The 144,179-nt window shown below is 44.4% G+C and overlaps 1 protein-coding gene across 1 annotated transcript; it reads left to right on the top strand.

Moving 5' to 3' along the window:
• The first annotated feature begins 12,662 nt into the window (after window positions 1-12,662).
• On the top strand, window positions 12,663-101,107 carry LMAN1L (lectin, mannose binding 1 like). The gene is made up of 13 exons (XM_082254198.1): window positions 12,663-12,950; window positions 16,133-16,287; window positions 19,078-19,185; window positions 24,082-24,143; window positions 27,865-27,964; window positions 33,301-33,424; window positions 39,093-39,148; window positions 42,268-42,385; window positions 45,122-45,309; window positions 54,369-54,436; window positions 76,425-76,575; window positions 79,706-79,821; window positions 100,962-101,107. Exons 1-13 carry the CDS (start codon window positions 12,791-12,793, stop codon window positions 100,996-100,998), a joined length of 1,443 nt encoding a protein of 480 aa, XP_082110324.1. The 5' UTR covers window positions 12,663-12,790; the 3' UTR covers window positions 100,999-101,107.
• The last annotated feature ends 43,072 nt before the right edge of the window (window positions 101,108-144,179 follow it).

A 144,179-nucleotide genomic window follows, 5' to 3' on the forward strand; every position in this document is an offset into this window, starting at 1 on the left:
CGTGCTATAGCCAAAAGAAAAAAAAAATGTATAACAAATGACTGCGCCTAGGTGATAATTGCCCTTTACCGGATACTGCTGCTATCTTTTTGAGATCAGCTCAATCCCAAATATAGGTAATAGTAATAGCGCTGTATATAGGTATACCCAAATAAAATAAATACTTTTACAATCCTTAAAAGTGCCTAAATCATAAATCCTACTGTGTGAAAGAAAAATTATTACTAAATTAATATTGTATCAAAAATTATTACTAAATTGATATTGTATCAAAAATTATTAGCTTATCTGCGTATGTAATAAAAAAAAAAGTATTCTGGTGCTTTCATAAATACCCACATATAAATATGTCTAACTTATTCAACAAACATATAGTGTAAAAAGTTTCACATGTTGCAATGTTGCAAAGAAATACCCAAAAGGTTATTCATCAATCATTAGTGTTCATAATCCTTTGCAACAATTACATAGTTAAATAGTGAGGTCAAAAAAAGACATCAGTTTAACCTATGATGTGTGTGTTTGATGTTACCGTACATTGTATACCCCTTTATGTTGTAGTCTTTAAGGTGCCCGTCGAATAGTTTTTTGAAACTTTCGATGCTCCCCGCTGAAACCACTGCTTGGGCAAGAGAATTCCACCTCCCCACTGCTCTGACAGTAAAGAGCCCCCTACGTATTTTAAGGTTAAACCGTGGCCACATGTCTTATTGTATTCCCGTTCTCTGAAAAGTTTGTTCCTTATGCTCGGGTCACCGGTACAATATTTGTACATTGATATAATTTCCCCTCTCAAGCGAGAGAATAAGTTCAATGCTTGTAGTCTTAAGTCTTTCCTCATAGCTGAGATCCTCCATTCCCCTAATTTTTTTTGTCGCCCTTCTCTGGACTCTCTCTAGTTTCAGCACAATTCATTGAAATAATATGAATAAAGTGTCCAAAAGTTGTGCCAAATGAATGTAAAAATAAAAAATTGTGTTTTCCTCTCGTCTTCTTATATTAATGCCACATCAAGAAAAAATTTGATCCACCACCTCTTATAATGAATTTACACACCAGATGGAATGGCTGGTAATGTGATAAACCAGCGTGCAAGCGTTTGCCTTTGTGGGGAGTGACAGTCTGCAGCTCTCTGGATCAATCTTTTAGAACTCTCCTTTATCACTCTCAATGGATATCCCAGGAAAGGAGGAAATCAATGAAAAAGAAAAGAACTCAGCATAGCATAAAATTCTTTAAAAATAAACAGCATTGGATCATATGTGGGCTGGCTCCAACTTCTCAGCTTCTGCGAGCTGACTCGACTCAATGTGATAGCAATCTCTCCAGCTCACACCCGACGTATGTTTAGTCATTGGACGTCTTCATAGGGCAGTGCCCCGTGAAGACGTCAAATGACGAAGCAAACGTTGGGTGGGAGCTGGAGGGGAAATAGAATTTCACCCTGATGAAGACACATGACCCTGTGTCGATGCGTGTAGGGGAGGGGCAAGGACTGACGTATAACCAGCTTCCAGGAGTGTGGACTGATGACTTGCAGACACGAATGAAACCGCTGTTGGAGGATAATTTGTATGTTTAGTCTGGTGCGCTGGACAAAATGTGAGTACCCACACTATTGTTTTTAATAAAGATATGCTTTTAAGGGTATAAGCACTATTGAATTCTTTCTTCATATGTGACATTGAAAAGATATTGTGGAGGAGTGGAGTGAGGAGACAAGAAATACATGTTGGGGCTAACCGGATACTCATCCCCAGGCCGGGGAGAGGTAAAAAGGCATTCTTAGACTGAGCTTAGGTACGAGGTCAGATCATTTGAGTTGAGAACCCAACTATAAGGAGGGGAGCACTCATCGTGGTGGCACATGGATGTGTTTATTTAACTGCACGAAAGGAGAAGGAAGAGTGAGCACCCTGTACAACACGGATGTCGGTGGCGGGGAGGATCAAAACAATATACTGTATTTATCGGCGTATAACACAAAATTTTTCTCCTGAATACATAGTGCAAACAATGGGTAGGTGTTATACGCCGATATTTTGGAGGGGGGGGGCGAGGATCGGGTGGTCTGCCTCGGGTGCCACACATTGGAGGGGTGTCAAGCCGGCCGCCCCGCCTCTCCTGGCCCTGGGATAGCCCTGCCAGCGTACTCTGCAGTTAAGAAAAAAATCACGCCATCCCCTTTTTATAGATCCTTCCTACATTATATCACTGTCATTGAAAACTGGTGCCCCTATATACCTTGTTAGCTTCGTTCTTTGTAGCTGCTCTCCTCCTCTCGCTGAGTGTAGCTTCAGATTGATGGAGGAGAGCGATCACATGACCAGCCATTAAATGCCAGAGGAGAGCAGTCACATGATCGGCCATGAAAGAACAGAGCTAATAAGGTATTTAGAGGCATCGGTTTACAATGACAGTGACACAATGTAGGAAGCGTCTATGAAATGGGGCAGGCAGTGATTTTTTTTTTTTACTTTAGAGTAGGCTGGCAGGGCTGTCCCAGGAGACTGGGGGTCTCTTGGGAGTGCAAGGGGGGCTGTGCATTGTAAAGGGGGCTTTATAATAAAAGGGGGTATGTACTGTGCATGGGGGGAACTGTGTAATGTTAAGGGGGCTGTGAAATGTATAGGGGGGCTGTTTAATGAAAGGGGCTGTGAACTGTTATTTTTAAATATTTAAAATGTTTTTTTTTCCTGAAACTTCCCTCTTAAAATGAAGGTGCGTGTTATACGCTGATAAATATGGTATTTACATAAAATTTGCATAGTTGTGGACTTAAAGCGGAGTTCCGGGCACAGAAGTCATTTTTCAATAAACATACCCCCGGGACAGTCAGGGCTAGCACATTCCACAATGGCTAGCCTCTGATCTGTCTCGGTTCGCACTTACCTTTTAGAAGAAATACTTACTTATAAAATTTCTTCCACAGCGTTTCCATCTCTCTTGTGGGCAGCTGAAGCCGGCGCGGTCCTCTTCTCTGTCTTCTTCTGCGTCTTCTTGTCCCAGAATGCGCCTGCACCGGCCCCTCTCGTCACTTCCGGTGCGGCGCTGCATTCCTCCACAGCTTCTGGGCATGCCCAGAAGCTGTTTAGCAGGGGAATGCGGCGTCGCCCGGAAGTGAGGAGCGGGGCCGGTGCCGTCGCATTGATTCCTGGGAGCGATGACGTTTAGCTCCCAGGAATCATCGCGAGACAGGAAGTGACGGGTGAGCCGCGGCGCTGAGGGAGGAAGTACTCTGAGGTGAGTATTTACGATCTTCAATTACAAGGTGAGTAAACAAAAAAAAAAAAAACCTAACTATCCAATTCCTTTTCAGGTGATGTCTAACTAGCAGAGGGGCACAATAAAAATATCGATTTTGTGCCCGGAACTCCGCTTTAATGTTTTTTAAAAGAAGCATTTGATTATATCACAAGTATTATTTTTTTTTTTAAAGGTTTTTTATTAAACAAACAAAACACAGTACACCAAAAGAAAAATGGCAGTGCAACATAAAAGAGAGGATACAGAACATACAAAGCATCCTCTCCAATCATCTAACAAAATAAAACCACAGTACAGAGAATACCCAGTAATCGTGGTAAAAAGGGGGGGTAACACATTATTATAAGCAATATATAACGACACATGCGGAGCAAAAGAAGGCACTGTAGACATCGCCTAGGAGGCGTCAGACACCGATGAGGCAGTAAGATCAGAGTCTACCCAGAAGGACCAGATTTTATTGAATTTCTTCGGACATCCTCTGGCCTCATACGTCAGTTTATACAGAGGCAGAGCCTGATTAACAATAGAGATCCAAAATGGAACGTCAGGGGGTGTGGAAGATTTCCAACGGAGAGCAATAGCTTTCCTAGCGTAGAAAAAGAGCAAACGCAGCAATAGTTTCGTGCGAGCCGGAGCATCCTCATCATCCACATATCCTAGGAGACAACGAAGGGGGCTACAGACATTGGACAATTGAGAGATATCAGTTATAAAGGCCGTCACCCCTGACCAAAAGGCACGGACAGGGGGACATTCCCAAAACATGTGAAAGAAGGATCCCACACCATTAGAGCACTTAGAGCAGAGAGGGGAGGATAATGTACCAATTTTATGAAGGAACAGGGGAGTGTAGTAAGCCCTATACAGGAATTTTAATTGTATGACTCTATCCCTGGAGGAAATTACAACCGGGATTTGTTCAGGAAGGACGTCATGCCAAACCTCCTCCGTCAAGTCCGGGACGTTTTCACGCCACTGGGACTCAACCACCGCCAAGCGCTTAGACTTAGAATGCAAAAGCCTACGATAATATGTGGAGACCAGTTTCTCATGTGAAGAGTCAGAGAGGAGATATTCCAAGGGGGATGGCTCCAGCGAGACATCCCGGAGGCCGAACTGCGCAGCCGCCGCATGTCTCAGCTGGAGGTAGCGAAAATGAGCCGTAGATGGTACAGCAAAAGTGGACTGCATGTCCGCAAAGGACCGGAAGGTTCCCCGGACATACAGGTGATCAACAGACTTCACCCCAAGACGGGCCCAAAAAATACCGTCGTCCCGACCGAAAAACTCCCGAAACCGAGGATTGTGCCAAAGGGGGGCATTAGGGGAGTACGACCCCGGAGGGTCGGCCTCACCCAATGCGGTAGCCGCAAAAACGCGTAGAGTGACCGAGATAAGTGCAGTGTTCGGCCTGCCCATAGTAGATCTACGGTGCAGCAAATTTTGCAGAGATTCATAGGACGTGAAAATAGCCGCCTCCAAGGCCGCCGCAGCATGATTGTCCTCGGGATGGAACCACCAATGTGCGTGTGCCAACTGGGAGGCAAAATAATAAAGGCGTAGGTTGGGCGCTGCCAGTCCCCCCGCTAATACAGGTAACTGTAACGCATCTCTGGCCACACGTGCCGGCCGACCCCCCCAGATAAATGAAGTGAAGAGCGAATCGATGACCTGGAAACGACGTTTGGTAACATATATCGGGGAGTGACTCAACACATACAGAAATCGGGGAAGGAACATCATTTTAAAAATATTGATCCTACCCAAAACCGTGAGAGGAAGCTGGGACCAGAGCTGCAAAGAAGATTTAAGTCGGGCAACCAAGGGATCTAAATTATTGGGGAGGAAACGAGACAAGGGAAGTTGAATGTCAACCCCCAAGTATCGAAACCGATCTACCACCTGGAGAGGGCATAATGCGAGAGAAGGGGGCAGAACCTGGGGATCCAGGGGGAACAGAGTAGATTTACTCCAGTTCACCCGGAAACCCGAGAAGTGACCGAAGCGATCAATAATGGACAATAGAGTGGGGAGGGATTGATGTGGATCCGCTAGATATATCAACATATCATCCGCATACAAGGAAACCTTTTCCTCCAAGCCATTGATCACAAAGCCCGCAACAGCCACACACTGGCGGATCTGCGCAGCCAAAGGCTCAATGGCCAGGGCGAAAAGTAACGGGGACAACGGGCACCCCTGCCTAGTACCCCGAAAAATGGGAAAGGAGTCAGACACGGAATTATTGACCCTGATACGGGCACGAGGGAGATAATATAGAAGTTGTACCCATTTTATGAACCCCGGTCCGAATCCAAATTTCGCCAATACCTCCAAGAGATAAGGCCACTCCACTGAATCAAAAGCCTTGTGAGTGTCCAGGGCCACCACAACCCTGGCCCCCACAGAATCATGAGTCGTCTGAAGGTTGGTAAAAAGTCTACGCAAGTTGATCGAGGTAGACCGGCCAGGAATAAACCCCGACTGGTCCGCCCCGACCAAGTCCGTGACAACCGTATTCAGCCTCCTCGCGAGGACCTTGGCCAAAATCTTCACATCTGTATTAATAAGTGAGATCGGACGGTACGATTCACAGAGAAGAGGGTCCTTGCGCGGCTTCGGGATGAGTACTATAAGGGCTTCCGTCATGGAGGGTGGCAGACGCCCTTCCTTCAGCGCACAAGTAAACACTTTCAACAAATGGGGGACCAGCAATTCCCTATAGTGAAGATACCATTCAATGGGGAAACCATCCAAGCCAGGTGTCTTATTATGTGCAAACGTAGCTATGGCCTTGTCAATCTCCTCTGTGGTCAAAGGGGAGTCTAAGAAGCGAGATTGGTCGACCGACAATGCGGGCAATTCAATATCATATAAAAAATCATCAAGTTCGATAATAGTGTAATGGGCCTGGGTGCGGTATAAAGAGGAATAAAATTCAACAAAACTATGAAGAATAGCAGGAGTTTGTTCTACAATGACACCGGCCTGGTTGGTGACCCGGGGAATGATACAAGGTTGAAAATCCGGCCTAGCCAAGTAGGCCAACAAGCGACTGTTTTTGTCCCCCAGTTCAAAAATTCTTTGATTCTGATATAACAGTTTTTTCTGGGTGCGCTCAATAAGGACGAGATCCAAATCACGGGCTCTGGCCCGCCAAGCGGCGTGATTCTGAGGGGAGGGGTCGTCAGAGTATTGCCGTTCAGCCGTATGCAATGCCCGTTCGGCGTCAACCAACTTGGTCTGACGCGCCTTCCGAGCATGGCCTATGGCAGACGAGAAGGTGCCCCGCATAGTGGCCTTGAAGGCGTCCCAGGTCAGCAGTGCCGACCCCTCCCGTCCATTGAGCGCCCAGAAAGAATTCAATTCCGTGAGCCCCTGATCAGTCACCGCAGGGTCCGCCAGCCACAGAGGGCTTAGTCGCCACAATTTATAATTAGGTGGGGACCCCAAAGCAAGGTCCACCAGCAAAGGGGAGTGATCAGATACCGCCCGAGGGAGGTACCTGATCCCCGAGAGCGGACCCAGCAGTTCCCGAGAGAGTAAACAGAGGTCAATCCTAGATAGAGTGGGGTGTGAGCTCGAATAACAAGAAAACTCAGTAATCCCCCCATGTTTCCACCTCCAGGCGTCCGTGAGGTCCAATTTGTCTAAGTAGGAGCGCAGGGGGGTATGTTGGGAAGAAGCAGCCCCAGAGCGGTCCAAAGCATTGTCGAGGACCGTGTTAAAGTCACCCGCCATAATAAGAGGGCCCTCCGCCATTTCCAAAACCAAACCCAAAACACGGTCAAAGAATGACTTAGTAAACGGCGGGGGGACATAAACATTCACCAGGGTATAAGGTTTACCTAAATATTCAATAACAAGGATAACAAAGCACCCTGAGGGGTCCGTCTTTAAATGTTTAATAGTGACTGGAGCGGATTTGGCAATCAAAATGGACGTGCCTCGGGCATAGGAAGAGTAGGTAGAGTGTAGCGCATACGCCACGTGTGCCCGCTTAAGGGCCATAACCCTGGACCCCTGGAGGTGTGTTTCCTGTAACAAAACAACGTGAGGACTATGGCGTTTTAAATAGTCAAACATCAGAGACCGTTTCACTTTAGAATTTAGCCCCCTGACGTTCCATGAGATTATACGTAGAGTAGACATAGGAATATACCAACAATCAGCGTTAGCGCCCCGTAGGTCAGCCCAAAAACAGGCAAACCCCGAAGGGCCAAGGCACAACCAGCATCTGAGAGGAGCCCAGAAAAAGGAGTACACATAAGACATAAAAAAAGTGACCACAGTAACATAGTAAACAAAATCAACTGCATCGCATAAGGAGAGAGCATGACCCCAGAAACAAAAAAAGAAAAAACTGTACCGACCCTGTGGATCAAAATGGTGCAAACAAACAAACCAAAAAGAAAAAACCCGCCTAGACCCGCAGGTTGCGGATGGCAATAGTAACAAACACCCCCTCCCCCCACCCTAGCCCACCCGGCCCTCAAACCCCAACAATTGAGAGCTTTGTAGCCCATAACAACAAAAGGAAGTCAAATGCAGGGAAACGTGGATCTGCTCGTCCTGTAGTAGACAAACGAGAAAAAACAATAAAAAGGAAAGAGATGAGGGGGGAGCCCCCCCACCCCAAAAATGCCCATCAGAAAAAACAGAAAAATAGGAACCCCGACCCCCAGAAAAAGGGAATAGCCATCTGTCCCAAAAAATCAATCAGGCGAGAGAGGGTCCATGAGGAGCACCAGGACGAGCCCAGAGCCCAACCATACTATCAGCAGACAAACAGTCTTTCATCTAGGAGGAGACCGCTGGTCCTGGCGGCCAGGAGAGCCACGGCCCAAGGAGTCCACCCAGTGCGCAGCCTCCCGAGGATCCTGGAAAAAATGAGCCTTGCCTTGAGAGATGATCCGGAGACGGGCAGGATAAAGCATACTATATGGTAACTGGAGATCACGCAGCCGCCTCTTAACTGCCATAAAGGAGGCCCGCTGCTTTTGGGTGGCTGCAGAGAAGTCAGGAAAGATGGAGATAGCATTATTATTGTAGGAGACACGGCCCTTCTCCCTGGAGGCCCGTAGCACAGCCTCCCTGTCCCGGAAATGCAGAAGTTTAATGAGAAGAGGACGGGGTGGCGCCCCTGGTGGCAGGGGGCGCAGCGGCACCCTGTGCGCCCGTTCAATGGCGAATAATGGTGAAAAAACATTCTTCCCAAAGGTGTCAAGGAGCCACTTTTCCATAAATGATTCGGGGGTCTTTCCCTCCGCCCCCTCAGGGAATCCCAGAAAGCGGAGGTTATTACGTCGGAGGCGATCCTCCATGTCAGTGATCTTATCAATGGTGGCCGTGTGACCCCTCTGTAAATCAGACACAGAGGCCTGCAAGGGGCGGTGGGCATCCTCCAGGTCGCCAATACGTTGCTCCGCGTTGCCCACCCTATGGCGGAGATTATGGACATCCTGCTTCAGGAATGACATCTCCATCCTCACAGACTCAATTTGAGTAGTGAGAGAGGCCTGACAATGGCGGATGGCATCCATGATGGCAGCAAGGGATGGCTCAGGCCTATCTACCCCCACCCCTGCCTCAGCAGCGGGGTCTAGGGGGGAGGAAAGAAGAAGGTCACTCACAGTCTCATGCCGGTGCAGGGAGGAAGAGTCGTCAGGCTCCGAACCACCTCCGTGGGAGAGAGAGGCGGATGGCTGCGAGGATCGTGCAGCAGCAGCTGGCTGGCTCGAGCTCCGTGGCGGGCCGGCGCCATCTTGGGACCGCTCGAGGAGGGAGGCCGACGGCCGGGATCCAGGCGCCTCCGGACCAGGGGGACCGATCTTCACCATCTCCGCTGATGCACCGAGGGATCAGGAGTACACGGGCGTCGGAATCAGGTGAGTAGCGGCTCGGGGTTCCACAGGATCACTGAAGGATCAGGGCAAGCAGGAGAGAGCTCCGGGACCGCGCTGCTCTCACATCAGTAGCCGGCCACGCCCCCATCACAAGTATTATTAATTCACATGTTACCTCTAGTATAGTACACTTGTCACAACTGAGGTTCCAACAGCTGTTATGATTTATTTATTTCTTTGATTGTTTTTATACTATTTAGCACAGCACTACGATTTGTTTTATTAGTGCCCATCAGTGCCCACCAGTGCCGCCTTACAGTCAACTGGTTATTTCCAATGATGGTAGCTTATGAGTTTTACTTCTGACATGTTCAGACTCTTCTATTCTAAAATAATAATACAAAGGTCATTCAGCACTTGCTTGGGGTTGGGGAAATGTTATTGCTAAATTGTGTTTAATGTGAAGTTATTCCTTCAAAGATCACAATACAGACTATAAAGTCAGGTTTCATAGTTTTTTGGGTAGTTTTTTCAAAAGGTTGCTGGTTGTTCATGTTTAAGGGTTGGCAGGTTATCAAGATCTATTCTGGTAGAAAAAAAAAAACTTAGGCCCCTTTCACACGGCGTTCCGTCCATTCATTGATGGATGAAAAACGGACAGCAATGCAGTCCTATGGGCAAATGGATATCATCTGTTTACATCAGTTTTTTGTTCGTTTTCTTTATGTCTGCATTTTTGTTCCATTAAATTAATGGAAGCAGATGAAAAACAGATGTAAATGGTCATCTGCTTTGTTTTTTAAAAAAAAGTTAAAACTTAAAAAGTTAACCTGTGACCCAGGTGTAAGGATATCACGTACTGGACACACGAAAAGATGTAGCTAGTGGCCATGTTGTTCAGTTATCATATGTCAGCCATGACAGTCTTGCAGAACAGTTACACATTGTAGCAGTGATCTTACCCTCTCCCTCCTCCTTTAATTCATGGAATGCATAGGTTTTACACTTCAAAAGAGCCGTTATCTTAACTCGGAGACATCAGAAACCAGCAGATCTGTAAACAGCTAATTGAGTCCTGGCAAAATGTCTGTTTCTGTTTTCCAGGCCTATTGTAAAACTATGACCAAACCCATTAAGAATACATAGCATGCCATAAAAGGATACCCAAAACTAATGGGGATCGTAAAAGGCAATCGGAGAGCTCTGCCCAATTCAAAATATAACAAATCCATACACAATTTATAAGCTCAGACAGGAACATTCATTGATGGATGAAAAACGGACAGCAATGCAGTCCTATGGGCAAATGGATATCATCTGTTTACATAATTTTTTTGTTCGTTTTTTTTATGTATCCATTTGCCTATAGGACTGCATTGCTGTCCGTTTTTCATCCATCAATGAATGTTCCTGTCTGAGTTTATAAATTGTGTATGGATTTGTTATATTTTGAATTGGGCAGAGCTCTCCGATTGCCTTTTTGACACATTAATAATAAGTATATATTTGAATGGGAGATGTTATACTGAACAAATCAAGGTCATGCATAAATAGGCTAACACATATAGAAGGAAAGATAGCTGTCAGACATTCCCTGGGTGACAAATTTATCTGAGTTACCCTGTGTCTAGTATCCCTGGACGCAAAATTCAATGTTGAACAATAATCTATCATTTTCAAGAATGCAACCAGTGCATATTGGAAGATACGATTAGTGTTATAAAATGGTGTGTAGGGGAGGGACATGATATTGTCATAAACTCAGGTCAGTCCATGGACACTCTGTTCTACTGGTCAGGGGCACTTGTTAAAACCCCTTTGATCCCAGAGAAAAAGGGAGATACCAAGACAGTTGTGAGTTCTCCTTTACCATCAAATCAGGAACATCTGTCAAGCTTGAGAACCGACATTGATTGCAAGTATCCTTCTCAATTCTACCTTATTTCTCTATTGCTGAATTATGCCTCTATTTCTTTGAAACTCCTTTTTTCTGTAAATATTTTATTTGCACCAATTTTGACCTTTTCATTAATAAAACCATATTTTGAAAAGTGTTAACCTTGTCTCTAAGCTCTTAATGCAAGCTAACAAAGAATCTGTCTCTTGAAGAGTGCTACTGTATAGGACAAATCCTCTGAACATACCTGTCTGTGGTGACAGTGTGTGTTACAGACGATTATTATAAAATCATAATTGGTATTGCTAAAATTACGAGTTCCTCCTGCTCTGTCCAAAGGGTAGGTGGCAGTTAAAGGGTTAATTGCTTAATTAGCCCAGTGACAATCGCTCTCAGGCAGCTGGCACCTAGATTGTGGTCCCGCGAGCTGGAAAATCTTTGTTCAGGGTGCAGCTGAGATTGGCAGTGTTACGTAAGTGACAGTGTGGTGTGAGATTGACTGGTCCCTTGTCATGAGTTAGTGAGGAGGGCAGGGATCTGATACCCATGTCCGTCACACCAGGTAGTGGTCAACAAAGAAAGTGACATTATCTTCATCTAATGTCCTCCAGCATGAAAACTTACAAAAATGGATGAAAAACTGATGTAATCGGAATCTGTTTTTTCTTAGCAAAAACGTAACTGAACAGATGACACCCATGTGAAAGGGACCTAAATATTCTTTTCCTGTATGGGGAAACTTGGAAATTTAATTCTCCCCAATTCTTTTAGATACAGAGATGACTGGAGTGTAATTCCTGTCAAAACTTAAATAACCCAAAATCTACTTCCACTATTCTATCTACCCTGTAATAGGAAAGATGCCCATATTACCTGCCAACTTTAGTGTAGAGGAGGGACAGCCAACAATGGCTGCCCCATAGTAAGCTTATGGGTGATGTCATTGCACAGGCTCTATATGATCTACATGATCCGGTCCCAGTGCCAGCTTTAGTGTAGAGAAGGGACAGCCAACAATGGCTGCCCCATAGTAAGCCTATGGGTGATGTCATTGCACAGGCTCTATATGATCTACATGATCCGGTCCCAGTGCCAACTTTAGTGTAGAGGAGGGACAGCCAACAATGGCTGCCCCATAGTAAGCCTATGGGTGATGTCATTGCACAGGCTCTATATGATCTACATGATCCGGTCCCAGTGCCAACTTTAGTGTAGAGGAGGGACAGCCAACAATGGCTGCCCCATAGTAAGCCTATGGGTGATGTCATTGCACAGGCTCTACAGCTGCTGTCACTGCTGCTGCTACTGCTGCAGCAGAAGCCGCTGCTGGAGAGATCATGTGACTGGGCTTGAGCGACTTCAGAATATGTAAGTATAGGCATCTTTCCTTTTCAGGGTAGATAGAATAGGCTTGGAATGGAGGTGACAGTAGATTTTAGCTAAGGTTTTGACTGGAATTACAATTTAAATGTTTTAGTGTGCATGGTCTGACTCTGAGCACAGGTTCACTCAAACAAGAAGAAGGAGCAAGTTTTGGCATTCTATGAAAACAAAAATATTACTTGCTTGTGGCCATTATCTTGAATTTGTGAAGTGTGAATGAATGCTGTTAAACCTGCCATATAGTATGGGAACGTACAGCTGTAGCCCTCCTGTTAATTGGTCTGCTGGGCCAATCAGCAGGTGCCTGGTCTGCTACAACTTTCACCCTCCTCCATGACCTTCTGCCAGTCCATTGTAACTCTTCCCATTACTGATCCTTTCCTCTGACCTGAATATGGCTCTTACCAGTTTAATATTGCTTCTTTCTGGCTTGATTTCCTATGTCCTCACAGAGGATATTCCTGCACACCGAAAGTTTGAATATAAATACAGTTTTAAAGGTCCTCATATCACCCTTCCTGATGGAACTTTACTCTTCTGGGAAAGACTTGGAGGTAATTTCATTCTACAATAGTTAAGGATCAGAAATGCTGCTCTTTTCTAACTTGGTGTAAAGATTAAGCTTTTTAATACTTTTATGTTTTCAGATGGATGCCATTTATGTTATTTTATTGCCTAAAACATATTGTTATTTTATTTGATTATATGATAGAATCCACATCACAGCAGCTCTTAAACATATGTTATTTTCATGTGTGTCATTTTATTTTAAAACATTTCACAGACTGATGGCTGGACACTTTTTATTTTCATCTCTCATTGCAATTTTTCCTATATGTGATTGACTTATATGTGCACAATATACAACGTTGTACGGAATGGTTGTGCAGTACCTCATATCAAATAACTAGAAGTCAATTTTCATTTGGTATCCTGCTGCAAGCTTCTGATTGGCTGCTACTAGTTATTGCCATTAATCATTTTAAGCTATACACTATTAACCAATCAAAGGGCTGTAGTGTTATATATGACTGTACTGATTTTTTTTTTTTTTTGCATACCTGGCAGCAGTAAGCATTTTTTCTATTCATAAAAAAATATGTTTTAGGTTTTTAGTTAAACTCACATAAAGGAATAAAGGATATATGGGGCAGCCATAGCTGACTACAATGCTGGTTGCTTGATGGTCATGCTAAACCCCTGGTTTCAATGCTTTCTGAATCACAAATACAAAGTATATCTGCAGCATCTGAAGAGCTCCTTGTCTGCATTTTTTCAGAGATATAAATAAGCACTGGTGACTTGCATAATTGTTGAAGTAAAAGTTTCCTGTGCTAGGGAAACGGGTTTCAATTGCATAACATCTCCTGAAAATGCTGGTTGCCTGACAAAAGTCCTCTGACTTCAGTACATTCTGAGACACTGTGCTATAGCAAGCATGCAACAAAAGTGAAGTCAGAACTCCTAATCTGCATACATACTGTAGGAATTGAAGCTATTAGATCAGCATGACAGCCAGGAAACTAGCATTTTTAGAAGGTGAGGTCCACAAATGTAACTCTTGGCATCCTTTTTTTTTGAAGCACAGCTAAGCTACTGTTTAAAATCTGTAGTTTTCAGAATTTCTTTCTAGAGTAAGAAAATGTAATCCCCAACTGAATGACATTTATTTTTATTTAGCAATTGGTGTTTGTGATAATAAATACTTTTTTTTCCTTCTTTGTTGCATCTTGGTGCTCCTAATTTCCTGCAGCCTCTTTGCAGCCACTTTCCACCTACATGCATACACTCCAGAGATGGCTGTATGGCTTTAATTACACCTACTGGACCACTAAAATGTATTTTTTTTTATTATTTTTAAGCCAAAAGAAGAGTTTACCTGAATGCTCTTTCTTAGCCCACAATGGCATATAATCAAAATATATGAAAGGTACAGCGCTAATAAGTGCAAAACATCAATATCACTGTGCAAATAGGCAAAATAAGGTGCCTGTAAATAATGAAAGTGACAATGTGCAAATGGATCACATAGTGCAAAATATTCTCATAAGGTGCAATGGAAATATTCTTTGCAAATAAACAAAAAGTGACAATGTGCAAATGATTCATATAGTGAGTAACAATTCTCATAAGGTGCAGTGAAATGTTCAAGATCAGGGCTGTATTTAATATTGATTGGACCCAGGGCAAACATTTTCTTGGGCCCTCTTGAATCCACTTATCAACTATTTGTGGGCAGTGGGGGCTCAAGGGACTACTGCTTTGGGCCCCACAACAAAGACTGGGCCCAGGGCAGCTGCCCCTTTTGCTCTGTGTTAAAGACAGCTCTGTTCAAGATATATCAGTCCATTGAGTAGCTTCCTTCACTCTATGCAAAATATTATGGATAAAGTGCTTGAAAGTGCTAGTGCTTCCTCCACCACCATCCAAAGATGGCCTCTCACCTTAAACTTAAACCCGTGTATTACCACCAGGTCTAAGTGAGCAGTTCCCTAAGGGATAAAGATCTCTCCTCTACAGGTGGTATTCCATTGGGATCGCTTAAATGGATCAAAACAATTCAAATCTGTAAAGAAAAGCGCACGCAACCTCGGGCAATAACGCTTTAATAAAGGACAACAACACAGTACATTGGAATTGCACTCACACTTTTCCTTTAAGACAATCGCTTTACAGCATTCCAACAGGAGCTACTCGCTCCTCCCGTCCCTCCAGATGGTGACTCTGCGGTCTCCTCATTCGCGGCTGCCGCCGCTGTATCCCCGCTCTCCTTCACTTGTGTTGCCTGGTCACCGGATGCCGGTTCTAGTGCGCCTGCGCACTATACCAACTTAATCTACGGCGCCTCAGGAGAGCCTCAGCCAAAGGCCGGAGCCACAAGTTGTACGGAGCTGCGAGGTGGGAGATTCAAGACACGGGTGCACTGCCTCTGCTGTTACTACGGACAACGCGTTTCGGAGGCGGAGCCTCCTTCCTCCTTCCTCCTTCCAATGGATGGATTTTACTAAAAGCACTTGTCAAGCACTTTTTCCAGCATATTTTGCACAGAGTGAAGGAAGCTACATACAGTAATGGACTGATATATCTTGAACATTCCACTGCACCTTATGAGAATTGTTACTCACTATATGATTCATTTGCACATTGTCACTTTGATTATTTACAGGCACCTTTTTTGCCTATTTGCACAGTGATATTGATGTTTTGCACTTATTAGCATTGTACCTTTGATATATTTTGATTTTTTGACTTTGCAGTGATAAGCTTTGTTGGTATAGTAGCTGCCCATTTTTATTATTTATTAGTTGCGCTGATTTATTTATTTATTTTGCACAACGTCATATAACCACATTTGCTTTAAGAGGACTTTTCAAGATGAGATCAACATGTTTAAATCAATACAGTGCCGCAGTTCAGTGATATGTCTACTAACTTTATTTCTGTTAAAGCAGCAGGATTTACCTTGTAAGCATCACAATCCGGGCAGATGCATTCCAAAATGAAGTCCATCTTTATTGTAGCATAAAAAGCAACATGATACAGCAAAAAGAATGAGAAAAAGACAACGCGTTTTACCCTGTATCAGTGCTTAATCATCAACACTCAGTGTTTCATTTGAAAAGCTTGAGATGGTAGAAAACAGTAACATCTATATTTTGGACATTTTCCTTTTTAGTTTCATATGCTTGTATAATGCTGTATTTGTTTGGTCAACTGCATATACTCATGGTTACAGATGCAATTCCTGGTCCAGATGAAATTCGCCTTGTTCCATCGCTGAAGAATCACAAGGGATCAGTATGGACCAGAAGTGTTTTTTCTCTTCCCCACTGGGAAGTGGAGATATCCATTAGGATCTCAGGACATGGAGCCAAAGGAGCAGAAGGAATGGTGAGATGAAGGAGTTGAAATAATAATTAAACTTGCCCACTGTAACCAACCAGTTATTTTTTTTTCATTATTTCCATTATTACATAGTGCATAACATCCCCCACATGAAAAATTTTAGAAAAGTGAATGGTAATATAAAAATATATGGAATCATGATGGGCTTATCAACGAAACGTCAATGAAGGCAGGTGCCCACCTGATGACCCGATGCATATCTACTGTGCCTTATTTTATCACACCAATGCCAGCATCAGGAGTGCCAACCTGCCGTAGTGATTGAAACATCAAGTCCTTTTAGCTCTACTGTCTGTCTTTCTTTGTTACAAGTGAGAGCCGCTGCCTAGGATTGGAAGCCACCCAACTCCATTTCTACCATCAGGAACTCTAATGAAGGCTTGTGCACTTGTGACACAACTGTCAATCTCGGTTTGGGCTATTGTACGTTGTTTTATTTTGAATGGCTGACATGGCTTTGACTTCTGGTATGACCCAACTACCTCTAGCTTTGACCCTCAGCAATTTGACTTCTGTATTTTCCCTTGATATGAAACTAGGAGTGTCTAAGCCCCTAACGCCAACCAGCAGTATTCTGCTGGACCTGCAGGTTTATCAAGAAATGCCATGCCAACGAATGATGACCCTTATGACATGTCTACCCTCCAATTGTCACCACAACAATAACAGCATCAACAGTGCCGACTTACTATAGTGAATAAAACATCAGGTCCTATTAGCTCTATTTCTAAAATGTCTTGTATTTGATATCAGGATTTGTATTGATAACATACTGTAAAAATAAACCACCCGACATCAACCATGTTCTCACTTTGACTGTATCCTTTCCACACTACCTTAAAAGCACTGGGTGGTACAACAATTAAATCAAAACACTATGATTTAACCCAAGCAGAGTTGTAGAAAATTGCTTAAGGAAATTCTATGGCCGGTATCAAGTGTATTTAACCTTCAGCAAGTCTAACAACTTGCCTTTGTTCATGCATACAGTATCTCACAAAAGTGAGTGTACCCCTCACATTTTTGTAAATATTTTATTATACCTTTTCATGTGACAATGCTGAAGAAATTACACTTTGCTACAATGTAAAGTAGTGAGTGTACAGCTTGTATAACAGTGTAAATGTTCTGTCCCCTCAAAATAACTCAACACAGTCATTATTGTCTATACCACTGGCAACAAAAGGGAGTATACACCTAAATGGAAATGTGCAAATTGGGCCCAAAGTGTCAATATTTTGTGTGGCCATTATTTTACAGCACTGCCCTAACCCTCTTGGGTATGGAGTTAACTAGAGCTTCACAGCTAGCCACTGGAGTCCTCTTCCACTCTTCCATGACGACATCACGGGGCTGGTGGATCTTAGAGACCTTGCACTCCTCCAGCTTCCATTTGAGGATGCCCCACAGATGCTCAAAAAGTTTTAGGTCTGGAGACATGCTTGACCAGTCCATCACCTTTACCCTCAGCTTCTTTAACAAGGCAGTGGTCATCTTGGAGGTGTGTTTGCGTTCGCTATCATCTTGGAATACTGCCCTGGGGCTCAGTCTCCGAACGGAGGGGATGATGCTCTGCTTTGTCATAGTACATGTTGGCATTCATGGTTCTCTCAATAAACTGCAGCTCCCCAGTGCCGTCAGCACTCATGCAGCCCCAGACCATGACACTCCCACCACCATGCTTGACTGTAGACAAGACACACCATGCTTCACTCTAGACAAGACACCTGGTTGCCGCCACACGCTCAACACCATCTGAACCAAATATGTTTATTTTGGTCTCATCAGACCACAGGACATGGTTCCACTAATCCATGCCCTTAGTCTGCTTGGCTTTAGCAAACTGTTTGTGGGCCTTTTTCATCATCTTTAGAAAAGGCTTCCTTCTGGGACGACAGCCATGCAGACCAATTAGATGCAATGTGTGGCGTATGGTCTGAGCACTGACAGGCTGACCCCCACCCCTTCAACCTCTGCAGCAACGCTGGTAGCACTCATATGTCTATTTCCCAAAGACAACCTCCTGGATATGATGCTGAACACATGCACTTAACTTCTTTGGTTGACCATGGCGAGGCCTGTTCTGAGTGGAACCTGTCCTGTTAAACCTCTGTATGGTGTTGGCCACCGTGCTGCAGCTCAGTTTCAGGGCCTTGCCAATCCTCCTTATTTAGACCATCTTTATGTAGGGCAACAATACTTTTTTTTCAGATCCTCAGAGTTATTTGCCATGAGGTGCCATAATGAACTTCCAGTGACAAGTATGAGAGATAGAGAGTGAGAGCGATAACACCAAATTTAACACACCTGCTCCCCATTTACACCTGAGATCTTGTAACACTAACGTGTCACATGACACTGGGGAGGGAAAATGGCCAATTTGCATGTTTTCACTTAGGATGTACTCACTTTTGTTGCCAGTGGTTTAGAAATGAATGGCTGTGTATTGAGTTATTTTGAGAGGACAGCAAGTAGACAGTGTGATTACAAGCTGAACACTCACTATTTTACATTGTCTTCAGTGTTGTCACATGAAAAGATATAATAAAATATTTACATAAATGTGAGGGGTGTACTCACTTTTGTGAGATACTGTATATAATGTGCGGTCTTGATCCCTATATGCGGTCCCTAAGTTAATGCTGCCAAGAGGCTTCTGCTATAAAGGGAGCAGAGAAAATTGTTTTGTACTGCTTACTGCTAGAAGAGTTTCATGTAATCCAGAGGAAACAATCATTCTCCACTGCTGACTGGCAATATTATGTTTAATTCTAGGCTCTGTGGTATACTAGTAAACCAGGAGACTTGGGTCCAGTGTATGGCTCTTCTGACCTCTGGGATGGATTGGGAATTATTTTTGACACGTTTGATCATGATTTTATGGTAAGAGCAATGGTTTAAATTACAATTTCCTTTATAAAATAGATCACAAGGCATTTGTGCGTGGTGTTATGTCATAGCATGTATGATGTATGTGTGTGATAATAAATGACCTTTCACAGTGTTGTGTATTGTGTGTCCTCAGGGCATACTTCGGTTAGGGCACTGAGGAGCACCTTATTAATTTGCAAGCTCAGTTTAGCCAGGCTTAGGCCTCTTTCACACGGCCGTTCAGTTTTTTTGTTCCGCTTCGGTGCTTTTTTTTTTTCACAGAGCGGATGACTTTTGTGTCATCCGGTCCGTATGTCCGCATATCATCCCATCCGTTTGCGGATTATATACGGATATAATGTATGTCTATGGGCAAAAACGGAACAGAACTGAAAGGACGAAAATCGGATGTCAGCGGATGGTCATCCGCTGACATCCGCAATGCCATTGACATACATTATTTCCGTATATCATCCGCAAAAAAATAGGATGATATACGGACATGCGGAACGCCCGTGTGAAAGGGCCCTTAGAAATTACTTCTATGGAGTGGGGAGGGTGAGAAAAGTGGTCGGTTGGAACTCCTAAAATCCTTTTTCATAGTAGGCCTGTTTATTAGCAGCATATGATAGAGATACGATTACATAACATGTGGTACTTCCCAATGATTAGACACATTTGACAGGGACAGAATAAAGGAAGGCCTTGACTGGCTATAGGTGATATGTATTATTATAGCATTTAACTCCTACAGGAATAATGTATTGAGGAAAATACATAGGGTACCATTGCTGTACCTTTACAAAATGCTAGTAGCCTAGCAGTCTTTGGCTTCTTCAATTTCTGAGAAACCAATTAAATAAATTCAGAGGCTCAAGAAATATTAAAGCCATAAGGTGAAAACAACAGCAAGGCAACTCATTTTCAGGAGGAGTATGGCAGTGTTAGCCTTTGTGTTTCTCTCAGTACAGGTTTCCATTTATGTTCTGGAGCCCATTCAATACATTTTAGTTATGGGTCTTACTGGGTCCTAGGAAACAAAACAAGGAAAAGAGAAGGGGACACCAAGCCAACCATAGTGTAGTAACTAGATTTATTGCAAATATAAAAGCCAATAAACTTTTCACTCGGAAACATAAATGAGTATGTCTCTCAGAGCAGTGGGCAGTCCGGGCAGGGCCGTCTTTAATATTGATTGGACCCTGGGCAAAAATTTTCTTGGGCCCTCTTGAATCCACTTATCAACTATTTGGGGGCAAAAGGGGCAGCTGCTTTGGGCCCCACAACAATGACTAGAACCAGGGCAGCGGCCCCTTTGGCCCTGTGTTAAAGACAGCCCTGAGTCCGGGCACTAGTGGGAGACCAGATCACAGCTGCTTTAAGCACTCTGCATCTTGGGGCACTGTGGGAAGGCACCGTGGAGCTGGAAGGAGCCGCCGCCGAAGGACTATGCAAAAACAGCCAGGACATCTGTCATCACAGGGGCTGTCGGGAAACACGTTTCGGAGGCTAAGACCTGCCTCCTTCCTCAGGAATTGAGGGGCCGGACTGCACACTGATCTGAGAGACACGCTGGATTTCATTTGTTTGTCAGTGCAACTTTTATTAGCTTTTATATTTACAATAAATCTAGTTACTACACTAATATCGGCTTGGCGCACCCCCCTCTCTTTTTCTTGTTTTGTTCACAGCCTTTAGGTTCCTAACCTGACAGAGGAGGCAGCCTCCCACAGCCTGCAGTTAGTTAACCATTGACTAGAAGTTGCTCACAGCCTCCTGATTAAGTTTCCAACAAGCTGACACTTGTATTACAACTCATTGCATTTTCTTTTTTGTTGGTATATGCCAAATACTAAAGAACTTTCATTTATAGTTGGCTGTTACATTGTAATATCTAGGAGTCGCTTCCTAGCTCATGTTATCACCTTCCTCCTATAGTATTTTTATTCTACCTGTTGGAAGAGCGACAGACATTTTTCTTTTTTATCTTTCTTTAGCTTTGGGTCCCAGGAAATACAAACCCAATTTCAAAAAAGTTAGGACACTGTACAAATTGTGAGTAAAAAAGGAATGGACTCATTTACAAATCTCATTAACTTATATTTTATTCACAATATAATATAGATAACATATCAAATGTTAAAAGTGAGACATTTTGAAATGTCATGCCAAATATTGGCTCATTTTGGATTTCATGAGAGCTACACATTCCAAAAAAGTTGGGACAGGTAGCAATTAGAGGCCGGAAAAGTAAAATGTACATATAAGGAGCAGCTAGAGGACCAATTTGCAACCTATTAGGTCAATTGGAAACATGATTGGGTATAAAAAGAGCCTCTCAGAGTGGCAGTGTCTCTCAGAAGTCAAGATGGGCAGAGGATCACCAATTCCCCCAATGCTGCGGCGAAAAATAGTGGAGCAATATCAGAAAGGAGTTTCTCAGAGAAAAAATGCAAAGAGTTTGAAGTTATCATCATCTACAGTGCATAATATCATCCAAAGATTCAGAGAATCTGGAACAATCTCTGTGCGTAACCGGAAAACCATACTGGATGCCCATATTTCAGGCCCTTAGACGGCACTGCATCACATACAGGAATGCTACTGTAATGGAAATCACAACATGGGCTCAGGAATACTTCCAGAAAACATTGTCCGTGAACACAATCCACTGTGCCATTCGCCGTGCCATAAAATCCACTGTGCCATAAAACTCTATAGGCCAAAAAAGAAGCCATATCTAAACATGATCCAGAAGCGCAGGTGTTTTCTCTGGGCCAAGGCTCATTTAAAATGGACTGTGGCAAAGTGTAAAACTATTCTGTGGTCAGACGAATCAAAATTTGAAGCTCTTTTTGGAAAACTGGGACGCCATGTCATCTGGACTAAATAGGACAAGGACAACCCAAGTTGTTAACAGCGCTCAGTTCAGAAGCCTGCATCTCTGATGGTATGGGGTTGCATGAGTGCGTGTGGCATGGGCAGCTTACACATCTGGAAAGGCACCATCAATGCTGAAAGGTATATCCAAGTTCTTGAACAACATTTGCTCCCATCCAGACGTCGTCTCTTTCAGGGAAGACCTTGCATTTTCCAACATGACAATGCCAGACCAAATACTGCATCAATTACAACATCATGGCTGCGTAGAAGAAGGATCCGGGTACTGAAATGGCCAGCCTGCAGTCCAGATCTTTCACCCATAGAAAACATTTGGCGCATCATAAAGAAGAAGATGCGACAAAGAAGACCTAAGATAGTTGAGCAACTAGAAGCCTGTATTAGACAAGAATGGGACAACATTCCTATTCCTAAACTTGAGCAACTTGTCTTCTCAGTCCCCAGACGTTTGCAGACTGTTATAAAATGAAGAGGGGATGCCACACAGTGGTAAACATGGCCTTGTCCCAACTTTTTTGAGATGTGTTGATGCCATGAAATCTAAAATCAACTTATTTTTCCCTTAAAATGATACATTTTCTCAGTTTAAACATTTGATATGTCATCTATGTTGTATTCTGAATTAAAAATTGAAATTTGAAACTTCCACATCATTGCATTCTGTTTTTATTAACAATTTGTACAGTGTCCCAACTTTTTTGGAATCAGGTTTGTACTACGTGTAGGACTGGCACGTCCTGCTGCTATGCTGGTCCTTCTGTATTAGAAACATTTACTGCTAAATAATGGAAAATTGGGGGGTTTAGTCCACAAAAAAATCGTTTTATACAGATAGTGTGGCAAACTGTACACTTGCTTCATATACCTCTTGAGAACTCCAATAGGGAGTTGCAGAGTTGCAGATGCCTACCCACTGCAGTCATTACAATAGGCTCTCATTCTCCCTGCTGGAATCTGTATCTATTTATTATTACAGAGGACATTGCAGAATAAATAACACTCCTGCTGCAGTAGGAGCCATCCGATTTCATGTTGGGGTGGAAAAGGTTACAGGGCAAGGAACTCAACTGTCCATATTTTGCAGTGGTCATTCCCAGACATTTGAAAAACCGCCTACTATTCTCCACCTGTAACTGTGAAACTAGTATTAGATGTATTGGCTTTAAAAAGGTATATACTGAATTTTATACACTTTTGCTTATACACCTTGCTTTGTGCACTGGTGCGCAGTCATGTTGGAACAGGAAAGGGCTATACCTAAACTGTTCCCACATAGTTGGGAGCATGACATTGTCCAAAATGTCTTGGTATACTGATGCCTTAAGAATTCCCTTCACTGGAACACAACCCCTGAAAAACAACCGCACACCAAAATCACCCCTCCACCAAATGATTTGGACCAGTGCACAGAGCAAGGTCCACAAAGACATTGATGAGCGAGTTTGGGGTGGAGAAACTTGATTGGCCTGCACAGAGTCGTCACCTCAACCTGATAGAACACCTTTGGGGTGAATTAGAGCAGAGACTGTGAGCCAGGCCTTCTCCTCCAACATCAGTGCCTGACCTCACAAATGCACTTCTGGAAGAATGGTCAAACATTCCCATAGACTCCTAAACTTTGAGGACAGCCTTCCCAGAAGAGATGAAACTTATAGCTGCAAAGGGTGGGCCAACTCTATATAGAACCCACGGACTAAGACTGTATGCCGTTAAAGTTAATGTACGTGTAAAGGCAGACGTCCCAATACTTTTGACATAGTGTATATGGATGGGAAAAGGAGCACCTTTTTACAAACTGAGCAGTGGTATGTAATGTACTGGGGATCCTGGAATGCATAGCTGGTTCTGTGGGAAAAGTGAACTATTCCTTTCATTTTAAAGAACATATTTGTTCCCTCATTGTAAAGCTGTATTTTCTTTCAATCATTTGCATTATTATACATTTATTTTCTTTTTTTTTCCACAACTGCTAACCAAATCTGCAGTTTAATGCTTTATTTCTCCCAGGGAAATAACCCAGCAATAGTTATTGTGGGGAACAACGGAAAACTTCAGTTTGATCATTTACGGTACGTACAGTAAATAATGATAAAATGGCTATAAAATGTAAGACCTCTCAGGCGGTGATTTACTAAATGTGGTGCACAGAATCTGGTGCAGCAGTGCATAGTAACCAGTCAGCATTCAAGTTTAATTGTCAAAGCTTAATTGAACAGGCTGAAGTTAGAAGCTGATTGGTTACTATGCACAGCTGCACCAGATTCTTTGTGCACCAGTTTTAGAAAATCTACCCTCTTTGTATACAGTTTTAGTATTTTATCTTTTACTGTGTCCAGTTGTACTATTAAAGCTGAACTCCACAGAAACCGGATAAAATACATATAGGTAGCTATTTTTCCTGCCCAAAGGATTTATATTTCTGCCCATCTAGTCCTGAGGTTTACACAGCTCTGCTCCACAGCGTAGCCTGATCTAGCAAAGGACGAACCCAGTGCCACCTTAAGAGCATTATAGGCCCCCGGGCAATGCAGCGCACTGGGGCCCTGCCTACACAATCCCCTACGAGAATAAAAATGCAAATTATCGATAAGGCGATGTTTATTGGTACAGCAGTGCCAGGCTAATGACAGCTTCCAAGTTGGGCGGCTGGGTCCGTGGAGGCAGACAGGAATTGCTGCAGTTGTGGGATCCCCCTCCATGGCCCAAGTGGCCTGACAGCAGCGCAGGGCCGACAGGCACTTGCCACCTGCAAGGTTCAGCGGCAGGATGCACACGGGAATCAGAGAGTGAAAGAAGCTGTTACCAAACCAAATTCAATTACTTACATTGTTTGCTATATAAAATATATTTAATGGTGTATTATTGATTACAGAGCTACAATACCATGTTTTCCCGAAAATAAGACCTACCCTGAAAATAAGACCTACTGTTATTTTCGGGGAGGACTGCAATATAAGTCCTACCCCGAAAATAAGCCCTAGTTCAGTTTATGTAAAATCCTTGGCTGTAAAAGGCGCTCTGCGCTCAGCTGATCTCCCACTCTGCTCCTCTTCTCTACTCCCAGCTGTCAGTGGGGGATCTCAGCCCCTCCCCTCTACAGGGTTCAGAGCGGGTCATGGCGCTGAGTATTATATTATACCGTAATTGTGTGAAATAGCTTTGGTACAGCACCGCTCGGCACTTCCGTGACCTGCTCTAAGCACTGCAGAGGGGAGGGGCTGAGATCCCCCGCTGACAGCTGTGAGATCAGCTGAGTGGCGAGCAGCGCTGTACCAAAGCTATTTCACACAATTACGGTATAATATAATAGCGCCATGACACGCTCTGAACACTGCAGAGGGGAGGGGCTTAGATCCCTCACTGACAGCTGGGAAAAGAGAAGGACAGCAGAGGGACATCAGCTGAGCGCCGAGCAGCGCTGTACCAAAGGTATTTCACACAATTACGGTATAATATAATAGTTAGCGCCCTGACCCGCTCTGAATACTGCAGAGGGGAGGGGCTGAGATCTCCCGCTGACAGCTGGGAGAAGAGAAGGACAGCAGAGGGACATCAGCTGAGCGCTGAGCACTGAGCGGCGCTGTACCGAAGGTATTTCACACAATTAGATCACAGAAACACACACTAGACATTATATAAAACACTAATAGTGGATTTTAGGATTTTACAAACTATTGTAGTGGGTTCACACAGGGGATTCCTGACAGGCAGGGAGGGAGATCAGACCTACCCCGAAAATAAGCCCTACTGTGTCTTTTGGTGCCAAAATGAATATAAGACCCGGGTTTATTTTCGGGGAAACACGGTAGTTGCTGCCTTTATATCTATCTGAAGTTTAGCGCTATATATGCCTGTGTTACATAACAAAGAGTAACAAACTATTACTAACCGATAGAACAAACTGCTTGCAGTGGTGTAAGCTACACAGTAGTTTTTAACTGAGATTATTCTCATGTAATAGGATAAAAGTCAAACTCCAGCCAAGGGATAGTAGAGAAGGGTTAGAACCTTTGTTTGGTTTTGACTGCTGTGACTCCCCTTGGAGAGATTTGCCCTCACTTTTTGCCACGGAAAGAAAGTGATAGAAAAACTCTTCAGGAGGGACACCGGCTACTATATATATATATATATATATATATATATATATATATTTTTTTTTTTAATAGGGAAGTGTTAGAACCTTTTTTGGGGTATTATTTTTTTTTTCTGACCAGTTTCTCGTGTTATTTATTCTGTTGTCACAAGGAGACATACGGTGAGGTCAGATTTACCCAACAAGATAGTAAAACACTTGTCGGGTGTAATTACTCTTCTATTGTAGTATAATAAAGTCTTGGTTGGAGTTAGGCTTTAATTGCTGGCAATGCTTACTGAGTATCTAACATCCTAGGAGAACCATTCGTTCTGCCAGTTAGCTGTTGCTGCTTTTTGTGATTATTTAGAGGAATTTAGGAGCACAAACGAGATACAAACAGCTGCCCATGTAGCTTACACCTTAAAAACTGGCACAATGTTGGGAGGGAGATTTACTAAAACTGGTGCACACAGAATCTGGTGCAGCTGCGCATAGCAACCAATCAGCTTCTAACTTCAGCTTGATAAATGAACCACTTGAACTCCGCTCACATTGCTGTTACTGCAGCAATGTGGCTCGTTATCGTCCAGCGACGTAGACCTACGTCGCTGGACTCCGCCCCTTGTGGGCGGCGCGCGCGCGCCGCCCGAGGCTCGCTCCCGCTGTGTTCAGTCACAGCGGGAGTCGGGCCCCTTTGGAAAGGGTCAAGGACTTTTTTCCCACAGCAAGTTTAGTTTTTGGTTCCATAGACTTCCAGGTAAACGCAGTGGAAACACGTAAAAATGAAGTTCTTGCATTTTTAATGTGTTTCTGCTGCGCTTTTTCTAGTTTCTGCCAAAAGACAACAGAAACCTCCCAAAAATGTATCAAAAACAAGTGTAAAAAAACACAAAACGCACCGGGAAAACGTATCAACCGCAACCTTCATAGGTTGATACGTTAGCACATAGTAATGTCAGACCCTAGCTGTCACACACCTGGCTCTAATGCGGTCTGATCTGAAGGATAACAGCAGATATGCCTCGTACACGCGCATCGATTATTGGCCGGGAATTTTCGGCCAACGTCCGATCGGCCGATTTTCGGCTTGTTAGTATGATGCTTTCGACAACCGACTCTGACTTTTCGGCCAAATAAAATCTGGTGTGCAGGCTATAACATTTTTGTTGGCCGTCAACACAACGGCCGATTTTCCGTCAGTCAGTACAGATTTCGGCAGACAAAAATGTGATGAGCAAGACTGGGCATGCTCAGAGTAGAAAAAACACACGGAAAGTAAACCAGCACATGACATCACTCCTGAAGTAGATTTTTGTTGGCCGAGAAAATTAGTGTGCAGTCTAGGCACATTCCAACCAACACAACACTGGACAAAAGACGGCCGATCGGTCGGCCGATAATCGTTGCGTGTGTACGAGGCATAAGTTACGCTGGGAAAATGGACAGAAGCGTCATTAGTCCATTCCTTTCAGCACCCATGACTGCAAGCATATTACACCCATCATTGTGAAAGCTAGCACAAAACAATGGGTGTTTTTCTTTTGATCGAGTAATTGGCTCCAGTTTTGACTGTCAATTTTCTGTGATGGTGCAATCTGTGGCTTAATTTTCTATGAACCCCGTCACTAAATTTACATTTTTCCAATGTCTACAATTTCTAGATTGAGTGGTCATTGTTACAATTTACTGTGCATTTGTTTGTTTTCCCACAACAGTGATGGCTCGAGTCAAGCCTTAGGAACGTGTGTTGAAAATTTTCGCAACACAATACGCCCATTTAGAGTAAAGATAAGATATTACAAAAAAACATTGCAGGTAAGAGGCCTAAGTAACATACTGATAACTGATAAAAGCGTAATATATACATACATATAAATCAAAAGTATATAAGTGATCAGAGCACTCTTAGATGTGTAGACTGGTCATATATATATTTATTGGCTTTAGCTACAGTGGGGAATGGTTAAAACAGTTCTCAGGCTTTTTTTTTTTTTTCGTCTGTGTCCCATTGAGGTTTTCCGTCATTTTGTGTAATTCCCTCTTGGTGACCCTATTGGAAGTTTTCCAAGAACAGCTATTACATTATGGATTTCCTATCATACCCTGTTCTGAAAACAATGGTCTCTGAGACAAATAGAGACAGAGATCCTTCCAAGAGGGGACACAGATAGCAGGCAAAAACCCAACAGGAGTTTTACCACTTGAAATAAAAAGTCAAATTTCTATATTTATACATGTTCATTCCCCCAAGAGACAAATGTAATACTTTGTCCCATCTTCCTACGTGTTGTTGTCAGACCGGATGCCCCCCGGCCATTGTCTGACAATACAGAAAGTATAAAGAAAGCTTCAAGCATTTGCCTGAGACAAGCCGTGGCAAGAAGAATGCAAAAGGCGTGGGTGGTGTGTCAGCCTCCTAGCCCTCTGCATTTCTCTTGCTGGCACTTGGCCATAGGGAGAGCAGGGCATCCTGTCCAACTACATAGCTAGACTCCCATAGCATGTAGGAAGATGGGACAAAGCACTAGAAAATTTAAAAAATTTGTCTAAGGAAAAAAAAAAAAGAAATTTGGGCTTTACATACACTTTTACTATAAACAGAGTCATGCCGATGCTAAAATCAGAAAAAACACCATGCATGTATTTTAGATGTCCTAGCTGACAGTTCGAAAAAGTGATAATTGCTTTTTATGGTGTACTAAAAAATACACTCTCATGTGATATTCAAATTGATAGCTTTGATTTATATTTAAAATCCTTTCAGGGGCTTTTATTAATTTATAAAACTTGGGTTTTTTCATACAGCAGCAAGGCAAAATGTTGTTTTTCCATTTTGTGTAGCAATATAAGAATAAATAAGTCAGATTTAATGGAAAGGTATTTACGACTGAATTCCAGAAATTGAAAAATCTTCCCTAGGAGTGGGGCTGTGCTTGCACTTGCAAAGGTTATCGGCTCGTTTGGTAAAGGAGACATGAACAAAACACTTTTACTTACCAGTTCCTCCACTCCTCTGTTAAATGATGCCCCTCTCCGCTCTGTTCTTCAACGTCCTCTTGTCCAGTGGAGAGCTTTGGACTCTGCATTGGTCATGATGACATCATTAAGCCTTTTTCAACCAGGGTGCCTTGAGGTTTCTTCGGCGGTGCCTTGGCAAAATGCCTAAAAATTGCTCCTAAATTGTATACAAGACAGCAGGTGGATGAAGCCTGTCTTTTCGTTACATTAGGGCTCTTTCACACAGGCCGACCATTCAGATCCGCCTGTTAGTTTTTTTGGCGGATCTGAATGGTCCCCCCATGCATCCCTATGGGGCATCATGTCCGCTGACATCCGACCCGATCCGATCCGTCAAATCTGGAGGGATGGAAACCCTATTTTCCATCCGTCCAGCGGATCAGATCGGATCGGATGAGAACGGACCGACGGTCCGTTCCCTTTCGATTCCCCCATAGAGATGTATGGGGCTCTGACAGCTGTGTCTCCGCACATATGTGCGGAGAACAGCTGTCATTCTCCTGCGACGGACGGATAGTGTGAAAGGGGCCTAAAGCCACAGGCTTTTATTATGCACCAATAGGAACGGATAGCCACCTGTTAGTGTCCTAACAACCAATGATATCATTTGACAAGAAGGATGTTGGCCATCTGCAGGGCATCCTTTATTTGACCCCCCCCCCCTGCTCCTCTCTGTCAGCGTTGGGGGTTACATTAGCTGAGTGATGGAGAAGAGGGAGAAGATAAACATTGGAATACTAGTCAGTACCAGAGTGCAAACGTGTAGTGGATTTGGAAGAGTAAATCACTTCTTACATTGGGCGTTCTACATTTGTTGATGTAATATGTACATTTATTAGAATAGTTTTTGATCTTTTAGGGCCGGTTCACACTTATGCGATGCGGGAAGGCTGCAAATTCGCAGCCTGTTCCCGCATCGCACACGCACCCCCGGCAGTTCACACTGCCATATGCGATACGCTGGGGGTGTCAATGTAATCTTAACGACACCCCCAGTTTGATCGCATATCGCAGTGCGATCGTGCAGTTCGCACAGGATCGGATCGCACAAGTGTGAACCGCTGTGCGATCCGATCCTGGTGCGGCTGCAAAAATGCCTCCTGTGCGTGTTTGCTGCGGGTGCGATGCGAATTTAGCCATACAAACTGTATGGCTAAACTCGCACCGCACAGCCGATTGCATGTAATGTCGGAGCAGTGCGCTCCGATATTACATGCGAACCCGGCACTCGCACAAGTGTGAACCGGCACTTAGAATGGTGTGCCTTGAGATTGCCCATAATTTTAAAGGGTGCCTTAACTAAAAAAAATTATTGAGAAATACTGCATTAGAGGACCTTAGACCATCAAAGCCTGGGGAGGGGGGGGGGGTGATTATGGGGACTGGTCTGTTAGCACGTTGAGGCAAGTTTTCTGGATTTAAAAGCTTAGCTATTGTTAATTCTGAAAAATGTCAGATATAAAAATGATTTTTCAACCACATGGTAGTAAAGAGGATCGGTTTAGTTACACAAGATTGCCACCTAGTGACACATTAGTAAAATGTCAAATCTTTATCAGTGGCTGCTGTAAGTGATACATCTGACTGCACTGTATCAATTCTAAAAATATGAAATGCTCACCTGTAGAACTGATCAATGCTACAATACAGCTCCTCTATGAAAACAGATTATAAACTTATGTAAAAGCATCTAAAATGGACAAAATATGATGAGAAAATGAGAAACTAAATTGCATGATGGGAACCGAAATGATGTTTCTATAACATTAGACTAAACTAAATTAGGCTAGTAGGATCACAGTAGACCTTCACTCCAGAATTAGCCCCCCCCCCCCCCCCCCCATTTATTTATTTTAGTTTTTATATGTTTCTGCTCCTCATCTCTTCTTCTTTATATATGTGCAGCCTTGGTAAGACTTTTTCTTTTTTTTTTTTTTAGTTAAAGAGGTACATAACACTTTTTCCACATTTTGTTATTTTACAGCCTTATTCCAAAATGGAAAAAATGTATTAATTTCCTCAAAATTCTACAAACTATACCTCATAATGACAACGTAAAAAACATTTGTTTGAGATCTTTGCAAATTTATTATAAATAAAAAATCCAAAAAATTCCATGTACATAAGTATTCACAGCCTTTGCTGAATACTTTTTTGAAGCACCTTTGGCACCAATTACAGCCTCAAGTCTATTTGAGTATGATGCTACAAGCTTGGCACACCTATTTTTAGGCAGTTTCTCCCATTATTCTTTTTTGCAGGACCTCTCCAGCTCCATCAGGTTGGATGGAGAGCGTGGGTGCACAGCCATTTTCAGATCTCTCCAGAGATGTTCAATCGGGTTCAAGTCTGGGCTCTGGCTGGTCTACTCGAGGACATTCACAGAGTTGTCCCATAGCCACTCCTTTGTTATCTTGACTTATCTTGGGTCATTATCCTGTTGGAAGATGAACCTTCGCCCCAGTCATAGGCATGCGCACAGGGTGTGCCGGGTGTGCCTGGGCACACCCTAATCACCTAGGGCACATTAGCATTATCGCTCTGTTTGCCAGTGAGGAGATGGGAAAGATCTCCCTCGGACCTGCTCTGCCATAAGAGAAGTGCCACACACTTCTATTTCACTTTGCCAGCAGGGAGAGTAATGTATCGGGGCCATATACATGTAGGCAAACACATGCATGTGTATTTAAACTTTGGGGTGCACACCCTAATGCAATAGGCTGCGCACACCTATGGCCCCAGTCTGAGGTCCAGAACGCTCTGGAGCAGGTTTTCATCGAGGATGTCTCTGTCCATTGCTGCATTCATCTTTCCCTCGATCCTGACTAGTCTTCCAGTTCCTGCCACTGAAAAACATCCCCACGGCATGATGCTGCCACAGCCATCGCTCAACTGTAGGGATGGTATTGGCCAGGTGATGAGCGGTGCCTGGTGTCCTCCAGACATGATGCTTGCCATTCAGACCAAAGAGTTCAATCTTTGTTTCATCAGACCAGAGAATTTTGTTTCTCATGGTCTGAGAGTTATTCAGGTGTCTATTGGCAAACTCCAGGTGGGCTGTCATGTGCCTTTTACTAAGGAGTGGCTTCTGTCTGGCCACTCTACCATACAGGCCTGATTGGTGGAGTTGTGCAGAGATGGTTGTTCTTCTGGAAGGTTCTCCTCTCTTGGGTTCTTAGTCACCTCCCTGACTAAGGCCCTTTTCAGCTTGGCCGGGCAGCTCGCTCTAGGAAGAGTCCTGGTGATTCCAACTTTTTCAAGTTATAGATAATGGAAGCCACTGTGCTCATTGGGACCTTCAATGCTGCAGAAATGTTTCTGTACCCTTCCCCAGATCTGTGCCTCCATACAATCCTGTCATACAATCCTGTCATACAATCCTGTCTGAGGTCTACAGGCAATTCCTTGGACTTCATGGCTTGGTTTGTGCTCTGACATGCACTGTTAACTTTGGGACCTTATATAGACAGGTGTGTGTGCCTTTCCAAATTATGTCCAATCGACTAAATTTACCACAGATGGACTCCAAGTTGTAGAAACATCTCAAGGATAATCAGTGGAAACAGGATGCACCTGAGCTCATTTTTGAGTGTCATGGCAAAGGCTGTGAATACTTATGTATATGTGATTTTTTTTTCTTTCTTTCTTTTTTTTTTTTTTTTTAATTTGCAAAAACTGAAAACAAACTTCTTTCTGGTTGTCATTATGGGGTATTGTTTGTAGAATTGTAAGGAAAATTTTGAATTTAATCCATTTTGGAATAAAGCTGTAACATAACAAAATGTGGAAAAAGTGAAGTGCTGTGAATACTTTCCAGATGCACTGTATATCACAAACAACAAACAGTGTCACTAGTGGCCTAACTGGTACTAAAACCAGAAGTGTGCTTCATTAGCTATTAAGGATTCCTATACAATGTGTGGTATCCTCTACTTGGGGGTTCGATTGTGTGAGAATAGAAAAAAGGTGGAAATCTCAACTCTCTCGAGTGCCGATCAGGTATGGCCCTCTTAATATGCTCACATACTTGTCAGACTTTCTTAAGATACAAAGACAACAATTGTGCATCCACTCGCCATCTCTCTAAAAATGGTTTAATAAATATGATATGAGTTACAATGCATCTGTTTCAGATCTCTGTGTACACTGGGATGTCTCCAAAAGACAGCGCATACAAGGTTTGTGCAGTAGTTCCTAACATGGTGCTCCCATCCACTGGATATTTTGGAGTCTCTGCAGCTACATCAGCCCTCGCTGGTACGTTTCATTTCTGAAAACCAAAATGATTTTAAAGTATGACTAAAGGCAAAACTTTTTTTCCGTTTTGTATAGAGTAGAGATGGATTAGAACACCTGTCAGTTTGTATTGCTATCTGTGCCACCATTAAAGAGAGTCACTCTTTCTTTTTGTCCTCTTTACTATTATCTTTGAAATTGAAAGTAAAAAGAAAATACATTTTTGGGTTGTCCCGAGAAAAATAACAGCGGGGAAATCCTCCAATGGGAATACTAGTTCTCATGAACCGGGGGACCCCAAAGAATTCCTTTAATTTGCAGGGATTTCCATTCACTTCCTGTTTGGCTATGGGACAGAAAGTGAAGGGAAATCTCTGCAATGGGACACAGATGGCAAAAATTACAAGGGTTATACCTCTCCCTTGCTCTATACAAAATGAGAAAAAAATGTTTTGCCTATAGTTCTACTAGGTTACAATTGTGTTACTGTGTATAATGATTTGCATAATTGCATACAAATTATATAGTCAACACACACACAGGCTCACACACCTATTGTAAATTAACAAAATGGTTTAGGCCCCTTTCACACAGGCGGACCGTTCAGATCCGCCTGTTTGTTTTTTTGGCGGATCTGAACGGTCCCCCCATGCATTCCTATGGGGCATCGGATGGCAGCGGAGACATGTCCGCTGACATCCGATCCGATCCGATCCGTCAAATCTGAACGGATGGAAACCCTATTTTCCATCCATCCAGCGGATCGGATGAGAACGGACCGACAGTCCGTTCCCATCCGATTTCCCCCGTAGAGATGCATGGGGAACTGACAGCTGTGTCTCTGCACACAGCGCGGAGACAGAGCTGTCATCCTCCTGCTCAGCGGGGGATCGGCGGCTCGATCCCCCGCTGAGAAAAACGGCATCCGTCCGACGGACGGATAGTGTGAAAGGAGCCTAAAGGAGTCAGTTGTAAACTTCAGAACATTTGCCAAACTCCAGGTGTGCTGTATAGGATAGACCTAGAACCTGAATAGCCCCCTCTATTCAGGAGGATGTTAGAAATCTCTGCACATACTATTCAGTTTAGTGCAAGATATCCTGTATGCCTTATACCCATATTTTCAACAGCAATATAATACAGAGCCCAGATCATGTTTGGCTGTCACGTATTTCACTGCCTTGGAGCAACTTAAAGCAGAGTTATGGCCACATACACATTTTTTACTGAAAATACCCCCCTAATCCTAAGCTATCCCCTATTACCCTAACACTAACCCCACATTACAGGTCATTACAGTTATTAAATAAAGATAAATACTTACCTTTAAAATCGATTGAAGAGAGCGGACATCTCCGGTGTGGGCGTCTGAAACTTGCCTATAGCAATCTTGCGCATGCACAGTAGATTGTGATCGGCAATCAGAGTAGCGGCCGGGGCCGCTCCCATTGCATCCTGGGATTGATGACGCTCATCTCCCAGGACGCAATGCAAAGGAGGAAGTGACGTCTGCGGCCATGTCCGCACAAGGAGGAAGAGGAAGGAAGGTAAGTTTATTTTCATTAAAAACAAGGTAAGTGAAAAAAAAATATTAACTATTCAATTCTTTTTCAGGTTTTTTTTTTGCTAACTGATGCAGCTTTAAATTGACACTAAACAAAATCCTTATTCTCCAAAAATAATCCATACACATCCACTACCTAATGTGATTGTAAAGTCTCATTTAAAAAATAAATAACATGTTATACTTACAGTATCTCACAAAAGTGAGTACACCCCTCAAATTTTTGTAAATATTTTATTATATCTCTTCATGTGACAACGCAGAAGAATTGACACTTTGCTACAATGTAAAGTAGTGGGTGTACAGCTTGTACAGCTAGGAGTAGAGGTGGATGATGAGTATGCCTGACCGGTTTTGCCGGGCATAGGCTGGCTGCTTCAGAGACAAAGTAGCTTCATGCCCACATGTAATATACACTGTATCTGCAAATTGTTTGAAAATGGCTGCCACGCCATGTCACGTCCATGCATGCCCTCAGCGTCATATCCAGAGGTTGTCTTTGGGAAATAGACGTATGAGTGCTCCCAGCATTGCTGCAGAGGTTGAACGGGTGAGGGGTCAGCCTGTCAGTGCTCAGACCACACGCCGCACACTGCATCAAATTGGTCTGCATGGCTGATGCGCAAGAAAGCTATCAGTTTGCTGAAGACAAGCAGACTAAGGACATGGATTACTGGAACCATCTCCTGTGGTCTGATGAGACCAAGATAACCTTATTTCGTTCAGATGGTGTCAAGCGTGTGTGGCAGCAACCAGGTGAGAAGTACAAATACAAGTGTGTCTTGCCTACAGTCAAGTAATGGTGGGAGTGTCATTGTCTGGGGCTGCATGAATGCTGCCAACACTGGGGAGCTACAGTTCATTGAAGGAACCATGAATGCCAACATGTACTTTGACATACTGAAGCAGACCATAATCCCCCTCCCTGCAGAGACTGGGCCGCAGGACAGTATTCCAACATAACGACCCCAAACACCCATCTAGGATGACCACTGCCTTGCTAAAGAAGCTGATAGTAAAGGGGATGGACTGGCCAAGCATGTTTCTAGACCTAAACCCTATTAAGCATCTGTGGGGCATCCTCAAACGGAAGGTGGAGGAGCACAAGGTCTCTAACATCCACCAGCTCTGTGATGTTGCCAATGAGGAGTGGAAGAGGACTCCTGTGGCAACCTGTAAACACTTTGGCCCAAGTGCCATGAGGTGTTATGTTGAACTTCCAGTGACCAGTATGAGAGAGTGAGAGCGATAACACCAAATTTACCACACCTGCTCCCCATTCACACCTAAGACCTTGTAACACTAATGAGTCACATGACACCGGGGAGGGAAAATGGCTAATTGGGCCCAATTTGGACATTTCCACTTAGGGGTGTACTCACTTTTGTTGCCAGAGGTTTAGACATTGATGGCTGTGTGTTAAGTTATTTTGAGGGGACAGCAATTTTACACTGTTATACAAGCCGTACGCTCACTACTTTACATTGTAGCAAAGTGTAATTTCTTCAGTGTTGTCACATGAAAAGATATAATAAATGATTTAAAAAAATGTGAGGGGTGAACTCACTTTTGTGAGATACTGTACCTCTGTGCAGTGGTTTTGCACAGAGCAGCCCAGATCCTCCTCTTTTTGGGTCCCTTGTTGCTGCTCCTAGCCCCTCCCTTCTGTTGAGTGCCCCCACAGCAATCTTCTTTTTTTGGGGGCACCCGAGCCAAGCTGCAGCTCCCTGTGTCCATTCAGACATGGAGCTGTGGTTCGGCCCCACCCCCTCTCTCTCCTGATTGGCTAACTGACTTTGACAGCCACGGGAGCCAATGGCGCTGCAGCTGTGTCTCAGCTAATCAGGAGGGAGAATGAAAAAAGTTTGGTGCGCTACAAAAATGATGTGATGTGCAAATATATCAACATAAATATATGCAAATAATATAAATAATACAAAGGTGCAAAAATCAATTATGGTGACATATATAATCAGTTGCCCACAATCAGGTGCACAGTGAAAAAAAAAAAAACCCGGAATTCCAATCAAATTGTCCACAATCAAGTGTATGGTGACAAAGAAATCCGAAATTCCAATTCAAATTTCTAATGGGTACGAGTGTCCAAGAAGTGTGAACTGGTGACAATAATGATGAAGTGATATTGGCAAGGGATGTGACAATTCCCACCACCTTTCCAGATTTACTTCTTACCAAAATTAAATGTATTAAGGGCATGAAAAGCGATCAATCCAAATGAAGTCTCTTAATTCACCACAGGTGAGGGTTTATGTGAGCCATCTTCACCTGATATATATCACACAAGCCTCTTACCAGATGATGGATATGTAGAGCTTTGGAATGTATATTCTCCGATTATCCTGTGCTGACAGTGGTGAGGAGAGACTCCTGGCACAAGTACTCAATTCAGCATCCAAGGTGTATCCACATGGGGAACAAGAAAGGAAGCCAAACATAGTGCATTATCCCAAAAAACAAGATTTTATTATAGGTAAATGCACTTACAGTTAGTAGAGTACACAATAGCCTCTAGGTGTCGCTGTCCGCGGCTGTCTGCAGTCCAGACCGCGGTGTAGTGTATGACGGCACGGCTCCTCCTTGCTCTGACGCAGCGTTTCTCCCTATTGGGGTTCCACGGAGATAGGAGACGCAAACGTCCACATGCCCCTTCTACGAGCCGGCTACTATTGTTTTATGCTGACTGGATACATGCGGGACACCACTTTTGGATCCCCAGCCACCATTTTCCATGTGCCTGTTTTTACATCTTATATGTGAGTAGTTCTTTTAATAAATTTATTATTATCACCTTACGGGATTACGCTATGGTCTTTTGTACCAATTTTTTTCCATACTCCCATCTGACTTCTATGGAGCTACCTTGAGGAATCTACCATCTCTCGGGGCTACCTATGATCTCTTGGAGTTTCTGAGATTTATGCTGTATCTGGCGAGGCTGTCTCATTCATTTGAGTAGCCATGGCTGTTTGGTAAGCTGCTTCTCACATTAGTGCACTGAGGTGTCCCCTTCTCACACATTCCCTGGGTGTCACAAGGAGGAAGGATTGTTATTATATTCACACTCCTGGATTTGTTTCAAATATTGGACTTTCTTTTTGTTTCAAATATTGTATTTTCCTTTTGGGCTTTCCAGTCACTCCCACTTTTTTGTTTCCTTTGAATGAACTTTAAGTCACCACTTTATGTCATTGATATTTTAGCGCTGCACTTTTTTGATTTAATGACCAATTTCTGCCTCTCGAATAAGTTCCCACTGACACCATTGATCTTTTTAGCCATCTGTAATGGGGGGATTCTTCCCAATGACCACACGTGTAAGGAGCATTCTTCCCGCTGACCATCCCACTAATTATAAATCATAAATTGTAGGTATACTTTTTTTTAGCAGGGGTTTTCTAAATTCAAAGTTGTTTCAAGGGTTCCTATGTGTTGAAGAGGTTGAGAAAGACTGATGTAGAGCTGAGATGTATGCTTAAATTCCTGGGTCTGCAAAATTTAAATATGCAATGTTGGTTGGAAACACCCAAGACTTTCAAGTTGGCAGGAACTATGGCACAAAAACATACCTCCCAACTTTTTAAGATGGGAACGAGGGACTCCTATTAGCAAAAGTATATAGACATAGGAAACACCCCCTGCCACGTTCCCTTAAAGGAGAATTATACCAAAAAAAGGTTTTGTTAAACCCACAAGTGCTTTTTTTTCCACTACTATTTCTTTATACTGGCTTTTGAAATGTGCAAATGCAGTAATTTAGATATTAGATGAAAGGTTTAGCACTGGAAAACACAAAAAAGTGTAGTTTATTTAAATATATACAGATTAGACCAAAATGAGGGACAAATGAGAAGGAAAGAGGGACTTTTATCAGGAACAGTCCCTCGAAATCAGGGACAGTTGGGAGCTATGCAAAGTTTGTTATTGTTGGAGTATCCAGCACATATCAATCATCTCTTCAGGCACCATCAATAATTAAAATATCTAATTTGAGTGGACCAACTCTTTCCTGTTGTTTCTGTGAACACATCTTTAAGATTTTAATACCATTTCTATGTTGATATTTTAAAGCTGGAATTATTCATAATTGATCCTTCTTTTCCATAGATGACCATGATATCATGTCCTTCATGACATATAGTCTAAGTACCACGTGGGAAGAGGTAAATAGTGTTAAATATGCGTATTTAAATGTGTGTGTTAAAAAGGATTTTTGACTTACATGTAAAATCTTTCTTTTGGAGTAAAATATAGGACCCGGGCTCCTTTAAATCTTGATTATGGCTTATATGCTGCCACCTTTATGTGAGAAAACTGGCAAACAAAGATGTTAGGACAGCCAATATAACCCCACCCACTCCTAGGAATCCTTCATTGTTTGGCAATCAATCAGAGGAAAACGCCAGGGCAGAGGGGAGGGTGGCCTGTGTCCTGTACTGTACCGGAAAAAGGATTTTACAGGTAAGTTAAAAAAGTTTCCTTATTTATACAGTACAGGACACAGGCTTCTTCAAATCTTGACCATGGGTTGACCCTAGGCAATACAACTGAGAGGTGGGCAACACAGCAAGCAAAGCTAACTAGCTCAAAACAAGGGAACCCGTTTCCCAATTTGATTCCACATTAAGCTCCTTATGGCCGAAACTGGCACCAGCAGAGGATTGTACATCCAACTGGTAAAACTGTTCAAACATGTAAATGGGAGACCAGGTGGCAGCTTTGCAAATCTGAGAAACAGACACCGGGTGCTGAAAAGCCCAAGAGGCATCGACTGGACATAGAGTGAACCTTACCAGGGAAAGAAGGATTCCTATCCTTTAAAGCATAAGCCTTAGAGATAACCTACCTTATTCATATAGATATGGTGGGACAAAATGCAGGACTTGCAAGATCCCGCAGGCAGGGTAAACAAAAAATCCAGGGTTCAGATAGATGCAGTGGCCAAGAGATGAACTCACACTGCACGTACTACATCTAAACAATGTAGTGAAATCTTATTGGATTGCTTTGGAGCAGGAGAAAGAGAAGAAAGTGTGATGTCCTGTGTTGGAAGGAGGAGACTTGGGATCTCAAAACCACCTTATCTATATGGAGAACAAGGAATGGTTCTTTTCAGGATAAGACTGCCAGTTCTGAGATCCATCTTGCTGATATTGTAGCCACAACATAAACTTCCTAGAGTAAGGTCGGCCAGGGGAATGTCCTAAATAGGCTCAAAGATAGACTTTTGTATAATCAAAAGAACCAAATTAGGATCTCAAGGCGAGACAGGTGTACAGACAGCGAGAACGATATGAGCCACCCTCTGAACAAGGGCCTTTACTAGGGAATGAGTGGCCAGTGCTCTCTGAAAGAAAACAGACAATGCAGAGACCTAAATCTTTCAGGTGATGAAGGTCAAATGTTGCCCCAGCCCAGATTTGAAGAATGATGAAATATGGCCCAAAAAGTGTCATCTATAGTGAAACCTCTGTGCCTTTCAAGTGTAATAAAAGATTTTTTCCAGAGATTGACTTATAAGCTTTATAAGCATGTGGGAAAAATTGAGCCAGAGAGATCCTGATCTCTCAGGACTTGGGTATTGAACAGCCAAGCTGTCAAAGTCATTGTTTGTGTAGAAAAATGGTAGACCGCTTCTTGAGACAGCAGGTCTGGTTATGTTAGAAATGCCCACGGAGTGTCTCCTATGAGTTGGAGAATGTCCAATTTACTAATTCCTTCTGGGATGATTTGGTGCCACCAAGTTCACCAGAACACCATCCATCTCCATCCTGTGAGGTAGTCGAGCAATGGTTTATATTAATCGGAAACAAATCCCGCAATGTCATCTGTGCATCCACTGAAAAGTCCTTTGAATCTCTGATTCTGGCCATAAACCTGCCCCCTTTTTGTTGAAGTGGGATGCCAACTGATCTATGTCCAGCATCCTCAGAGAAGAAAGATGTTGCGGAACACTTTGGGGTGAAAGGACTCCTGCATCCGGACGTTGATGACTAAGTCAACATCAACAACCATGTCTCTTGGACCATTGCCTTCCCTAAGAATTTCACTTGTTGCAGCAATGCAAGCACAGACCAGTCTTTTTCTATCCAGAACTTTTGAACCAGCAAGAAGGTGTTGAGAACTCTCAAGTGTAGGAGGTGGCAAATGCCATAACTGAGCTTCAAAAAAAATAAACAAGGTAACCTAAAAGCCCTGGATACAGTTTCTCAGAGGGATTTACTAAAGTAGAAGATAGCTGCATCCACCACAGGCATATTCCACTTTTTTGTGGAAGGCAGCCTCCATTGGATAGTGCCCTGTCAGACAGTGACTCAGCAGGGAACACTGATTGGCATCACTTACACATTGCATGTTCTCTGGTCTTTATGAGGGCAACGGCTTTCTCCATCAGATTTGTCATATAAGCTGAAAAATTTCTCTCGAGTTAAAATAGAGGCATGTGAAATAAGGGAAGAATCTGAGGTGTGGTGACTGACGTCCTGAGACCCAAGTGCAGAGTTTTGAGATGATTAACCTATAGATTAGAGTCCTAAAGGAAGCATCGTCATTTTCATTTGAGCATTGGTACGTTTTATCTTCCTGTTACAACAAATGAATATGGACTTCTAAGACAACTGTCTGGTGCTCTTTTTGTCAATAAATATGTGTAGATCTGCTTTGTGAGCTTACTGTAGATACACTATAGACAGGGCATCATATTTCTGTGTATGCCTATTGTAAATTTCTGTAGCTATGTATATAGTAAAGGTGGCCACAGATGGATCGAAATTAGGCTGGTTCAACAGGGACATGTCAAACTTTGTTCAGTGTGTGGCCGCCCCTGCTCAACAGAAGTTGATCATTTGATTGACTTCTGTCTAAGGGTAATGCTGGAAAACGTATGTTGATAAGTGGCTTCAGCTGCTGATCAGTGTATTTTGACAGCAGCGTGTACAGCTGTCAGGATGCAATATCCTGTTGGGGGGGGGGGGGGATTGTTGCTCCATCCACCTTATTTGTGTGAGTGGAGGAATCTTTGTTTTTTGCGTAAAAAGACTACCTGTCTAAGTGTCTATAGCTTAAGCTTAACCTTAGCCAGCTTAACCAATAATATTCAAAATAAGTGTTTTGTACAAACTATGCAGATTTACACAAGACTATACAGATGAAGATACAAGCATGGATGTATCCATGAGTATCGTCTTATTTAGATTTCATAGTAAGATAGATTTCATAAATTTCTTCTTTTTCTCAATAGGTTTTTATTTAAGGATTCCATTTTTTGTTCTTTTCGTTCTAGTCACCAGGATCACAGATCCCAGCTGAAGAAAGGGAGAGGTTTGAGAAAGAGTTTGAAGAATTTCAGAAAGAGCTGGAAAAAAATGTGGACGAATTCCATAAGAGTCATCCCATACCAGGTTCATATTTTCCCTTGCAGGTGTAAACAGTATCCCACATCAGTATTTTTCCCTAAGCCTGGTGGTTGATTGCACCTGTATTCCTGCATGGAAGCTTATACAATAGGAGGGTTAACCACTGGGTTATGAATATTTATCTGACCTCAGCCAATCCCTGGGAGGTAGCCCAGAAGATGTGGCTGGGGAGCAGATAAATGTTTGGGAGGGTCTGTGCAGAGTTCTCTCCCCTTGGGTCCCTGGCCCTTGGTAGCAACCTGTGTTACTGAAGATCTATTGCTATCAGGCCTCAGCGTGTACTTGGTAGAGGGCCTGGAAGAACCTGGACTAAAATACGTTTTCTGGAGGACACAACCTTCGGAAGATGGGCTGGAAAAGGAACACTTTCTCTGAAGAGTGTTGCATGGAAGCTGGTTGGGTGCTGTGTCTGGACATTGTGAGTAGGACCTTTTGCCTAGTGCTCATTGCGTTCCTGTGCTTTGAGAGTTAGATGCCAGAAGTTTCTACTGTGGCTGCTCGTATAGAGTCATGGACTAGCTGGCTGTCCCCTCTACCTCCAGCAATACTTAAAACTGCTACTGAAGGACTTTGCCCAAGAATTTGTCCTCTAATGCCTGCATGTGTTTTGGAGTATCCTACACTCTCATCCCTCTACCCACCTGTGTTCATTGGGTTATTTCCAGTGGCCCGTCAGGGGATAATTGCTACATAAGAATAGAATCACTGGATGCCTCCCATTTCAACCTCCAGGCAATGTAGTGAAACTTCAGAGTGGAATATCTCAGTGATATTGGAGAAGATCTACATGATATTTCTGAATGAGCTATACAGATTCTTTATACTGCTTTGGAAAATATCTAACGAGACTTTGATCAAACTTTATCTTCTCAAGATTAATTTTAAAGGGTTTGAGGAATAACAGATAAGCAATTTTAATGTCTAGTACTCACCATCATTATACTGTCTAGAACAGTGGTTCTTAACCTTGTTGGAGGTACTGAACCCCACCAGTTTCATATGCGCATTCACCGAACCCTTCTTAATTGGAAAAACAAAATATGATTTTTTTTAAATTCAAAAACATAGGTATATATTTAGGTATATATTTATACATAGGTGCACAAAATGAACAAAACCATTAAAGAATAAAACCATTAAAACATGATTTTCACACAAAAATGGTGTGTGGTTTCCCCTGCTTTGCGATCAGGTAAGCAACTTCGTACGATGCTATGAGGATCGTTTTGTTGATGGGTACAAAGCCGAGAACAGGCAGACTAGCCTTTTCATCAAATCTGGCTCTCCTCACCTTGAATTCAGCGAGCGTTGTGTTCTTGTATTTTCCATCTCCATGCAGCTTAAGGAAGTGTTCTCTTAGTTTTGCCGGTGCTAGACTAGAATTGCTCAACTTGGAATTGCAAATCATGCAGTTAGGACGCTGACTCCCATCACGTTCCGTTATACATGTGAATCCATATTGTACATATTCGTCCGACCACTTTCTTTTTTTGCTCGACATGAAGGGATTAATAATAAGAAATAAATCACACGACGTACCATCACGACAGTTACAATTCGACTACTGGGCATGCCAAATTCCCTGCAGCACATATAGGCCAAGTGATGTTGCGTGATCACCTGCAGCCAATGAGCGGGGTGTGTCATCACGAATCATATGAGTCGGGTGTGTGTCTTGACCTCCGCCGAACCCGCGAGACTGACTCACCAAACCCCTGGGGTTCGATCGAACCCAGGTTAAGAACCACTGGTCTAGAATGAGTGTGAAGTAAACCAGCTACATTGCCTTAAACAGGAAACTTTTATCTACTTCTTTATATCGATCACTTATACACTAACACAGATAAAACAGGGAACATTCTACCCCTAGGCTGCACACCCCTAACGTATTTCTGTGCCCAAGAACTATGCTGAGAGCTGTATGTGATATTTTAGGAAGTGGGAAGACTGTAGCGAATACTGTACTGATAACACCTGTCCAGTGCCCATACCCTTGGAACCCTTGATAGATGCTGCTGATAAAAGTAGGGCATCACATGTGTAAAGAGGCTGGGTATTTTTGGTATTCAGAACGTCCTAGAGCTGCATACAGCCAGCTATAAACATGAATGGATGTACTTTCATTTGGGACATTGCAAACAGTAGCGCACCGCTGCGTACAGCCTCCTTCACCCATTCATGTATATTGACAGCTGTACACAACTCCAGGACATCCCGGGCACCAAAAATACACAGCCTCTTTACACTGCGTGGGCAAATGCGCCCATGTACATGAAGTCTAAGACATACAGCTAATGGCTACTTTATTGATCAAGACCTTATAGAAAGGTACAGTCCAACCAATAAAGGCCTATCCAACCACTGTACTTAAGAGGCACAGCTTACAGCAATGTTTCTGGCCCTGTATAATATGACAGAGCTTGAGCTGTTTTGCACTTCACAATGATATGCCACTTTGTGTTGGTCTATCACATAAAATCCCAATAAAATACATTTGTTTTTAGTTGTAACATGACAAAATGTGGAAAACTTAAAGGGGTGTGAATACTTTTTCAAGGCACTGTACTTTATAGGAGCAAATAGACTTCCTACATTTTATCTGTAATCTTGAATTTTTCAAGGAGACGGCTAAACCACTGCTGCAATAATTCATTTTTCTACCTGAGACTAAAATAGTCATCTGTCTGAATGGTATTATTAATGTGTTCTGTCCTTAATCAGAGGAGAATGCATTTGAATCAGACAGTCAGCGGGAGTTAGAGATGGTTCTTTACGGGCAGGCCCGGCTGCTGGAGGAGCTGAGAGTGCTGAAGACCAGGCTGAACATGACCCTTGAGGAGCAGTTTAGACACAGAAGCATTTTAATAAGCATTAAACCCAATGAGACTACTACTGTGAACACAGAACATGTGAGTATCTGCCATTCTTACAGTGTGATGATGTTAGAGGTATAGTATGTATAATAATGTATATGAACTCTAGCCCAGTTACTATACAGTAAAAACTACAGTATTTGCAGCTTACTAGGTCCCCCCTCCCTCCTACTTACTTCATTCATTCATTCATTACTTAGACTGCTGTTGTCTTAAACCGCTTATCATTTCAAGGATTAAAAGCTTAACGCTTTTTTGCTGTTTCCTGTTTTCATTTTGCAACAATGATAAAATGTTTATCAAATGTTCTAGTCCTGCACAGACCAGGATTTATAGAATAGCTGGTTACATTTAAAAGAAATATTCAGAATCCATCTAATTACAATGCTGCAATATGAAATCATGCGGAGGAATGGTTAAAATCCAGTTTTCAGGACAATGCTGCAATATGAATCAAGCTTCATAGAAATACAATATATTAACGCCAAACATTTGTGAACACCTGACCATCACATTTACCTACATGTCTAAACATCTGTGGACACCCCTCCAAATTACTGAAGCGGAATTCCAGGCACAAAACTTTAATTTCAATATATTTCACAAAAATCCACTGCATGTGCACCAAATGCTTTTACAAGTCCAGTTATTAGTTTATAAAAGTAGCAGTGACATTATCAATGTGCAGGCAGGTGCAGTCTGTTTTATCCCCACCAGGGGGTGCTCACCACAGTGCCGCTGTTGTTGGAGAGAATATCAGGAGGAACAAGGTTCCTCTATGGTTTCTTGGGTCACTGGGAGAGCTATCCTATTGGATGCTGCCACCCCACCATGTGACTCAAGCAGCTATCTTGGGTCAGGCAGAGCCTACATAAGGCCCTGACTCCCAGGCTTGGCATGCTTTTGGGGAGTGCAGAGTAGGGACAAATACCCCTTCTGTGAAGGACCGTAACAGGGCTAGAAAGGGGTTCCTGATGAGGTGGGTATTAGGACCAATTAGGACTTGCCGGCCAGGCCGCATTCGGTCCCCTCTCAACAGATGTTGTCATTCCTGTTGAAATCTATTCATGTCCCACTGCAGGGCTGTGAGTGTCCCTGGCTGGGTGGCCTTCCCCTGGGTGTGTTCTGAACTGTTTTATCAATACAGGTTTTATTGCACCTGCCTGTGTGAATTATTGTCTCCGCACCACGTTGCTCCCCACCTACAAATGTGCTGTACATAACTTGTGCAGAGAGTAGAGCTGTGGGAGGGGCCCAGAAGTCCCACCCACTACGGCTGCCTGCAGAAAACTACAGAAGGGGGCGGAAACAAGACCAGTCATGCTGCACAAGGAGAGAGAGCAGCAGTGACCGGTCTTTATTACAGGAAGCTCCTGCAAAGTTAAAAAGAGGCAAAGTTAAAAAGGTGTTAAAAACAGGAAGTTGAGCTGCATTATTTGTGCCCCTTAACCATCCCCCGCTTCTTTTACTGCAAAGGAAGCAGATAGGGGTGTTCACAATGCTTTCAAATTCCACTCCACACATTCGGCGGGCAGTACCACCGCTGAACATAACCCATTCAAGCAAATGGGAACGTGCTGTAAAAGTTTCAGAATAGTTGTGAATGTCCTCATTGGTGCAGCAGTTAGGCTGGCCATACATTTTACAATTTTCTTCAAATTTACCTTCAACTATACAGTACAAGGACCTTCCTAATTGGATAAAATTGAAAGTGTTGTTTAGTTCTGACCTCATATTATATGAATTTTGGTAAATCTAACAGAAAATTGTACAAGATAATTGAACATGTGTGGCCAGCCTTACAGAATAAAACAAGAGGAGGTATTATATCGCCTCCTCTCTGCCTGTCAAACACCTTTGAAGAGTGAGCCACACGTCTAAATATAGCCAAATGTTTTTTTTTCTGTTGGATTAAACAGTTAAGCATACGGTTTGTGGTCTCAGTATGACACTGTGTTCTACCTGTGTGATTTCTTACAGTTAGGAAACTGATCTCTGACAAAGAGTTTGCTTAAGGCCCCTTTCACACAGGCGGACGGTTCAGTTCCGCCTGTCATTTTTTTGGCATATCTGAACGGATGCCCCATTCATCTCTATGGGGCATCGGATGTCAGCGGAGACATGTCCGCTGACATCCGATCTGATCCGTCAAATCTGGACGGATGGAAACCCTATTTTCCATCCCTCCAGCGGATCGGATCGGATTGGATCGGATGAGAAAGGACAGACGGTCCGTTCTCATCCGATTCCCCCATAGAGAACAGCAGGGACCTGACAGCTCTGTCTCCGCACACAGCGTGGAGACAGAGCTGCCATCCGCCTGCTCAGCGGCGGATCGATCCCCCACTGAGAAAAAAGGAGTCCGCCGACGGACTCCCATGTGTGAAAGGGGCCTAAAGGTTGTGCTTATCACATAATATTCATTTTTTTAAGTTTACATATCAAGTCCTTACCTTCAAGGGTGCAGCGCTCCCCTTCAATACAGTAAGTGCATAGATTGATTAATATACAAAAGTTCATCAGTGATCAAACTAATATTAATAAAATAAAATACAATAACTATTATACACACACAAATATATATATATATATACATATATCAAAGTGAGTCCATCTTTCAGTGCCTGGACTGGCACTGAAAGATGGACTCACTTTTATACATTTATATAAATATCTGTGTGTGTATAATAGGTTTTGTATTTTATTTTATTGTTTTCTTTTTGATCACTAATTAATGTTATATATTAATAAATCTATGTACTTAAAGTGGACCATCAGTCATTTTTTCATCTTTCCATCTATTCAATCTTTTGCCCTTGTTGTTTTACCTTTGGGGGTAGTAAAACATTTTTTTTTCTACCAGTAAATACCTTTCTCTATCGCTCATTGACAGACGTAGTCCTCGGTGATTCAACACCCTCGGGTTATGCTGCCCTCTACAGGAGTAGGACTAGACAGGAAAGAAAACGTTCTGGCCACACCCTAGGGGCAGTCCCAGAGGGTATATCCTCTCACTTCCTGCTACAGCAAATCAGTTTTTTTCTGTCTAGTTAGGAGTAAGGACCTAGATACCTTGCTGGGATCTTCGGTCCTGGCAGGATTTTTTTCTTAGAAAAGATTTTTTAGACAGCTTTTTTTCTCCAGTGTTCCTGTGAGATCTTCAAGCAAGAAAGCTGAACTGGGCGACGGGCTGGATGTTGAGATCCAGTGGTCACCCCAGTTCAGCCTACGAGCGCGTGCAGGCCATAGCTCCGCGCTGGGTCGGCCGCGACATAGTCCCACTGGACGGGGACTGACCCTGCGAGTTAAACGTCTCGCTGAAACGCCAAAGACCATGAGTCACGGCGTCCGTATTGGTCGACAGCCCTCCTAACTCGGTGGAGAGGGGTACTGTCAGGAGTTGGCGCCCGCCTGGTTCCGGTATGGTGAGTAGTATGTTCCCCCTTTCCCCCTGACGGGTCTTGTGGTGAACGCGGGCCCCTCTCTGTAATGGTAAGGATGGGTTCCCCTCTATCCTATAACATGTCACAGATCCCCCTAATTAAGTGTGATTTTTGTGTACAAGAAGCCAGGAGGCTTGGTTTGGGAGCTGACAATCTAATTGTAAAAATGTGAAAATGATTGTAGTCAGTGGCAGTACTAGAACTTTACTGTGATAGTATAAAGTATCCTACCTGTCAGTAGCCACAGGGCGATGTCTATACATGTATACTGCATTCCAGATCATTCCTCTAGCTAAGCAGATGCCTCCCGACGGCCACGGACCGCATACGGCCCGCCAGGGTCCGGTACCGCCGACCACGGTGACCACCATGAGGGTGAAGGGTTGTGAGGCCGAGATCCTTCTGCAGACATGCCGCTATTCTGTGCAGGCCGCCGCCATTGTCTGGTAGATCGCACGAGGCCGCCATTTTGGTGTAGCCTCGTGTCTCCAGCATGGGGGCGGCCATGTTTGAGGTGACTCAAACACCTCATGGAGCCAGGGGGAGGCGCCGGCAGGCGTGTTAAGGGGCGGAGCCGCCTCCTTTACCCAGGAAATAGGGCCAAAGACTTCCTGTCTGTAACAAGACAAGCACTGAGCAAGCTGATGAAAACTTCTGTGCATCAGGGATGAGCCTTGGGGTCTCTCTCTCTCTGTGGGGTCCAAAAAGGCAGGTAACACTGAGGGGCGCTGTTGCGACTGGGGGACACAAAAAAAAAAAAAAAAGTTTTTTACTTTATTTTTTGTCGCTGGCAAGTGTCTTGTATAATCATTGACCCTGCCGCATAGGTATCCCCACCTGATCCCCTCAAGGTGGCCGCAGGACGCTCTAGTACCCCACTTATTTTTAATGCATTATCGGCAGTTTTGGAGTCTTTGGTATCCCAGGTGGAGGTGGCCTGTCAGGGACGGGGGTCAAGAAGCGACCCCCGCCTACCCCTATTGTTTATCAGATACTTCAGATACGGATTCGGAGCTGGTCAATGCAGTTGCAGGTCCCTCTTAGGGGGCTGTTGTCTCAGGTAATATCTCCTCAGCAGTGAGGAGCACGTTTCTGCCTCCGCCAAAGCACAAGAGTGGTGGATGCACTAGTTGTGTCCGTCCGGGAAACCTTTAGTCTTGAGGTTACACCGGCAGAGGTAGCTGAGACTGAGATTCCTTTTTGGTACTTGTTAGCCTACCAAAAGGGCGAAGGATTTTCCTTTACCCAAATGGGGTCGTTTTGAAACGAACCCCTGTTATTTCCAAACGCATGGCTAGGTGCTATCCGTTTGAGGAATTCCTCTTTATAGGATAGACGGTACCACCTGCTGTCTTGCCACAGACTGTTAGGATAAAAGGACCTCGTAACTAACGAGGACCTTCCTTTTCTGCTCATAAAGAGTTGTTCGTTCAGCGAGGGCGGGCGATAAGGCGAAACCCTCCAAAGCCCCTTTAGAGGGGTTTCAAAGGGCGCTGGTCGGCTAAACAAAAAGTCCGGCTCAGCCAAGCCTGAAGATACAGCCTGATGCGCCCCTACCCATCTCTGGGGTGGGGGGGATGTCTTCACCGGCTTCTGGAGGACACAGGATCGAGTTTCGATCACTTCCACCGGAGCGATTCTTCCCTTCTAACATTGAACGGTTTCAGGGGTTCTATTCGAACCTATTCACAATGCCCAGGAAAGAGGGCAAGGTGCATCCAAATCTGGACTTGGGAAGAAATAGAGTCCATCCGTACAGTGGTGGCCTCCCTGCATCAGGGGGATTTCCTGGCGTCCATAGACATTTAGGAGGCCTATCTTTATATCCCCATCATCGCAGGACATCAGCGTTTTTTCGCTTTCCCAAAGATCATCCCTGGTTCCCACCAGGAGACTGAACTATCTGGGCCTAAGGTTGGATACATCCTGGGCAAGAGAGTTTCTCCTTGCGGAGAAACTCCAGAAGGTTCAGTCAACGATTCGGATGTTGCTGTCCGTCAATTGGCTGGGACTGATGGTGGCCTTCTTAGAGGCAGTACCGTATACCCAGTCTCATACCCGAATTCTCCTGAAGGAGATTCTTTTTTAATGGAATCAGAATTCCGATTCCCTGGACAATCGGATCCGGTTGAGCGAGCGGACCAGGAAGTCTCCGATGCTCAACCAGGGGAAGTCATTTCTTCCGATAGTATCCAGATTACCAATAAGGGTATCGGAACTGAGAGTGATCAGATTTTGTCTGATTTACTGGATCGAGCAGCTCTAGAGCAGCCCAATTCGGATCCAATCGCATATGGCCTCTTCATCCAGAGGTTTTTCACTAGCTGTCCCTTCATTGGGACATCCCGGATGTGGATCTGTTGGCACCTTGGCTTAACAGGAAGGTGCGGAGGTTTGTAGCTCGCGCCGCGATCCTCTAGCGGACGCAGCAGAAACGCTGATCGCCCCGTGGGGGCAGTATCAGCTACGGCATGCCTTCCATCCTCTCAAGTTGCTGCGGGAACTTCTTCGCAGGATAGAGGTGGAGGGAATTCCAGTTATTCTGGAAATTCCGGACTGACCTCGTCGAGCCTGGTACGCCGACTTGGTGAGGCTAGTCGCGGACGCTCCTTGGAGACTTCCTCTCAGGGAGGATTTGCGGTCTCAGGGACCGATCTTCCATCTTGCTTTACAGTCGCTGGCTTAATGGCCTGGCCATTGAGACCCAGGTACTGAAGGACAAGGGAGTGTCAGCTTCAGTTATTCCTACCTCCAGTTAAAGCAAGGAAAGCGACTTCCAGCACATGGAAGTCTTATATTGCATGGTGTGAATCTATTGGATTTCCCCCACATACCTATTCGGTGACCCGAATTTTGGTCTGTCTGCAACTAGGGGTTGAGCAGAAACTATCCTTGAGCACGATCAAGGGTCAGGTTTTCGGCGTTTGCAATCTTCTTTCAAGAAACCTTTGGCTAATCATTCCTTGGTGCGGAATTTCATCCAGGGGGTGCGACATCTGGCTCCACCAGTGCGCGCACCCTTACCGCCTGGGATCTTAATTTAGTGTGGTCGGTTCTTCAGAAACTTCTCTTTGAAGATATTAGGGAGATTCCCTTGCTTACATTATCCCAGAAGGTGGCCTTCTTGGTGGCCATTACTTCTGTACGCAGGGTGTCAGAACTGGCCGCATTATCCTGTCGTTCCCCAGATCTGGTGGTTCATAGGGATAAGGTGGTTCTTCTTCCGAATCCATCCTTCCTTCCTAAAGTGGTTTTCGTAAGACGGACTCACTTTTTGTGATCACGGATAGCCCTTCAAGGGGGTTGCCTGTGTCTGCCGCGACCATATCTACATGGATCAGTCAGACGGTGGTACAGGCTTATTCTATTAAGGGTCGGAATCCTCCGTTCCCTGTTAGGGCGCACTTCACTCGAGCGCTCAGTACTTCCTGGGCCTATCGCCATCAGGCGTCAGTGGTCCAGGTATGTAAGGCGGCCACCTGGTCATCGGTACATACCTTTACAAAATTTTATAAGATTGATGTGATGGCATCGGCGGGTGCCTCATTTGGCCGCAAGGTTTTGCAGGCCGCAATTTGAGGAGACCGGTGGTCTACCTCGGGGGGTTTTTTCTGTTGAAAAATTTTTGTTGAGTCTCATCATTGAGGATGAGCATTGTAAACTTCTAGTTGGCACCGGTTGGGCCTTCTAGATTGGATTTGATTTCCATTTTCCCACCCCTCATTTGTGGTACTGCTTTGGGACGTCCCAAGGGTGTTGAATCACCGAGGACTACGTCTGTCAATGAGCGATAGAGAAAAATTGATTTTTGTAAAATCTTACCGTAAAATCCTTTTCTCTTAGCTCATTGACAGACGTAGTACCCGCCCCTCTGTTTTTGAGTTGGGTTGGGTTAAATTCTCTAAACACTGCTTTGTGACATAACTGATTTGCTGTAGCAGGAAGTGAGAGGATATACCCTCTGGGACTGCCCCTAGGGTGTGGCCAGAACGTTTTCTTTCCTGTCTAGTCCTACTCCTGTAGAGGGCAGCATAACCCGAGGGTGTTGAATCACCGAGGACTACGTCTGTCAATGAGCTAAGAGAAAAGGATTTTACGGTAAGATTTTACAAAAATCCATTTTTTACAGCCCACTTCCTCTTTCTTGTCTAAGAAAAAGCCTAGGCTAATGACATCATTCACAGCTCTCTCTCTCGCTAACTCTTGTGAGAGTTTGCCAGCAAGGGAGGAGGGATCAGTCATAGGGGAGCCAAAGAGAGCTGCAAAGCTGGAGGGGGCTTGATGAGGGCAGAGATAACAGGAGACTGCAAAGATCCATGTGTATTCATCCAGAGAGGAGAAATGTGCAGGCAAGCAGTTGTGTGAGTCAGTGTTGGGGGTAACTAGTTACAAAGTAACTGATTATAGTAACTACATTACTTTTTTTGGTAACGAAGTAAAGTAACTAGTTACAATACTAATATTGGTAACTACACTACTTTACTAGGCTATAGGAGGTAACTACACTACTTTACTAGGCTATAGGAACGCGCTTTCCTGCGTTACCCAAGCCGTGCCATACAATTGTTATTTGGAAGAATAGAGAGGGATGAAGTTTATGACTTTTTGTTGCACTTTATGTTTTATTCTGTTTATACAGGTTTTGTTCTCATGTTTCCCAAAGCCTGTGTTTATACAATAAACTCTATGCAGAAAGAGTGTCATGTATCTTCTTCTACACGGTCAATTAAGAAAGAGGAAATTAAAGTAATAAGTAGTGAAGTTACTTTTCAAATGCAGTAACTAGTAAAGTAATATCGTTACAATTTACAGAAGTAACTAGTAACATTTTTTGAGTAACTACCCCAACACTGGTGTGATTGTGTCTGTCTGTCTGTGTGTGTATATATATATATATATATATATATATATATATATGTGTGTGTGTGTGTGTGTGTGTATGTGTGTCTGTGTAAATCCAGGAAGTGAACAGGCAGCAGCTTCAGCTGCCCACAGTTAAAATGGCTGCAGCCAGAGTTGGTGGAGGGAGATTTCTGCAGCATATTTGGCTAGTACAGAATCACAGTATATATAAAATATGCAAAGTGGTTGCAGGGAAGCTTCAGAATGGCAAAAATGTTGTTATTCCAAATGATGTGAGTAGACTGCAGTTCCTCTTTAATGTATTGATGGAGAGCACTGCACCCTTGAGGGTAGTATATAATAATTGCCCTTGCACAGGTGGTTAGATGCAGACTGGTGTTTAGCTTCCTCCAATATCATTTGGTTTTGTAGCACGGTGTTCTTAGATTTAGCTATAGGGATAGTGCGGAAGGTTTATTTATTTATTTATACATATCAGTTCAGCAATCATTTTTATTTTATTACTCCCTAGGGGGCTTCGATTGGCTACAGGGCGTTCGGTGAATGCAGCTAAATCTTCTTTTCAGTCTAAGTTTTTCATTCTCCAGTAGATAGGCCTGACTAGTTTTTTTGCACAGCTCCACCCTAAAGCACAGAGCTTTTTACATTGAACATATTGTCAAATATGACAAAAGTACTGGATATTATGGAATCTGTTTATATTACTTGCACAGAGAGAAACGACAATGCTAAGATAAAAGGGGATGTCATTTTATATAGTATGATTGATGATACTATTATCTCCCACAGGTGCACAGTACCCTGGATACGGTGATGAATGGGATGCCAGATCTCCTCGCCATGACAAAAGACCTAAAGTGAGTATGATGATTCCCACTGTCAATAATAGTGCAAAGAATAAAGACTTCATTCCACCTTCTTCATAAAGCGGTATTAAACCCAAAACAAAAATTAAATACTTTGCAGCTTACCGTTCATTAGATGTGGTGGCTGCATTGGTTTTTTTTTTTTTTTTTTTTTTTTTTTTAGACTTTTCTTATCTCAGTTTTTCCCTGGTAATCTGGCCAGTAATGCCTCGTACACACGGTCAGATAATCGTACGAAAAAACTCGCTTTCGACCTGGTTGCACGATAATCTGATCGTTAGTACACAGCTTTCGACAGCTGATCACAACAGTTCGTCCAACAAAATCCGAAGGGACAAACAGGAAAACTTCTGTCGTACGTTAGCCCCGCGAACGACAATCGTGTAATTAGTACACTATGCGTCCGCTAAAAATCGTTCGACAAACACCGCGCATGATCGGAAATAGCGAAATAACTATAAGCCAGGTTATTATATGTGACATCACTTTCCAAGACGTGGCTACGCATTCTGGTTGCTTTCACACAATCGTACGACAGAAATCATATGGTTAGTACACATGGTTGCATTCGACATTTTGTAGCATGCTACTTTACTCGAACGATATGTCGTACGATTATCTGACCGTGTGTACGAGGCATAAGGGTCCTTTCACATGGACTTTCCGCCAGGTGGACTCCGTTTTGCTCAGCGGGGATCCATCCACCAATCCCTGCTGAGCAGGCAGATGATAGGTCCGTCTCGGCTTACTTTTCAGAGACGGACCTGTCAGATCCCCGCTCTCGTCTATGGGAGATCGGATGATAACGGATTGCCTGTCTGTTTTCATCTGATCCTATCCTCCAGACGGATGGAAAATAGGGTTTCCATCAGTCTGGATTTCATGGACAGGATCGGATCAGAGAGCAGCGGGTGTCAGCGGACATGTCACTGCTGACATCTGCTGCTCCATAGAGGTGCATGGAGCATCTGATCCGGTCTGCCTGAAAAACTGCCAGGCAGATCAGATCGGAAAGCCCGTGTGAAAGGGGCCTTACACACCTTCTGAATTAGATTGCCTGTACTCTGCATGGAGTATCAGAGACACCTTTAATAAGCAGCATTGTCAGTCTGGGGGGAGGGGAGTGTTAGATAGACTATCCAATGTAGATACACTAACAAATTGAAGCCAAACTCCAGCTATCCAGCAATTACAGCAACAGTTTTGCTCCTTTTAGGATTACGATTTTACATGAATAAATAAAAGCTTAACATTAAAAGTACCCCTATCAGTGTTAAGAGGTTTGTCTCAACCTTCTAACTGCTGCATCTGCGGAACTGCTTGTTCTGCTGAAAAGCAACAGACTTCCTGGCCAGATCCACAGGTGAAAATAAAAGAAAAAACCATAAAAAAAGAAAACATCACATCTAAGAATTGATAGAATTGATTGAAGAAAAGAAGCTGCAGTATAATGTTTGCTTTTAGATTTAATAACGCTTTACTGCAGTTATGAAGTGTCTGTATTTTATGATGACTGCATTCTCATGTGCTTGGTTTATGGGTGGATGGCAGAGTTGTATAAAGTACTCGAAACCCATACTTGAGTAAAAGTACAAGTGCTCGAACAAAAAGTGACTTGAGTAGAAGTACTAAATTATTCAACATTTTTTGTACTTAAGTATTGCAAGTAGTTTTTTTTTTAATTTTGCTACTCAAGTACTGAAAGTAAAAGTACAAGTACTGTGTTATGTAGTTATTAAAGAAAGAAGTCAAAAGTTTGAACATCATATTGTTTTTTATTATTTCAAATGCAGCTTTTATTTATACATACAGTAGCATTTATTTTCGTATGCGCTGATAATACACATGTTTTGAGCTTTATGAAACCTGCCATCTACTGTTCTGGCAGTGGTAATTTTATAATAGTAACAAGTAACTATGCAGCACAAAAAAAAAAATATTGGAGTAGAAGTACTGAAATCATCGAAAAAATGTAGTCAAGTAAAAGTGGAAGTAGGAGAAAAAAATTATACTCTAGGAAAGTACAGATACCGCCTTTCGGTACTTAAGTACAGTAGTGAAGTAGTTCTACTTAGTTACTATACATCTCTGGTGGATGGAGACCACATGTCTGGCACTTCATATAAGGGTGGGTTGCAACATACCTTCTCCTGGGAACCCTCTACCAACTACTCCCTTAGAGAATATCAAGCAGAAATACTGCTCTAATTCCTCGCTTCACTGTTTTTTTTTTTGCCACATAATGTTGCAGAAACCTGTTTTGTAAGTATTGATGTTATTAAATGTATTATATTGCATTGTTGTATAATGATACTGAACCCATTGAATGGCCCCAGAGGTGTATACACTCACCGGCCACTTTATTAGGTACACCTTGCTTGTACCGGGTTGGACCCCCTTTTGCCTTCAGAACTGCCTTAATTCTTCATGGCATAGATTCAACAAGGTGTTGGAAACATTCCTCAGAGGTTTTGGTCCATATTGACATGATAGCATCACGCAGTTGCTGTAGATTTCTCGGCTGCACATCCATGATGCGAATCTCCCATTCCACCACATCCCAAAGGTGCTCTATTGAAATGAGATCTGGTGACTGTGGAGGCCATTGGAGTACAGTGACCTCATTGTCATGTTCAAGAAACCAGTGGTGAGATGATTTGAGCTTTGTGACATGGTGTATTATCCTGCTGGAAGGAGCCATCAGAAGATGGGTACACTGTAGTCATAAAGGATGGACATGGTCAGCAGCAATACTCAGGGAGGCCGTGGCGTTCAAATGATGCTCATTTGGTACTAAGAGGCCCAAAGTGTGCCAAGAAAATATCCTCCAAACCATTACACTACCACCACCAGCCTGAACCGTTGATACAAGGCAGGATGCATCCATGCTTTCATGTTGTTTAAGCCAAATTCTGACCCAACCATTTTCAGATGCAAATTTAAACTGTGAATGTTGCAGCTGAAATCGAGACCCATCAGACTGGGCAACCATTTTTCCAATCTTCTAGTGTCAAATTTTGGTGGGCCTGTGCAAATTTTATCCTTAGTCTCTGCTCTTAGCTAATAGTGGCACCCAGTGTGGTCTTCTGCTGCTGTAGCCCATCTGCTTCAAGATCCGTTGTGTTGTGCATTCAGAGATGGTATTCTGCATACCTTGGTTGTAACAAGTGGTTATTTGAGTTACTGTTGCCTTTCTATCATCTCGAGATCTGCCCATTCTCCTCTGACATCAACAAGGCATTTTTGTCCACACAACTGCTGCTCACTGGATATTTTCTTTTTTTCAGACCTTTCTCTGTAAACCCTAGAGATGGTTGTGCATGAAAATCCCAGTAGATCAGCAGTTTATGAAATACTCAGACCAGCCCGTCTGGCATCAACAACCATGACATGTTCAAAGTCACTTTAAAGTGATTGTAAATTTTTTTCAATAAAAATAACAAACATGTTATACTTATATAGCACCCTCCTAGTTGGTGCTAGAGAGAGAGTATAGTTTTTAATCCTTTCTGCTTACCAAAGAGATTGCAGGTAAATCTATATTGTTCTCTGCCTAACAGGGAGCAGGATCTGTTAGTGAGGTCTGCTCATTGTGCTCAGAGTGCAACTCATTCTGTCTGCAGAGTGTATGACACTGGTCCAATAGGGAGGCATGTTGGACAGTGGGAGGAGACCTGACAAATGAGTACACAGGTGTTTAATACAGCCCTGGTGATTTGGCAGAGGAAAGGGTCTCTGTGCATGCTGGGATACCGTATAAATGCCAATAGCTCATGTGCTCTGGGCCTTTCGGTCGTATAGCGGAGTCCCGGAGGGAGGGAACGGCTGTCTCCTCCTCTGTAGAGGTGCTATGGGACCATAGGTAGTCAACCTGAGGGCCTAGAGAGTGCTAGTAAGGAACTGATCCCAGAGGTCCTGTGAAGCTGTCTGAAAGGGGAGACACTGGAGGATCTGATTCTGCAATAAAGTGAGTACAGATCGGTGTCAAGGGACCTGACCTAAAGGGGAACAACCCTGCAGTTAGAAGAGTCAGTAGATGGGTGTCAGTAAAGGGGATGCTAGTGAGTGTCCTGAAGAAAATGTAGTTCACCAAGTCTATTGCTGGAGAGAAAAGAGCAAGGAGACTTAACCCTTTACATACATGTGGCAGTATGGTTCAAGCAGTGCAGCTGCTTCCATAAGCAACCTGGTGAGGCCAAGTGAGAGTTGTCCTTATCTATTGGGAATAGTTACAGTTGGAGTATCCCACTATTCCCTTCTCCAGTGGCGTACCTAGAGCATTTGGCACCCGGGGCGGATCCTATATCTGGCACCCCCCCCCCCCCCCGACTTTAAAATGTAAAAACACCCACAAAAAATGTAATGTTTTCAAGAATATTTTTTGCACAAATTTCACAGCCCCCCATCACAGTGCCCCTTGCGGTCTGCCCTCCGTCTCTCTAATCTCAGTTCCCCCTTTTGCACTCTCTGCCTCCCCTGCACAGTCCTACCTTCAGCATAGATAGATAGCTAATATTAGCAATGTGTTTAAGTTTGAGTAAGAGATTGTAGACTTGCTAGAGGAGATATTCAGAGACTACAGACATGATACAGGAGATGGTCAGAGACTACAGACATGATACAGTAGATGATCAGAGATTGAAGACAGGATACAGGAGATGCTCAGAGACTGCAGACATGATACAGTAGATGGTCAGAGACTGAGGACATGATACAGTAGATGGTCAGAGACTGCAGACGTGATACAGGAGATGGTCAGAGACTGCAGACATGATACAGTAGATGGTCAGAGACTGAGGACATGATACAGTAGATGGTCAGAGACTGCAGACGTGATACAGGAGATGGTCAGAGACTGCAGACATGATACAGGAGATGCTCAGAGACTGCAGACATGATACAGGAGATGGTCAGAGACTGAGGACATGATACAGTAGATGATCAGAGATTGAAGACATGATACAGTAGATGGTCAGAGACTACAGACATGATACAGGAGATGGTCAGAGACTGCAGACATGATACAGGAGATGGTCAGAGACTGAGGACATGATACAGTAGATGATCAGAGATTGAAGACATGATACAGTAGATGGTCAGAGACTACAGACATGATACAGGAGATGGTCAGAGACTGCAGACATGATACAGGAGATGGTCAGAGACTGCGGACATGATACAGGAGATGGTCAGAGACTGAGGACATGATACAGTAGATGGTCAGAGACTGCAGACGTGATACAGGAGATGGTCATAGACTGCGGACATGATACAGGAGATGGTCAGAGACTGAGGACATGATACAGTAGATGGTCAGAGACTGAGGACATGATACAGTAGATGGTCAGAGACTGCAGACGTGATACAGTAGATGGTCAGAGACTGCAGACGTGATACAGGAGATGGTCAGAGACTACAGGCATGATACAGGAGATGGTCAGAGACTGCAGACATGATACAGGAGATGGTCAGAGACTGAGGACATGATAGAAGATAGAAGAGCACTAGGGGGGCCGGAGAGCACAGACGAAGCAGAGAGCACTGGAGGTGGTGAAGGGCACGGTGGGGGGGGGGGCTGGAGAGAATTAAGAGGGGGTTTGGAAAGCATTGTAGGGGGGTTGGAAGGTGCAGGGGGTGGATTGCACTGGGGGGGACAGGGAGTACATGGGGAGCAAGCAGGGAAAATCAGGGGGGTGGAGAGCACGGGGGGGGGGGACAGGGAGCACTTGGGGGGGTGGGCAGGGAAAATCAGGGGGGTGGAGAGCACTGGGGGGGACAGGGAGAACATGGGGGGCGGGCAGGGAAAACCAGGGGGGTGGAGAGCACTGAGGGGGCAGGGAGCACTTGGGGGGCGGGCAGGGAAAACCAGGGGGGTGGAGAGCACTGGGGGGGGGACAGGGAGCACTTGGGGGGAGGGAGAAAGCACTGTGGGGAGCTGAAGAGCATGGGGGGGGGCTAAAGAACAGGGGGGGTCTAGTGCACTGGGGGTGGGGCTAAAAGCACTGAGGGAGGGATTAGGAGCACTGGAGGAGGTTAAGAACTTTGGGGGGCCAGCAAAAGAAGTTGTATAGGAGGGGCCGGGGGATGGAAGGAGAATCAGTTATTCAGCAGGAAGCTGCAGGAAGAATAAAAAAAGATGAATTCCTCTATATGCAGCAGCCCCATCCCCCTATCCAGCACACACTTTTGCAATGGGCACTCACCTTCTTCCCGCCGAGGCTCCGCCCCTTCTTCCCACCGAGACTCCGCCCCCTTATTCCCGCCACGGCTCCGCCCCCTTATTCCCGCCACGGCTCCGCCCCCTTATTCCCGCCGCGGCTCCGCACGGACTGAAGGAGCTGCCACTGCAGCTGCCTTCACACTGCGGGATCTGTCTGAACACACCCGCTGACACCCCCCAGTGAGTGGCACCCGGGGCGGGCCGCCCCCCCGCCCCCCCCATTGGTACGCCACTGCCCTTCTCCCATCCAAGTTCCAAAATAAACACTAAAATCCAATACCCCTGGACTGTTTATTGTGTGACGAGCCATCGAGAGTAAGGATGAATGTGTGAACTGTTCCCTAAGTGACTGTGTACTGGTAATCAGAGGAGGCCCAACAACTCATCATATAGCAAGCCCTACGGGGACAGTGCTACATTTACCTCCTCTGTGCAGTTGGTTTTGCACAGGGCAGCCTGGATCCTCCTCTTATTGGGTCCTTCTTTAGCTCTCCTGGTCCCTCCCCCCCATTTGAGTGCCCCCACAGCAAGCAGCTTGCTATGGGGGCACCCGAGCTGAGTTACAGCTCCGTGTATTAATTCAGACACGGAGCTGCAGGTTGGCCCCGCACCCTCTCTCTCCTCATTGGCTAACTGACTTTGATTGACAGCAGCTGGAGCCAATGGTGCCACTGCTGTGTCTTAGCCAATTAGGAGGGGAGTCCCGGGCGGCTCAGACAGTCCTGGACATCGCTGGATCGAGAGGGGGCTCAGGTAAGCATTAGGGGGCTAAAGAGGACTGCTACACAAGGAATGTTTTTATTTTAATGCATAGAATGCATTAGGATAAGAAAACCATCTGACTTTACAACCACTTTAAATCCCCTTTCTTCCCCATTGCGATGCTCAGTTTGAAATTCAGCAAGTCATCTTCACCACGTCTAGATGCCTAAATGCATTGAGTTGCTGCCATGTGATTGGCTGATCAGCAATGTTGCGTTACAATGCAATTGAACTGGTGTACCTAATAAAGTGGGCGGTGAGCGTATAGTGTTTATTGACAGGCACTGACACATGTACTACATGCATGAGGCTTTGTTGTCTGCATCCACCCCCAGTTTCTGCCGCCCCTCCCCCCGCCGCCGCCGCATAGGCAGCCTCAGAAGTGGATGCAAATTTACTGGCCTTATGTCAAAATTTAACACATTGTCTGCATTCTTGGCCGTGCACCCGCTCCTGCATGCCTGTCAAATTTTGACATTTAGCTGTGCCTGTATGCACTTCCATAGGCTGCCTGCACAAAGCTGTTGGCGGATGCAGACATAAATCAAACACCTTTAGCACACAGTATGAGTGCCAATCCCCGTCTTATTGTGGTCTTAGGCATGGTATACAATGTTGATTTGGTTTACATGTTTGTCATTTAGTGGCATGTGTTGCTGAATTACTATGTCTTGCATTTATTCTTCACTCACACTTCAGCAGAGCATATTTCTGGTGACCTTGAGGCCCCCGTTCACATCTAACCATTTGGGATCTTGGGCAGAATCCTCATGATTCTGCCCATGATTCCAAATCGCACTGCAATAGTGGCAAAACGCACCATTCGTTTTTTGGCGACATTCATTTTTATTGGCACCTAAAACACAGCGTGTTTTTGCTGAAATTGTCATGCAGGAGCTTCACATAATACGGTGTGCCCCAATTTACATTCGATTTATCGTGCCGAAAACTGCACCGCGTTTGAGGTGCTTTTAAAAACGAATGGCACCCAAACACGTGTGGTGCGTTTTGCCACTATTGCATTGCGATTTGGAATCGTGGGTAGAATCCCTAATTCCAATTTGCCAGATGTGAACGCTGCCTGAATCATTTAATTTGCAGGCTTTGTGACATGTATCAAGCTTCAGGTGGTTGGTTCCCGGGTTGGGCAAGGGGAGGAGATTGCTCATTTCCAGGTACTCCTATTAAAGTCTATGGGACCAAAACACCTGAATAGAGTAAAAAAATAAAAAATCATGTACTTTTTCTAGCCTAGGGTAATTTAGGAAATGGGGGTTTAGCAGATCTTTGCTGATGTGCTCCATTGTCTGTGTCACTACGTAGTCCACTGCCATTTTTATTTTAGGATGGATCACATGGAATGTTATATATCCCATCATTCTAAACCAATGGCAAGCTTCAGTGGCAAATAACTTGTTTATTTCTTTTAGTTCATGTGCCTATATATGTATCTACAGTCAGAAATGATGTTATAATACTAATACTGTAGTGACATGATATTCGTCTTCTAAACTGGCAAATTAATGCACAGGTCAGTAACTCCCCCTTTGGCTTTGTCTTGGCACAGGCTGGGCAAGATTGTTTTCCTTTTTAATGCATGTGCGCATTATTTAACCCATAGGCCATAGTGCCACTGATTTATGTGCAGCCACATCTATGTCTTATTTACTTGCGATTTGTCTTGCTAGAGAATCTGCATATTAAGACTCGGGGGAAGGACTGCAAAAGTTAATATGCAATGACCTTGGAAAACATGACACTTATTAAAGTCTGTTTATAATTTCACTTTTCTTTCCCAGGGCAGTTTTCTGTTTAATAATGACTATTTTAAAGTAGAATTCTCTAAAACAGACTCGTTCTGACATATAGCAGCCTTTGGCACCCCTCTGAAAAGTGATCTGAAGTTGATCACTTTTCATAGGGTGGTTGATAGGCAGCTGCCTCCTTAATTTCTGTTCTAATGGCTGTAAAGCCCTGAGCGCATGTCCTTGTTTAGGTGGACATTTGTTGGGGGGGGGGGGGGGCAGTAAAACAGCAGCCTAAATGCTTGCTTTTACTGGCCCCTGGCTGAACATTTGAACAAGCCCTGACACTGACAAACACAGATGTTACTTGTACATGCTTGTGTAATGCTGTGACCTGTGCACTTCTCGATAAAGTTATGACTACCTCTGTCTTTATTAATGTCTTACAATATCAGCAAAACCATTTTGTCCTCTCTGCACATGTGGATACACACATGTTAAGGTCACTATGCAGTAAAGAAAATGCACCCCTCTTTTTTAGGTTTCGCAATTTTTTTTTGGAATGAGATTCCTACCCATTGGCGGCTGGTGAAGTTTTAAGATGGGGGGGGCGCAAGACCCCGCACTTCTATTTTGACCCCTCCCATTTCTCAGAAGCCCCACCCCTTATGGACTCCACCCATTTTGTCCCCTGTATTTTGCTTGCGTGAACAAATTCTCCCAATATATCACTATTAAGGGGTCCATCAGTACTAGTATATCCCATAATAGGGAGCAGGGGCCCTATTATGGGATATACTGTGAGAGACACCCTATTATGGGATACACTGACTGAGAGTGGCACAAACCCCACAGTACAGACCCCCTAGCACAAACCCCACAGTACAGACCCCCTAGCACAAAGCCCACAGTACAGACCCCTTAGCACAAACCCCACAGTACAGGCCCCCTAGCACAAACCCCACAGTACAGGCCCCCTAGCACAAACCCCACAGTACAGACCCCCTAGCACAAACCCCACAGTACAGACCCCCTAGCACAAACCCCACAGTACAGACCCCCTAGCACAAACCCCACAGTACAGGCCCCCTAGCACAAACCCCACAGTACAGGCCCCCTAGCACAAACCCCACAGTACAGGCCCCCTAGCACAAACCCCACAGTACAGGCCCCCTAGAACAAACCCCACAGGACAGGCCCCCTAGCATTAATCCCACAGTACAGACCCCCTAGCACAAACTCCACAGTACAGACCCCCTAGCACTAATCCCACAGTACAGACCCCCTAGCACTAATCCCACAGTACAGACCCCCTAGCACAAACCCCACAGTACAGGCCCCCTAACACTAATCCCACAGTGCAGACCCCCTAGCACAAACCCCACAGTACAGACCCCCTAGCACAAACCCCACAGTACAGATCCCCTAGCACAAACCCCACAGTACAGGCCCCCTAGCACAAACCCCACAGTACAGACCCCCTAGCACTAATCCCACAGGTCACCGTCAGCTCAGCTTCTTCCGGCGGCCGGTGCGTGACTGCTTTGAGCGGCTCCGGCTGGATCCAGTGGAGTCCATCCGACTCCTCACGCGGCTCCCCTCTCTCTGTGACGGTGGGTGGGAAGGACATGATGCCGGGGCGGTGCACCGCCCCCATTCGTCACGTGACCAAAGGACCGTCCTGGGATGTCCTCCTGTGATTGGTCCAGGCTGGAGTCTGGACCAATCACAGCCAGGAGTCCAGTAAAGTGGGGAGTGTCAGGGCGCATTGCTCTGCACCCCGACACTCCCCCAGAAGGCCGCCAATCGGTGCCTCTATTCGGCTCACGTGGGGTCAAAAAACCCCCCCCCATACCCACCACTAGGTCTGGCGCCCCTAGTGGCTGAAAATGCACATTTTTTATTTTTAATCTCTTTTTTTCTTCTTTTTTTTCTTTTCGGGGGGCGGCGCCCCTGCGCCCCCTATGGGCCGGCTGCCACTGTTCCTACCTACAATAAAAAAACACTTATTTCCCTTGACCTGGGTTGCCAAAATATCAAATTTTTACAGCAACCAGCACTATATACTTTGACATTTGATATAACCAGGACTGAATTCACCTAGGGCCATTAGGGGCAACTTCCCTTAGGCTCACCAGTCCAGGAGAGGCCATCGGAGGATATAAGCACTAACAACTGGGTCTCCAGCCACTAATGCTGCAGATGACCAAGTAAGCTCTTTTCATGTCAAATAATTGGGAAATACACACTCACACACACAATTGCAAAAGTGTGCCCATTCCAGAATTGGAAAGGTTGAGGATATAACAAACAATGGAAAAAAGTGTCTTAGGAGGTAGTATATGCAGGAGAGGAATATAGAGGGTATGACAGGGGGCAGTATGTGTAGGAGCGTGACAGGTATGACGGTGGGTAGTATGTGCAGGAGAGGAGTGCTGTGGTTATGACGGTGGGCAGTATGTGCAGGAGGGGAGTGCTGTGGGTATGATGGTGGGTAGTATGTGCAGGAGGGGGAGTGCTGTGGTTATGACAGTGGGAAGTATGTGCAGGAGTGGAGTGCTGTGGTTTTAACAGTTGGTAGTATGTGCAGGAGAAGAGTGCTGTGGTTATGACGGTGGGCAGTATGTGCAGGAGAAGAGTGCTGTGGTTATGACGGTGGGCAGTATGTGCAGGAGGGGAGTGCTGTGGTTATGACGGTGGGTAGCATGTGCAGGAGTGGAGTGCTGTGGTTTTAACAGTGGGTAGTATGTGCAGGAGAAGAGTGCTGTGGTTATGACGGTGGGCAGTATGTGCAGGAGAAGAGTGCTGTGGTTATGACGGTGGGCAGTATGTGCAGGAGGGGAGTGCTGTGGTTATGACGGTGGGTAGCATGTGCAGGAGGGGGAGTGTTGTGGTTTTAACAGTGGGTAGCATGTGCAGGAGAGGAGTGCTGTGGTTATGATGGTGGGCAGCATGTGCAGGAGGGGGAGTGCTGTGGTTATGACGGTGGGCACTATGTGCAGGAGGGGAGTGCTGTGGTTATGACGGTGGAAGCATGTGCAGGAGGGGGAGTGCTGTGGTTTTAACAGTGGGTAGTATGTGCAGGAGAGGAGTGCTGTGGTTATGATAGTGGGCAGCATGTGCAGGAGGGGGGTGCTGTGGTTATGACAGTGGGTAGTATGTGCAGAAGCAGAGTGCAGAGAGTATGACAGTGGGTAGTATGTGCAGAAGCAGAGTGCAGAGAGTATGACAGTGGGTAGTATGTGCAGAAGCAGAGTGCAGAGAGTATGACAGTGGGTAGTATGTGCAGAAGCAGAGAGTATGGCAGTGGGTAGTATGTACAGAAGCAGAGTGCAGAGAGTATGACAGTGGGTAGTATGTGCAGAAGCAGAGTGCAGAGAGTATGGCAGTGGGTAGTATGTGCAGAAGCAAAGGATATGACAGGGGGCAGTATGTGTAGGAGGAGTGTGACAGGTATAACAGCGGGCAGTATGTGCAGGAAAGAATTGGGGAGGGTATGACAGTGGGCAATATGTCCAGGAAAGAATTGGGGAAAGTATGACAGTGGGCAGAATGTACAGAAGAGGTTACAGATTGAATTCTGGGAGACAATATGTGCAGGGGAGGTGTGCAAAGGGTATGACGGGGCAATATATGCAGGAGGAGAGTGCACAGAGTTTGGCAGCAGGCAGCATATGCAGGAGAGGAGTGCAGCGGTATTCAAGGGGAATTGAGCATGGTCCTGAGCAGTATGTGCAGAAGTTTGGTATGAAGGGTATGACAGTAGGCAGGGGATATGACAGTTATTTATTTAAGAAATGTATGCAGCAATATTCACTGCTCAAAAAAATAAAGGAACACTTTTTTAATCAGAGTACAGCATCAAGTCAACTAAACTCCTGGGATATTGATCTGGTCAGTTAAGTAGCAGAGGGGGTTTTAATCCGTTTCAGCTGCTTCACATCAATACGTGCCATTGCCAGAAGGTTTTCTGTGTCTCCCAGCACAGTCTCAAGAGTATGGTGGAAATTCCAGGAGACAGACAGTTACTCTAGATGAGCTGGACAGGGCCGCAGAAAGTCCTTAACCCATCAGTATGTGCTCCTTTGTGCAAGGAGGAACAGGATGAGCACTGCCAGAGCCCTACAACAGTGGTCCTCAACCCTGGCCTACAGGGCCCACTAACAGGCCAGATTTTCAAGATAACTGAAATATATCCCAGGTGATATCATTTGCTGCTCAGTGATTGCAGTACTCTAGTCTGCATCTCCCCAAGGTAATACCTAAAATCTGGCCTGATAGTGGGCCCTGTAGGCCAGGGTTGAGGACCACTGCCCTACAAAATGAGCTCCAGCAGGCCACTGGTGTGAATGTCTCTGACAAAACAATCAGAAACAGACTTCATAGGGTGGCCTGAAAGCCCAAAATCCGCTAGTGGGCCCAGTGCTCACTGCCCGGCTCCATGGAGCTTGACTGGCATTTGCCATTGAACACCAGAATTGGCAGGTCCGCCTCTGGCACCCTGTAATTTTTGGGAATAAAATAAGCGCGCTCTACAGAAATTTGTGCAAGTGACAAAAAAGAAAATGCTATATAAGAAATAGCAAGATGTAAATAACTTAAATCCACCAAAGAAAAAACTACTACTATCACAAAAGCTGTGTTTGGTGACAATTAGTGTAACAGCACCCCATAAAATGTAGATATCCCACACTGAGAAGAAACAAATGGCAAAAACTTTCCACAAAGTTTGCACAAATAGGGAAAGTCCTTTCGGACGCAAGTCTATTGGTTTCTTCAAATTAAATTTCCCGTGAAGAGTGAATGTGTCCAAAACACTTGTATCTTCACCCAAGGACAGGGTGGAACATGCACTGTGTGTGGATGGCTCCTTACCAAAAATATACCAATAATTGGCAGTCAAGATGAATCGACGGTCTGTATCCTCACAGTCTATCGTCCCCTCCTTTCCATATACACCTCGGCTCAGTAGCGGAGCCAGAAGCTAGCTGGGGTGGCAATTGCCACCTCTGTTGCCTCCCCGCTGAAAACATTTCACCCTAATCACCCTTGTGCAGTGCTTCTGCCATGGCCGCCGCCGCTGTGTCTGCTGCTCTCTGCCCCTGGCCGCTCAGCTCCCGAACCCAATCCTGTCGGCGCTGCCCACTGTAGACTGGTGGGGGAGGCATGCGGTGCGGAGACTGAGAGGGACTGTCTGGGGAGGGACTATCCTGTGCAGCGGCCGCCCAGCGCAGCGCGGGAGAGAACCAGGCAGTGAGCAATCGAAGAAGCCGGCACGGCGAGGAGCGGAAGAGGAGTCGGACGACAGGAGTCCAGTCAGGACTCAGCATCAGCAGCATCGCCAATCGCCATCAATTATTCAGGCTCAGCAAAAAGGGCGGCGGGGGAGAGGCTAGAGAGTTGGTGTCTGTCTGTGGTGCTGCAGGAAAAACCTTGCCTGGGGAGTCGGGACAGGTGAAAAAAAGGTAGGTAAGAGACTACTACTGTAGTACTGCCTGACTGTACTAGTGACTGACTGAGTAGTGAGAAGTCTGTAAAGGAAAGAGGATCTATCTTATGGGGAACCTGCCCTTGCCCAATGCCTGGCCTGCTGACTGTAAGGGGGGGGGGGATCTATATGGGGGACCTCACCTCACCCTGGCCTGCTGTAAGGGGGGATCTATATGGGGGTCCTCACCTCACCCTGGCCTGCTGTAAGGGGGGATCTATATGGGGGGACCAGGTCCCCCATATAGATCCCCTTACATCAGGCCAGGGTGGCCCCATAGATCCCCCTTTAGAGCAGGGTCCCCATAGATCCACTTTATATCACGGTGGCCATACAAACTAGTGGTCGACCTATATCGGTTTTTTGTTGCCGATACTGATATTTTGGCCAATGCATATTGGTATCGGCCGATATGCGCCGATATTTTTGTACATTTAAAAAAACATTTTTTTAAAATGTTTTTTTCTTGACAGGTTCTCTTGTGGAGGGATCTGGGGGTCTAAAAGACCCCAAACCCCTCCTCTGCACTTAAAAGCAATCAAAACGCCAATTTTAGCTGTTTTGAATGCTGTCATTTTTTTTAATCTGGCGCCAGTATCCGGAAGTGATGTCATGACATCACTTCCGGGTTTTTGCATGGAGACCCAATCAGAGCCGAATGCGGCTTTGATCTGGTCTTCGGCGGCCATGCAGGCTGGTTGCCCGGGGTCTCCCGGTGGGACGGGATACCCGGGCGAGCCGCAGAAGGCGGCCCCCTTCTCCTTGTAATGACAGCTGACCCTCGGTACCGGGGTGATGCCTCTAGATGCAGGCATCACTCCGGTACAAGCACTTTCCCGAAATATCGGCAATATTGGTAACCTCCAGGGCCGATTCCGATATATCGGGGAAAGTGCATATTGGCCCTCAATATATCAGCTTTGCCGATAATCGGTCGATCCCTAATACAAATTACTAAGTATTGTTTTGAGTTGCTGCTATGAAATTTCAGCAAAATAGACTAGCCTGCTGCTTTTTTTTCTTTGGTGTCTTTGAATTCAGCCCTCTGTAGGTTGATCATTTTCATTTCCGTCACGTGATGTGGCATCCTTTCGTTCCTAACACATTAACCCAGTCCATATCAGTATAGATTTCCAGCATGATATTTTTCCCCATTGAGATATGATGTGTTTTCAAAGTGTTCCTTTAATTCTTTTGAGCAGTGTGTGCATATGCATATATCTCGCAGGCCGCTGCCATCCTCCCGCAGGCCGCATGATTCAGCAGGCCGCCGCCATCCTTCCACAGGCCGTCCGCAGGCCGCGCGGGGCCACCATTTTGGCGTAGCCTGGTGTCTCCTGCATGGGGGCGGCCATTTTGGATACGCCCAGCTACCTCGAGGAGTAGCAGTGGGAGCGCCGGAAGGCGTGTAAAGGGGCGGAGCCGCCTCCTTTACCCGGGAAAACTATTCACAAGACTTCCTGTTCTGTAAAGAACAGCGCTGAGAGCAGTTTGGTAGAAGCTTCTGTGCATCAGGTGGTGAGCCCTTGGGGTCTCTCTCTCTCTCTGTGGGGGTCCGAAGCAGGTAACGCTGAGGGGCGCTGTTGCGCTGGGGGATTACACACAAAAAAAAAGTTTTTTTCTTTTGCAATCTTTGTTTGCTGGCAAGCGTTCCTGGATTAGTCATGGACCCTGCCACACATGTATCCCCACCTGATCCCCTCGAGGTGGCCGCAGGACCCTCCAGTTCCCCACTTACTATTGATGCATTGTCAGTGGTTTTGGAGTCTTTTGTATCCCGGGTGGAGGTGCCCTGTCAGGGACGGGGCGCAAAGAAGCGACCCCGCCTACCCCTATTTCATCTGACACTTCAGATACAGATTCTGAGCCTGTCACTGCAGCTGCAGGTCCCTCTTCTGGGGCTTGTGTCTCGGGTACGGTCTCCTCAGACAGTGAGGAGGACGTTTCTGCCTCCGCCATAGCACAAAAAGAAGCGTTGGTGGATGCACTAGTTGTGTCTGTCCGGGAAACCTTAAGTCTTGAGGTTACACCGGCAGAGGTAGCTGATACTGAAATTCCTTTTGGTACTAACAAGCCTACCAAGATGGCGAGGGTGTTTCCCTTGCCCAAATGTTTTGGTAATATAATTAAAGAGGAATGGGGTCGTCCAAAAAGAACCCCTGGTATTTCCATATGCATTGCTAGGCGTTATCCGTTTGAGGAATCCCTCCTTAAAAAATGGACAGTACCACCATTGGTGGATTAACCGATTTCCAGACTAAATAAAGCTACTGTTATCCCGTTGGAGGATGCTCCGTCCTTTAGGGATCCGGTGGATCGTAAGGTGGAAGCCGTGTCCCGCTTCATTTTTTCCCTGATAGGATCAGCCTTTAGGCCAGTGGTTGCCATTGGTTTAGTTTCACAAACTTTAACAGAATGGACCAAGTTGTTACGCCGTGACCTAGAGGGGAGAAGTATCCCCCCAGCAGTATCAGATTTGCTGGAGCAGATGATACAAGGGCTACAGTTCGTCTGTGATGCCGCTCTGGACGCCACTCCATTGTTGGGGCGTGCATCGATTTCAGCAGTGGTCCTCAGGCATGTGCTGTGGTTAAAGTGCTGGTCGGCGGATCAAGGTATCAAAAAAGCTTTGGCTAATCTCCCCTTTCAGGGGAATCGCCTGTTTGGGGCCACCTTGGATGAGATTATCAAGGATCAAGAGCACTTTTTTGCCACAGAATACTAAGGGTAAAGGACCTCGTCATAGACGGGGGCCTTCCTTTTCCGCTCATAAAAAGTTTTTTCGCTCCGCTGGGGCGGGCGATAAGGCAAAGCCCTCCAAAGCCCCTCCAGGAGGATTCAAAGGGCGCTGGTCGGGTAAACAAAAGTTCGGCTCTTCCAGAGCTGAAGATAAGACCACTAAAGCCTGAAGGTGCGCCCCCACCCATATCTGGGGTGGGGGGACGTCTTCACCGGTTTCCGGACCCATGGCTCTCCAGGATTCCAGACAGATGGGTTCAAGAGGTCATACGGTCGGGATACAAGATCGAGTTTCGATCACTTCCACCGGTGCGATTCTTCCCTTCCAATATCCGACTATCCTCGGATCGCTTAAAAGCTTTGCGGGGGGCAATAACGGATTTGATGCAACAAGGAGTGGTGGTCCACGTTCCTTGGACAGAACGTTTTTAGGGGTTCTATTCGAACCTGTTCACAATACCCAGAAAAGAGGGCAAGGTGCGTCCAATCCTGGACTTAAGAGCACTCAATCTTTTTGTCAGGGTACAAAAATTCAAGATGGAGTCCATTCGCACAGTAGCGGCCTCCCTGCTTCAGGGGGATTTTCTGACGTCCATAGACATCAAGGATGCCTATCTTCACATTCCAATTTACGCAGGACATCAGCGTTTCCTGCGTTTTTCCGTAGGAGAGAACCATTATCAGTTTGCGGCGTTACCCTTTGGTCTCGCCTCGGCTCCCCGGGTCTTCACAAAGGTGTTGGCCCCAGTTTTGGCGCTGTTGCGACAGCGAGGCATATCGATTCTAGGTTACCTAGACGATCTTCTGCTTCGTGCGGAGTCTCCGCAGACTCTGTTGCTAAACTTGGAGATCACCATGATCTCTTTGCAATAGTTCGGGTGGCTGGTGAACCTGCAGAAGTCATCTCTGGTTCCCACCAGGAGGCTGGAATATCTGGGTCTAATTTTAGACACATCCAGGGCAAAAGTGTTTCTCCCTGCAGAGAAACTCCAGAAGATTCAATCAACGATTCAGTTGTTACTGTCCGTCAACTGGCCTTCCCTTCGGACTTGCATGAGGGTCCTGGGTCTGATGGTGGCTTCCTTCGAGGCAGTACCATTTGCCCAGTCCCATACCCGAATCCTTCAAAAGGAGATTCTTCTCAAATGGAACTGGAATCCCGATTCCCTGGACAATCGGATCCGACTGAGCGAACGGACCAGGGAGTCTCTGGTCTGATGGCTTCGGTCTCCGATGCTCAGCCAGGGAAGTCATTTCTTCCAATATACTGGATGATTGTCACCACGGATGCCAGTCTATCCGGGTGGGGAGGAATTTTCGGCAAATTATCTCCTCAGGGGCTCTGGTCCCTGGAAGAGTCCAGGTTACCGATAAATGTATTGGAACTGAGAGCGATCAGACTTTGTCTGATTCATTGGACCGAGCAGCTCCGGGGCAGCCCGGTGCGGATCCAGTCGGACAATGCCACAGCAGTGGCTTACGTCAATCACCAGGGGGGCACCAAGAGTGTCCTGGCGGCCATAGAAGTGGCCAGCATTCTTCGTTGGGCGGAACGATTTGTTCCAGCTCTCTCCGTGGTATTCATTCCGGGGGTGGAAAATTGGCAGGCAGATTATCTCAGCCGTCAGATTCTGGATCAAGGAGAATGGTCTCTGCATCCAGAAGGATTCCACCAACTGTGCCTTCGTCCCCGAATGTGGATCTGTTGGCATCTCGGCTCAACAGGAAGGTGCGGAGGTTTGTGGCTCGCTCCCGCGATCCTCTAGCAGATGCCGCAGACGCGCTGGTCGCCCCGTGGGGGCAGTATCAGCTACTGTATGCCTTCCCTCCTCTCAAGTTGCTGCCAAAACTTCTTCGCAGGATAGAGGTGGAGGGAATTCCTGTTATCCTGGTAGCTCCAGACTGGCCTCGTCGGGCCTGGTACGCCGACCTGGTCAGGCTGGTCGCAGACGTTCCTTGGCGACTTCCTCTCAGGGAGGATCTGCTGTCTCAGGGACCGATCTTCCATCCTGCTTTACGATCGCTGGCTTTAACGGCCTGGCTATTGAGACCCAGGTGCTGAAGGACAAAGGGTTGTCAGCTTCAGTTATTCCTACTCTAATTAAAGCAAGGAAAGCGACTTCCAGAAAAGTCTATCATCGCACATGGAAGTCTTATATTGCGTGGTGTGAATCCCTTGGATTTCCTCCACGTGTCTATTCGGTGACCCGAATCTTGGCTTTTCTGCAACAGGGGGTTGAGCAGAAGCTGGCCTTGAGCACTATCAAGGGTCAGGTTTCAGCGTTAGCAATCTTCTTTCAGAAGCCTTTGGCTACTCATTCCTTGGTGCAGAATTTCATCCAGGGGGTGCGGCACCTGGCTCCGCCGGTGCACGCGCCCTTGCCGCCCTGGGATCTTAATTTGGTGTTGTCGGTTCTTCAGAAATCTCCCTTTGAAGATATTAGGGAGATTCCCTTGCTTACGTTATCCCAGAAGGTGGCCTTCTTGGTGGCCATCACTTCTGCACGCAGGGTGTCAGAACTGGCCGCATTATCCTGTCGTTCCCTATATCTGGTGGTTCATAGGGATAAGGTGGTTCTTCATCCGAATCCATCCTTCCTTCCTAAGGTGGTTTCAGAGTTTCATTTGAATGAGGACATTGTATTGCCTTCCCTGTGTCCTAAGCCCAGTCATCCTCGGGAGTTTGCGTTATATTCCTTGGATGTGGTTCGGGCAATCAGGGTATACTTGAAAACTACGGACTCGTTTCGTAAAACGGATCTTTTTGTGATCACGGATGGCCCCAAAAAGGGGTTGCCTGCATCTGCCGCGACTATCTCCAGATGGATCAGACAGACGGTGGTACAGGCTTATTCTATTAAGGGTCGGGATCCTTCGTTCCCTGTTAAGGCGCACTCCACTCGGGCGCTTAGTGCTTCCTGGGCCTTCCGCCATCAGGCGTCAGTGGTTCAGGTTTGCAAGGCGGCTACCTGGTCGTCGGTTCATACCTTTACAAAATTTTATAAAGTTGATGTGATGGCATCGGCGGATGCCACTTTTGGCTGCAAGGTTCTGCAGGCCGCTATATGAGGAGACCGTTGGTCTACCTCGAGGGTTTTTTTCTGTTGGGTTTTCAGTTGAGTCTCATCCTTTTGTTTGATGAGCCTTTAAGACTTCTATGAGCCTTTAAGACTTCTAGTCGGCACCGGTTGGGCCTTCTGGATTTGAATTTTGATTTCTGTTATCCCACCCCTCATTTGTGGCACTGCTTTGGGACGTCCCAATTTGATATTAATCAAAGAGGACTGCGTCTGTCAATGAGCGACAGAGAAAATTGGATTTTTGTAAGAACTTACTGTAAAATCCTTTTCTCTTAAGCTCATTGACAGACGCAGTACCCGCCCCTCTATTCTGAGTTGGGTTGGGTTAAATTCTCTGACACTGCTTTGTGACATAACTGACATCCTGTAGCAGAGAGAGAGAGGTTATACCCTCTGGGACTGCCCCTAAGGTGTGGCCAGAACGTTTTCTTCTGCCTAGTGTCCTACTCCTGTAGAGGGCAGTATAACCCAATTTGATATTAATCAAAGAGGACTGCGTCTGTCAATGAGCTTAAGAGAAAAGGATTTTACGGTAAGTTCTTACAAAAATCCAATTTTTTTTTATTAAAATAAAAAAAGATGTTCTACTTATGTGCTCTGTGCCAGAATATTGCACAGATTGGCCCTTTACCTCCTCTTTTTTAGTTCCCCGCCAGTGCTGTCTCCTCTTCCTTTTCTGCGGGTGCCTCCTAGACACACATACAGTGCAGCTTGGCCACACCACTCACTTCTGGTTTATAGGATTTGACTGACAGCAGCAGATGCCTATGGCTCCTGCAGCTCTTAGAGTCTCCTGTGAGAAGAGGAAGGAGGACTAGTAGTGCTGCAGACAGGACTGCGCTGGATCATGAGAGGACACAAGTAAGTGATGGAGGGATGTTGGGAATGCATTAAGGTTACATAGTTATATAGTTAGGTTGAAAAAAGACACATCTGGCTCAACCAATAAAAAAAAAAAAAAACAGTAATGAAAACCCAACCATACAATCCCATAAATACACAATCTTATACTCGCAGTTGATCCAGAGGAAGGCGAAAACCCGCAGCATGATCCAAGCATGATCCAATTTGCTACAGCAGGGAAACAAATTCCTTCCTGATCCCCCGAGAGGCAATCGGATATTCCCTGGATCAACTTTACCTATAAATATTAGTATCCACTTATATTAAGTACACCCAGGAAATAATCCAGGCCTTTTTTAAAGCAATCTAGTGAGCTGTCCACAACCACCTCTGGAGGGAGTCTATTCCACATTGTCACAGCTCTTACGGTGAAGAAACATTTCCGTAAAAACATTTTTAGCTTTAGAACCGTTATTAGCAAGCAGGTAAAGGCTGAGGTTTCCACTTAACCAGAGACAAACATACCCGAGAGTAAAATGATATGCCCTCTCTACCTTCTTGTCTGTGGAGAAATGGTCATTGCATAAAACATTGCCAGGTTAGGGCAGACAACAGTGTTCTGACAGGTGGTAACTCTGGCCTGGCATCTGAAATGTTTATCATTGTTGTACAGAAGATGGACAGGGGGGAGTCCTACCTGAGTAAATATTATTTTACTTTACTCATTTATGTAGAGCCGAAACCTTTCACATCGCTTTACAGAGTACATAGTGTCACAAGCACAAGCGACTGCTTAACTTCCTGTCTAATGGCATAAACAAACATGACATTATGGGTTGTCATAGAAAACAGAAGCACAGAAAATCCATGCAAACAATGGGAAGCATATAACCTATAAGCAAATAGTTCTTCTAGGGCCAAGTACCCCAGCACTACAACACAGCAATGCTAACTGTTTACCAAGATTATGTTGAAAATTACGTTTTTTGTCTGACAATTAGTCTGTATATTGGAAAATTTTGTAATTTGTAGAAAGAATGTGCTAGACTAAAAATCATATGTGAGGTGCATTCTGGTCTTTCACTCAGTAATCTTTTCATAGAAGTGAAGTACACAAGATTGCTGCCAAGGCCAAAAATCTGCCTTCATCGAAGGAATCAGCAGGTTCTTCCCCTAATCCAACCTCTGCCAAGGAAGTTAAGGAGGATTTCGTTAAAATAAAGAGAAGCCTGCAGGACCTGGTCAAAAGTTCGGTGAGATGATAGAACAAGTTAAAGAGATTGTAAAGTCTAATTTTTTAAAAAAATAACAAACCCTTTTTACTTCCCTCCTTTGTGCAGTTGGTTTTGCACAGAGCAGCCACAATCTTCCTCTTCTCAGGTCCCTCTTCGCTGCTCTCGCCCCTCCCTACTATAGAGTGCCCCCACAGCAAGCAGTTTTAAATGGGGGCACCCGAGCCAAGCTGCAGCTCCATGTGTCCATTCAAACATGGAGCTGTAATTTAGCCACACCCCCTTTCTCTCCTGATTGGCTCACTGACTTTGATTGACAGCTGCGTGAGCCAATGGCACTGCTGCTGTATCTCAGCCAATCAGGAGGGAGAGTCCTTGACAGTGTTCTGCCAAAAACTCCAACTTGCTGAGAACTCCAATCACGTCACTTCCGGTGACTGTACATTATGAATAATTATAGATTTCGAAAACGTGGTGTTTTCAAAAAAAGCGTATACACTCCAGGAAATGCTATGAGTGGACATTGTTTGTCCGCCCCCTAGTAACCAAAAACATGGCCCCATTCCAGGTGGCAACAACTAGCGGGTGGAGTAACAATGTCCACTCATTATAGCATGTACTTGTCGAAATCTCCAATTATTTGTGCTGTACACTCACCAGAAGTAACCTCGTTGGAGTTCTTGGTAAGTTGGAATTTTCGGCAGAACAACGGCCAAGGGACTCGTGGACATCGCTGGACAGAGAGGGGACACAGGTACGTATTAGGGGGTGCTGGGGAGGCTGCTACACATAGAAGGCTTTTTATCTTAAGGCCTCTTTCACACGGGCGTTCCGTATGTACGTATATCACCCCATCCGTTTGCGGGTGATATACGGACATAATGCACTTCAATGGGATTGCGGATGTCAGCGGATGACCATCCGATTTGCATCCTTTCAGTTCTGATCCGTTTTTTGGAACGGAACAGAACCCTATATTAATTCCGTTTAAAAAACAGAAAGGATGCAAAATCGGATTTCAGCGGTGTCATCCGCTGACATCCGCAATCCCATAGACATACATTATGTCCGTATAGCATCCGCAAACGGATGGGATGATATGTGGACATACGGACCGGATGACACAAGTGTCATCCGTGTCCATAAAAAAAAAATTGCCAGAGCGGATCGAAATACGGTCCGCTCCGTGTGAAAGAGGCCTATGGCATAGAATGCATTAAGATAAAAAACCTTCCTGCCTTTACAACTCCATGAAATGATAAATGGCTATTTTTTGTACGAAGACAATTTCAATTTCAATAAAATGTTTTTGAAACTCTGGAACTTAAATAGGAATTTTTGTTTTAAAATGTGGCTATAGAAAAATAAAAATTGACTGCTATCCCAATAAAAAATCTGCCATATATCCTTTTCTGCTTTTTATTAGAACTCAGTTGTAAATCTTTGTTTTTTTGCAATTTTATGCAATGAGTTTTTCCTATTTATAAGATTTATACTCTTTTTTTTCCACCAAGAAATCACACATTTTTCAATTAGATTCAACTGGAAATGGGATGTGTACATCATGTAAACATACCTTTTATGTGAAATTATTAGCTTAAAAAAAAGACACAAAATAAACATATCTCCCTACTCTTTTGCATTAAAAAGAATTAGGCCCCATTCACACTTGCAACTAGGGTTATAATGTAGTTTGTGGCACCAAAATCAAAGGATTCCTATGACCAGAATTGCAAGTGTTTGCAAATATCTGTGCCTGCTAAGACTATACAAAGCGATGGCAGGCTGACAGCAGCCGAAACTGTCCATGTCTGCTTGCACATCCAGCTAATAGCTACGGTTAGGGACAGACATTCGTCTACCGATGACCAGTGACAATCATCTGTCCTTAACCACAGATAATCACCAGATGTCAGACTACATCCAAACATCCACGGACAACTGCTGTCGCCATCAGCCTGTCATTGCTTTGTGTAGGCTGAGCAGGCACAGATATTTGCTAACACCTGTAATTCTGTCCACAGGAATCCCTTGAATTTCGCCACCAGAATTCGCACTATACCCTTAATTGCAAGTGGGAACGGGGCCTCAAATGAGTTATTTATATGAGCAGATCAAGTAGAGATCACAGTGATATTAGACACCTCCTAGCCATTTTGTTCCCTTAGGTTCCAAATAATCCACACTTATCTAGAGTTTTTCCAGTAAATCTTTCCTTCTACACATATGACTCAAACATAGAACAAACAGTTCAGTTTTATTGCCGGCAGCTCCTCCTTTGGCTGAAAAAGTGAGTAAGAACCAAAAGTTTAGAGCTCTATGATAAAAATATAGAAGTCCGGGCAACAATGATCTGGTTCTTTTATTTCTCACTCCAAACTACTAAAGTATAGAGTACCGCAGTGGCCTGCTTTTACTTTCCTGGTGCCATCAGTTGTTACAATCTGCTGTGAAAGCCACAATAAAACTTGGTACTTACAGGTGAGGATGTTAAGTGTACATCACCCTCTGCCTTCCACGTATTAGTGCTTGATGCCTGAGCATTAAATCCCCAGGCCCAAGTTCGGCCACATAAGGGCTTGCATAGCCCTAAATTTGTGATTTTCACAAAGTCTGTATTTATATAGAAATTTTGTGGTGTCTTCAGTACTGTATCAAAGTCTCAGGCAGGGCTGGGCACAAAGAAACAGATATCTTATGGTGCCCATTTTACAGTCTCTGGGGTTGATTTACTGAAGGAAAATCACCTGCATTTTGCAAGAAAAGTCGCTGCGTGGCTAAGTAAATGAGGTGATGCTTCATTTCACAAAGAATACCCAGTCACATGCAAGGACATTTAAAAATAAAATGCATTCTTGCTTGCATATGATTGGATGATGGAAGTCAGCAGAGCTTCCACTAATTTACAAAGCTCTGGAGCAACTTGCAAAGTGCATAGTCTATGTGTCTTTAGTAAATCCACCGTTTTGTGTTCCTTTATTTCTTTTAAGCAACTTTCTGAATAGCCTTTAATTTCATTCCGTTTTCAGTCAATCCATTTCACTGTTTTTCCTTTGCTCCTTCTTTGAATTACCTTGCTTTCTTTCTCTAACATTTGCCTGTTATTAGCCTAATATGTTTCCTCTGACTGGTGCTCTTTATTTTTTACCAGGAATTGGCGTCACGTTGTCCTTCAAGCACAGCTCAAACCTCCTGTTTGTCCAGTAGTGTTTTTCTGGCATTTCTGCTTTTGCAAAGTATTTGTACTGTGGCTTATTTATTATTCAGGTGAGTAATTTTCATCTTTTTATGTGCTCCCCAAAAGATGTATACAACTTAGGGCCGGTTCACCAAATCAATGGTTCCCTATGAGAGCCATCTTAACTGGTCCAAGTTGTGTCGGTCTGGCTTTGAAAAAGGTTCTGCACTACTTTGGTCCGATTTGAGCATGGTTTCAGCCCATTGATTTGAAAGTAAGTTGCATCCAAGTCGGATCATCATCTTAACTGATCTTACTTGTGGAATGCGACTTGTGCTCTGAGGATCTTCAAGGGAAATCCCACTCCAAAATGTAAAAAGAAAACGGTGTGGGGTCCCCCTAAAGACCATACCAGGCCCTTTGAGTCTGATATGGATCTTACAGGGGAACCCCATGCCAAAAAAAAAGAAAACTGCATCGCCCCCCCCCCCCCAAAATACATACCAGACTTTTATCCGAGCATGCAGCCCATCAGGTGGGGGAACGGGCGAGTGCCCCTCCTCCTTAACTATATCAGGCTACATGCTCTCAACAAGGGGGGGTGGGTGCTTTTGGGCGGGGCTCTGCCCCCTACCCTAACGCACCTTATCACCTTGTTGATGGGGACAAGGGCCTCTTCCCAACAACCCTGGGTGGTGGTTGTGGAGGTCTGCGGGCAGGGGGCTTATCGGAATCTGAAAGCTCCCTTTAAGAAAGAGGGCCCATGGATCCTGGCCCCCCATGTGAATGAGTATGGGGTACATACCCCTACACATTTACCCCAAAAAAAGCAGTGTAGTGTTACAAAAAACAAGAAACGGTTTTTGACAAGTCCTTTATTAAAAGCTCAGTCATTGATTCTGATCGGCTGGTGGGCAAACAGAACTGCTGAGATTTGCAGAAGGACAGATTCAGAGGCTTTGTAAAGGTATAGTGGCTCATGGGAGTTGTGTTACCTCTGCATACTCTTCGTACTCGAACAGTGGCTGACGGGAGTACAGGGAGTGATGCCACTAGGCAACATTTTGGACCTGATGGGGGAGATACTACTGCTATTATAGCTCAGGCAACACAGAAAATGCAACAAAATTAAGCTTTGTATGACCCTTTTTTTAAAAAAATATTGCTAAGGTAAATTGAATTAAGTTGAGTGTTTGAAAAGTGATTTTTATAGTATGCAGAGTGTGTTTTCTATTTGCCTGACACATTGCAGATGTGAGAGGATGTGCTGAAAAGCTCCTATGTGTGAGACTTTCTGAGTGTGTTCAACTACAGCATAACATCGGGTGTATGAATTCAATACAGATGGAAAATAGGCTCACACTTCACACTTCCTGTGTGGGTTTCATGCTTTAAGTAAGGTCAGAGGAAAAAAATATATATTATAACTCAGACAGCGGATAATCAAGTAGCTTATTATCACTAACATTTTGGAAGCAGCGTTTCTATTCTACTCCAGAATGTACAAGTACAGTTTTAACAACTTGACCTCCAGAAGGTTTTACTCCCTTCATGACCAATGCATTTTTTGCTACTATTCAACACCGTGCTACTTTAACTGGCATATGCACGGTCATGCAACACTGCACCAAAATTAAATTTATATCATTTTTTTGATACAAATGGAGCTTTCTTTTGCTGGTTTGATCACCACTAGGTTTTTTTTTATTTTTATTATATAAACAAAAGTCCACAAATGATGAAAAAAAAACTAATATTTTCTACTTTCTGTTATAAAAACATATCCAATAAAATCAAATGTCTTCATAAATTTAGGCCAAAATGTATTCTGCTATGTCTTTGGTAAACAAAAATCCCAATAAGTCTATATTAATTGGTTTGCATCTACAAACAATGGTATATCTACTGGAGTTTCCGCAGCTATAGAAGCTTTACTAGTAATGATCAGCAACATATAGTGCGACTGTGATAGTGTGGCGGGTAGTTTGGTGCCAACTGATACTGGCTGGGAGTGACACTAATTGACACTGATGTCGCTAGTGACACTAATACAGAGATTAGTGGTATTATTGTACACTGTATTAATGACACTAATGGGTGATAGGGGTGATCAAAAGGGCAATCAAGGGGTTAACTGTGTGCCTAATAAATGAATGTATGCTACTTTTACTCACAGGATCTGGCTGTCGTTTCTCCCCGAACTCAAGAGTTGATTTCAGGGAAAGAAACAGGCAGATTGATATTATGTGTTCTGTGTGTTTGTAAACACACAACTCTGTGCTGTGATTGGCTACAGCCGGTATACAGTCAAAATTATTGGCTGTAACCTTCTGACAAACTTGTGCTGTGTGCAATCACAGCACAGGTCAGGAGGCGGCACGGGCACGTGCTCCCAAAAATAAAAAAAAACAGAATGTTGTAGTGCCACCTGCTAGCACTAAATGAACTGTTAGCGGGCAGCAAGTGGTTAAGGCTTTTACTATATGGTCAACAGTTTATAGACACCTGACCATCACACTTTATTAGCTTGTTGGAGAGATCATAGACATTAATACAGCTACTGTCCCCCCAATATTGAAGAAATACTGTGTATAAAATACAATTTTGTGTTAACACTTTCAATCTGTACCATGCACATTTCAAGCAATACAGCTCCAGTGCAAGCATTTGAAAAAACTCAAATGAGGAACAATGAATTTTATAGTGTAATGCACATTTGATGCTTTGAAATCACATGGGGGGAAAAAAGCCTAAAAATAAAACTCCTGTGAGTTTTTGCATTTCCACCAGTTTGACTCCTAAATTGCCAATAGAAGTTATGTACAACCCCGCCATGTGTCAGTCCTGTTCACCAATTTGTCCTGTGCTGGGTTTGAAATGCAGCTTTTTATGTTTTTTTCCCCTCTGCTGAAAATAACCTCACAATGAATTCTGAAAGAACAGACGGAAAAACAGAATGATCTCAACATACAAATGTGTATCTTAATTATGTGATTTTACATCAAAGCCAAGCAAATGTTCCCAGTCTGGGCATCTCCATCAAATGTACATGTTTTCCTGACCCACATATGGATGTTTTATCTTGGTGGATAGAGAAGTAAATGGCATCCATAGTGTTGGTCAGTGGCTACTGCATATTTCATTTAGTCTGGTCATACTTTGAGTTGGGCCTCATTCCAAAGAAATAATTGTAAACTTGAGACAGTCCCTTTAAAAAGATATAAGTACAAATACCTTTATTGTATTATGTACTGTCTGCACATGTGCAGCTTCTAGATATCCTCACGTTGTCCATTCCATAGGTTTCATCTCACTAATCTCTGAGCTGTTCTGGAGCCCAAAGGAATCAGGGAAATTGTCATAGATAAACTGAAAACAGGACAGAGGTGTAACTTGAACCTTCAGGGCCCCGATGCAAGAAACCATGAAGGGTCCCCGAGACCCCTGGTCGGGGCCCTTCCCTTCAAGCCTGGGGCTTTTCCCACTGATCCTGGGGCCCTTTACTTTCGTTGCGGGGCCCTTTATTACGGTCCTGCATGGGGACCCTTTCACAAGTTCTTCACTGGGCCCCCTTCTTGCCATCTTGGGGCCTCCCCACGGTGCTGGAATGCCAGGGCCCTGTCGCAAGTGTGACCTTTGCGATCCTGGAAGTTCACCCGCTGGTGTCAGTAGTTTTTATTTTTTTGTATTTTAATTGTATTATTTTTTATCATTTTATTTTATTTTTTTACAATGTCACTGACCTATGACTCTGCTCATTCAGAAAAGGAAGGAAGGGGGGTTTGGATACACTTTATCAGTGCCAGGACAAGGCCATCCAGAGCTCAGGGCAAAGATGCCAAACTGCACACCCACATCCTTGCAATAAACCATTGCGCCCAGGGCAACTTCCCCTCCTGCCCACACCTTGTCCTGGCCCTGCACTTTATACACTCCTTTATGTACATTCACAGGTACCTCTTCATAATGTTTGCACGGTTAAGCTGCCTACTTCTGATCTATTTACAACTGAGCATATCCACAAATTGTACTGTGCATTTATGAATGGATTAGAGGAAAGACAGGAATTACATGTCTTAGTCCAAGCTGGAGGCTTCAGGCCAGACAGCTCCACTTGCTTTTATCATCACTCCTCTGTGCTGATGGTATAAAGAAAAAGCCAAGCCACACACTGACAGTAAAGCTAGCATCTGATAAGGGCATTATTCTTGACAATTAATCAGTGCATAGGTGTGAGGGGTCTGGCATTATCTGCATACTAAATAATTTATTTGCAATCGATTGTGATTCATTCTTATAAAGAGCAAAGAAAATGTGAGGAATTTCCAAAAATGGGTCCAAGACTTTAGTCAACAATCACATTATAGCTAATACAGCATGCTGTTTTAGCTATGGTGTGTTTATTGAATTAATCTTTGGGCCGTTTTTTGGAGATTCTTAGTGTACAAGTGGCATATTCTTTACTCTGAGTATTTCGGGTCCCCAGCCGGTGGTCATTGCACCACCCACTTACCTAAGAACCATTATGGGAGCGTGTGTGTTGGGCATATTTCTCTGGACTATTTTTTTTAAAGAACATGACAAAATATAGTTTTCCATATACCCGTTCCTAAATCATTTCTGAAGATTTAAAAAAGAAGCCTGGTTACTTTTTTTTCTTTGGATACAGTATGGAAGCGCATCAGATTTCTGATGTCTGCGTTAGCATTTGAGATTTCTCCTTACTTCCTGTGCAGATTACCACTGGGGTGGTGATGATGAATGTCCCTAAATCTCTCGGATGCTCTAGCCTTCTCCCTTCCATTATAAATAAGTGTTTCTTAATGCACTCTGTGTCCCTAATGGAGAATATGTCTGCGTCTTTTGGCGGCCACACAGGGAGTGAAGGGATAACACATACCACAACAAAAGACTGAGAGGTTCCAATCCTTTCTCAATCTATACAAAACAGTTCTGGCTGGAGTTCATTGTTTTTTTTTTTTCTGGCCCAGATACCACATTTCTCTGGAATTATCCATGAGAAACTTTGTAAATTCATATTAATAATAGTAGGCCCCAGTTATACATTTTAATGATCTCAAGTGACCAGAAATTAAATATATATATACAATATTATACTTGGGTACATTGTAGTACTGGACACACATATATAAGGCAGAAGGAAAATCCTAGATAAGCCTCTAGACTTACAGTAAGAAAAACAGTGTGAGGAGTATTTCATTATGCGTTTAAGTGGTTAAAAGCCCAGTCAGGCAGACTGAATACCATATGTCCATTGTATCTTATTTGCTTGACTAACCCTTTGACTTCTATAATTCTCAGTATTTCTAATAATGCCGGAGTGGCAGCTGAGATTAGCATAACTGCTTGCTGAAATTCAGTTCCAGATTTTAAAGATATGTCATTAAACATGTTTTTCTCTAGCGCTCATTGACAGACGTAGTCCTCGGTGATACAGCACCTTCGGGTTATGTTGCCTCCACAGGAGCAGGACTAGACAGGAAATTAAAAAGCTCTGGCCACACCCTAGGGGCAGTCCCAGAGGGTATATCCTCTCTCTCTCTGCCTCAGCAAATCAGTTATTTTCTGTCTAGTTAGGAGTAAGGACCTAGATACCTTGCTGGGATCTTAGGTCCTAGCAAGATTTTTTTCTTAAAAGATTTTTTAGACAGCTTTTTTTCTCCAGTGTTCCTGTGAGATCTTCAAGCAAGAAAGCTGAACTGGGCGACGGGCTGGATGTTGAGATCCGGTGGTCACCCCAGTTCAGCCTACGAGCGCGTGCAGGCCATAGCTCCGCGCTGGGTCGGGTGCGACAAAGTCCCATTAAAGGACTGACCCCGCGAGTTAAACGTCTCGCTGAAACGCCAAAGACCATGAGTCACGGCGTCCATATCGGTCGACAGCCCTCCCGCCCCGGTGGAGAGGGGTACTGTCAGGAGTTGGTGCCCGCCTGGTTCCGGTATGGTGAGTAGTATGTTCCCCCTTTTCCCCTGACGGGTCTTGTGGTGAACGCGGGCCCCTCTCTGTATGGTAAGATAGAGTCCCTCTCTATCCTATAAATGACACAGATCCTCCTACTTTGAGTGTGATTTTATGTGCAAAAAGCCAGGAGGCTTGGTTTGGGAGCTAACAATCTAATTGTATACATGTTAAAAAGATTGTAATCAGTGGCATTCTGGGAATCTTACGGTGATAAGAATAAGCTACCTACCAGTCAGAAGCCACGGACATGTAGACTGCCTTCCTAATCAGATCTCCAGCTATTAGCAGGCCTCCCGAATGGCCATGCGGTCCGCCAGGGCCGGTACCGCCAACCACGCCAAATCCCCATGCAGAGAGAGTGTTGTGTGCCCTGCAGCACACTGCTATTCAGTACAGGCCGCCGCCATTTTTTTTGCTGGATCGCACGAGCCGCCATTTTGGCGTAGCCTCGTGTCTCCAGCATGGGGACGGCCATGTTTGAGGTGATCCAAACACCTCGTGGAGCTAGGGGAGGCGCCGGAAGGCGTGCAGAGGGGCGGAGCCGCCTCCTTTCTTCCTGGGCAGCCAGCCAAAAGACTTCCTGTTTGTCAAGACAGCGCTGTAACCTGTTGCAGTTAGACTCTGAGCATCAAGTGGTGAGCCTGGGGGTCTATCTCTCTCTCTCTCGATCGATAGGGATCCCTAGCAGGTAACACTAAGGGGCTTTTTGTGGCGCTGGGGGTCTGGAAAAAAAAAAAAAAAAAAAAAAAAAGTTTTTTATTTTTGAATTATATTATCCAGGAAGTGACTGGAATTATCATGGACCCTGCCACACATATTCCCCCACCTGTTTCCCTCGAGGGGGCCACGGGACCCGCCGGTGCACAGAGTGTAGAGTCATTTACAGCAATCTTGGAGTCTATGGTGGCTCGGGTGGAGGCGGCCTGTCAGGGACGGGGGTCAAGGAAGCGACCCCCGCCTACCCCTATACTATCTGACACCTCTGACTCAGATTCAGAGATGGTCACTGCAGTTGCAGGTTCCTCTGCAAGGGCTGTTGTCTCAGGTAAAGCCCCCTCAGACAGTGAGGAGGACGTTTCTTCTCCCGCTATAATTCAGGAAGAAGCATTGGTGGACGCACTAGTTGTGGCAGTGCAGGAAACCTTAAAACTTGAGGCTTTACCGGCAGAGGCAACTGAAACAGAGATTCCTTTTGGTACTAATAAGCCCATCAAAACGGTGAAGGTTTTTTCCTGTACCCAAGTGTTTCGGTAATCAGATTAAAGGAGAATGGGAGCATTCTAAACGTACCTTTACTATTTCCAAGCGTATTGCTAGACGCTATCCGTTTGAGGAATCCATCATTAAGAAATGGACGGTACCACCAGTGGTGGATCCACCTATTTCCAGGCTGAATAAGGCCACGGTTATCCCAGTAGAGAGGACACTTCGTCCTTTAAGGATCCGGTGGATCGAAAGATGGAAGCAGAGTCCCGCACCATCTTCTCTCTGATAGGGTCAGCATTTAGACCAGTAATTGTTATTGGTCTAGTTTCCCAGACACTTACGGAATGGGCGAGAATGGTACGCCAAGACCTTAGGGGAAAAGATATTCCCCAGGAGACATCTGATTTGATGGAACAGATTATACAAGGGCTACAGTTTATCTGTGACGCAGCCTTGGACACTACTCCCTTATTAGGGCATGCATCTATGTCATCGGTCATCCTCAGACGTGTGCTGTGGTTAAAATGCTGGTCAGCTGACCTAGGTTCCAAAAAGACCTTGACAAATCTCCCTTTTCAGGGGAATCGTCTATTTGGGGCCAACCTAGATGAAATCATTAAGGATGCCACTGGGGGCAAGAGCACTTTTTTGTCACAGGCTGCTAAAGCTAAGGGACCTCGCAACAAGCGAGGACCTTTCTTTACCGCCCATAAAGGGCGCCCGGCTGGTACAAGCGGGAAAGGCAAGACTCCTCCAGGAGGGTTCAAGAAGGGCTGGTCGGACAAGCAGAGGACCAACCCAGCCAAACCCGAAGCAAAGGAGTACACAGCCTGAAGGTGCGCCCCCACCCGGTTTCAGGGTGGGGGGACGTTTTCACCGGTATTCAGGACATTAGATCGAGCATCAACCACTACTACCGGTGCGATTCTTCCCTTCCAACATTTAAGTACTACAGGAAGCGGTAGTTACCGTTCCCTGAATAGATCTTTTCCTTTACCTTTTCCTAAGATTAGTCCCTATACCTCACAGGAATCGGATCTGGTTGACCAGATAGGCCAAGTAGCCTCTAGTCGGGTGACTTCGGTCCCTGAGGTTCAACCAGAAAAGATCACCCTTCCTGATAACAATCAGGTATCTGATAAATGTGTGGGAACAGAAAACGACCAGACTTTCTCGGATGGTCGGGGCCAGATACCTCTAGGGACGCCTGGTTCAGATTCTATCAGCGCCAGTGGTCCTAGAAAATTCTAGGCTGGCCTCCTCAAGCCGGCCTGGCCGACTTGGACATGCTAGTCGCAGACGTTCCGTGGGAACTTCGTCTCAGGGAGTGTCTGTGGTCTCAAGGACCAATTTACCATCATGCTTTATAGTCGCTGGTTTTAATGGCCTGGCCATTGAGACCCAAGTACTGAAGGACAGAGGTTTGTCAGCTTCAGTCATTCCTACCCTTATTAAAGCAAGGAAAGCGACTTCCAGCAAGGTCTATTATCACACATGGAAGACTTATATTGCGTGGTGCGAATCTTTAGGATTTCCTCCACGTACCTATTCGGTGACTCGAATATTGGCCTTTTTGCAACAAGGGGTTGAGCAGAAGCTAGCCTTGAGCACCATCAAGGGTCAAGTTTCAGCATTAGCAATCTTCTTTCAGAAGCCTTTAGCTACCAAGTCCTTGGTGCGGAATTTCATCCAGGGGGTGCGGCACCTGGCTCCACCAGTCCGCGCGCCCTTACCGCCCTGGGATCTTAATTTGATTTTGTCGGTTCTACAGAAACCTCCCTTTGAAAACATCAGGGAGATTCCCTTGCTTACTTTATCCCAGAAGATGGCCTTCTTGGTGGCTATTACTTCTGCTCGCAGGGTGTCAGAACTGGCTGCATTATCATGCCAGTCCCCATACCTAGTGATTCATAGGGATAAGGTAGTACTTCATCCTAAGCCATCTTTTCTTCCTAAGGTGGTTTCAGATTTTCATCTGAATGAAGATATTGTACTACCTTCCTTGTGTCCTCAGCCCAAGCATCATCGGGAACATGCGTTGCATTCCTTAGATGTGGTTCGGGCAATCAGGGTATACCTGAAAGCTACGGAATCATTCCGTAAGACGGATTCACTTTTTGTGATCACAGATGGCCCCAGAAAGGGTTTGCCTGCATCTGCCGCGACCATTGCTAAATGGATTAGACAAACGGTGGTACAGGCTTATTCTATTAAGGGTCAGAGTCCTCCGTTCCCTGTTAGGGCGCACTCCACTCGAGCGCTCAGTACTTCCTGGGCCTTTCGCCATCAGGCGTCAGTGGTCCAGGTATGTAAGGCGGCCACCTGGTCGTCGGTACATACCTTTACAAAGTTCTATAAAATTGATGTGACGGCATCGGCGGATGCCTCATTTGGCCGCAAGGTTTTGCAGGCCGCAATTTGAGGAGCCCGGTGGTCTACCTCGAGGGTTTTTTCTGTTTGAGAAAAAAAAAAAAAAAAAAATTTTTCTCTTTTTTGTTGAGTCTCATCATTAAGGATGAGCATTGTAAACTTCTAGTTGGCACCGGTTGGGCCTTCTAGATTGGGATTTGATTTTCATTTTCCCACCCCTCATTTGTGATACTGCTCTGGGATGTCCCGAAGGTGCTGTATCACCGAGGACTACGTCTGTCAATGAGCGCTAGAGAAAAATGGATTTTTGTAAGATCTTACCGTAAAATCCTTTTCTCTTAGCTCATTGACAGACGTAGTCCCCGCCCCTCTGTTTTTTGAGTTGGGTTGGGTTAAAATCTCTAAAGACTGCTTTTTCACATAACTGATTTGCTGAGGCAGAGAGAGAGAGGATATACCCTCTGGGACTGCCCCTAGGGTGTGGCCAGAGCTTTTTAATTTCCTGTCTAGTCCTGCTCCTGTGGAGGCAACATAACCCGAAGGTGCTGTATCACCGAGGACTACGTCTGTCAATGAGCTAAGAGAAAAGGATTTTACGGTAAGATCTTACAAAAATCCATTTTTTGTTTCTTGTCATTCAAATATGTGGATTTATTAGTCTTATCATCTGTATCATTCCCACAATGTATTTTTACTGTCTAGATTATTTAATATCTAATCATTTGATGTACTTTTATACAAATTAGAAAGACAACCGCCATGTGATACAAAAATAAAGCCAATTCTAAGCCAAGATGCAAATTGGACAATACAAAATACCTATTTGCAATATTGCATAGTTACATACCCTAAAAAAAAGTTTTCTTTTTTTTTTTTTTCCAATGTTATTTTTTTATTCCTGCTGATAATAAATGTAGCCCTCTTCTTCTCTGGGTGGTTGAGAATGACTTGGAGTGGTGTGGTGTGGCATGCTAGCATAGAACATCTCGGGGTGAAATCTTTGGCTTATTGTTCAATAGAAGGAAAGTTAGACACCAGTCACGTTAATAATTATTATGGTTTTATTTGCTCAATAAACTTTTACAGAGAGGGTTAGGAGCACAGGATTTGCAAAAATAGAAAAAGAAAAAAAAAAGCTCAGTTCTTCTAGTGGCATTTAAAGTGTCATAAACCCACATGATAAAAAACATCAATAAATGGTGTATTACATGCTGTTCGTACTCACTCAGTCATTATGAGATTTATTTTCTGTATTCTGCAAAAAACCTGGTTGATCCTGCTGTTCTCTATCTGCCCCTTCTGTCCATGTCCCCAATGCGGCTAGGGATTTTGCAGAGCAGTGTTGGCAGCTCTGCACATGCTCAGTTTTCAGTGAGTTTCTATGCTGAGTATTTTCTACATATTACATCTGAGCAGCCCATGTGACTATAGACTTACACATGTGGGCATATACACAGTGGTAAGTGACAGATCACTCCCTCCCTCCTCCTTCATGCCAAGTAACCAGCTAAACACAATGGGGATGGGGTATTACATGTAGATTAATAGAGGCTTTACCTCCCTTCTTATTCTAAGACACAGGCTGGAGGGGAGTGACAGCCTGTAACTGGTAGAAATCTACCCACACCATGTTATTGACAAATATTATAAAGATTTTATTTCAAATATATATTTGTCCGACAATTTAAAATGGTTTATTGATAATAATTATTTATTTTTCCTCTGTATTCCAAAGGCTGTTTTTTTTTTTTTTAACATGCATCAGCAGCAAAGGACTAGAAGCTCCTCCTGCTTATGTTTCCCTGCAGTCAGACTGGGAAAGAGCTGAGTAATGTGACAGCTGTATTTTACATTCTATGTGAGCAGTCACAGGTACCCTAATTGATAAGCAGTGAGAACTTTTTGCAATGTCCACCAGCAGCAGCTTCTCCCAAGCTTTCTAGGACACTGTTGAGGAAATAAGACATTTCCAAAGATACTTTATACAGGCAGTTATCCTCCTGATCTGCTCCCTCTGACAGGGTAGCTACAGGACAAATTAAATCCTTGTAGCCTCTAGCACAGTTTCCCAGCTGGGGCAAGGCCCAAGACAAGAAAGATCCTTCATACACTGGCATCCTGACCAAGGAGAAGCCCAGGAGAGAAGACCATTTTTGAAAGTTTGCACCAAATATCACCTTCCCTTAACTGCATTATTACTTCTTATACCAACTACTGTAGACAAATCAACATCAGGAGACAGAAATAATCAATATCCAAAATGTATTTAAAGCTCAAACTGGATACAGCCGATCTGTAAAAAAAAAAAAAATACTTAATTTTACCAAGGGACACTCCAGCTTAAGGCAGGGTTCCTGTATAAAAAAATAAACAAAACATCCCCTATAAATGTAAACCTATTGATATAATATACCACATCATATAATAATCAGATCTGTGTCCGTTTCCCATACTATATACCCCCATGTCATCTCCTATGGCACATGGCCCCCATCTATAGGGCCATGTGCCATCACACAGGAAATGTTATATTTGCCAAATAGTCTCTGTCAGAGCCATGTCAATATCATTCCTCTATCTGGATCCCTGAAACAATCTGTACAAAGTGATAAGTGAGTGACTGTTTAGCACAGACACCTGCCAGAGCTGTCATTAATATATTCTGGTCACAGATGGTGTTTTATTTAGGGGTTCCATCTGGAGAGAAAAAATTTCCTACTCCCTTCCCACTATGGATCTATCCCATTTTCATCAGAGAGCATGTGTTAACTACTTCGCCAACACAATGCACAGCTTTGGAATATCTGGTGTACTTTTTGAAACATGTTTCCTGAATCTCTTGTTAAGCAGAAAGAACGCTTAATGAGTATTTTCCAGTCTTGTATATTGCCAGGGGTCATAGCCAGAACCAATACAGAACCAACTATAACCTTTGTATACAATGATTTCTAGTTTATGGAAATGAGTCTCTGTACTGGCAGGTTCAAGTACTATTTTATTTTTATATTACGATCCTTTTTTTTTTTTTACATCATGATTATTTATATACAAACACGAGCTTATGTTGTCATAATTCACATCCCACGTGTGTGCAAAGCACCCACATACACAGACTATCAAAATTGTAATTGGAATGTTCAAAGGTCCTTTCTAAATACACTTTTGGCACTGGCTTCATGTAATGTTATGAAAAGGATGCTATATTCTTTGTAAGTGATTTCACAAGGATTTATAATACCTTTTATTAGTCCTCAGGCTGACCAAATCTTCGTAGAATTTCGAAGAATTTCAGTCTTTGGACTAAAAAAACTTAGGGTTGTTTATGGGAAAAATTACATCCACTAAATCCTAGAAAGATATGTATTAGGGATCTTCCACATAAGTGGCGGGGGGGAAGAGGAAATAGGTGGTTGAGCTGCGGTTTTATTACCCGCCGGCCACCCCTCTTCATTCCAACATTATAGCCAGGTGAGGCTTAATACATGCTGGGGCTGCATCCATTTTATCTTGGCCTGCAGAGTTTGACAGGTGGCACCACCTGACAAACTCACCCATTGAGGTCCATGGGAGCGGGCTGTAACAGCAAGCCAAATGCTTGGTTTATGGTTGCAGAGCATTTTCTATGTTTAATCTATATTTATTGAAAGATATTACTCATTCTGTACAAACAATACAAAATGGAACATATCGATGAGGTATGTAATGACCTATCTAGACAACATTATGTATCCAAATCAAAGAAAGTGAACACAAGGTATGTGTAAATGGAGTGCGACATTCGAAATGGGTAACAAATTCAATGCCACAAAATTAGAAACATAGTAATACAAACAGTAAAAGTGAGTAGTGACATATCATGAATATCAGCTGTTAATAGACCCTAACTCATAAGGGAGAATAATGAAGAACCAAACTTATGATAATTGAAATGCCTCCATAGAAGTTGTGCTATATAGCTTTTCTGCTTCAACTGCAGTATGAAGCCAATTACATCCTCCCTCAACTAGACAATAGTAAGCAGACATACAATGGATACAAAGAAAATAAGAGAAAGGAGAAGGGAAAGGAAGAAAGCAGAGAAGAAGAAGAAGAGAGAGAAGCCCCAAACCCAGACCCCAAAGCCACCCCTAGAGCAGTGTTTTTCAACCTTTTTTCAACCTAGGCACACTTTACAATGTGGCAGAATCCCGAGGCACACCAACCAAAAATGTTGATAAAATTATATTTATGAGAAGCCACAGGTAACGCACATGAGAACAGCGGGTATTCTGCGCTACACCTGCGTTGCGGCCAAACAGAAGCAGATGTGCAAGCAGAATACAACATAAAAAAAAGACGTGCAGTTTACATTAATAATAATACAGATGATTGTTTTTTTTTTTTGCTTTTAAATGTAATCACCAACTTTTTACTCTTTGTATGTAAAATAAATATACATAGATAAGATATGGGGGTTTTAAATGCTGTCTTATTGTTATTGGAAACTGCACTTCTTTTTTAATGTTGTATTTCGCTTGCGCGTCTGCTTCTGTTTGGCCGCAGTGCAGGATACCCGCAGTTTTCATGTGCGTTTCCTGTGGTTTCCTGCTTCTATTATGTCCCCCATTTTTGGCGGGCTTTCAGAAAATGCACCAAAAATGTAGGACATAGTAGAAGTTTATGAGAAGCCACAGGTAACGCACATGAAAACAGCGGGTATTCTGCGCTACACCTGTGCTGCGGCCAAACTGAAGCAGATGTGCAAGCGGAATACAACATAAAAAAAAGACGTGCAGTTTCCATTAACAATAATACAGATGATTGCTTTTTTTTTTCTTTTAAATGTAATTACCAATTTTTTACTCTTTTTATGTAAAATAAATATACATAGATAAGATATGGGGGTTTTAAATGTTGTATTGTTGTTAATGGAAACTGCACTTCTTTTTTAATGTTGTTGCAAACAGAAGCACATGTGCAAGCGGAATACAACATAAAAAAAATGCAGTTTCTATTAACAATAATACAGCATTTAAAACCCATGTATATTTATATTACTTGGTGAAATGGTGAAAGCAAGAACAGGTAAAGTTAAGATAGTGACAGTCCATCCATTATAATATTCTGATGTTATAATTAATAATTAACTCACAGAGCCACTGAAGCCACTCCTGTTCTTCTCTGCTGGAACTTGTCTTGAAAAGCGCGCCAGCAGCAGCTCCCGGGACCGCGGCTCTCACCTCCCAGCAAGCACTTGCCGATCCTCGCATAGCAACCGATGACATCATCGGTTGGCATAGACGCTGTCGGGAGGCCGGCGCAGCTTCCGGATCGCAAGTGGCAGCGGAACGGAATTTAGCCGTCCCTTCTGCCACAATCAGAATGTAGAACGGTTTGTCTGCTAATATTACTGCAAGGAAAACATTTCTTTAGGATTAATGCACATTTGGGTAATTTTATCGCGACACACCTGGGGACTCCTCACGGCACACCTTTGTGCCACGGCACACAGGTTGGGAAACACTGCCCTAGAGCATCCACATATCACTAAGGTATACAGAGCATTTTTAAAAAAAATAATCCCCTTTCAGATAAAAAAAAAAAGACATTAGCTGCCTTCTGAATACCTGTCAGCCACTGCTATACTGCCCTCTAAAAAGTGATTCACAATAAATCACTTTTCAAACAGCAGTAGGCACTGCTGTTGCCAATATAAAATACCCTTTAGTAACTTCACAAATCTGCAGAAATTGTTTTTTTTTTTTTTTTTTTACATGCTACAATATATGAGCAACAGTATAGTTAAAAAGTACCTTGTCAAGTGCCTAGACACATTGTTTGAAGATCTGGTTAAGGAAAGCGTGCTAGGAAAACTATTTCAGCCGCAGACAGGAAGATGCCTTTCCATCAGGCCATTCACACCACACCTCTGGAGCTACATTGCTTAAAGCAGGCCCATCGCACCACAGGTCAATAATGCAACACGTGTCAAGGCTACTCAACCAAAGTGCCTTTACTGCACGTCAAAACATGCTTAATGCAACATAAATGGTGTTTCTTCCCCTGGTGATCACTCAATTAGTCTATACACTGTAATTTCCAGGCAAGTCATAGAGTAGGAGACCATTGCAGGGAAGGTGAGCTGCATTAAGGCAACCTGTATATGCATGACCAAGAACATGAGGCTAATTGCTTGGTAGAAATCAGGATTTACATCATTTACCTTGTCCCTGGACCAGCATCTTCTAGAATATACAGTATATGCTGAACCTGGGTGATGCCAGGACAAAAATGGTGTCATCCTTTTGGGGATAAAACATTATAAAAGTAATGGTGGACTGTAATCTCTGTGTGAGATATTAAATCCATAAGGCCGGGTTCACATATATGTGAATTGGATGTGGGTTTCCCTACATCCATTTCGCATGACATCTCAATGGAGCCGGTTCAGACAGGTCCGGGGTGGCCACGGAACGGATTAAAAAAGGGTCCTGTGTGTGTCTGGGTCCCATTCAGGTGTGAATTCAGGCACAAATTCGGACCTGAATCACACCTGAACCGGTGAACAGACACGCACCGGACCCCAGTCATGAACCCGCAGGAGGCCAAACCCGTTGTACCTCTGCAGCAAATATTGCAAATCGCTGTCCCATCAATGGCATGAATGCAAATGTGTATCCAATATGTTCGATGAATGCAGTGGTATAGGCACTGCAGGAAAGACAAAATGCATTAAACTGTCCAAGTTCTACTAGGCAACTGTATTTCAATAAGACGTAGAACTTTTATTTATCATAAATAAGCCAACCTATTTTTTCCATATAGCCTGAGAATACAGTGCACAGCATTGTGTAATGTCAGATTTGTGTCTACAGGATTATAACAGAAATATTCTGATCACATTATTGATAAAAACATAAATAGCGAATCATATCTGGACCAAGCAATATAGGGTATAACAATACCGAATATGGCTTGGTCCAGATGAATAGTACACAATGAATGGTTTATTAGTGTGCCTCTGAATGGAGCAGTTTCTACTGGCAATCACAGTATTATATTTATTCACTGAAGGTGAGGATTAAGGTGGAGATAAATGCTGAAAATATAAACTGGTGAGAACATTTCTGTTTGGAAGCAGCTAAGAATTCTAGGTGCCAGAAGTACGTGCTCAGGTGTAACATCACATGTCCCTAGGCTTGGAAATCTAAAATATGGGCCTCCAGTTACTATATGCCTGTATTTTACATCTGATTTATATGTATTAAAGAACTTTTTGATTAGGATACATTTTTTTTTTTTGTAGAAAGAGAGCTGTTAGAGCTATGAGAAAAGTGATGAGGAACTTCTTGACACAAGTAATATATTCAGGGATCCGCCTGTGACAAAACGAGACAGATGGTCTTTGAATAACAAGCTGAGTCGATATCATGATTTCCTGAATGCATGGAAAATTAAAACCCACGAACGCAATATGATATTTAATATAAAAGTTTAACTTCATTTTTTTGACCTTTTCTTGCTGATGTTTAAAGATTATATACATTTTTTTTTTTTTTTACATATACAGTATGCCTAAAATTTTCCTGTGTCTTTGATTTGCCACTGGCCCCCCTTTATGATCAGAGATGCGCAGCCAATGCTTTGAATAGACACACCAAGCAATGACGCATAGGCGTGCGCACAGGGTGTGCCAGGTGTGCCTGGGCACACCCTAATCACCCCTTGTTGTGCAGATTCCCCCTGTTTAGAACCCTGATATTTCACCAAAGCTCCCTAACTGTGCTCACAAAAAAAATAAAATTGTAAAAAAGAATAAAAATTAACAATAGAACTACAGACACTGATCTCTACCCTACTGACACCATCAGAATATACACATGGATATGTGTTTGGGCTTTGGGGTGCACACCCTAATGCAATAGGCTGCGCACACATATGCAATGACGGTGTTTCAACAGGTCTGACTGCACAGTGTGAACTTTCTTTTTATAGTGTTACTTTAAGTTAAAGCATGCTCCTTCAGATTGGTTAATTGCTGTATATAGATGTGCTCCATGTGAGGGAAAGCTGCAAGCCTGTTTTACTATAGGCATGTGCAACATTTGTTTTACACCCTTTATTGAATAGTGCACTATCCCTTAAAAAAAAGTCAGGGTTATATATGCTGGAATTGGTATATCTGCTATATACAGGCCTGAGAGCATGTAGTATGGTCTGTTTGAATGAAAGTCAGTACGTACCTTGGTGACATGCATTCGTGTGTTTCCACAGGAAAAACGTTTCCTTTGTTTTAGATAGAATGGCGTAGGATTAGAACCTCTGTCAGATTTTACTACTATGTGAGGCTCTGGTAGATACATTTTCTTCCCCTTTTTGGGGACAACTTTTTATTGCAGGAAGAGGGGGAAAAGTTATCACAGGAAAAAAGTCATTGAAAAACAGCTGACAAGGGTTCTAGCATTCCCCCACTTCACTTAAAGCGTAACTCCACTTTTCTTGAGAAAAAACATTCCCCTCTGGGTGATCTCTGTACATTGCAGGGATTATAACAACCTTTGTTGCAGATTCCTACCTTTTGTTATTCTAAAGAAATCACTGTTTGTTCCTCTGTACCTCTCTGCTGACTGAGTCTAATGGGATTGGTTTAATAATTATGAATCAGCTGTACAGCTGCAGAGCACTAATGAGGAAATCTGCTGGGCCTGCATCCCTTTGTACATGTTCCTATTATGACATTTTTGTTCCAGGGGATGCCAAAAGTCTGATTTGTATCTTAGGCAGACTTCTGGGTAAATCAGTGAGCCAATCACACAAGCAGGAAATTATGTTTTTGGGGTGTGGTCAGTATACATTCTGTGCACAAAACACCTCCAGGTAGCCATATTGCATTTTCAGAAAATTACAACGGCTGCAGATTGAAAAGGAAAGGTAATTTTAACATTTTTAAAAAAAATTTAACATTCAGTTACAATATGATTTGTGTTGCAATTGTATAGGCTAGAGATTGTTTTCTTTATTGGCGATTTTTTTACCAAAGAAAGTGAAGTTACCCTTTAAAGAAAAAAAGCATTTTACTTCTGTCTGTGTTATAATTGGAAAATTGCCTTTACTGAGACATTGGGGTTGATTTATTAAACTGGAGAGTGCCAAATCTTGTGCAGCTCAGCACAGAAACCAATCAGCTTTCAGGGATTTTTTTTTTTTTTGTCAAAGCTTATTTAAACAAGCTTAAGTTAGAAGCTGATTGGCTACCATGAACAACTGAACCAGATTCTGCACACTCCAGTTTTAGTAAATCAACCCCAGTGAGCAAGGGGAAATCCATGTAATGGAGCTTCAGTTCTAACCCTTCCCCACTCTATCCAAAGCTAAAAAAAAAAAAGGGGCTATAGATACACTTTAAAGTATATTTCCACTTTTGCAGTGAAATATTGGAAAACCCCACTATATGTCAGTTATGTGTTTCCATTCACATAGCATGCCGAAAAAAAATGTTAACAAATATTTCTTACCTTTTAGATATTTCTCAGGACGAGGCGCAATGGCTGACTGCAAGGTTTTTGAACAATGTTAGAGTGAGCCTGTCCCAAGTCTGTCCTCATTAACATACATTACAAAAATCCCAGCCTCTACACATGAAAACCTTTGTTAGGACAGACCGGGGTCAAATTTAGTTCAATTGATAATGAAGATCTCCCCTACTTTTCAGAGGTGGCTGGGCAGCACATGCAACTCCCTAGTCCCTTCATAAACAAAGAGAACTATGTAGGATTTTTCCTTGCTGAAGGGTCCAGAGAAAAGAGCATCTTAAAAACGTTGAATAGTTTAAATTTGAGGCGCTACTTTGAATAGTGATGTGAGTTCACATACGTGCATATACAAACATGGTGGACTTATACCACAAACAATCAAAAACAATCAATGTTTAAATAATCCTATGCAGCTTGATCAAAAAGTTTCCATATTTTTATTTCTTCCACACCAGGTGCCTATATGTGCTCAATATTCCTTTGAAATCATGCTCCTTAGTGATGCTCCTCCACCTTAATAGAAAGGGATCACTCACCAAATGGATATGGGCCACCAGGACCCTCACAGCTTTATTCGATTTTTAATCTCAACTTTAATCTCTCATCTTCAGAAAAAATTAGGTATCACAAAGTATCCTCGGTCTTAACAAATTTGTGTGCTTTTCCTTTGTATCAAATGAGGCTCCAAGTCACCCGTAAAGATCCCCAATATAAAGCATATGACATATAATCGTGTGATACGTTTTATTAAAACATCTTTTTTTTAATCAAATAGTAGATGACAGGCTCACATTTAAGCGGCACCGACTACAATCGTTTGGTATAGAGCAATCAGCGCCAGCCGCTCTCCAGATCGGCGTTCGTGTCACCTGCGTTCCACTGAAACCGGAAATTGAAAGACCATCTTTCCTGATGATGCCTTTCTGGTGAAATGCATTGAGGTCCGTAGCGGTGATACTTCCGGTCTCGCAATTTTCGGTTTCAGTGGAACGCAGGTGACACGCACGCGGATCCAGAGAGTGGACGGAGCTGATTGCTCTATACCAAACGATTGTAGTGGGAGCTGCTTGGAGGCACATTTAAATGTGAGTCTGTTACCTACTATTTGTTTAAAAAAAATATGTTTTAATAAAACATATCGCATGATATATGCTTTATTTTGGGGATCTTTATGGGTGACCTGGAGCCTCATTTGATACAAAAGAAAAAGCACACAAATTTGTCAAGACCAAGGATACTGGTATACCTAATTTTTTCTGAAGATTGGAGATTTAAATTGAGATTATAAATCTAATAAAGCTGTGAGGGTCCTGATGGCCAAAATCCATCTGGCGAGTGGCCCCCTTATATTAAGGTGGAGGAGCATCACTAAGGAGCACTATTTGGGAGGACTATTGAGCACATATAAGCACATGGTGTGGAAGAAATAAAAATATGGACACATTTTAATCAAGCTACATAGGATTATTTAAACATTGATTGTTTGTAGTATAAGTTCACCATGTTTGTATATGCAAGTATATGAACACACATCACTATTCAAAGTAGCGCCTCAAATTTAAACTATTGGTTATTCCAAAATTGATGGAAGCTGCACTTTAATTAAGAATATAATAGTATAGGAGGCGCCATTTCTTCCTTTACATATTTATCTAAAAAAAGTAAGCTGCATTTTTTTGAATAGTTTTAACCTCTTGGCACCGGCCACACGCAAATATGCTGCCTCTCAGCGGGTGGGCCTTGGTGCATTAGTGAAAATAAAGCTGTGCCAAGGGCGCATGCCCTGGCACAGTTACCGGTGGCTAGGGGAAAAGGTCCCAATCACTACTTGCAATCAGGGGTTTTCTGATCATTTGACCGCCATGACAGCCAATCATGGCGGTCACATGATCATAAACCCCGCCTCGCCTCCCGGCATCCTGAACCCCTCTAAGGGGATAAGATATGCTATGCTGTGAAAAGGGTCATTCAATGAATATAAAGTAGGGGTTATCCCAATTTGACTACAAAAGTGGAAATACACTTGAAGCCTAGACACTGCAAAATGGAACCTCAAGACAAGATAATTACAAAACAAAAAAAGGGAAACAGTGAGCATGGTCTTCTTTTACTATGTTTTTATTAACTGTACTTCTTTTTTTTTTATATATTTTTGAAAGAACCCAAAAGGATTCAGGCACCAAGAAATTCTACTGATGACTGAAGACTTTGATGTATACTACATGGGAATATACTGGAAGCATTGAGTTTTTATTTTGCAAAAAGCACTTCAGAAACCTAAATGTCTACAGCCATTGAACTCATGTTATTAGGAGCAATTTCAAATTGAAATAAAGTGTTAATAGGATATGATATTCTTTTACTTTTTCTGTCATTGTCCCTTGCTGTGCTATCGGACCCCTAGACTGGAAGTATTTCTAAGCTTTCATAGAAAGCAGTGGGCACATTTTTGCAGAATCCAGTTGAAAAGTAATCTTCACGTAATTATAACCATTGAATGTGTATGACAAAGTCTGGTGAGAATTCAGCCAACATGCGCTATTTATTAAATGTAGTTGCCTGGTGAAAAAAAATGTTGGGATCTCATCAACTAATAAATAACATTCATTAGTATTTCAAGAAATGACGTTTGTGAAATTTTAAGTCTTAAAGCCCATCTCCAGAAAAAAAAAAAAATACCCTTGCAGTGGAGGCCCACCACACTGCAAGGGTTAACTGCTCGTTCTGTGTAGGGGTGCCAGAATAAGGACTAAATACTTACCTTTCTCCGTTCTCCAGCAGAGTCCTTCCAGCAGTGTAACCGGTCCCCCCACAGCCTCTGTTCTGTGATATTCCCACTGTGGTCACTGGCTTGCCCCCACAATGTACAATGCATGGTTAATAGCCTGACAACGAGGGACTGCTCACAGACCAGAGATTTGGTGAGAAGAGGCCAGTACCAAAGCAGTTGATAAAGTAAGTAACAATGTCTGTTTCTGTACCCTCCAGACCAGGGTTTCTCAACCAGGGTTCCATGGAATCCCAAGGTTCCTCCACAACTTGCTAGAGGTTCCTTGAGCAATGAGCAATTTCTGCTTCTCAGATAAGTTCCCACTGACACCATTGATCTTTTTAACTATCTGTAAGGGGGGGAAATTCTTTCCAATGACCATATGTGGAAGGAGCATTCTTCCCACTGACCATCAAACTAATGCAGCCTTTCTCAACCGGTGTGCCGCGGCACACTAGGGTGCCACAAGAGATCCTCAGCTGTGCCGCGGGATCATGGTAGAAAAGAGCTGTCAGATGAGCCCGATCCCCTGCAGAACTGTGCATCTGTCAGCCTCAGCAAAGGGAAAGTAAAGAAAAGTCCCGGGAGTGTGCTGTGTGTGCTCTCTGCTTCCCCCTACAGTGCAGCACCCAGCTTTGTGATGAAAGGTATTGTACTAGAACTTTTAAAAGGGATTTATACGTGTGTATGTATGTATGTATGTGTGTACATGTGTGTGTCTTTGTACATGTATGTACATGTGTCTATATGTGTTTGTATGCGCATGTGTGTGTGTGTGTATGTATCTGTATGTGTGCATGTATACATTTATATGCATGTGTGTGCATTTGTATGTGTGTTTGTACATGTGTATGTATATTACTTTTAATCTTGACCCCCCCCCCCTTCTTGTACTGTCAGAACTGCTTTTTTAAGGCTTTTTGGTAAAAGCAAAAAAGACTGCTGCTCCTCTGAAAAGCAATCAATGCTCAGATCGCTTTTCAGAGGCTTTTGGCAAGTGGTAACAAAGCAATATTTTGCCTCCTCAACACCTGTTTTAAGCCCACACATACAGTACCAACACACTGCAGCCATGGAAAAACAACTCAACCATGTGGTTTTACCGCTCCTCCAACCTGACTTAAACAAGCCCTTGGTTCACACCTGTGTGGATGCATGCTGCGTGTAGGGCAGCCCACTCAGAAAGGGCTTCCCTACCCGCAGAAAGGCTAAAAAGGGAGACAGGAAGACCACCTCTAAGTGCAGTAGTTTAATGGGTACAACATTAACAATTGTAGACTCACATAGGTAAAAAATGAAAGGCCTTTAATTTTTTACCTATGTGAGTCTACAATTATTCATTTTGTACCCATTAAACTACTGCACTTAGAGGCGCTCTTCCTGTCTCCCTTTTTATCCTTACATACAGAGTTGACTTCACTCTTCTGAAGAGCTTTGCCCTTTGTTGCCTATTCTCCATCCCACCTGGAACTTCATTTATGGACCTTGTTCATAGACTATTGATTTGTATTCTTTTTTTTTTTCTATACATATGGTTTTACATTTGTCTTATCTTGTCCATATACCTGGAGCGCCAACATCCCCTGTTTTTTCCTACCCGCAGAAAGGCAAGGAAAGAAGCCCCTGACCCTTTTTTTTTTTTAATTGCGCCACACCTAAATCACCCTATGTTTGCCAATGTGTGGCATACCATTAAGAACTAACGGCACCCCTAAAGAGCAGAGCATTTGTGTGTGTGTCAGGAATGAACAGGATTTTGCATGTGGTCCGCAATACACAGTAACGTGAACCAAGCCCCGACTGAAAAAAGGCTGAGAGACACTGCACTAATGTATCATGCGTTGTAGATACAGAAACTTTTAGCAGGGGTTCCTTGAGACCAGAAAGATTTTTTAAGGGGTTCCTCTGTGTTGAAAAGGTTGAAAAATCTGCCAAATACCATGGTTTCTCAACCAAGGTTCAACAAGAGCTCCCCAGGGGTTCTGCTGTGATTCACCTTTGCGATAGACGTATAGCCAAAGGTGTTTTCAATGCGCGTTGACAGGGAGTACTATCAGGAAACATTGATACCCAAAGCTTACCCTATAGTTCCAGCTTTTGATGTCATTAAAGATTGCAGCGCAGGATGAGAGGAGCGGCATACACAGCCAGCAGCATGTGGAGCAGCAAGAACTACTAGTACGGTACTGTGTGAACTATTATCATTATTATTCAGGATTTATAAAGCGCCAACAGTTTGCACAGCACTTTACAATCTAAAGGGAAGACAGTACAGTTACAATACAAAAAAATACAATAGGCTTAAGAGGGCCTTGCTTATAAGAGCTTACAATCTAATAGGGTGGGGCAAGTGGTCCAAAAGGTAATTACTGTGGGAAGAATTAAAAACGCCATTGTTATTTGGAGGTCGCTCCAAGTTTGGAACCACCAGGACTCTTCCTAGAGCGGGCCGCCCGGCCAAACTGAGTGATCAGGGGAGAGAAGGGCCTTAATCAGGGAGTTGACAAAGAACCTGATGGTCACTCTGATAGAACTCTTTGGCCTGAATGGCAAGCGTCATGTCTGGAGGAAACTAGGCACCGCTCGTCACCTGGCCAATACCATCCCTACAGTGAAGCATGGCGGTGGCAGCATCATGCTGTGGAGATGTTGTTTTTCAGCGGCAGGAACTGGGATACTAGTCAGGATCGAGGGAAAAATGATTGCAGCAATATACAGGGACATCCTTGATGAAAACCTGCTCCAAAGCGCTCTGGACCTCAAACTGGGGGGGCGAAGTTTCATCTTCCAACAGGACAATGACGGTAAGCACAAGATAACAAAGGAGTGGCTGCGGGACAACTCTGTGAATGTCTGAGTGACACAGCAAGAGCCCAGACTTGAACCTGATTGAACATCGCTGGAGAGATCTGATGTAACTAATGTGGGAACAACAAAATTTATAATAAAGGTATACTGGACAGTCACTGAAATATCTAGTGAATATTTAAAGTGAACAGACACACCAAGAGCAGTTTTGATAAAAAGCATAAAACAAAACTTTACTGGACATCAAAATACATAAAACGTCTTACAAATAAAAGTCACCATAAACATTACACAAAATACCACGACTTAAACATACTATCCCCAATATCCCAAAATATCACATAAGCTCTGGTAGTTGAATGTCAACAGCTTACACATGATAGCTGGAGGAATAGGACAATAAGAAATCCTAGCAGCATGCTTGGTCTTTCTACAGCTTTAAAAAATCAGACTATTCCTCATGCTATGAACTCTTTTTATAGTCCTGTATACCAGAGACCACCCACAGGATGTAATCATTCCTCTTGACCACTCACAGGTCATTTTGTAAATGAGGTCATCAACACATGATTGCACTTCCCCCCACAACCTCATGATCAATAGGATGTGCGGCAGCCATCTTTAAAAGCACAACATCAAAAGCTCACTAAACCACCTGTGGGTGAGAGATAGTATTGTCATAAATCAGTTAAAATATCCACAACTGATACAATCCACCTGTTGATCCCATACAAAGGCAATAATTACAATTCATACATTTATACTTCTCTTAGGAGCCTAGCTTTCCTCAATGCTTTTTTCCTTATAAACATCACGCACATCACACAATTCATAGTTACAAAAATATGCATACAACATGCACAAGCTAATTATTTTCTTAAAAGAATGTGTATGCAATAAATATTCTAAACAGTTACTCAACTTCATATTATGGAGATGGACTGCTTTCTCCAAAATCCTCAACTCTCCTTTGTCTGAACACATGCTTGTTTCAAAAGTCCTAAACACCACCTCTCCATACTTCTTGTTCCTTTGTTTAGCTCCTAAACCTGTCGGACTGGTTTATTTGCATATCAATTTTTTTTTGGGGGGGGGGGGGGGTTGCAACCTAGCTTCTTAACACAGAATTTAACAATAAAATTTGCTAAAAAAATCGTCAAATACCTATAGTAACACATCTGAAAATGGCTGTGCACCGACGCTCCCCATCCAACCTGATGGAGCTTGAGGGGTCCTGCAAAGAAGAATCTGAGAAACTGCCCAAAAATAGGTGTGCCAAGCTTGTAGCATCGTACTCAAAAGACCTAAGGATATAATTGGTGCCAAAGTTGCTTCATCAAAGTATTGAGCAAAGACTGTGAATACTTATATACATGTGATTTTTTTCGTTTTTTAATTTTTAAAAAATTGCACAGATTTCAAACAAACTTCTTTCACGTTGTCATAATGGGGTATTGTTTGTAGAATTTAAGACAAATAATGAATTATATCCATTCTGGAATAAAGCTGTAACATAACAAAATGTGGAAAAAGTGAATTGCTGTGAATACTTTCTGGATTCACTGTACATGGCAGTCCAAGTACATTTACGGTTATCTTGATCTTTGTCATCTGACAGAAGTGCAACTATTAAAGGTCAAAATGTAAATAGTAACATTTCTGACTGGCCAACAAAGCTGGACACCAAGCTTGTTATGAAGTTGCTGAGAAAATTCTAGTGTGCTTAAAAGAGGAATCTGCTTCTACTAGCTTGTTTTTGAACAGTACTAAAAGTGCTTTTTTTCAGCTGGAACTTGGCGGAAATCAGTTCCACCACCTCTGGCTCAGGCCCTTTGCTCCCTGCTCACCACTATCATTTGTAAACACAGAAGTCCGGCTTCTGTGTTTGCCAGGGACAGTTTGTCTCCCAACGGCTCCCACAGATCTGATCTCCTGAGTGGCACCCACTGAGTGCGTGATGGGGGACAATGGAGATGCAGGTGCCTGGGGTGCAGTGCAGATGCTGACACCCCCACTGGATGATCTCCCCAAAAGTGAGAGAGGTGGAGCTAACTACAGTGTGCAGGGAGGTACTTGAGCCGACTGGGTGGTTCAGCTTAATACAGCAACACAAGTAAGACATGTAGAAGATGGTGGAGCTTTTATGGAGGAGGGGACAAGATGGGGCAGTGGAGGGAGGGGTTGCATGCAGAGGTCACAGCTGAAGAGGTTTGAAAGTGAGATGTGAATGGAGGATGCAGAGGTAAGCAGCTGTGGAAAAAGGCTGAACTCTGCACTCTGTGTGTAGCACACTCCTGAACTCTGCACTATATAAGTAGCGCGCACCCCCAAATTCTGCGCTCTTTCTGTAAGCCCCTCCTTCCCAAACTCTGCACTTCTGGTATTTAATGCCCCTTTAGGACCCTCTCACTGTTTGTGAAATTTGACCACACCCACTATTTGATGCTGTTCGGAGTTGATATAATTTGGGGGGTCGTGGTTGAGTTCCTGTACCTATTTCCTGAGAAAAAAAGCTCTGACTAAAACTATTACTTAGTACCAGGTAATGAGCAGTGGTGGCTGGTATTAAACCTTTTTGGAGGGGAGGCAAACAAACACCCCCCCACCCCAAGTCCGCACTCACCCCTCCAGGGTCATGGCACCACGGCTTTTCCTTCCAGATAACCCAGTCTTCTTCAGATCTGCCTCCTGTCCTGATTGGCTGGGAGAAGCAGCTGGAAACTGATAGCGAATATTGATTCTGGTGTCAAAAGTTGGTGGGTTCTGCGCCCCGAGCTCAAACTTTTTCAGGCCAATTAGAGCCTCAGGCTCTAATCATGTGATTGAAAAAAAAAACCTAATAGAAAGCTTTGAGTCCTGCGCCCCACATGAAAACTAGGGGGGCTTCGCCCCTGCGCCCATTATGGAGTGGCTGCCACTGGTAATAAGTAAAGGTCTGCTCACTAAATCTTAATAGACACAACCAGATAAACTTACTTGAAGGGTCGTACAGCTGAAAGCTAAAATGTAGAGCACTCTCAAACCCAAAACTTTAACATATAAATAAATTCAAGTGGGGCAGCCTACGTACAAAGAGCTTTTTGTTTTCACATCGGACAGTTCTGAAGCTTTACCCATCAACGTTTTTGCCATTTAAAATGAGATTTAAAATGCTGCAACAGTTAAGAGACATTTCTTTATCTTAGGTATGAGACACTTAGTGAACCTTTGCCCAGAATACAGACATTAAAGTATTTACATTTACGTAACAAGTAGTAAAAGATCTTTAAAATAAGCCCTCATTGACCTCTCTAGCTGCATGTACTATGAAGTCATTTGTGATCAAAGATCACAACAGTGACTGTAAAGTCTGGTTAAAGTGGGTCTCTAAGTGTTTGTTCAAACTAGCAGTTGGGAGAGGAATTATACCCCACATTCAAGCCACTCTTTAACCACCTTCATCCGATACCCCCTTCAGCTGCAGAGGAAACAGCCAGGGGTGTACACCTGCCATGGCCATAATACTTTGCTTCACAACCGCAGCAAGAATTATTTCCCTTGTCAACTAAATGCAATGCACGTCTTTGCAGTGTACTACTGCAGGGTGCAAGGAGTTACAGCAGGAGGTGTGTAGGTGATACAATGCCTCCTCACCCCCTGTCAAATGTTCTCTGATTGCTCTTCAGAGAGCAAATCTAGTGTGATTGAACCCCTAACACCTTGGAACCACCTGTTGTGTGTTTACATCAAAAGGCTGACAGGTTGCCAGGATTACATTCTAGTTTAATAGAAAGTAATTGGTAAATATCTAAGATTTCATTGCCTCTTTTTTGAACTTTGAAGATCATTTCTCCACAATGCCTATAGACACAGAGGCGGCAAATGTAGGCTTGATTTAAAATGCTTTACTGTGTATCCAGAATATATAAATGTGTAGCTGGGTACCCGGCTAGCTAGTAGGAGACCAGGAAGAGGAGTGGGGGGTGGGGGGCTGTAGTCTGTGCTGACTTCTCGCCATAGTCTGTGCTGCTGGATGGTGCTGCCACATGGAACCCTGAGAGATGTAGTCCAGGGGGAGCACTGCATGTTGGAGGTGAATGGGACAACAAACTCCAACTCACAGGAAACCCTACCAAAGGAGGATGGAAGCAGAGAGTTTTCATTGGCTTTAAGACCCTGAGTGGGGACTTGCTGTGCGGGATTGGTGATGGACATACCTGTATGCTGTGTGTGCAGAGACTGGAGACAGCCACTAAGGACCAGGGTGCAGAGGATAAAGCCTGTAAGGACTGGAATGCTGAGCCTGAACTTTGAGGACCAGATTACAAGGACTGTGCCTCTGGGGATCAGGTTCCTGAGGACCAATGTCAGACAAGTGTTCAGGACAAGGTCTCGCTGGGTGCCAGGGCTGGTGAGCGGTAGCTTGCTGCACCACTGTTTAGCAGTTCAGTACAACAGGAGACTCCCTATTTGCCTAATAGCTCCAAAACAAATCACTTCATGCAGACAAAAAGAAATTATAATATGTGCACCATCATTCAGACTGGATCCCACTGTAAGCCAGTTGAAATTTGCCAGTCAGGCTTCGGATACCAAACAACCACCTCCCAGGGGTACTCCTGTAAGGAAACATACACATATCTACATTCAGGGGAACAAAGTGCACTCTGGGATACTTTTTGATCATTTGTTGAATAGGCATATTGTGAGACTATTTCTTACTGTTTCTGCTGCTCGTTGCTTATACAGTTCATTGTTTGTTCTACCCTTCACCAGTGCTGCTGATACTAGGTTAATTTTGTATAGTACCATGATGATTTTGATTAACTGACATCACTGGCGCAGCTACAGGGGTTGCAGGGGTCACAGATGTGATCCTGCCGCTGCTCCAAGGGGCCCATGCATCTCTCTGTCACATTATTCCCTGACACATGTGTCACTGGGGAAAATTAAACTCAGAGGGCCTGGGCCAGCTGGGAGTTGAAGGCTTTTCCTGCAGACAAGACAGGGCACTATGGCGAGGGATGGACTACAATTCCTATGATGCTTTGTGTCAGTATACAGTCATAGGTTGCAGCGCAGGGCTCCTGGCTGGCATGGGCCCTCTGACTTTTTCCCAGTGACACAGTGTGACAGGACAGGATGCATGGAGAGCTACATCTGGAGTTCAGGAAGTGGGCAACAGAGAGGGAGACTTCTATAGTGTTCAGTGGAGCTGAGATTCTGCATAAGGTTAGCTGCCTGATGCAGGCAGAGGAAATGCATGGTGCTTATTCAGCGACTGCCTGACAATGTTTTTTTGTGTGTGTTGCATGGTGCTGCAAGTACCTGTTGTATGTGCACTGCAGCACCACCTCTGGCTGCCTCCCAGAGCTGAGGGAGACTAATTCTGAAGATCTGTTCAAAGGTGGGGGAAGAACCAAAGAAGAGCAGTCTGTACTAAGAGGGGGGCTGTATTGAGGACAGTCTACACTGAGGATATGGGCTGGCAGAAGGGTCTGTACTGGGGGGGGGGGGGGTTGGGGTCTGTACTGAGCAAGGTGGGGTCTGTAATTAGGGAAGGGGGTCTGTACTGCAGGGGGTGCGGGGGCCGTGATTAGTGAGGAGGGGGGGTCTATACTGAGGGGGGCTATACTTACTGGAAAGGAGGAGTCTGTACTGAGGAAGTGGGGTCTATACTTAGTGGAGAGGGAAGTCTGTACAGAGGGGGGGCTATACTGAGGGAAGAGGGTCTATACTGAGCAAGGAGGGTCTGTACTTTGTGGAGAGGGGGGTCTATGCTAAGGGGGTGGGCTGATAGGGTATATCCTAAGACAAATAGTCTCTCAAGGCCTCTGCAAATTCTGTGTAGAGGTATTCAAAAGAAAGTTGAAATTTGAACAGTTTCTCCAAAATCTTTTGAATTACCTTCTCAATATGTACTAAAGCTTTGAAATGACTCTTTAGCCACTTGGAGTATCTTTGCGTGCGGTGGAAGTGGTGATCGAAGGGTAGTAGTCGGGGGGCCCCAGGTCAACTTTTACACCAGGGCCCACAGGCTTCAAGCTATGCCTCTGATTGCCATAATTCATCAATTAGTTTATTGCAAACAAACAGACTCCTTTACCTGTTCATTGACCTTTGTGAATTACCATTTAGTTGCCTTATGATAATATACTTACTTTATTTAGAACTAAGTAGCCTGGTACCTATTTCCTATATGCTATTATAGTTGTGGGTAGCATGCTAATAATCAAGCTCATAGGTGCTTGCAGCATCTTATTACCTAACCAGGTGTGTCAGTGGGGATGAAGCAGTTTTAGGAGTCATGGCAAAGAACAAAGAGCCTGTCATACCAAGTGTCAAAAGCTTTAGCATGCATTTTCTGTACACGTTTTTTTTTTTTTTAATTCCCACTTTATGTGGCTGAGTGCAGATGACAACTACATTGGTGTTTCCACCTTTGTGCATTGTTCCTCTCTGGTGTTTAGGTATGATATCACTGTTGCATTTTCATGGAGTGCTCCTGAGATCCCAAAATAATAAACAAACTCATATGCGGTTTGTGGATGTCCTTATTAGCTACCTTGAGTTCCTGAATTACCTGTCAGTTTACTGACCTTTCCTTGAACATTGGATTGTCCTTGAGTAAAGTATTATCTCCTGCTGATCCACTGCCGACTCATGACTTGATTGGGACTTTGACATTATCTTCTGCTGATCTGTGGCTGACCTTCAGCCTGTTGCTAACCTTTGACTTATTCTTGACTCTCTACCTTCTTCCCTCTTTCAAAACAACCACTGCTGTCTGCTTATGACTGTGCCTTGGACCACTCTTCTCAATGTGTGAACATCTCAACTTTAAAACTTAATGGAGAGATATACAAATGGCCGGTTCTCACTCAGCAGCTTAATATTTGTGATATGACTACATTACAATGATAAGCTCCTACAGGGGCCACAGAGCCTGGCTTTTATATCAAGAGTGGATTAATAGAAAGGTTTTTCTATGTATATGACATAGTGGTATAACACTAAGAGATTAATATTACAAGTTTGGCTTGGGATGTAATGCTTGATGACAGAGCGGTAACAGATGTCATATTAGCCTTGCTTTTTTAGGCTCACATTTGAAAATATAATTGTATATACAACGTTCTATAACATACAGCATATACCAATACCAAAATGTAATATAGCACAAGCCTATATACAATCACAAATAAAGTGCTTCTATATACTAACCTTATGTTAAATAAATGCATCACTTTCCAATTCTAATTTTGATGTAGCAACGTAAATAAAGGGCTCCAATACTATTATTATTTCATACATATACATCCTCTCATAGCGAGCTCTAATTGTTATAGTGACAAAGAAAAAAAAAAAAACACATATAAGTTCTTATAAGAATAAATCAATGAATCCTCTTTGAAGGGCGTTGTGCAATCCACCACACCTCCATATTATTGTTAAAAGAATTCCAGAGCAACTAATTTCCAAGAACAGTGTCCTCCAACACAATCTGTGTAAACTACAGTATATCCAAATTCTGCATTTATCCATGCTACCCTTCTTCCCCCATGTAATAAAAACTCACCAGACCTCCAGACCCCTGAAAATAATAAGAGGGTCTAGTGCCCTTGTTTTGTACTTTTTTTTCAATTTCTTCAGGTTCCTTCCCGTTATTTAGATGCAATCATTTAAAGTCAGAAATGGAGAGTATCCCATCACTTAAAACCAATTTTCTCTAGCGCTCATCGACAGACGTAGTCCTCGGTGATACACCACCTTCGGGTTATGTTACCTCCGCAGGAGCAGGACTAGACAGGAAATTAAAAAGCTCTGGCCACACCCTAGGGGCAGTCCCAGAGGGTATATCCTCTCTCTCTCTGCCTCAGCAAATCAGTTATTTTCTGTCTAGTTAGGAGTAAGGACCTAGATACCTTGCTGGGATCTTAGGTCCTGGCAAGAAATTTTTTTCTAAAAGGATTTTTGGACAGCTTTTTTTCTCCAGTGTTCCTGTGAGATCTTCAAGCAAGAAAGCTGAACTGGGCGACGGGCTGGATGTTGAGATCCGGTGGTCACCCCAGTTCAGCCTACGAGCGCGTGCAGGCCATAGCTCCGCGCTGAGTCGGCCGCGACAAAGTCCCATTAAAGGACTGAACCCGCGAGTTAAACGTCTCGCTGAAACGCCAAAGACCATGAGTCACGGCGTCTGTATCGATCGACAGCCCTCCCGCCCCGGTGGAGAGGGGTACTGTCAGGAGTTGGTGCCCGCCTGGTTCCGGTATGGTGAGTAGTATGTTCCCCCTGTTTTCCCTGACGGGTTTTGTGGTGAACGCGGGCCCCTCTCTGTATGGTAAGAAAGAGTTTCTTTCTATCCTATAACATGTCACAAATCCTCCTACTTTGAGTGTGATTTTATGTGTGCAAAAGCCAGGAGGCTTGGTTTGGGAGCTAACAATCTATTGTATACATGTTTTAAAGATGTAATCTGTGGCATTCTGGGAATCTTATGGGTTAAGTATAAGCTACCTACCAGTCAGAAGCCATGGACATGTAGACTGCCTTCCAAGTCAGATCTCCAGCTAATAGCAGGCCTCCCGAACGGCCATGCGGTCCGCCAGGGCCGGTACCGCCAAACACGCCAGATCCCCAGGCAGAGAGAGTGTTGTGTGCCTGCAGCACACCGCTAGTCAGCACAGGCCGCCGCCATTTTTTTTGCTGGATTGCACGAGCCGCCATTTTGGCGTAGCCTCGTGTCTCCAGCATGGGGGCGGCCATGTTTTAGGTGATTCACACCTCGTGGAGCTTGGGGGAGGCGCCGGAAGGCGTACAGAGGGGCGGAGCCGCCTCCTTTCTTCCTGGGCAGCCAGCCAAAAGACTTCCTGTTTGTCTAAGACAGCGCTGTAAGCTGTTGCAGTTCAACTCTGAACATCAAGTGGTGAGCCTGGGGGTCTATCTCTCTCTCTCTCGATCGATAGGGATCCCTAGCAGGTAATACTAAGGGGTTTTTATGGCGCTGAGGGTCAAAAAAAAAAAAAAAAAGTTTTTTCTTTACTTTGAATTATATCATCCAGGAAGTAACTGGAGTTATTATGGACCCTGCCACACAGATTCCCCCACCTGTTTCCCTCGAGGGGGCCTCGGGACCCGCCGGTGTACAGAGTATAGAGTCATTTACAGCAATTTTGGAGTCTATGGTGGCTCGGGTGGAGGCGGCCTGTCAGGGACGGGGGTCAAGGAAGCGACCCCCGCCTACCCCTATACCATCTGACACCTCTGACTCTGATTCAGAGATGGTCACTGCAGTTGCAGGTTCCTCTGCAAGGGCTGCTATCCCAGGTAAAGCCCCCTCAGACAGTGAAGAGGACGCTTCTTCTCCTGCTATAATTCAGGAAGAAGCATTGGTGGACGCACTAGTTGTGGCAGTGCAAGAAACCTTAAAACTTGAGGCTTTACCGGCAGAGGCTACTGAAACAGAGAGGCCTTTTGGGACTAATAAGCCCATCAAGACGGCGAAGGCTTTTCCTGTACCTAAATGTTTTGGAAATCAGATTAAAGGAGAATGGGAACATTCTAAACGTACCTTTACTATTTCCAAGCGTATTGCTAGACGCTATCCGTTTGAGGAATCCATCATTAAGAAATGGACGGTACCACCAGTCGTGGATCCGCCTATTTCCAGGCTGAATAAAGCCACGGTTATTCCAGTGGAGGACACTTCGTCCTTTAAGGATCCGGTGGATCGAAAGATAGAAGCGGAGTCCCGCACTATCTTTTCTCTGATAGGGTCAGCATTTAGACCAGTAATTGTTATTGGTCTAGTTTCCCAGACACTTACAGAATGGGCGAAAATGGTACGCCAAGATCTTAGGGGAAAAGATATTCCCCAGGAGACATCTGATTTGATAGAACAGATCATACAAGGGCTACGGTTTATCTGTGACGCAGCCTTGGACACTACTCCCTTGTTAGGGCATGCATCTAAGTTAGCAGTGATCCTCAGACGTGTGCTGTGGTTAAAATGCTGGTCAGCTGACCTAGGTTCCAAAAAGACTTTGACCAATCTCCCTTTCCAGGGGAATCGTCTATTTGGAGCCAACCTAGATGAAATCATCAAGGATGCCACCGGGGGCAAGAGTACTTTTTTGCCACAGGCTGCAAAAGCTAAGGAACCTCGCAACAAGCGAGGACCTTTCTTTACCGCCCATAAAGGACGCCCGGCTGGTACTTCCGGGAAAGGCAAGACTCCTCCAGGAGGGTTCAAGAAGGGCTGGTCGGACAAACAGAGGACCAACCCAGCCAAACCCGAAGTAAAGGAGTACACAGCCTGAAGGTGCGCCCCCACCCAATTTCAGGGTGGGGGGACGTTTTCACCGGTATTCAGGACATTAGATCGAGCATCAACCACTACTACCGGTGCGATTCTTCCCTTCCAACATTTAAGTACAGGAAGCGGTAGTTACCGTTCCCTGTATAGATCTTTTCCTTTACCTTTTCCTAAGATTAGTCCCGATACCTCACAGGAATCGGATCTGATTGACCAGATAGGCCAAGTAGCCTCTAGTCGGGTGACTTCGGTCCCTGAGGTTCAACCAGAAAAGATCACCTTGCCTGATAACTATCAGGTATCTGATAAATGTGTGGGAACAGAAAACGACCAGACTTTCTCGGATGGTCGGGGCCAGATACCTCTAGGGACGCCTGGTTCAGATCCAATCAGCGCCAGTGGTCCTAGAAATTCTAGGCTGGCCTCTTCAAGCCGGCCTGGCCGACTTGGACAGGTTAATCGCAGACGTTCCGTGGGAACTTCGTCTCAGGGAGTGTCTGTAGTCTCAAGGACCTATTTACCTTCGTGCTTTACAGTCGCTGGTTTTAATGGCCTGGCCATTGAGACCCAAGTACTGAAGGACAGAGGTTTGTCTACTTCTGTCATTCCTACCCTTATTAAAGCAAGGAAAGCGACTTCCAGCAAAGTCTATTATCACACATGGAAGACTTATATTGCGTGGTGCGAATCTTTAGGATTTCCTCCACGTACCTATTCGGTGTCTCGAATATTGGCCTTTTTGCAACAAGGGGTTGAGCAGAAGCTAGCCTTGAGCACCATCAAGGGTCAAGTTTCAGCATTAGCAATCTTCTTTCAGAAACCTTTAGCTACCAAATCCTTGGTGCGGAATTTCATCCAGGGGGTGCGGCACCTGGCTCCTCCAGTCCGCGCGCCCTTACCGCCCTGGGATCTTAATTTGGTTTTGTCGGTTCTACAGAAACCTCCCTTTGAAAACATCAGGGAGATTCCCTTGCTTACTTTATCCCAGAAGGTGGTCTTCTTGGTGGCTATTACTTCTGCTCGCAGGGTGTCAGAACTGGCTGCATTATCATGCCAGTCTCCATACCTAGTCATTCATAGGGATAAGGTAGTACTTCATCCTAAGCCATCTTTTCTTCCTAAGGTGGTTTCAGATTTTCATCTGAATGAAGATATTGTACTACCTTCCTTGTGTCCTCAGCCCAAGCATCATCGGGAACATGCGTTGCATTCCTTGGATGTGGTTCGGGCAATCAGGGTATACCTGAAAGCTACGGAATCATTCCGTAAGACGGATTCACTTTTTGTGATCACGGATGGCCCCAGAAAGGGTTTGCCTGCATCTGCCGCGACCATTGCCAAATGGATTAGACAAACGGTGGTACAGGCTTATTCTATTAAGGGTCAGAGTCCTCCGTTCCCTGTTAGGGCGCACTCCACTCGAGCGCTCAGTACTTCCTGGGCCTTTCGCCATCAGGCGTCAGTGGTCCAGGTATGTAAGGCGGCCACCTGGTCGTCGGTACATACCTTTACAAAATTCTATAAAATTGATGTAACGGCATCGGCGGATGCCTCATTTGGCCGCAAGGTTTTGCAGGCTGCAATTTGAGGAGACCGGTGGTCTACCTCGAGGGTTTTTTTCTGTTTGAAAAATTTTTTTGTTGAGTCTCATCATTAAGGATGAGCATTGTAAACTTCTAGTTGGCACCGGTTGGGCCTTCTAGATTGGGATTTGATTTCCATTTTCCCACCCCTCAGTCGGGATACTGCTCTGGGACGTCCCGAAGGTGGTGTATCACCGAGGACTACGTCTGTCGATGAGCGCTAGAGAAAAATGGATTTTTGTAAAATCTTACCGTAAAATCCTTTTCTCTTAGCTCATCGACAGACGTAGTCCCCGCCCCTCTGTTTTGGAGTTGGGTTGGGTTAAATTCTCTAAGCACTGCTTTTTCACATAACTGATTTGCTGAGGCAGAGAGAGAGAGGATATACCCTCTGGGACTGCCCCTAGGGTGTGGCCAGAGCTTTTTAATTTCCTGTCTAGTCCTGCTCCTGCGGAGGTAACATAACCCGAAGGTGGTGTATCACCGAGGACTACGTCTGTCGATGAGCTAAGAGAAAAGGATTTTACGGTAAGATTTTACAAAAATCCATTTATTTAAAGGTAAAACATAATACAAAATGTTTCACCCACATTCAATTGTGCCCAGCCCGACACTCAAGATAGTACCAGAGAGCACAATCTCAAATAGCACCTCCTGCCTTTGTGCTAGCGTGCGCTCTAACAATGCAGACTGACATTATATGGCAACCCCGCCCAACATGTTTTGTCTTCCAATGCGTCATCGGGAGTGCAGAAGAAGGTGCTAGAGGAGTGGCTCTCTATTACACAAACAGGCCTACTATGCTGAGTGGTGGGTCAGGCACAAACAAATGAAAATGCACTGCACAAAATATCTGGGAAGGTGCTGCAGTCCTGTACAGTGTGACAAGCCTGCTTGGGTTGGGTAGAAATTTACATAAAACTAAAATTTGGATACATTTTAATTTTATAAAAATGTCTTCATCGTGGTTGCAGCATTTCCTAGACTGCATACATATTCACTGACCTATTTTGTTTGTTGCCTGCAGCTGCTTTTTTAACCCCAAAAGAGAAAGAATTCTTATATTATTCTGAGTATCCACAAAGACCTATAATCTACACAAAATGTGTTAGAAACAAAATGAAAGGGTTTGCTTATTAAGTATCAAAATTAAAGTGTAGGTAAATTAAAAAATGACATTGTAATATGTTGATCCACATGCACCCTGTAACCTTTATAGCTGTATTATTTTTATTTGTGCTCTTGCTATATTTAAAAAAAAAATCTAGCTCTTCGTATCCCTGGCACTTGCTTTCAATGGAGGTAAGACTAACTCATTGGCCTAGTTGTCACCCCCACCGTGTGCACTCTTGCTGTTGTGTAGACACGTGTGTTAGCATGGGGGAAACTGCATGCTGTGAATTTTATATAGCTTCCATATGTTTATGTGTGCAACATGATGGTGTTGCTCTTATGTGTGAGTTAGATCTCCTCCTGGCTCCATCACCGGGCCCCACACTTGAAGGATCATATCTTCTCAAATGTCAGTGACACCTGTCCTGGCACTGACTACAGAGTCATTTTGAGGAGTACAGCCAGTGTTGCCAACCCCCCGGAGGGAAATTTACTGGCAGAACGTCCAAAATTTACGGACGGCACCAATTTTTTACTGACATGGCAAAAATGTACATAAACAGGCTGTTTTCAGTGCTAAACCGTGCAAATATCAATACTTAAACTATAAACATGTAGATAGTGCTATTAGCAATGTGTTTAAGTTAAACAAACGTCAAAAAACATATTTCTCCATTTACATGAAGGTCGGATTAATATAACCCAGCCAGCACAGCGTTCCCCCATATATCAGAGTGTTCAGGATTTCCCTTACAGTGTAACTCTGACATAAAGAGGAATGCTGCAGATCTTGATTTAAGTGGGTGCTCTGGTGACCAGAAACCGCCTTATATCAGAGTCCACTGCATTCCCCTTTACATCAGAGTTCCCTTTTACATCAGGGTCCGCAGAGTTCCCCCTTCGCACTGTAAGGGGAGAATACTGCAGACTCTGATGTAGAGAGGAATATCAGGAACTCTGATAGGGGGGTGGGGGGGACTCTGGTGACCAGAGACCACCTTCCACAGATTAATTACACTAAGGTAAGGGGGGGGGGATTCCCTGCTATAAGGGGGAAACCTTTACATCAGTTCCCCCTTACATTATTGTATTCACCCAGCCCTTACATCAGTGACCCCCCCTTAGACTGGCCTGGCAGCGCTGTCACTTACCTGAGGGTGGTCAGAGGCTGCGGAAATGATACGGGAGGTGGTCAGATGCTGTGGACATCATACCGGAGGAGGTCAGAGACTGCGGACGTTCTACAGGAGATGGTCAGAGGCTGCGCGGACATGGTACAGGAGGTATTGAGAGGCTGCAGACACCCCCCATTCCCCACAACAGTAGTGTCCTAATCTGCCCCACTTCACCCTCCACATCAGTGTCCACCTCTGCCACCTTTTAAATCACCCTCCCACAGCAGAGTCCTCCTCTGCCCACCTTCATATACCCTCTACAGCACTGTCCTTCTGTGCCCCCTTCAGACCCCATAGTACTGTCCTTCTGTGACCCCTCCAGCCCCCATAGTACTGTCCTTCTGTGACCCCTTCAGACCCCATAGTACTGTCCTTCTGTGCCCCCATAGTACTGTCCTTCTGTGTCCCCTTCAGCCCCCATAGTACTGTCCTTCTGTGTTCCCTTCAGCCCCCATAGTACTGTCCTTCTGTGTCCCCTTCAGCCCCCATAGTACTGTCCTTCTGTGTCCCCTTCAGCCCCCATAGTACTGTCCTTCTGTGTCCCCTTCAGACCCCATAGTACTGTCCTGTGCCCCCTTCAGACCCCATAGTACTGTCCTGTGCCCCCTTCAGACCTCACAGTACTGTCCTGTGCCCCCTTCAGACCCCATAGTACTGTCCTGTGCCCCCTTCAGACCTCATAGTACTGTCCTGTGCCCCCTTCAGACCCCATAGTACTGTCCTGTGCCCCCTTCAGACCCCATAGTACTGTCCTGTGCCCCCTTCAGACCCCATAGTACTGTCCTGTGCCCCCTTCAGACCCCATAGTACTGTCCTGTGCCCCCTTCAGACCTCACAGTACTGTCCTGTGCCCCCTTCAGACCCCATAGTACTGTCCTGTGCCCCCTTCAGACCCCATAGTACTGTCCTGTGCCCCCTTCAGACCCCATAGTACTGTCCTGTGCCCCCTTCAGACCTCACAGTACTGTCCTGTGCCCCCTTCAGACCCCATAGTACTGTCCTGTGCCCCCTTTAGTCCCCACAGGCACTGTCCTCTGCCCCCTTCAGACCCCCATAGTACTGTCCTGTGCCCCCTTTAGTCCCCACAGGCACTGTCCTCTGCCATCTTCTTTAATGAGTGTCCTCCTGTCCTCCACTTCTCTAGCCACAGCGCCAGTGCAGTGCCCAGTAAAGCCAATGCTTCTCTCACCGTGGAAGGAAGCTGCTATCTAGCAATGGGGCGATCCTGACGGTCCTGACCAGGCTTACAGAGATGTAAAAGCTGCATCCTCCCGAGTCCCGCCTCTTGCAGACGCCGCGTGTGTGTGGCTGTGTGCAGTGAACCGCGTCCGGTATCCTCCTCCCGCCTGGCATCATTTTAAATTTTTACGACGGCTCCCGAGTCCCGCCTCCCGTCCCATGCGGCATGACATCACCAGTGGGTGGCGGCAGACACAAGATCGGATGACTCGTCGAGTCAGACTCGATGATTTCCGGAACTGCGCATGCGCAGTTCTAATCTGAGCCCGAAGCAGCCATTTTTACTGGCACTTACTGGCTCCTACGGGCATTTACGGGCAGCCTTAAAGTGCCCTGATTTTACGGGCTGTCCGTAAAAATACGGACGGTTGGCAACACTGAGTACAGCATGGAAGTGGATTCTCTCCAACAGCTCACTCATAGAGTTGGGCTGAACTACCCCGTTCGGTTCACAACAGAACTTTTGAACATGTAAAAAGTTCGGACCCGTATCAATGCAAATTTTTTTTTTTTTTTAAAGATCATTTTTACAGGAGCAGTGATGCTTAAAGTGAGCGAATAAACATGAAAAATTCCTTTAATATAGTGACTGGGGCTCCCCTTAGTCTGCCTGTAAAGTGGTGCAGCTGTACCATGTATAGAACCTGCTTCAGCAAAATTGACATTCATTTAAAAAAAAAAAAATGGCATTTAAATTGCTGGGAATACAATACAATTACTGGCCACACAGAAATGTTAAAAAAAAACGGTGTGGGGGTCCCCCCCAATCCATACCAGGTCCTTTGGGTCTGGTATAGATTTTAAGTAAAACCGTATACCAAATTAAAAAAAAAAAAAAACAGTGTGGGGTCCCCCCCAAAATCCATACTAGGCCCTTATCTTAGCATAAAGCCTGGCAGGTCTGGAAAGGGGGGAACAAGTGAGTTCCCCTCTCCTGAACCATATTAGGCAACATGCCCCCAACATGGGGGGGTGCTTTGAGGCGGGGGGACTCCACCCCACCCCAAAGCACCTTGTCCCCATGTTGATGGAGACAAAGGCCTCTTGCCGACAACTCTGGGCTGTGGTTGTGGGGGGTCTGTGGGCAGGGGACTTATCGGAATTTGGAAGCCTCCAATAACAAAGGGGTCCCCAGATCCTGGCCCCCCCTATGTGAATGAGTATGGGGTACACAGTACCCCCCATGTGAATTTACAGACCGGTGCATGCTGGGTCGGTGACATCACAAAGGGGGCGTCAAATGGCAGAGCAGGAAGTCAGCAGTTAGCCTTCTTGGTGAGCGGATCGTTTTTTTTTTTTTTTCTTTTTTCAGGTCCGGCCTTGGCGACAGGCGTCATGATCGACAATTGCTCTACATCAGGGGAAATAGTTTTTTTGTTTTTTTTTTTTAATAAAGGAGTAGTCAAAAACAGTATGTGTGTTTTTTATCTTTTTGACACTTTTTTTTTGGTGAATAGGTAGGGGTACAATGTACGCCATACTCATTCACATGGGGGGTGGGGGGGCTGGATCCAAGGGCCCCCTTGTTAAAGGGGGCTTCCAGATTCTGATAAGCCCCCTGCCCACAGACACCTACATCCACAGCCCAAGGATATGGGGAAAATGCTCTTGTCCCCATCAACATGGGGACAAGGTCCTTTGGGGTGGGGATCAGAGCCCCCCCCTTGCCCCAAAGAACCCCCCCATGTTGAAGGGATGTGGCCTATTATGGTACAGAAGGGGGGGCACTGACTTGTCGCCCCCTTGACTGGCCTGCCAGGCTGCATGCTCGGAAAAGGGTCTGGTATGGATTTTGGGGGGGACCCCACACCATTATTCTTTTAATCTTGGCATTGGTGTTCCCGAAACGCTGTTTTTTAAAAACATTTTTCTATTACCTGCAATGTTTTCTTTTCATTCAGCTGTCGGCATGAAAGCTTGTTGATAGCAAATGACTCATCCGTTGTTAAGGACGCTAAGGCCGGCTTCCCAGCCTGCTCCTTAACAACCAGCTATTCACTGTGCCCTGACTGGACAAAGTTTTGCTCAATCAGGGCTTAGAATGCACCTCCTTTCCCTATCTGGCTGCTTCTTCTTCCTTTTACTTTTTATCACCCAGAAGGTTAACATGAAGATTTACACTTTGTTTCCCATCCCTATTCACTGAAGGAGCACATTCTCACTCTCTCCACAAGCAAAACAGACCAATCACATAGCCCCCAAATGTCCCTGATTTCGAGGCACTGTCCCTGATTTGGAGCAAAGTCCCTCTGTCCCTCTTTTCTCCTAATTTGTCCCTCATTTTGGTCTGATCTATATAGTTGTATATAAAATACATTATTTAGCTATCAAAAAATGTTTTATACCGCTAAACCTTATTTAGCTATCAAAAAATGTTTTATACCTCTAAACCTTTTATCCAATTTCTAAATTGCTGCATTTATAAATTCCAAAAGTCAATATAAAGGGATAGTAGTGGTAAAAAAGCACTTGTTGGTTTAACCAATCATTTTTTTGTACAATTCTCTTTTAAGGGGGCATGACAGGGGGTGTTTCCTATGCCTGCATACTTTTGCTAATAGGTTTCCCTAATTCTCATCTCAGAAAGATGGGAGGTATGCAATCAATTCACGTAACCAGTGACTTCTTTTACTGAATTTATCTGTTCATGCAGATTCAACTATTTCAGTAAAATGTGTGAAATGGTGCAAGTTCAAGCAAATATAGCATTTTCTAGTTTCTTTTTATAATGTCCATAGTTCCATACCAGGGTCCAGTTCCACGGTAGTCCCAGACTTGGTATCCCAATCACATCTTACATACATATATTATATATATATATCTATATATACATATATTATATGGTCTTACTCCTTTCTTCCCACCGGCTAAAACATCATGAGTACCCTCCTCCTCTTTCATATATTGCTTCTGGAAAGGAGATGACAAATGCAGAGGGAAAGCACACCATTAAGCCCTGAATCACTAACCATTAACCCTTTAGTACAAAATAAAAAATAAAATTTAGGCACCTGCTTACACGTGGTGGGCCTGTAAGACTGTTCAATTTATAACATAAAAAAACTGTATTTTCAATGGCGTACTTTAAAAAAGAAAAATGTTTTAACTGTGTGGAATGCCTTATCTGCACCTGTTTAAAGCAAATATAAATGAAAAAAAAAATAATAATTACCAACATCTTCATACTAACCTGCTCTGTCCACAGTTTGGAGACGATTGATTTAAAGCACACAGGAGTGCACTACTGTCGTCCTGAATGACCAAAACTGAAGTGTAATTACAGGCTGGATTTTCAGGGGTATGTAGAAGTATCATATAAGTTGACAGTAAGCAAAACCTTCAGATATTTAGATGGCACTGTGAGAAGGTAGACTGTACATATAGGCTGCAAAATGGTGGATGACAGTACATGGGTAATACTAACTGTCAGACCGCGTGTTCCATGTTACTTAAATCCAAAATGAGTATCTAGCATCCTTTGTTTTGTGTAATTTCTAACCATTTACTGAACCTTGCAGCAAAACTAAATAACAAAACATGAATATTCCCGTTTTTTATACCTTACAATAACATTGAGAGACATGGCATTAGCGGAGATGCTAATAAGACATTTAGTTATAAATTTGTAAAGCAAATACAATAGCCTTGGGTTACATTACATGGCTTTAAAATGTACAGTGTTTTTATATGCAGCTTGTGGTGTTTGCGTGACATTTGAGCCATATGATCATAAAGTTACTTGTAGAATTATAGACCATGATGATAAAACAAATTTGATGTAAATTGCATATAATATTAAGAGATGACTATCAGATACAAGAGAAATATATAAATAAAGGATATGCAGATTTCTTGCTTAGACACAAATTATAAGAGACCCCAAATGAGAGACTGAGCAACAAGGTCAAATAATCCATAATAGCCAGTCAGATTACATCAGTTTCACACAAAAAAAGAACTGCTGATAGTATTAGTATATGCACTTTGCACATTGCTTCTTTGTCTTACTGAAAAAAAGGCTAATATGTCTACAAAGGTCCTAAAAACACATACCACAATTAGACACAAAATGAAATACCCATTTAGGGTATAATACGCTTTATCATCCAAAACGTGGTCCATGTTCTGCCTCCAGCAGGATGTTCATTAAAAGTTTTTTCTGCTCTGCAACATCAGATTTGGCCACAAGATGAAGCAGGAGGTAAATTTACTGTTTTTAGCAGAATCTATAAACTGTTTAGCTTTAAAAAAAAATTCCCTTTATACATTAATCTAAGAAAAGAAAGCAGGTGCATCCTGGGAGCTTAAACTAGAGCGAAGGAACCAGCTATCAGAACATATGATGGATTGAAACTTGCATCTCTTTACACATTCTTATAGCAGCATTGCTGGTGAGAGTTACATACTGCCATTCACAGCCTCATTGTTCGTTGTATTTTCTGTATATAATTATATGTACTTCTTAGCTGTTTTTCTTTCACCCACCCATCTTTTCGTTTCACCCACCCTGTTTTGTTAATAAAGCTTCAAAATTACACCCAATCTGGCTTATTGCAGAATAGGAGGGACTAGCTGCATGTCGAGTTACACACAAGGAATCGTGTAGCGCGGACAGAACAGTGAAACAGCGGCTACCCAGCAAGTGGGATACTCAGTGACTACACAGAGACCTGCTATATTGTCAGTGCAGCCACTTGCATACGGCAATATATCAGTCTCTACACAATCAAGCAACTCCGCAAGCAACATATTGCAAAGCCAGGCACCTTCACCTAAAACAAGGTCCCATGTCTATGGTTCCTCTAGGTGCTCATTCCCAAGTAATGCACTCGCTATTGTTCCTGCAAAAGCTGAAGCCGCAAAAGCCAGAGCAGCCTTTGCTGAGCAAGAAACACAGATAAAAAAGGAGCACGCTTGGAGGCAGAGAGAGAGAGCGCAATAGGAAATGTAGAAATCCCTACTAGAAGCAGACCTAGAGAAACTTACAGTAAAGAAGGAAGCTGCAGTCACTATAGCTGAAGCAGAGACCTTAGGATTAGCCATATACCCTGAGAGTGAACACAGTAGATGCAGCAGTGTGCTCTAGCCAGAAGCTGAACCTCAAAATCCTCTACAACACCCTTCAGTCTACGTCTATCCACACTCTGCGCCAAGCAGCAACAAACACAATGTCAAACAGACAAACCAAAGCTGCTAGATAGCACTGCCCCAAGTCAGCAACGAACCTCAAATCTGCAAACAAGAGGACTCCTCTTATGACAGGCATCTTACATGCAAGGCACCAGAATCTAAAAACTATCCTCCAGGTCCTGCCTTCACATCAGAATGGTACGCCAAGGACTGGAATTAAACCAGAGACTCCTAAAAGGTATAATCACACCTCACCTTTTCACTATAGTAATACCCAGCCTGCTAACTGAGCCATGGTAGACTTTGCCAAGTTCTTTGCATAATGTGAGTTAAGCCCCGTACACGTAACGATCGTTGGCCGACCGATCGGCCGTCTTTTGTCCCCGGGCTGTCGTGTCTGCTGAAAAGTGCAAAAGACTGCACACGAATTTTGTCCGCCGACTGCAGAAGTGATGTCATGTGATGGTTAACATTCCGTGTGTTTTTTCTTTTCTGAGCATGCCCAGTCTTTCAAATCTGCTGTCTGTCGGCCGAATTCTGTACTGACTGGCGAACAATCGGCCGTTCTGGTGTCGGCATACAAAAATTTTAATGCTTGCACGACAGATTCTGTTCGGCCGAAAGTGCGCTGTCGGAAGCATCATACTAACAAGCCAAAAATCGGCCGATCGTTCGGCGGCCGAATCTTTTCGGCCGACAATCTGCACGTGTGTACGGGCCTTTAGTTACAAAAAGGACTTGAAAAGTTTAACGACCACCCTGAAAGCTACACAGCCTGTCAATCTTCTTTCCAAAACACTATAAGAGGCTTAGACCTGTCATGTAGTCATGTAGTGAAGAGATAGACCTGCTGATCAAATGGCTTATAAACGAGTCAGCCGAACATACCAGACGGATCAAAACAGTAAATATAAACTACCCAGGTACTGGCCTTAACCAGTTCTGGACCGGAAAGGATTTGTCCCATTAATGTCCAGGCCATTTTTTGCGATTCGGCACTGCGTTACTTTAACGGAAAATTGACAGTCGTGCGACACTGTACCAAAATAGAATTGATGTCCTTTTTTTTCCCACAAATAGGGCTTTCTTTTGGTGGTATTTGATCACCACTGCGATTTTTATTATTTGCTTTATAAACAAAAAAAGAGCAACAATTCTGAATGTTTTTTTTCCACATTCTGCTATATAACAAACTCAAAAAGAATATGTAAAAATCTATTTTTTTCATCCTTCTAGGCCAGTTTGTATTCTGCTACATATTTTTAGTAAAAAAAAAAAACATAATAAGCGTATTTTGATTGGTTTGCGCAAAAGCTTTTTTGTCATTTTTATTTATTTATTTATTTATTTATTTTTACTAGTAATGGTGGCGATCTGCAATTTTTAGAGGGACTGCGACATTGTAGCGGACAGATCGGACCCCTGGCGAACCCCAGGCGCTCTGTAAACATTTCAGAGAAAAGAATGGTCAGCTGCGTTTGCAACAGCTGACAGTTCTTCTCTTTCAGCGGGGAGCGATCGCGCATGGCCTGCGTCAATCTCGGCCACCAGCCCCGTGCATCGGCATCCCCGCTGCCTAATGGGGGCGGGAGCGCGTCACTGTCGGTGTGCGCTCGCCCCTCATCACCATGCACACGACCGACGTAGTACTACGTCAGTTCATGCAGCTGAGCCAGCCTGCCGCAGTAAAACTGCGGCAGGCGGTCGGCAAGTGGTTAAAATGATCTGGGATAGACTTGAATAATGTTTTGGCTCAGCAGAAGTAATAGAAAATGCACTATTCCAGAGACTTGATCATTTTTCTATGTATAGCATCATCCCCGTAGGGCTTGCTGTATGATGACTTGTTTGGCCTCCTATCATTACCAGCACACAGTCACTTAGGGTACAGTTCACTAGAGTTGAGCGGACACCTGGATGTCCGTGTTCGGCGGGTTCGGCCGAACTTTAAAAAAAAGTCCGGGTCCGTGTCCCGGACTTTTGCCGAACTTTTCCCGGACACCGAACCCCATTGAAGTCAATGGGGACCCGAACTTTCAGGCACTAAAATGGCTCTAAAACACCAATGGAAAGGGCTAGAGTGCTGCAAACAAACAAGTGACATGACAAGTGCTCTGCAAACAAATGTGGATAGGGAAATAACTTAAAACAACAAAAAAAAAACAAACTGAAAAATAAAACAATGTTCTTCATCTCTGAAGGACAAGGCCCATATGGAGTAGGAGGGAGGTTGAGGTGGTGGTGGATGTGGCGGTGTCATAGGCGTGTGCACAGGGTGTGCCGGGTGTACCTGGGCACACCCTAATCACCTAGGGCACATAGCATTATCGCTCTGTTTGGCAGTGAGGAGATGGGAAAGATCTCCCTCGGACCTGCTCTGCTCCATTTCTCTTTGCCAGCAGGGAGAGTAATGTATCGGGGCCATGTACATGTAGGCAAACACATGCATGTGTATTTAAACTTTGGGGTGCACACCCTAATGCAATAGGCTGCGCACACCTATGGGCGGTGTAGGTGGAAAAAGCGGTGGAGGAGGACCAGGGCCGGATTAAGAGCATCATGGGCTTGGTGCTAAGGATTTTGAAGGGCCTTAAGGGCCGTGCCTTGGCATGCACCCAGAGGAGGAAGGGTGCAGCCATGCATGCCTAATTCAACATGGGATGCTGTCTCTGAAGCCCATAAACACATCCATGCATCGGCAACTGTCCCTCCTTGTCCGGCCTTCGTGCTGTGTGGGGAGGTTCTGAGGGAGCTGCCTGGGGAAGCGAGCATAGAAGCCAGACTTCTGTGTTTACAAGTGACAGAAGAGCGGTAACAGTGAATATGGCCAACCCGGGGCCTATATAAAGGTAGGGGCCTGGAGCTGCAGCTCCAATAGCCCCTACGTTAATCTGGCCCTGAGGAGGACGAGGTAGTCAACACTGCTTCTTTTCACAAATTTTAAATGAGGGTACAGCCCAAAAGAGTGAGAAAGAGCAAACATAGAACAATGGCTGGGTAAGGTCGGTATCCATCGCTATTCTGCACAAGGTACGGAAAAGTCCCGTGGGATCCATGCCTGGTTCATTTTAATGAACGTGAGCTTGTCCACATTGTCTCTGGACAGGCGGCTGCGCTTGTCTGTGATAACGCCCCCAGCCGTGCTAAATACCCGTTCAGATAATACACTGGCTGCAGGGCACGCCAGCACCTCCAAGGCGTAAAGGGCAAGCTCAGGCCATGTGCCCAACTTGGAGACCCAGAAGTTGAAGGGGGCAGACCCCTCATTCAGTACGTCTAGGCGTGTGCACACATACTGCTCCACCATGTTGGTAAAATGCTGCCTCCTGCTAAGACGTTCCATCTGAGCTGCTGGTGCTGCTGTTTGTTGTGGCGTGCTGACAAAGCTTTTCCACATTTCGGCCATGCTAACCCTGCCTTCTGAGGTGCTGGCGGTGCCCTGGTTGCGTTGGCAACCTCTTCCTCCTCCTCCTCCTCTTCCTCCTCCTCCACTGCCTTGTGCTTCCACTGTGGCCCCGCTGTCAGGTGGGAATGCCAGCAGCATGGCGTCTACCAGCGTGCGCTTGTACTCGCGTATCTTGCGATCGCGCTCCAGTGAGTGAATTAAGGACGGCACGTTGTCCTTGTAACGGGGATCCAGCAGCGTGGCCACCCAGTAATCAGCACAAGTTAGAATGTGGGCAACTCGGCGGTCGTTGTGGAGACACTGCAGCATGTAATCGCTCATGTGTGCCAGGCTGCCCAGAGGCAACGAAAGGCTGTCCTCTGTGGGAGGTGTATCGTCCGTGTCCTCTGTATCCCCCCAGCCACGCACCAGTGATGGCCATGAGCTGGCCTGGGTGCCACCCTGCTTTGAACATGGTTCCATCTCCTCCTCCAGCTCCTCCTCATCCTCCAGAACTGTGCCCCTGCTGGACAATTGTGTCCCTGCCGTTTGTGTGTGCAGGAACCCACCCTCGGAGCCCCTTTGCGAATGACGGCCCTGAAAGCCTTAGAAATGTTACCTCCTCATCCTCCTCCTCCTCCTCCTCCTCCTCATCCTGTGCCACATCCTCTTCCATCATCGCCCGAATTGTTTTTTCAAGGAGGCATAGAAGTGGGATAGTTAAGCTGAGAACGGCGTCATCGGCACTGGCCATGTTGGTGGAGTACTCAAAACAGCGCAACAAGGCACACAGGTCTCGCATGGAGGCCCAGTTATTGGTGGTGAAGTGGTGCTGTTCCGGAGAGCGACTCACGCGTGCGTGCTGCAGCTGAAACTCCACTATGGCCTGCTGCTGCTCGCACAGTCTTTGCAGCATGTGCAAGGTGGAGTTCCACCTTGTGGGCACGTCACATATGAGGCGGTGAGCGGGAAGGCCGAAGTTACGCTGCAGCGCTGACAAGCGAGCAGCAGCAGGGTGAGAACGCCGAAAGTGCGCACAGACGGCCCGCACTTTCTGCAGCAGCTCTGACATATCGGGGTAGTTTTTAAGGAACCTCTGCACCACCAAATTCAGCACATGCGCCAGGCAAGGGATGTGCGTCAAACCGGCTAGGCCCAGAGCTGCTATGAGATTTCGCCCGTTATCGCACACCACCAGGCCGGGCTTGAGGCTCGCTGGCAGCAACCACTCATTTGTCTGCTGTTCCATGCTCCTCCACAACTCCTGCGTGGTGTGTGGTTTGTCCCCCAAACAGGCAAGTTGTAAAACTGCCTGCTGTCGTTTACCCCTGGCCGTGCTGAAGTTGGTGGTGAAGGTGTTACGCTGTGCGGATGAGGAGGCGGTAGAGGATGAGGAAGCGGAGTAGGAGGAGTTAGAAACAGGAGGCAAACTGAAGCGCCCTGCAATCCTCGGTGGTGGAAGGACATGCGCCAAATTGCTATCCGCCTCAGGCCCATCCGCCACTGCATTTACCCAGTGTGCCGTTAGGGAGATATAACGCCCCTGACCGTGCTTACTGGTCCACGTATCAGTAGTTAGGTGGACCTTGCCAGAGATGGCGTTGCGCAGTGCACACCTGATTTTTTTCCCCCACTTGGTTGTGCAGGGAAGGGATGGCTTGCCTGGAAAAGTAGTGGCGGCTGGGCTCGACGTACTGTGGGACAGCCACCGACATAAGGTTTTTAAAACTGTGCGTCTCCACCAGACGGAATGACAGCATTTCAAAGGCCAAGAATTTTGAAATGATGGCATTCAGGGCCAGGGATCGCGGGTGGGTAGGGGGGTACTTCCTCTTCCTCTCAAGTGTTTGGGAGATGGAAAGCTGAACGCTTCCACGGGACATTGTGGAGATGGTTGGTGACCCAGGTGGTGGTGTTGCTGACAGATCCTCTGTTTGCGGGGTGGCAGGTGCCGGTATCACTACAGATGTGGCTGGAGCGGCCGAGACTGCAGCAGAAGAGGAAGCAGGATGAGCCAGAGACGTTTCTTGGTTTTGAAGGTGTCTACTCCACTGCAGCTCGTGCTTTGCACTTAGATGCCTGATCATGCAGGTTGTGCTCAGGTTGAGAAGGTTTATGCCTCGCTTCAGGCTCTGATTGCACAGGGTGCAAACCACTCGTGTCCTGTCATCAGCACATTTTCTAAAGAACTTCCACGCTAGAGAACTCCTTTGAGCTGACTTTGGTGCGCTCGTTCCCTTGCTGCGTTGGGCAGTAGCGGGCGTAGTGTCTAGGGCACGGCCGCTCCACTTCTGCACCCTGCTCCCTCTTCTGCTGTGCTGGTGGCTCTGTGCGACCACCGCCTCTTCCTCCAAACTACTCAGGTCACCTGCATGACGTTCATTCCATGTGGGGTCGAGGACCTCATCGTCCTCATCATCTTCCACCCAGTCTTCACTCCTGCCCACCTTGTCGGTCTCCACAATGCTGAACGCCACAGCAGTTGGCACCTGCGTTTCGTCATCATCGGAGACGTGCTGCGATGGTCCTTGCATGTACTCATCTTGAGAAATAAGTGGTTGGGCATCGCTGCACTCAATCTCTTCAACTTCTGGGGCAGGGCTAGGTGGATGGCCCTGGGAAACCCTGCTGACAGAGTCCTCAAAAAGAAGAAGAGACTGCTGTATAGATTGGGGCTCAGACTGCTTGCCTGATTTCCAAGGGGGTGTTGTGAAAGACGGTTGGACATTGGCTGCAGGTGCCAACTCTGACCTTTCTGCAGTAGACTGGGTGGGAGACAATGTGAAGGAACCGGAGGCACTGTCAGCAACCCAATCTACTATCACCTGTACTTCTTCAGGCCTCATCACGTCTAGAGGCGCATGATGCCCTACCAAATACTGATGCAGGTTCTGTCGCCTACTCACACTTGTGGAAGGTGTTTCACTTGTGCGTGTAGCTGGCACAGATCGACCACGTCCTCTCCTTGCAACAGGAGCTCTACCAGCAGCACCATGACCCAGGCCACGGCCCCTATTTGACGGTCTCCTCATATTTCTGTAATTTATGATCTTGCCCTAGAAAGGTGTTTATTGAATAGCGGAACAAAACAACAACAGTATCGCACGGGTGTATCTCAGTCAAATATGCAAACTATGCAATTTAATGTTTTTTACCCCAAAAGGGTGTATATTGAATAGCGGAATAGGAAAAAGGATAAAAAAACGGTGTACCTCACACGTACAAACACAGACTAGGCCCCGATTCAAATTTTTTGTACCCTAAAGGGAGGATGAGGAAGAGGAGTAGGAGGAGTTGGGAACAGGAGGCAAACTGAAGCGCCCTGCAATCCTTGGCGGTGGAAGGAGATGCGCCAAACAAATTTAAAAGGTGTATCTCACACGTACCGATACAGACTATGCTGTAATTTAATTTTTTACACTCAAACAGGGTGTATATTGAATAGCGGAATAGGACAAATTTTACAAAACGGTGTATCTCAAACGTACAAACACCAACTAGGCCCCGATTACAATTTTTTCTACCCTAAAGGCAGGATGAGGAGTAGGAGGAGTTCAGAACAGGCAGACTGAAGCACCCTCAAATCCTCGGCAGTATGAGATGCGCCCCAAAAATTGGAAAGGTGTATCTCACACGTACCGACACAGACTATCACGCAATTTAATTGTTTATACCCAAAGGTTTTGATTAAATAGCGGAATAGAAAATATGATCCAAAAAAAAGTGTATGTATATCACACGTACACAACCACACTAGGCCCCAATTACTATTGTTTGTACCCCTAAAGGCAGGATGAGGAGTAGGAGGAGTATGGAACAGGCAGCACCCTCAAATCTTCAGAAGTATGAGATGAACCCCAAAAACTTGGAAAGGTGGATCTCACACGTACCAACACAGACTATCCCCCAATTTAACTGATCCCCAAAGGTTTTTGATTAAATAGCAGAATAGAAAATATGATCAAAAAAAGTGTATGTATATCACACGTACACAACCACACTAGGCCCCAATTACTATTGTTTGTACCCCTAAAAGGCTGGATGAGGAGTAGGGGGGGAGTATGGAACAGGCAGCACCCTCAAATCTTCAGAAGTATGAGATGAACCCCAAAAACCCCAAATATCATTCAGCTCTGCTGCAGGCCACAACCTATTTTTTTTAACCCAAGGCTGTATATTGAATAGTGGAATAGAAAAAAAGTGTATGATTTTTGAAACCACTCAATATTAGCACATGTGAACTGAACACAGCAGTGTATGATCAGTCACTCAGCACAGCACAGCTGAAGGAAAAATGCTGCACACAGTGACTGATAGAAAAATACTTTTCTCCCTCCTCCTCAGTGGGCAAAAATGATTGTGTTCACTGCACCCCAAAAAAGATTGTGTTCACTGTACCCCAAAAAGATAGCGATCACTGCACCCCAAAAAGATTGCGTTCACTGCACCCCACAAAGATTGTGTTCACTGCACCCCACAAAGATTGTGTTCACTGCACCCCAAAAAGATTGTGTTCACTGCACCCCAAAAAGATTGTGTTCATCACTGCAGCCCACACACAGCAAAATGGATGTGGATCACTGACACCTGCCTATCTCCTATCCCACACCACACAGCAATATCGATTGTAGTTTGTAGAACACACTTTCCCTAAAAATCAGCAGACTCTATCCCTAACAGGATTTATAAGATCGAAGATCGGGACTGCAGACCCCACCCCACACAGCAATATCGATTGTAGTTTGTAGAACACACTTTCCCTAAAAATCAGCAGACTCTATCCCTAACAGGATTTATAAGATCATAGATCGGGACTGCAGACCCCACCCCACACAGCAATATCGATTGTAGTTTGTAGAACACACTTTCCCTAAAAATCAGCAGACTCTATCCCTAACAGGATTTATAAGATCGTAGATCGGGACTGCAGACCCCACCCCACACAGCAATATCGATTGTAGTTTGTAGAACACACTTTCCCTAAAAATCAGCAGACTCTATCCCTAACAGGATTGATAAGAGATCGTAGATCGGGTGACTGCAAACCCCACCCCACACAGCAATGTCGATTGTAGTTTGTAGAACACACTTTCCCTAAAAATTAGCAGACTCTCTCCCTAAAATGCCTACAACTCGCCCTCCCTAACACACTCCGACCTGTCCCTCAATTCTATCCGGACACAAATGTTTTTTTTTTCCTGTCTGTCCCTAATCAGCAGCCAGCACGTTGATGTGTGCTCTCTCCCTGATCTAAGCAGCAGAATGACGCCGTAGCGGCGCTGCCTCGAACTTATAAAGACTTGGTCACATGCTTCAATCACAGCTACTGATACATTTGTAGGCATGGCTGGGATGGCTTAGGCACACCAGTTAAACGCTTGTTGATTGGCTGTTGAAAGCCCGCCATGAAAAGCGCGCCAAAGCATGCAAAACCCGGAAATAAAACGACAGAACACGGATTTTTACCCGAATATACAGTAAAGTGTTCGTGTCCGTGTTCGGGTAAAAAAAATCCAATTATTCGGTACGAACACGAATAATACAGTCCGTGTTCGCTCAACCCTACAGTTCACACATTCGTCCTTACTCCTAATGGCTTGTTGCCTAATAAACAGTCCAGGGGTTTTGGTTTTTGGTGTTTATTTTGGAACTTGGATGCGAGAAGGGAATAGTGGGAACTATGTACATTGGATAAGGACAACTCGGCCTTACCAGGTTGCTTGTGAAAGCAGCTGCCCTGCTTGGACCATACTGCCACAGGTATGGAAAGGGTTAAGTCTCCTTGCTCTCTCTCTCTCTCTCTCATCTATTGATGGACAAACATGCATGCCCTTACAAACTCTTATTGAATGCAATCAGATCCCTGATCACAGATCTGATATTCCTACACCAGATGTAGCTGTTCATCGCCCACACTTGAAACGCATAGCACACTTGATATCAGAGCTTGAGCCTCAGGCTCAGAAGATCCTGCTGCTTAGGAGAGATATCTTACGAGTCCATAAAGCAAGAGCTCAAATGAATGGTCCCCACAATGCTCCCTATACCCAGAGGTTAGACCTAGGAGGGGTCATCATAAGAGATGTCTGTCTAGTAAATATGCACACACCTACCTCTGTTAATAGCATGCTTACAAGTATATTAGAGAACAGATGTCCCTCCCTTTTCCACAACCATTTCCTTTTAAAGGAAATGCCATACACTACACACTTTCTTTGTCCCTTTATAGGCCTCTCTAGTGACAACCTTGCCTGTGACAGTGACCAAGACCATTCGGGTGTACAGTCTTTCAAAGAACAAAAAAATCAAGTCAAAGATCACACAAACAGCTAGGTCGCACCCTTTCCCTTCAGTTCATAGAGGCGACGCCTGCCTAATAACAGAGAACAAATACAAAGGTGTTTCTGTTCTGTTCAATATAATTTTCAATGAAAGCCAGAGATAAGAGAACCTTTTTTTTCTTTCATGGAGAAAATCTTTGCGAACAGCCATGCAGAAATAGTCCACATACTTAAAGACTTTGAGGAGTGCTGGTACCTACCGATATTTGGAGTATACCACACTAGGAAGTGGGGTGAGATCAGAGTAGTGTTTGACTCTAGTGCCAAATTCAAGGGTGCCTCCCTAAACGATATCCTCTTGACAGGTCCAGACCTCAATAACAAACTTCTGGGGGTGCTCGTATGTTTTTGCAGAGATTTTGTTGCTTTCATAGCTGACATCCAACAGATGTTCTATTGTTTTCCTGTCAGAGAAAAAGACAGAAACTTCTTGAGATTTCTTTGATTTAGAGGTAATGACCCCTCCAAGGACATTATTGCGTACTGCATGAGAGTACACATCTTTGGCAAAAAGCCCTTCTGAGTCTGCAATTAGTCTCCTCAAAAGAGCACAGCAAATGCTAGCCTGCTCCAATGTCAGGCTTCACAAGATTGCTTCCAACAGTAAAAAAAGTAATGGAAACTTTCCCTTCCCAAGACCACTCTAATGATCTAAGAGATTTATACTTAGGGACAGACTCCTGACCTGTACAATGCAGCCTTGGCCTGATTGGGGCCTGGAAATCGTATCCCTTTACCTTACAAATAAGCACAGAGAAAAAACCTTTCACTCGCAAAAGTGTCTTGTCCACAATTATTAGCCTGTATGATCCATTAGGATTTGCAGCTCCTGTCACTATTCAAGGTAAAACATTGCTTAGAGACCTAACTCGTGAAACATCTAACTGGGATGCCCCACTGCCCCTTGATAAAAGAAACTCTTGGGTAGAGTGGAGAAATTCTCTGAGCTGTATGTAATCTGCGTGTTTCACGCCCATATGCTCCTGTACCCTCTACTTAAAAACTGTAGATGTTACAGCACAACACCACATAGGATTTGTCATTGGCAAAGCAAAACTGACTCCACATCCTAAGCACACCATACCTAGACTAGAACTCTGTGCTGCAGTATTTGCTGTTGAGCTAGCTGAACGTATTGCATCAGAAATGGACATCGACCTTAAAGATGCTGATTTCTACACTGACAGCAAGACAGTGTAAGTGCCGGTTCACCCTAACAAGGCATGACTTCGGTGGCGACCTGTGAAGTCGCGTGCACCGCGACTTCGGCACGACTTGCACGGACTTCATATAATGAATGTCAATGCAAGTCGCTCCGATGTCGCCCCGAAGTAGTACAGGAACTACTTTCTAAGTCGGAGAGACTTGAGTCGCTCCTATTAGAACGGTTCCCGTAGCAGTGCATGGACCACGACTTGTCAGGCTGACCAGTCGCCTGACAAGTCGCGGTAGTGCGAATGGACACTATAGACTAGACAATTCTATGTTTATGTCAACAACAGAGTGCTAAGGATTAGGAGGTCCACCAGTCCAAAACAATGGCACTTTGTATCTACTGACCCTAGCCCTGCAGACCATGCTGCATGAGCTGTCACTGCATGTCATCTGAGGACACAACATGGTTTACAGGACCTGCATTCTTGTACAGCACAGAACAGATTGATCCTGATAGTGACACAATTCATTTAGAACAGGGTTCCTCAAACTACGGCCCTCCAGCTGTTGTGGAACTACACATCCCATGAGGCATTGTAAAACTCTGACATTCACAGACATGACTAGGCATGATGGTAATTGTAGTTCCTGAACAGCTGGAGGGCCATAGTTTGAAGACCCTTGATTTAGAAGATCCAGACTCAGATGTTGACATCCACCCTGAGATCTCCACACTTCAGACAGTAACTTCTGACAGTCAGTTTAATACCCAGAGGTTTAACAGATTCTCAACCTGGAAGTCACTCATTTGAGCTATTACTTGCCTAATCTATATAGCTTATTGCTTTCAAAGGATTAGCTCAGCATCGGAACTCCAGCAGTTTTAAGACTTCATCATCCACACTGGGCAATATGAAACTTATGCCAGGGAGATGGACGGTCATTCCCAAAGAAATGAGTGGCTACTAGGCCTCATCACCAAAACTCTTCTAAGGGAGGATGGGAGAGTCAGAAAAATCGAAGTTAAAGTTCACAGGAACAAGGAAGCAAAGGTGTCTGATCTGGTCTTACTGTTTTCTTCTGAGGACCATTGGTACCAGGCGGGGAATGTTCTGCCTCCAGGAGGATATTTAAAGCAGTTGTATCCCCTGTGTAAAAAAAAAAAAACCTGCAGGACAATGGCATAATGTGCTCGTATGCATCGCATACTAGCACATTATGAAATACTTACCTTAGAACGAAGCCCCCACATGGCCACCCGGACACCGCTGAGGGAGCTGACATGTTCCCTCTGCGTCTCCTCCGGGTTTGGTGGCTCCGGCGCTGTGAGTCGCCAGAGCCACAATGACACCACTCCTGCGCGTGAGCGCAGGAGTTCACTTTTATGGCAAGCCGTGCAGGTTTAGGATATATTATTTTACCTACAGGTAAGCCTTATTATAGGCTTACCTGTAGGTAAAAATTAAAAAGCGGATTATACTACCACTTTAATAAAAAAGTTTGTTCTGCCTACAATATCAGATTTTACCACAAGATGGAGAAGGTTATAAATATACTGTTTTTTGTAAATTCTAGAAACTTCAGCTTCAATAAAGGTTTTCATTATCCTTCAGTCTAACAAAAGTGAACAGGTACATCCTGGGAGCTCAGACTCCATCTTACAGGCTTGAGAGAAGGATGCAGCTATCAGAGCACATGTTGGACTGGAACTTGAACTTGCATCACTTTACAGCCACTAATTGCGGCATCGCTGCTAAGAATTACTTGTCATTCACAACTTAATTGTTCTCTGTATTTTCTGTATATTTCATATATTGATTATATGTACCTCTTATCAGTTTTTCCTAAAAGTTTCATCCACCCTGTTTTGCTAATAAAGCTTCAAGATTATGCTCAGTCTGGCTTTTTGTAGAATAGGAGGATTTAGCTGCATGTCAAGTTACACACAGGGAAAAGTGCAGTGTGGACAGAACAGTCCATAATACAAACATAAATTCCCCATAATCTGTGTGTCAAGGGGGCTATGCATATCCTATATACATTGTTAAAGTTTCACAGTTTCTTGATGAAGTAGGTGCAAACCTGTGATGACGCATCAAAGAGCTACATATCCCCTATCCCAGGGTTGGGGGTTTATTATACAGTGTAACAGAATGTATTATTAGATGACTAAAATCCCTGTATATTAAAGCTTGTATTACATTGTGCTGCAAAGAATTCCAACCCTCCCTCCATTGCCATGTGGCTCAACAAAGTCAGGACTCCAACAGCCATTTCTGTTAGTTTAACTAGTCGATAGGCTGACTCTGAGTTCCAGGTGCCACACCACAGTATGTGGTGGTAAAAAGCAGCGTTCCAGGCTGGTTGGACAATGGCTGGAGGGTCTTCCCATCACTGCAGTTCTTGTCTTCATATCTCCGGCACCAAGAAGAATGCCGCATTGTGATCATCCTGAGGGGCCCATGCAAATGAACTTTGCTGCAACATTCATCTGGAGGTATCTTTATTATTGACAATATATACCCAGGGATTAACAATATATACCCAGGGATTAACAATATATACCCAGGGATATGTGCTCTATTCCACCAGGACTCTCGTTTGGGCCCTCTGCTGTGAATACCTGTTTGTATGTTGGATAGATTTACTAATGTTTATATTTTCTTAGTAGTTCCTCTGATCCCCATTGCTTTGATTAGATTACTGGTTAATTTCCCAGGAAGGGAATTCCCTCTGCTCACAGAGGTCCTGTCCAGGGGGGAGGCACTGCCAACTTTATTATTAAACCCACTCTTCCACTTAGAGAAGGTACTGGTTCTCTTATTTACCTACAGGTTTAGCACATGTAGTACCCTCTTAGGTAGGTGCTAGGTAGAGAGTATAGCTTGGCTCTGTCTGCCTATCAGAGGAGCAGCAGGCAAAATCTGCATGGCTCTTTGTCTAACAGGGAGCAGGATTTATGAGTTAGGTCTGCTCATGGTGCTCAGTGTGTAATTCATCTGGTATGGGGGGTGTCCTCACTGGTCCAATATATGGAGGCATGTTGGACAGTGGAGGAAACCTGACTAATGGGTACACAGGCTTTGATACAGACCCAGTGATTGGCACAGACTGGTCATCTCAGTGCATTCTGGGGTGTGGTATAAAAGCCAGGAGCACATGTGCTTGGGGTCTTTGGCTGGTGAGCAGAGTCCTGGAAGAAGGCTGCCTCTTCTTCTGCAGCAGTTGGTGTATGGTCACAGGCAGTCAGCCTGGTGAGCCAGAAGGAAGGAGCTGAACCCAGAGGTCCAGGAGAGCTGACTAGAGGGGTTGAGACACTGGAGAACCTGGAAAAACAGTATTGTGAGTACAGGGAATAATGTCTAAGGGCCTGACCAGGAAGGGGGCCACCCCGGAGTAGAGTAGTCAGAGGAGAAGAAGTCTTTTGTTCAGAGACTCAGTATCTACAATTCATATAGTGGCAAGATGAAATTTGCAGCCTGTGAATAGTTCAAGTTCCGGAGTATCCCACTCTTCCCTTCTCCCAACCCTATTTAAAAAAAAAAAAAAACAACCCCTAGACTGTTTATTGACTGAGCCGGAAAGGAAAGTGTTACGTTTTTGCATGCAGCTGCTAACGGTAACCCAGAGGGACCCGAAAAGGTGAGGAATTCAGCAACCCTCAAGGGGGCAGTGCTACACTATCTTGTTTCGGGAGGGCACTATCCTGTTTAGAGAGGGCCATTTCTCATAATCCCCCCAAAGAGGGTTACACCTGGACCATTCTTTTTATACCACTAACCAACTATTGTGAGAAATTTCCAGATTTTCCAGAGAATCCCTGTACATTCATGCTATACATATGTATGCCAATTTTGTTATAACTGTAAAGAAAATAAATTTCCCTATCATGCCATTCTGATGTATTTCTCACAATTACATAGATTTGTTCAATTACGTCTGGAGGTTGAGCATGTCTCATTTGCAACAATAAATCTTAATCTATATAAGTCTATCCTTGAATCCTCCTAAATCTCCCTCTATAGTAATCTTTGCTTACAAAACTGTGTTTCATTGCTTCTCATAATCTGCCTGTATAAATTATTATTCGTCCTATATTAAATCCTTCTATAGTTCCTCCAAACCTGCTTATATTTATGGCAAACATTTAAAGGGCCATTAAACCTAAAAAATGTAAGGCAGTGCATTGTCTATTTTTGAAGACAAATTTTCTCCTCGTCCATCGTTAATCATATTCCTATCATAGTGTAGTTCTGTTTGTTTGCTTGGGGCATGAGAACTAGACAGCCTTCCTATTGCACTTCTGTATTCTCCTATCTCATATTTTCAGGAGATCTGTTCACTCATAAGCATTATGTTACCTCTGCCACTAAATGTCTGCAGCGGCGGCCAGTCTATTGAGGGCGCAGGGGCGCCGCCACCCCTTCCATGCGTCCGGCCCCCTAATCTGCATGCAGGGCGCCAGACGCATGGATCTCAATGTTTTTTTTTTTTCAATCACCTGATTAGAGCCAGAGGCTCTAATAGGGTGATGCAAGGGGTGGTCCCGGGGCGCAGAGCAGTGCGCCCAGAGCCCACCCATTGTGTGACAATAGCGAATTAAATTTCGCTATTGTCACACCAATCCTCCTCCTGGCCAATCAGAAAGCTGGTCTAATACCGGCTTCCTGATTGGCCGCATGGCAAACCCCATGCCATTGGCCGAGGAGGAGGCGGGAGCGGGAGGAGGACTCGAGTAGACCCGCCGCCGGAGTGAGAAGAAGCCACCCGCCAAAGCCGTCGCCGAGTGAGAAGAAGCCGCCCGCCGGGACAGAAGACAGAAGCCGTCGCCGAGTGAGAAGAAGCCGCCCGCCGAAGCCGTCGCCGAGTGATAAGAAGCCGCCCACCTGGACAGAAGACAGAAGCCATCGCCGAGTGAGGAGAAGCCGCCTGCCGGGACAGAAGACAGAAGCCGTCACCACCGGGCTGCTCCAGGGCTCCAGGTAAGTGCACTGGTCTGGGAGGGGGGGGGCACACTGCATTGAAGGGGGCACGCACGCTGGTCACTGCATTGATGGTGGCATGCTGTGGTAACTCTGCATTGATGGGGGCACGCTGTGGTAACTCTGCATTGATGGTGGCATGCTGTGGTAACTCTGCATTGATGGTGGCGTGTTGTGGTAACTCTGCATTGATGGTGGCGTGCTGTAGTAAGTCTGCATTGATGGTGGCATGCTGTGGTAACTCTGCATTGATGGGGGCATGCTGTAGTAGCTCTGCATTGATGGTGGCATGCATGCTGTGGTAACTCTGCATTGATGGTGGCATGCTGTAGTAACTCTGCATTGATGGTGGCTTGCCAGGGTAACTCTGCATTGATGGGGGCACGCTGTAGTAACTCTGCATTGATGGTGGCATGCATGCTGTGGTAACTCTGCATCGATGGGGGCATGCTGTAGTAACTCTGCATTGATGGGGGCACGCTGTTGTAACTCTGCATTGATGGTGGCATGCTGTGGTAACTCTGCATTGAAAGGGGGCACACTATACTTTGAATACTGAAGGCCCCTTTCACACTTTTGTGACCTCAAAGTCATGCAATTTTTTGCTGCGTTTTTGCCGCAAAGCAATGCCTATTAGATTTTTTCTGTTTGCACCCCCCCCCCCTCCCCAAAAAAATTTTTAAGCACCAGCTGCCACTGAATGTCTGCCATAAAAACTGTGAGAATTGAGGTCCTCCACAGAGACTGAGCGTTCTTTTGACCACTTCCTTTAGGTTCCTAATTTGAGAAGAACAATTTGTCCCTCAACTAGGTATCATTATATCACTTCAGATTCTTTTTATTGTGCATGGATAAAACAACACATGTCTTTTAAAGGTGTTGTTGAACTGGGACTAAAATACACCCATGGCATATATTTTAACTGGGGGATATTTGTGAGAAGCAACTGCACAACTATGGACCCCAGGATAATTTATATGCCAGGAATGCTTTTACTATATACAGCGGGTAAAATAAGTATTGAACACCTCACTATTTTGATAGGTAAATATATTTCTAAAGGTGCTATTACCATGAAATTCACCACATTGGGAACAACCTATGCAATCCATACATACAAAGAAACCAAAACAAATAAGTTAAAAAATGAAGTTACTGTATGTGTAATAAAATGGAATGACACAGGGAAAAAGTATTGAACACATGAAGAAAGGGGGTGCAAAAAGGCATGGAAAGCCAAGACAATAGCTGAAATCTATCAGTAATTAGACAGCAATCCTGCAAATTAATATCAGCTGGTTGGGTCTATAACAATTTCTCATTGCCAAGGTGTCACACAAGAAACATCTCATGATGGGTAAAAGCAAAGAGCTCTCTCAAGACCTTCGCAACCTTATTGTTGCAAAACATACTGATGGCGTTGGTTACAGAAGGATTTCTAAACTTCTGAATGTTCCAGTGAACACTGTTAGGGCCATAATCCAGAAGTGGAAAGAACATAGTTTCATCATAAATCAGCCATGTCCAGGTGCTCCTCCCAAGATTTCTGACAGAAGAGTACAAAGAATTATCAGAAAGTTGTCCAAGAGCCAATGACCACTTGTGGAGAGCGTCAATTGCACTCATCCGCCATGGCCTGTATACACGCTCACAACGCAAGACTCTATTGATGAAGAAAAAGCATGTTAAAGCTTGTTTAAAGTTTGCTGTACAACAGTTAGAGAAGCCTGTGAAATACTGGGAGAATATAATCTAGTCGGATGAGACCAAAATTTAACTCTTTGGATACCATAATACACCCCATGTTTGGAGGTCAAATGTCACTGCACATCACCCCAAAAACACCATACCAACAGTGAAGTTTGGAAGGTGGTAACATCATGATGTGAGGCTGTTTTTCAGCATATGGTATCGGCAAACTTTATATCGTTGAAGGATGAACGGAAAAATGTACCCAGACATTCTTGATAAAAATCTGCTGCTATCTACCAGGATGATGAAGATAAAATGAGGGTGGACATTTCAGCAAGACAATGATCACAAACACAAAGCCAAGGAAACTCTCAATTGGTTTCAAAGAAAATAAAAAAAGCTGCTAAAATGGCCCAGCCAAACAACTGACTAGAATCCATTAAAAAATCTATGGAAATAACTGAAGATCAGAGTTTATAAAAGAGGCCCACAGAACCTTCAAGATATGAAGACTGTGTGGAATGGGCCAAAACCACCCCTAAGAAATTTATGCAACGAGTTTCTCCATACCGGAGACGTCTTGAAGCTCATTACCAACAAAGGATTTTGTACAAAGTATTAAATACATTTCTGTTAGCGTGTTTAATACTTTTTTCCCATGTAATTCCATTTTATTACACATAACTTAATTTCTGAACTTATTTGTTTTGTTTTTTTTTTCTTTGTATGTATGGATTGCACGGGTTGTTACCGAGATGTGGTGAATTTCATGTCAATAGCACCTTAAGAAATATATTTAGCTAGAAAAATGTGTTCAATACATATTTTACCCGCTGTGTGTGTATATAATACACACATATATATATATATATATATATATATATATATATATATATATATGCTATGAAATTTGACGCGTTCCAATGTGTTAATTTCACATACAATGATGGTTAGGTTTAATTACTTTTTTTTTTTTTTACTGAACTGTGATGCCACTTGTCAGCTTTGCAGCATTACACCTTTGATAAACGCTTCAGGGTTGTGAGATTATAAAACAACACTTCACCTGTAAATAATGTGCAACAATATAGTCACACACTGGTCACAGTGAAAGCAATGGAGAGCTGAGGTCAAAGGAACTATCATACCTGTGACAATGCATTATAGCTTGTTCTTTATATGTAACAAATACTCACTTTTGTATATACAACGTGGAACAATATGTGCAGTGCTAATATTGATGTTCGAAACAAACAGTGAATCTTAAGGGATGCATATCACAAAATAAAGTAATAAAACAAATTAATAACTTGGTGCATGCATTCAATTAGATAATACCAAAACAGTGTAATAGTATGTATGAATGTACCGTGACAATATTTAGTAATCATGCCACCAACAGAGCGTTCATACAACCCCTCCTTCCACATTTTAGCTGCGAGGGAAAAATAATTAATTTCCCAAATGCCATTGGACAAAGGTAAAACTGGACCAAGATGTAAACATAAAATGGAGAACAAGGGAGATTATACCTAAAAATATAAAATAAATACATAAAAAATATTATTGAAAAATAAAAAGGTTAACCACTTTACCACCGGAGGATTTTGCTGTCTCACGTCTGGGCCACTTTTTGTGATTCAGCACTGTGCAACTTTAACTGACAATTTTGAAAAAATAACAATATTTTTCACATTTTTTTATATGAAA

This window comes from Pelophylax lessonae, assembly GCF_965119305.1.
Source record: "Pelophylax lessonae genome assembly, chromosome: 4".
Taxonomy (NCBI): domain Eukaryota; kingdom Metazoa; phylum Chordata; class Amphibia; order Anura; family Ranidae; genus Pelophylax; species Pelophylax lessonae.

Bases quoted from the DNA above. Each gene is read 5' to 3' on its own strand.
- LMAN1L (XM_082254198.1), top strand. From the start codon at position 12,791: ATGGCTCTTACCAGTTTAATATTGCTTCTTTCTGGCTTGATTTCCTAT. The intron at 24,144-27,864 runs GTACGTACAGTA...TTCCCACAACAG, and splicing joins CTTCAGTTTGATCATTTACG to TGATGGCTCGAGTCAAGCCT. The intron at 33,425-39,092 runs GTACGTTTCATT...TCTTTTCCATAG, and splicing joins AGCTACATCAGCCCTCGCTG to ATGACCATGATATCATGTCC.